Raw genomic sequence first — 144,179 nt, 5'->3', positions numbered from 1 at the left:
CAATGCTGGTTTACACAGTCTAGGCAAAAGATAGTTTATTTGTGTATCGATTTTTCTTCGGAGGCCATAGCATGTCGATCTCTGTCTGAAATAGAAAATATTTGAGTTAAAAAGAAACCATGATCTAGCAATTACTGCTAGGTATTTACCAAGAGACATGAAAGCGTATGTCCCCACAAAGTCTTATACAGCAATGCTTATAGCAACATATTTGCCCCAAACTGGGAACAACCCAAATGTTCAGAGCAGGTGAATGAATAAACTGTGGAATATCCTAAAATAGACTACAACTCAGCAATAAAAAGAAAGTAATCGATGCTCACAACAACGTAGATGAATCTCAAGCTAATTATGCTGGAAAAGTCAGACTGTAGAGATCACATAATGTATTATTCTTTTCATATAAAATTCTAGATAATGCAAAGTAATGTATAGAGATAGAAAACAGATCAGATTTTCTGGGAAGTAGGTTGACGATGGAGCAGGTAGGTGTAGAAAGGGGCTAATGATATGTTGAGTATCTTGATTGTGAATATGGATGCATAAACTGTGTACACTTATATATGTCAAAAGCTATTGCTTGTACAGCTTTAACATGTATGGTTCATTGTATATCAATTACACCTCAATACAACTTTTAAACATTTCAATTTCAATAGTTACATGTGGATAATGGCTACAGTCTATGTAGAAAAAATATAATGACTCACCATCAGTTGTGGTGACTTCAACATCCACATAAAGGACTCACCCCAATCCTGGTGCGCCTGTTGTTTGACCTCCTTATTTCCACCAACTCTTTCCCTCACTCCATTTCTGCTACCTACTGCCATAGTCATACCTAAGACCAGCACTTTACAAGCTGCAAGCCATAACCCAACAATACGTCTAAAATATAGTAGGTTGCAACCTGCAATTTTTAATGAAATAGAATAGATGGGAAATACCAGAGTATTTCTGGCATTATCTTAGTGTGTCTCAGTGGTAACGATCAGTAGTGTTTTGTGAAACTTAATTATACATGTAGGGATGTAAGCATGTGTATGTATACTGAATTGCATGTAAGATTTTTTACTGTAGGTTGCCGGGCGCGGTGGCTCACGCCTGTAATCCCAGCACTTTGGGAGGCCAAGGCAGGTGGATCATTTGAGGTCAGGAGTTCGAGACCAGCCTGACCAACATGGTGAAACCCCATCTCTACTAAAAATACAAATATTAGCCAGGCGTGTTGGTACATGCCTATAATCCCAGCTACTCAGGAGGCTGAGGCGGGAGAATTGCTTGAACTGGGGAGGTGGAGCTTGCAGTGAGCCGAGATGGAGCCACTGCACTCCAGCCTGGGTGACAGAGCAAGACTTCGTCTCAAAAAAAAAAAAAAAAAAAAGAAAAGAAAAAAGATTTTTTACCATAAGTTAAAGTCAAAAAAATTCCAACATTACTGCCTTGTCACCATTACCCATAACTGTACTATCTCCAAAAGCTCTCAAATCATTGCATCCTATTTTTATTCATTCCTCACATGTGTATGTTGATTCTTCTGTTTCCACTGTCTGATATTTCCTTGTTTTTTTTTTTTTGGTTTGTTTTGTTTGTTTTTTTGAGATGGAGTTGTGCTCTTTGTTGCCCAGGCTGGAGTGCAGTGGCACAATCTCGGCTCACCGCAACCCCTGCCTCCCAGGTTCAAGTGATTCTCCTGTTTCAGCCTCCCGAGTAGCTGGGATTATAGGCGCCTGCCACCACACCAGGCTAATTTTTGTATTTTTAGTAAAGATGGGATTTCACCATGTTGGCCAGGCTGGTCTCAAACTCCTGGCTTCAGGTGATCCAAATCCACCCTCCTCAGCCTCCCAAAGTGCTGGGATTACAGGCCTGAGCCGCAGCGCCTGGCCTCTGGTGTCTTTTCCTTTCTCCCAATCAGCTTAGATTCCAGTTTTTCTTACAATCTCTTCCATCTCTCCCATGTTTCCTCCTTAAATTCCCTTTCTTCTTTTACTTCATAGTTATTTGTTTAAAAAAATTACACCTTGGTTGGTCCCAAATCTTGATCTATTTCAACCTACACTCAGGCATCTGAACACAGCTCAAGAAAATGCAAATGAAACTGGGCTGATGAGTTGTATTAAAAAGTTTGTGAGCACAAAAGCCAGGTGGGCTGTCTTTTCTGAAGTTCCCAGAAAATTCACTTTCCCCCTTAATTTCACGTCTTCTGTCCCCACCTCAAGAATACACCTTCTGTCCCTACCTCAAGCCTCCTCCAGCAGCAACCCTATAAGCCTGCCTTGAAAAAAACAGAAATGAACAGTGAAACACCAGTATGAGAAAAGCGCATTCGAGTTCTTGGTGAGATAAAATAAATACTGAAATAGGATTTCCTGAGTAAGTTAGCATGAACAATAGAAGGTGATGAAATGGTTAAAATGAAAGATACGTAAGAGAATTCCATGCCTCATCTTCCTCTACCACCAAATGTCAGATTCACCTGTACCTGTACCCATATACTTTGCCTTAATCCACCTGTGCCCCGGGCCATTTTCTCTTCTTGGGTATGAGATCTTTTTACTTCTCACCTACCCAAGTATGAAAACTGAAGCAGCTTTATCTTGGATGCTAATCACCATGTTGACTTCTGAGGAACCCCTGTTCCTGGAAGATCTCTAAGGTTTCCAGTTTATCTATTGCTCCTTATATAAGAATGCCTCCTTACTGTAAATCCTGCCCTTAGATCAAACAACACTGATATTGTCATACTTCAGTTGTCCTACACATCCCTTCTGAATTACCCTTTTCCAACGGTATATAAGCCCTGGCTCTGGGGGGTAATGGCACCAGGATCCACCATTTTGCCTTGACATTACCTGGGACACAGACTTGGCTTCTGTGTGTAAGTCCCTATGAACTGTTTCTTTCTAAGAAGCTGGATTTGTCAGCCTCTTTTTTTAAGGCTATCAGCTTCCTTGGACTTTGGGGTAGGTTTGCCCACTGTGAAACACCAAGGCCTTAGTTCCTGTAATTGTGTCCTTCCCTTATGGACTGAGTCATTCTTGTCAACATGAAATATAACATATAACATACAACATACAACAGATCTCATCTTTCAAAAAATCTCCTCAACCTTCCCTTCCAGTTTCCAGCCTATTTCTCTGCCCTCCCTTGTTTGCCAAACTTTTCTCTAGGTTACCTAGAACGCTCTTCCTCTCAATTGGAGCATTGCCATCAAGAAACACACATGCTACACGTGTTCCTTTTCCATCTGAAAAAGATGAAGCCCTCTCTAGATCTCACTATAATAATTTAATGAAACCATTATTGCCAAGCTCAGGAATAAATTACATCTTGCTAAACTCTATTTCTTATGTCTAATTCTACTCGGTTAATAACACAACTGGACCCAGTAGACACAGCTGATCTTTCTTGAAACTAGTTTTTCCTCCACCTCACTATGCTAGACTTATTTTCCTCTAACCCCACAGACTGCTTCTTCTTGTGTTTCTTTTCTGGCTTCATACTATGGTTTGAGTGCGTCCCCTCTAAAATTCAGGTATTGCCAATGTGATAGTGTTAAAAGGTGAGGCCTTTAAGAGGTGGTTAGGTCATGAGGGAGCCTGCCTTGTAAATGGGATTAAGGCCCTTCTAAAAGAGGCTCCTCGATTGAAACCATCCTGGCCAATATGGTGAAGCCCCGTCTCTACTAAAATACAAAAAATTAGCTGGATATGGTGGCACGTGCCTGTATTCCCAGCTACTCACGAGGCTGAGGCAGGGGAATCACTTGAACCTGGGAGGCAGATGTTGCAGTGAGAGGAGGTTGCAGTGAGCCGAGATCTTGCCGCTGCACTACAGCCTGGCAACAGAGCAAGACTCCATCAAAAAAAAAAAAAAAAAATTCCTCCACACAGAAAGTGGCCTTTGCTTTTGCTTCTCTCACTTTTTGCCATGTAAGGACACAGTGCTCCTCCCCTCTGGAGGCTGCAGCATTTAAGCTGCTGTCTTGGAAACAGACCAGACTCTGCAGTGCCTTGTTCTTGGACTTTCCAGCCTCCAGAACTGTGAAAAAATAAAGTTCTCTCCATCATAAAATAGTCAGTCTTGAGTATTTTCTTATAGCAGCATGAATAGACTAAGATACTCTTCTTTCTTTTCCTAATTTTATGTGGGAATATTCCAGGTCTCAGACCTTGGTCTTCTTCACTTTTCTACTTATACTGTTTTATGCTGTCTTCTCAGGACAAAATTAAATTTATTTCCATGGTGTTAAATGCAATCAGGGCCAGGTGTGGTGGCTCACACCTGTAATCCTAGCACTTTGGGAAGCCAAGGTGGGAGGATCACTTGAGGTCAGGAGTTTGAGATCAGCCTGGCCAACATAGTGAAACCCCGTCTCAGCTAAAAATACCAAAATTAGCTGAGCGTGGTGGCACATGCCCGTAGTCCCAGCTCTTCGAAAGGCTGAGGCAGGTAAATCACTTGAACCTGGGAGGCAGAGGTTGCAGTGAACCGAGATCACACCATTGCACTCTAGCCTGGGTGACAGAGGGAGACTCCATCTCAAAATAAAAAAAAAAAATAAATGCAATTAGTAAGTTGGTGGATCCCACATTTACATCTCTAATCTGAGTTTATATTCTGATCTTCAGATTTATATTTATTTGACATCTCCACATAGATATCTAACAAGCACCTCAAACTTAGTATGACCAAATCTCTATATTTGATTTTTGCTTCTGAACCATTCTACCCGGAACCATTCATTAGCCATTTTGCACTATCTCTGTTTCTCTAAATATTTACTTAAATGGCATAATCATTCTCTGAGTTGCTCAGGCCAAAGACCTAGAAGCCATCTTTGATTTTTCCCTTTTTTCTTATACACCACATTGCATCCATCAGCAGATTCATTTGCTCTACCTCCAAAATATATTTCAAATATCCTCTCTTATCAGTGTCTTCATCAATAACACTCTAGTTTCTCTCCCAGAAAACAAGTCTCTACACTGATATTCTTGCTCCTTCTCTTGTTCCTATAAAGTTCCTTCCATATGCATTGCTACAGTAATCTTTTCAATAAGTAAATTGTAATATATTACTCTTATTCAAAATCCCTCAATATTTTCCCATAACAACTAGAAAGATCTCTATACTGCTTCCCCTGTTTTAAAAGAAGTAAATGATCAAGCCCATATTTATCTAATTTCGTATGTGTTTAATGAATAAATGAATGAGTGAACACATACATAAATGGAAAAATAAACAAAATGAGTAAATAAAGACAACAGAGTTTCATGCTTATGAGCATGGGCTCTGGTATTAGATTACTTGTGGTCATATTTTGGATTCAAAAAATAATTATGGGATCGAGAGGATTTAACTCTGTCTGCAAGGACTGTTTTGATTCTAAGTGATAGAAAATCATCTCAACTAGCCTAAACAAACAAAAAAGAGAGAATTTATTGACTTCTATCACCAGAAAATTCAAGGACTGATTCTGGCTTCAGGCACATTTTGCTGTAAGTGCTCAGATGATATTATTAGGAATATGTCTCATTTTCTCCATAAATCACCAATGGTATCCTTGTATTGTCTTCAATCTTAGGCTAACCTTATCCAAAATGAGGAAAGAGTTATCTGTTTTCATTTTGTTTTATAGCTAGAGAGTCCATGAAAAAGAGTATTTTTCTTTCTTTTTGTTTGGAGAGTTCCAGCAGAAGTTTTAGGGAAGACTCCAATGGACTGAATTTGGGCCACTTGCCTCATCCTGATCCTATCACTGTGGCCAAGAAAGAGTTAGCCCTGCCTCATGTGTCCACTCACCCTTCTGGTCAGGCAGGATCCATGTTTCCCAAAACACACGGACTAAGAATGGGGGTGTGTTGGCTACCCAAAGACATGCTTCACTTCCCTCACATGTAAAATGGGACGAGAGAGTTCCCACTTCTTAGAATTGTTATGATGATTAAATGGGATGTTATATATAAGTTTTATTGCGCAGTGCCTGGCAAAAGACAAGTCATCTGTTAGTGTCAGTTAGATACAAAAAGCACATAGAAAACCTTTGGGATGTGGACAATGTTCCATTCAGAAAAAAACTTAAAATCCTAAAGACTTCCATCACCAAAAAAGAAAAAATAAAAATAAATAAAATATGATCTTTGTTCTTGCTCAAAATTCTAAAACAGCACAAGATGCATCTAAGAAAAGAAGAAAGAAAATAACAAAGTTACAAGCAAAAAAAAAAATCAATGAATTGGAAAATAGGAAATGATAGATATAGTTCTCAGCTGCTTTTGTGAACAAAATAAATAAATATGTATAACTCTGGCAAGCTTAATAATAAAGCTGAAAAGCAAATTACTAAATGAGAATTAAAATAATGGCATAAATAGATACAATATTTTTAAAAATTAGAATCGGGTACATACACTATTTGGTAAATATAATAATTTTAGCTTTTTTAAATGTTTATTAAGTAATTATGCTAATAAAACATTGTTATTACAGAAAGAAAACAATTAAGTATAGCAAAACAAGAATGCCTTTTTTTTCCATATCTTTTCCCTCTTACTCTCCTTCTTAAAGTTTGAACCTGGGAGGCGGAGGTTGCAGTGAGCCGAGATTGTGCCATTGCACTCCAGCCTAGACAACAAGAGCCAAACTCTGTCTCAAAACAAACAAAAAAACAAACAAGCAAACACACCACTGTCAAGGGTTTGGTGTTCATTCTTTTTCCCCACTGAAACATTTACATGTTTTCCATGTCAGATGGGAAAAATCTACATCTGAGATTATTGTGTCTGTACTCCTCTGGAACTTGCTTTTTCACTTAAACAAATGTGTTGATGAAAAACTCAGTTAATGACATATGGATCTAACTCACCCAATTTTACACCCTCAGAGTGTTTCCCAGGAAGATTGCCTTTTAATTTATTTAATGACACCTCTATTGATGGATATTTAGGATGTCATCAATTTTGCTGTTACAAACAACATGGAAATTGAGCATCTCTGCATAAACATCTTTGAATACAAGTGCGAGTATTTCTTTAGCATAAATTTCTGGAGGGATTTATCATTTCTATTTCTATAGAGGGTGGCAAATTGCCTTCCTAGAAGTCAACACAAATGTACTTTTCCTGTAACTCTTGCAGATTTTCTATTTCCTGTTTGTCTTTGAAAACATTTTCTATAACCCGTGTTTTTACTCTGCCAGTATGTGGGGCCACCTAATAACCAACTCCTTTCACACATTTCATCACTCCCCAGCAGCAATTTCTACCTCTCATTGGTGAGAAGAATAAAAAACAAAGATGGTCTCTCTGTTTTATCTCATCAGACTTGAGAATATTTGTAAAAATCATCAGGATTATGCCAATTTTCCAGAAGGCATAGAAGCAGAATTAAGCTTGACTCCCCAGCTCTGTTCTAATTAAATGAGATTTCCTCTCTTTTCCTTTTATTTTAATTGATGGATTTTAAAATGGGAGAGAGGTAAATTATTTCTTCATGTTCACCAATTCCTTTATTGGGAAAGAGATTTACTGTGTAGAAATTTCAGTCATAAGGTGGATGTCTACCTCTTTTCTAGGAGTGTAATAACCTCTTGATCCTCTGATATTAATTTTACTTATTGAAAGTGTTTTGCTGTTGTTGTTTCCTCTGTTAGCTATTTTATCTCCAGGTGTTTCTTCTTTTAATCCAATTAAGTATTGACCTTTCCCGTTGGTTCAAATTAGGTGGAACTCAATGCCATTACTGATGTCTAACTGTTTTGTAACCCACAAAAATGGCTATTTCACTTGTTCAGCCTAACATTTGGCAAGTCTTGTAAGAGTCCTTGTTTTCATGCCTCTTTTTCTCTATGTAGTTTGGTCACTGTGATAAGGGATTGGAGCTCTGGCCAGCTTGGCCCGTGAGGACCAGAATGTCTGAGGGTTTTTCCACTTCCGGGCCACACGAGCGCACACTGTGGGTGAGAGGGTAGGGGAAAGGGTCGCATCACCCTGAAGAATGGCCCCTCTGTGTTTGGAACCCACCCCTTGACTGTGGCATTGTAATCACATGAGACCACTCTCATCTCTGTAATGGTTTTCTCCGACATTATTTGGACAGACAGTTGGCTCCATATACCTTATCTGTGCTCCATCTTGCTTTCATCCATTCTGCAACATTTCTAGTCTACTTGTTACTATTTTTCCTCCCCCTCCACGTAAACTAATAGATTCACTTTGAGTGGGTAGGAACATGGAGGAGTGTGTTCAGTTTACCATCTTGTTCTGACTTCTCATGAATGATTTTAAGGAATAATTACTGATTCAAGAAATGGTAGAAAATTTTAATAAAACAACCATGAACAAATATTTAATTGTCAATTAAGGCTCCAGACCTAAATTGATTTATGAATAATTTTTATATTACCCACAAGAAATATATAATCCACAAGTAATTTATATTTCTTGGAAAAACAGAAAAAAGTAAACAACAACAACAACAATTTAAAGTTTTTATGTCATTTTAGAAATTTGCCTTAATCATTAAAATATACCTGGCAAAAATTGGATACAACAAAACCTGGTCTTTTGAATAATTATAGCTGCAAACGTCCCAAATAATATCCTAGCAAAACTCATACAATAGCAAAATGATAATAATAATATCACATTACCAAGTATGGGGATATGTGTACACTTCAACATTAAAACAAATTGATGTAATATAAAATGTTACTAGATCACAGAAAGCAAAAAAGCGAGTATCCCAATAGTTGTAAAAGGCATTAAACAAAATCCAACAACTATTTGTAAAATGTGTATTTTTAATATTAGCAATAAAGTTAGCTAATTCCTTAATTGGATGAAGAATGTGTAGGAGAAAAAGAACAAATATCATTCCTAAAGATCCAACTATAGAAACATCCTCATTATTAACATAAAACATAAGAAGGATACCTGCTATTTTACTATTATTTTATACTTTTCTTATACTTGTAACCAATGCAACATGACCAAAAAAATGAATGAGTTAGACTTTTTGGAAAGAAGATTTAAAATTTTCATCATCTATAGATTAGAAAATTGTCTACTGGAAACCATTGAAACAAATAGAAGGGCCTGGTAAAGACGGAAATTATTGAATGTATATGTGGAAAAGTTAATAGCTTATTTATATATCAGTGAAACATTGTGAAAAATATTATAGGGAAAAGATTTATTCGCAAAACAATTGTATACCTAAATGACTTAGGAATCACCATAACAAATGATACAGGAATTTTATGAAGATACAGAAAAATTTTTCCTCTGTGATGAACTAGGATAATTGAATGAGGCAAAAAAGGTATACCATGTTCGTGGAAGGAATTATGTTATATTATAAATATGTGAATCCCCTCAAGCAATATATAAATGTAATAACAGTTCAATAAAAATGTAAGTATTGGGGGGGTACTTGATCTTATAAACCTAAAATTTCTAGGAAAATAAATACATAAAGATAGCTGAGACATTTTGAAATGCCAGTGTCTCAGTTGGAGCTTAAACAACAAACATTTATTTCTCACAGTTCCAGAGGCTGGAAGCCAGCATGGTTGGGTTCTGGTAAGGGCTCTCTTCCTTGTTTATAGGTGGCTGACTTCTTGCTGTGTCCTCTCATGGTAGAGGCAAAGATCATCTTCCTTACGTCTCTTCTAATAAGGGCATTAATCTCATTCATGAAGGCCCCACCCTCATGGCCTCACAAGGGTCCCATCTCTAAATACCAACATATTAGAGATTAGAGCTTTAACACAGGAATTTGAGGGAGAGACATTTAGTCCATAGAAGGTGGTTTAGGGTTTGGAGTCATAAGAGGAATTGTATAATACTAGGATAATATGTGGTTCTGATTAAAATGACAGATTAATTGAACAAAATAAAATGGCTCAGGATTCAGGCATGTGTCAAACATAAGATAAATGCATCATTTCAAGTCAGTAAGGAAAGACTACGTATCAGGAAAACTACTTCATTATTTGGAAAAAAAAAAAAAAGGTTAGACTGTTACCATACAACAAATAGAGAAATTGATTAGGTAAAAAATTTTACTCAGAATTGCTTTCTCAGTAACTCTCCCTAATCTTACCTTTTTCCTTGGGATGTTTAATACATCAGTTTGAATTTCTCTGCCTATTTACAAAGAGATCTAATCATATTCAAGCAAAATAGGGTCTATCTTTTGTCTCAACATGACTATGTCTAAAAATGCTATTTTTTCCTTTGTAAATGGGGTTTCGTGATTTTTTTTTTTTTTTTTTTCCAGAAAGGGTCTTGCTTTGTCATCCAGCCTAGGGTGCAGTGGCACAATTATAGCTCATTGGAATCTCAATATCCCACACCCAAGCATTCCTCCCACCTCAGTCTCCTGGGTAGTTGGGACCATAGGGTCATGCCACCTTGCCTGCCTAATTAAAACAAAAAAAAAAGAAAAGAAAAATTGGTAGAATCAGGGTCTCACTATGTTGCCCAAACTGTTTACAAACTCCTGGGTCCAAGTGATCCTCCTGTCTTGGCTTCCCAAAGTACTGGAATTATAAGCACAATTATAAGCACTTGGCCCTAAATGAGTCTTAAAAAGTTGTGTTCTTAGATAGTCTGGGATTTTAGTCATTCTAAGTCCTTTAAAAGAATATGGTCTGTGTCGGAGGTCAAGCTGTAAAAAGCTTAGAGGTGAGTTTGAGCTTTTAGTGTTTAATTGGTAAAGTTAAGCATTATCTTCATAGCCCCAGCTAATATAATTCCAGCAGCTAAAGGGCAGGGTGTTAAAGAGATGAGGCTATAAAATGCTCCCTTTTTTGGATAGGAAATAAAAGATACCTTCAGAGTAGTAACACTGGCAAAATCAATCTCTCTCTCATTCCAGGAATTATGAGAAGGGTCAAGTTTGCAAGAAAATCAACTATAGGCCTTTTCTAGGAAATGACAAAAGTTAGAATGAGCAGAAGCTCTGGGAGAAGAAAACTTTGGGGAGTTTTAACGTTTTGAGGATGTTTCTATTAGTCCTAAAAGTGTGAACGAAACAGAACAAGGAACTGCAGACTGAGTTGAAAAAGTGTGTTTTAGTCTGAGATAAAATAAGAGTATCTTTTATGAGTAAGTTGTGTTAAGTAGGACAATGCCCAGCCTAAGGATTAATATTGGCTTTGGAGTTAGGCAGAGGTGTGAGAGAGCTTGATCATGTTACCTCCCAGCTGTGCAACTTCTGGCATGTTTGCTCATCCTCTTTGGACCTCAATTTCCCCAGCTGTCAAATGGGGCTAATACAACTTACACACAAGGAGGCCCTGGGAGGACTCAGTGAGATAATGGTTGCAAGGCACTTAACACAGTGCTTGACAGATAGTAAAAGCTAAAAATAATTAGCTATTATTATTAATTGTATTGACTAATTATTGCATTATTATTATTATTATTTTGAGGTGGAGTTTCACTCTTGTTGCCCAGGCTGGAGTGCAATGGCGCAATCTCGACTCAACACAACCTCCACCTCCCGGGTTCAAGCGATTCTCCCTGCCTCAGCCTTCCCGAGTAGCTGGGATTACAGGCATGTGCCACCACACATGGCTAATTTTGTACTTTTAGTAGAGACAGGGTTTCTCCATCTTGGTCAGGCTGGTCTCGAACTCCCGACCTCAGGTGATCTGCCTGCCTCGGCCTCCCAAAGTGCTGGGATTACAGGTGTGAGCCACTGTGCCCAGTCTATTGCATTATTACTTAGCTATCATTATTAATTGCATAGTCATGTGTGCTGTGGCTTGAATTGGGTCCTCCCAAAAGATACCTTTAAGTCCCAGCCCTCAGTACCTATGAATGTGACTTTATTTGGAAAGAATCTTTGCAAATTAAGATTTAAATTAAGATGAGGTCATACTGGATTAGGGCGGGCCCTAAATCCAATCACCTGTATCCTTAATAGAAGGGACACAGACACACAGACAGGGAAGATGATCATATGCAGAAATTGAAGTAACACAACTACAGGCAGGAACATCAAGGGATGCTTGCAGGCACTAGAAGCTAGGAAGTAAGGAACAGGTAAGGAAACATCCTTCCCTAGAGCTTTCAGAGGGAGCATGCCCTGTCAACACCTTGATTTTGACTTTTAGTCTGCAGCTCTAAGAGAAAATAAATTTCAATTGTTTTAACACACCTAGTTTCTGGTAATTCATTACAGCAGTTCTAGGAAATGAATACAGTACTTAATCTTTCACTTTAATTGCTTAACAATATGCCTGGAAAAGCTATATTACTGTACAGAAAATAATAACTAAAAATGTACATTTATTTAACTGTTGTTCTATATGTGTTTTCATTTAAAAAAAAATTGATGCAATCATTCTGTCCCAGAAGTTTCAGTACAATTTGAAAAGAACTATTAGACAAGGCAAGAGAGGAGATGGACATTAATGCTTTGGGGTTGACATCATTTAGATTTTTGTCTCCAATGGCAAAAATGCAATGGAGGATGAAGCAGTAAAGGGAAGAGTGTTGCAAATAGTACTGTAAGAGCCTGAGCCCATATCTGACCTGGAATAAAAACCGCATGGGACACAGAAAATAAAAGTTCTCTTCTTGGTAGCCACTGTCTACTTCGTTTTCAGTTACCCAACTGTGCACCAAGCCTTCTGTGATTTTGCAGATAATGCAATATTTTCCATCATCTCTAAAATTTCACTTATTTTCTACCGTCTCCAGGGGGTTTATGTGCTTTGTGAACTAACCTGCTCAAGGTAAAATTTGCTTAAGTGGAATATTAAATAACCTGAGGGGCACCTGCAATGATTATTCTAATTCCAGTTAATATTCACGCTCAGCTGTATTCGTCATTTTTTTTCTACTTAAAAAAAATCAATTACTAGCAGGAGAAATGAGATGGGTCCTAAGAGAACAATCATTTCAAACTTCTTGCAGTAAATATAAAGCTATTCATATTAATGTGTGTCTATATACTTGTGTATGATGTGTCCCTGTCTCCACTAGGTATTCCAGAAATAAAGAGGAGATTATTTTGGCAATGAGTGTAGAAGAGATCCCTGACTTGAAAGTATAGCAATTCTTAAAAGCTCTGTAAATATTTATTAACTTAATTAAATAAGAGCTGTTTAGACTGCAGGAGATTGAACCATCCATACTTTAAACATGTATTTAATTCTGATTAAGTAAATACGCATAAAACTACCAGTAATTAATCTTTCACTCTGAATGTTTAATCATATAACTCAAAAATCTATAGTGTGTAGAAAATAATTAGAACTAAAAAGAAAAAAAATCATTTATTGAAAAAGGTGGCATGGATAGATGTTTTAAGGTATGCCTTGTAGGTTCCCATTAGTAAATTCATTTAGTAAACTCCTTCAGTGACTGTTGCAGACACAAAATATTGGGTAGGACAATCAGGTATGTAAAAATTAACTTCCTTGTGCTTTTTGAAAATTGAACTGAATTTCCATTTTCAGGGCCCATTTTTCTTGGTCCATTCCGGGTAATCTCAGGGTCTCTCCCCTACCCCCACCTCACAGCCTTTATCATTTCCTCTGATCTTGCCCCCAGGTCTCCTGAGTGGTCTTAGAGAATGCCAAGACGTCATAGGGAATCTGGCTTTGGCTGCCATTATTCATACCTGGGCCATCGGGCCCTTGGTCACCACTCCATAGTGATCACAGCTATATCAGTTACAGAGACCCTGGCTTCTCCAGACCTGGCTACTTTTTAGTTGTTTCTGTGCCTTTTCCATTTTGGAGCTTTGAGGGGCCCCTGGAGAGTGGTTGGAGGTGCTACATCACATGTGTTCTTTTTTTCTGCAATCATGACTCTCTGGGGCTCTTTGAGACTCACCCCTTCCCTTGGCCCTCCCACAGGCCTCCTTTGCTTTCACATTCCCTCAGGCTATCTCGGGACCCATGTCTTTGCTCCAGCTTCTGCTAGACTTGTGGCTTAGAAATGGTTCCTGCTTAGGAACTAGCAACATTTCACTCTCACTTCCCCCCTAACTTACCTCCCTCTCCTGAAACACAAGGAATGTTTTTAAGCCTCCTCTAGAGATGGGGAACAAAGAAAACTAACTCAAACTCCTCTTACTTTTCAGGTCTAGTATATACACCCACCTCCTTCAAAAGATCACCTAAAGATTAATTTTTAATCTACTGTGAAAAACATATGGTACCTTTAAAATAAAGGAGTACCAATATTATAACAAAACAAAAAAAGTGTGGTCCTCTACTTTCAGAAAACAAATTGAGAAGAGAACAAATAAAATAACCGCATCACCCTCATTGAATCAACTTTTAGCAATACGCTACTTATTTCAATATGTCTCATTTTCCAACTATGAGTTTTTCTTTCTTCTGATGCTTTGTTTTTATTGTATCCAATTTTGAAAACCTGGATGCTGTACAGGAGACTCAAACATGTCTCTTGACCTCTTTGCACACTAATTTATTTTTAAATGAAGTATATTTCAAAACCTGCACCCATTTCTTGCATATATCACAGAGTAGGAAAGAATTTACTCAGACATGTCACTTGACCTTTTTGCACTCTAATTTATTTTTAAATGAGGTATATTTCAAAACCTGTACCCATTTCTTGCATATATCACAGAATAGGAAAGAATTTACTCAGGGTACAAGCAAGAAGCATGAGGCAATCTCTATGTAATTATAAACCTTTTCAATTATTTTTGGCCAAATCAATAATTCATGAAAATTGCCATTTGTGAGGACCTTAGTTAAACCCCTATTCCTTGGGGAAAGTGGGCCCTCCGAGAAATAACAGAACAAAGAAAATTCCAGATATTTGGTGAAATATCCCCCCACCTGGTCTCAAAGTAAACCAGGCCCTCACCCTATGCAGCTGAGGCCCCAATATGTTCACAAAACATTCATCCTCTGAGGTTCCTGATAATAGCAATCCCTATAAAGCTGAGGATTGTGTTTGCTGATGTGTGTTCCTCAGAACAATGAATGTTACCAGATAGGGCATAAACAAAGAGATCCCGTGGTCCTAAAGCTTGGAAAATGTTGAATTCAACTAGTATCTTTACTGCAACATCATCTCAGAGACTGTAATATGCTAATGTTTATCAGGAATGTTCAAGAGGGGATATGGTCTCCCAAATTTATTTCATCACAGCATAATTTTTTATGGGACACTTTTCAGGATAAAGATTACACCTGGGGAAATGCTGGCCTCTTTCAATACTGGAAGTGACAAGAAAAAAACCTGAGCATCCACTCAGAGAAAGACCTGCTAGGAAAACCCTGGTGCTGTGTGTAATACCCAGACTTTAGTAAATATCAGCCTTGTTTCCTCTCCCTTCCTCATCATCCCTCTGGTCCAAACTACAAAGAGTTTTGGTCATAATATTGGTAAAAGCAATTCTTACCATTCGTAATAATTTTCATTTGTTTTGTTTCTCAACCTGGGACACCCACGTTGCTTATATTCATCTGCAAAAATCTTACTTCTACAAGGGCCTATTTAAATTTCACTTATTTAGAAATTCTTGGTGATCTCTCTCTCATTTTATTTGAACTCACTCTCAATAATAACTCACAATTTAGCAATTGATAGATTTTTAATCATCATTTCACCCAAGACTGAGGAAAGAATTTTGCCCCCAACATGAGATTAATAAGAATTGTATATGGTTTAGACAGCAATTGAAATAGTCACTGTGACTTCATTTCAGGCCTGCTTCGTCCTACAGTGAGAGCTGACTTGTGACCAAAGCTGTAGCTTCGATTCTAAAAGTGACTTGACCCAACCTCTGTCCCTGCTTGCCCTCTTGTCTGCTGCCCACTCAGAGCTACCCCTCCTGGCACATCCCCAAGTCAATTTGGAGCAGGGCATCAGCATGCCTGACTGCAAAGACAGAAGACGAAACCAGCCAGTAAATAAACACAAGGCCAACTGTGAAGGAACCATTCAATGGCAATACTTGGAGTGGCTTTTGATTTCTGCTTTTCTTTCACCTGCTTTATCTACCCCATCACAGAGTTTTCTCCTTCTTTCTTTGGAAGATAGTTCAGATTTTTCTATTTGCACGCTCTGCTGACAGCATAGTTTGGGCTGATATGATTTCATGACTGGCACCTAACTATAGCATCTCCGCTGGGTTATCTACTTCAAGTTTTTCCAACGCATCCAGCATGGAGCCCTCAAAGCAATTTTCTAAAATGCTAACTTCATTATTCCTGGGATTGAGAACAAGAAATCAGACACTTGAATTTGAGCACTGAACGTCCTGAGGTCCTATTTTTGTTTGTTTGTTTATTTTTATGTGCTTTGACTCTCAGTAAACCCAAGGTTTTGGGAACAGGTAGCTTTCTATCCCAAGCAAGTCCGAATCAGTCCTTTTTATCTCCTAATATTGTTGGGATTAAAATAAGTTCAGAGAAGCAAATGGTTTTCATTCATGAACAATAAAGCTTTTGAAAACTATATTGGAATGAGTTGCACATAAAATCCAAAGCAACGGGTATATTTGTTATATAAGAATAATCAATTAGACTTCAAAAGCAAACACTCCTGTTTTATAGTCAATAATTTAGTAATGTGTTAAACCCCTATTAGAGTAAATAAAAATGGCTGTTTAAAGTGTCAGAAATAGTTAACTCCAGTTGAGCAGGCTCTCTAGAGTCAGGCTAGGTGGCCTCAGTTCGGGTCTGGCTGGTGTGCTGGGAGCAGGAAAACAGGTGCAGTCATACAGGTGAGAGCAGGTGCGTCCTGGTAGGTTTCACCTGGTGGGCATGGAACAGCACAGGCTGGGGTCATTAAAAATATCACTGGTGTCCCAGCTACTTGAGAGGCTGAGGCAGGAGAATGGTGTGAACCCAGGAGGCAGAGCTTGCAGTGAGCCAGGATCGTGTCACTGCACTCCTGCCTGGGTGACAGAGCAAGACTCCGTCTCAAAAAAAAGGAAAAAAAGAAATCACCGGTGAAAATGTCTGGTCAGGCAGGCAAGGAATTTTGTAGGGTAGAACAGGAAACCAAATTTAGGCTGGGCATGGTGGCTCATGCCTGTGATCCCAGCACTTTGGGAAGCTAAGGTGGGTGGATCGTTTGAGCCCAGGAGTTTGAGACCAGCCTGGGCAGCATGGTGAAACACTATCTCTACGAAAAGTACAAAAATTTGCCAGGACTGGTGGTGCATGCCCGTAGTCCCAGCTATTCAGGAGGCTGAGGCAGGAGGATTGCTTTAGCTCAGAAGGCGAAGGCTGCAGTGAGCTGAGATGACACCACTACACTGCAGCCTGGGTGACAGAGTGAGAACCTGTCTCAAGAAAAAAAAAAAACAAGGAGAAAACCACATCTGTTGAAATCGAGAGAGACCTGGTATTCTAACATCCCAATGAATCTTGAAAATGACAACAGCAACAACAGAATTTATCAGCGCATGTAACTACAAGCTCCAGGGTAGAGATGAATCCAGGGCCTCAGTTTCCTGGAATCTCTCTCTCCCTTACTTGCCTCCGCATTCCTGTGTTGATTCAATCAGAGAGGAAAACATGATAACCAGCAGCTCAGGTTTACACCCTGCCAGTCCAGCAGCCCAGGAGAAGAGCACTTCTTTTTCGGTAGTTGCAGCAAAGTCCTAGAGTTGAACCTCTGAGCCTGACTCGATTTACTTGCATCTTTTAAACCAAACCCTCTGGACAGGAAGCTGGGCTGCTTAGACAACTAAAGCCAGAGGGTGAGGCTGGCTTTATTGGGATTTTGTGATATGAGTCCAGGGAAGAGTATCTGCCCTGAGGAAAATCTGGGTGCTGTTATTAGAAGAGGGGGAGAGAAAAATTAGAGCTATTCACTTCCATCGCTCCCCAACTCTCATCTGCCTCTCAACACACATAGCAGAAAGCACTCTTCCCCGGGACTCGCACATGTCTGGGGCAAATTTTGTCAGGAGAGCGCTAGAACCTGTGTGAGTCCCCTTGACACCACCGTGCAAATTAGATCAAGTACTGCTTCTTCAAAAACATTTTATTGCCATCTGACAAAACATTAGCATTATAAATTACAAATCTGCAATGACTGCCATGCGAATGACATCCTGGAATGTGATTAAAATAAGTTCAGAGAAGCAAATGGTTTCCGTTTGTCAATAATAAAGCATAACATAAAAAATATAAAAATACAAAAAATATATGTTAAGGTGGGTATAATCTTCACAGCCTAACTGTGGCCCTAAGTTTGGTATTTGTTCACTGCATTCCTTTTCAGGTGAACAGGGACAATTTTGCAAGGTTCCTTACTAATTTATTGATTTCAGTACTTCTTTTCTTTTCTTTTTTTTTGGTCTTCAAGGTGGTTTCTGACAGCAAAATCCTGATGCAAGTTTTGAGAGCGAGAATGATGGAAGCAAAAATATTGGGTGACAATGTTATGATGAAAGGAACATGACTTCTCATTTGGTAACTTCGTTCCCAGGAATTGGGCGTAACCTACAGAAAACACGAGGAGTGGGTAGGTCAGAAAACAGAGACTACAACATAATGCAGAAGTCTAAGACAAGCCCCAGAGGCTGCAGAAATCCAACGTCTGCTTCTAGGAAACTTTAAGTTAATGGATAGAAACACTTTCTTTTTTTCCTATCAGTGAGCATACATTGACTGAATTTTTTTTTAAAAAAAACTGCATAAACCCTGTAGAATATATTTAACTATCCTCCACTGATAGACATCTAAGCCATCTTTTTTTTTTTTTTTTTTGAGACAGAGTCTCACTCTGTCACCCAGGCTGGAGTGCAGTGGCGCTATCTCAGCTCACTGCAACCTCTGCCTCCAGGGTTCAAGCGATTCTCCTGTCTCAGACTCCCGAGTAGCTGGGATTACAGGCGCCTGCCACTACGCCTGGCTAATTTTTGTATTTTTAGTAGAGACGGGGTTTCACCATCTTGGTCAGGCTGATCTTGAACTCCTGACTTCATGATCCACCTGCCTTGCAAAGTGTTGGAATTACAGGCGTGAGCCACTGACCCCGGTCCCAAACACTTTCTTAACACTAAAATAGGGATAAATGAAGATTTGGTTATAGTTAATCGTTCAACAAATATTGATTGACTGCCTCTTGTGTGGTGCTTATCCCTTGTGACTCAAAGTCCCCACCTGCCCCACGTTTCTCAAGACCCAGTTCGAAATCTACCACCTCCACCAAATCTCCCTCTAGTTTCTAGCTAATAATTGATTGTCATTTTTGCTCTCTTCTAATAGGAACTGGTCACTTAACTGGAATCCTGCTATCCTGACTTCACACTGTGTAGGAGAGCTTTCTAGAAATGCAAAGTGGCCTTGTCAGTCTCCACTGATGTCCCACAAAAGTGCAGCCTGTCAAGAAAATTGTACAAGATCCTCAAGATCTGCTCTTGATTTCTGCTCTAGTCTTATTTTCCTGCTACTTCTAGCTCCCTTCAGTACCTCCACTAAGCCAATCACATACTTCATTCCCACTGAAACACAAGCTGTTCACAGCACACCATGTCCTCTCTGGTCTCTTGGCTTTTGTTTTTCTTCTTTGAGACAGAGTTTCACTCTTGTTGCCCAGGCTGGAGTGCAATGGCACGATCTTGGCTCACTGCAACCTCTGCCTACCAGGTTCAAGCGTTTCTCCTGTCTCTGCCCCCTGAGTAACTGTGATTACAGGCGCATGCCACCACACCCGCAAATTTTTATGTTTTTAGTAGAGATGGGGTTTCTCCATGTTGGCCAGGCTGGTCTCGAACTCCTGATCTCAGGTGATCTGCCCACCTAGGCCTCCCCAAGCGCTGGGATTACAGGCATGAGCCACTGTGCCCGGCGTCTTGGCTTTTCTATGCAGTGTGCTCAGGCCCTGCCCCACCTCTGGATGCATGAGTCCATTCAACGCATCTTTACTGGGCATCTCCTTACAACAGGTAATAAGCTAGATGTTCTAGGTATATTAATGGGCAACGATGTAGGGTCCCTTGGCGTGCTTGTAGTCTAAGGGGGAGGCGTAGACATAACCACACATCTATATAGCAAGAAACTCTCATACAGTCTGTAAGGAACAGTGCTGGGCACTATGAGAACCCATACCAGGAGATCTCATCAAACCGGGGGCAAGAAATGCACCAGGAAAACATCCTTGAAGATGAGTTTCCAGCTGATATCTGAAGGACAGGTTGGGGTAGGGGAGCGGTGCATTCTAGGTAGAAACACCATGTGCCTCAAATCAGAAAGAAACAGGTCAGCTGGGCGCGGTGGCTCACGCCTGTAATCCCAGCACTTTGGGAGGCCGAGGCGGATGGATCACCTGAGGTTGGGAGTTCGAGACCAGTCTGACTAACATGGAGAAACCCCGTGTTTACTAAAAACACAAAATTAGCCAGGCATGGTGGTGCATGCCTGTAATTCCAGCTACTCAGGAGGCTGAGGCAGGAGAATTGCTTGAACCTGAGAGGCAGAGGTTGCGGTGAGCTGAGATCGCGCCACTGCACTCCAGTCTGGGCAACAAGAGCGAAACTCCGCCTCCAAAAAAAAAAAAAAAAGAAAGAAAGAAACAGGTGAAATTTGTGAATTGAAAATGAATCTGGTGAGTGTGGAACATGAAGTCTGATAGTTTATTGAATACAATATAATTTTGCATTCTAAGGGGTGTGTTCATGTTTTGGCTCACTAAGCTCATAAGCTCTTAAATCTGCTTCCCCACTTGTGGAACATACTCTGTTCTGAATGCCTTTTACCCTTAATCTATATCCTGACCTCGATATAGGTCACATCAATGGGCTCCTGAGCTCATTGGCTTCTGTGTTGGTTTGGCTGGTGTGTGGTAGCCTGGGAGGCGATGGAGGCAGGGATGTGACTGAGAGACAGATAGGAAAGGAGCAGGGCTCTGGAGAGCTGTAAGGGTTGTTTCTCAGATATGTGGGTGTTTGGGGAAAGGGGAGGTAAAAAATCTTCGGTGAAGCACTCTAAATTCTTGGAGCAGAACTATCCATGAGTTCATGCACATCAATTATGCACATTATTACAGGTGGCCAAAGGGTGATCTCCACATTCTCCACGCTACTAGAAACTTTTAGCATTTTTTTAAAAAGCATCTGTATTTCTGTCTGTTGATCAATCTGTCAATCTATCTCTCTCATATATCTACATCCACCTCTTTCTCAGAGAGGAAGAGAAAGAGGTGGATGTGCATATGGATGTAATTATTTTATTTGTTATATATTAATGCATATTAAGTTTTCTGAACGAGTATAAACTATTAATATATGGGTCAGTGGGAGTGAGTCCTCTTTAAAAATATTACTTACTTTACAATGTTAAACCTCTGTGGTAGGGCATGAGAGATGGTAAGCAATGCTTGTATGGTAGAATAACAGGTTTATAAGATCCAGGCCTGGGAAGGGATTGAAGGTGGGAGGCTTCAGAGGACCCTGGGTGGCATTGCGAGAGCAGGCATCACAGTAAGGAAGCCAGAAGGGTACAGAGAGGGAAGCTGAAAGTCACTGAACACAGACCTCACCCATTTCACCACAAAGCATAAGACCAGCTTCTGTGATAGCAAGATAAACCTGGAGCTTTTTCCAAGGCAGAGCCTTATTGCTTTCAAGGGTTTTGAAAGCATGCTTTAACATGATGTGATAATTAATTTTAGGTGTTAACTTGACTGGACTGAGGAATACCTAGAGAAGGCATTATTTTGGGTTCTTTCTGTAAGGATGTTTTCAGAGGAGATTAGCATGTGAGTCTGAGTGGACTAGGTTGGAAAGATCCACCCTCAGTGTGGGCAGGCACTATCCAACTGGCTGGGGGGCCTAGAGAGAACAAAAACAGAGGGAAGGCGAATGTGTCTTTTTTTTTTTTTTTTTCAGATGGAGTCTCAATCTGTCACCCAGGCTGGAGTGCAGTGGTGCAATCTTGGCTCACTGCAACCTCCGCCTCCTGGGTTCAAGCGATTCTCCTACCTCAGCCTCCTCAGTAGTTGGGATCACAGACACCCACCACCATGCCTGGCTAATTTTTGTATTTTTAGTAGAGACGGGGTTTCATCATGTTGGCCAGGCTGGTCTTGAACTCCTGACGTCAGGCAATCTGCCTACCTCGGCCTCCCAAAGTGTTGGGATTACGGGCATGAGCCACTGAGACCGGCCAAAGGTATCTTTATCTACCTCCTGGAGCTGGGATACATTCCCCTTCTCATGTTACTGGGCATCGGAACTCCAGGCTGTCTCGCTTTTGGACTCCAAGGCTTACACCAGTGGACCTCTGGTTCTCAGAACTTACACCATTGGCTTTCTGGGCTCTGAGGCTTTCAGACTTGGACTGAACTACACTACCAGCATTCAGGGTCCGCAGCTTGCAAATGGCTTGTCGTGGGACTTCTCAGCCTCCATAATCATGTGAGCCAATTCCCTAGTAAATCACCTCTCATCTCTCTATCTCTATCATCTGTCTCTAATCCATCTATCTATATTGATGTCTATCTATATCCATATATCCTATTACTTCTATCTCTCTGGAGAACCTTGACTAATAAACACGGAATAACAAAGAGAAAGGGAACAACAAGAAGAAGCTGTGCATCAAAGTCTATTGCGCTCTTTGGTATTTTGGTAGGCATTTATTTCCCCATTAAAGAACCATAATAATCAACAGCTCCAACTTGTTTCCATTCTAATGTAAGCATCTAAGTGGATGAAAGAAGACATGTTCTAAAAGGCTATGTAGCGTGACTGTACCTAATTTTATGATGAGACTGTAATCACCCTTCTTGATTTTCATCACGATTAAACATAATGCCACATACCTATCCCCTATTGTCTTATCAAGAACATTTCTTTCCCTGATTCCTTTCCTAAGAGGTGCCTTGGACAGGCTGTGTGTCACCACGAAAGCTTGATGCCACTCTCAAGGGCCTCTTCTATGGACTTTTTCCCTCCTGGTTTTGGTAGCCCTTCCTTTCCCTCATTCTTTCAGACATAAGGGTAGTGACAGCGCCAGTGCTACTAGCTTAGGGTTGCTGTCTTTTCTAGTCCTTTATAAACAGATCTTTTGTAAATAAACCCTCCATGCATTATCCTAATTTGAATGTGCTGTCTGATTCCTGTTAAGACCCTGACAGATTCACCCCTCCCACCAAAACAACATCCCCATTTGTGCTGTCTTACTAGGGTAACCACCAGCCACCTAGCGGTATTGAGCATTTGAAATGCGGCTAGTCCCAACTGAGATGTGCAGAAGTGTAACATTCACACTGGATTCCAAAGACTTAGTATGAAAAGAAAGAACATACATGACTTCAATCATTTTTATATTGACTACATGTTATAGTCACATTTTTGGATGTATGGGATATATTATGAAAAGATAACTTTCTCTGCTTCTTTTTCAACCTTTTGTAAGGTGCTAATATTTACCAGAAATTAGCCTGGGCAACATGGCAAAACCCCATCTCTACAAAAAACAACAACAAAAAATTAGCTAGGTGTAGTGGCACATGCCTGTAGTCCCAGCTACTCAGGAGGCTAAGGTGGGAAGATCACTTGAGCCCGGGAGGCAGAGGTTGCAGTGAGCCAAGATTGTGCCATTACACTCCAGCCTGGGTGACAGTGAGACCCCATTTCAAAAAACACAGAAAAAAATTACTAAAAATTAAAAATTATCCATGCAGCTTTTATTTGTGGCTCACATTTTGCTTCTAAAATGCAGAGCTGCCCTACATGTCATGCAAGTGATCGTGAGAACCATGTTTCCTACATCGAGCACCTTTAATACCCACGTAAAGGAAAGACCTGTGCTCAGAAAGTGAAAGACTAAACACATGCTATGATGTCATGTTGGAGCTAGAAGGGAACTTCGAGTCCATCATTTTCCAGTCCAGGAAACTGGGGCATGTTTATAAGCATTCACGGGACTGCATGCCTTCAAAACAACTTAAAAATGGTCTTTGTTTTGTTGTCTTCCTTCTGCAAATCTGACTGAAGTACTTAGGGAAAAAATGTGAAAACACAGGAAAGTTTAAGTTAGCATTAGATCTCAACTGGTTTGTCAATATCCAATTTTAGAACACAAAAGGACATTACAGCTTGGCAGGGCTTGTCCATCCTCGTAAACGCCCAGCGCTTTATGGCATCAGAATCTAAAAAGCTCTTCACTGGTTGTCGAATCAGTTGGGATTGGTAGTTCATAAACATAAAACCATAAACCACATCCAGCAGTGAGTATTTATCTAGCAGGGCACAAATTCATGGATCCATGCAAGCCCAGAGTTAGAACCACTAGGTCCCCCTTGGAAGCTGAAAAAGTGGAAGCTGACTTCCACTTCCGTGGTCAAATAGAGCACAGAAAGGCTGCGAAGTTCCTGCATGGGGACGCAGAAATGCCTGGTAAGTTTCCTGCACCGTGGACCTTGAGCCTGCGGTGGGCCCTTGTTAGCACCCGCAGAGGTCCCAGAAAGCTGCCTCCACAGCTTGCAGGGGCTGGTAAGAAGCTCCCAAGCTACCGCCCACATGGTGAGGCATCCCGTGGAGGCAAGGAAGCCAAAAAGTAAGGAACAAATAGGATTGGAACAAAAAACCACCTCATGCAGCTTCCACGGGCCACCTCCCTCCATTAGACAGCAAGGCGGTTTGTATCCCTTCCTGACCTGCTCTCCGGGGAGCGCACGAAGAGGATATAGGGTCAGGGGAGGCAAGGGAAAGAGGAAACCGCAGTTTATGAAAGGACACTTAACCCCTTTGCGAGAGTGCATGCGCGCGCGCGCGCACACACACACACACACAAGCACAAACATTAAGGAAATATACACTACATTAAAAATTGGGCATAGGGACTTGGAATCGGAGTTGAATTTTTTTTTAATTTTAATTTTGCCTTTGATTTATGCATTTTTTTTTTCGTAAGAGGTTGTTCCTTTCTAGGCCCTGAAGGACTGTATCATCTTATACAAATCCAAGGGAAAACAATCAAAAGAAGAAAAGAAAACAAACAAACAAAGAACAAACTGATGGGAGAAAGAGCTTTGCTCCAAGACCCGCAGCAGACAGTTGAGTAGGTAGAAGTCCAAGCTGCTGCAGAGGAATTCGGTTTGCTCCAGACAAACGGGGGCGTGGCGTGCAGCGCAGTACTGGGAACTGCTGCAAACAAAACTTCCAAGGGGACGAGGGGTAGGTTCCAGGCGATGGAAAGCGGTGGGATGGGGAAGGATAGGGCAACAGTGCCGAGAGGCGAGCAGAGCGCGGGGAACCTGGAGAGGGTCAGGGCTGCGGAGGGCTGAGCTGCGGTGGAGAGCTCTGGAGCCCCTCACCAAGCTAGTGGCTTCTTGGGTGGAAGTCAGGCCCCCAGAGATCCGGCCGGCCTTTGCTGTCACTCAGGCAACCCCGGAGCCGCCGCAGACACCGGATCCACTGGAAGGGGGCGAAGCCGCGGGGAGGAATGGGGGACACTGGGGAAGGGGCGTCGCCCCTGCCGCCCCCGCCCTCTCCAGTGCCATTGGGCGGCTGCTGCGGAGCCCGCGCCACCTTTTCTCCATCCCACCCCGCCCGTCTGGCCCCGCCTGGCCGCTGGTCCGCGCCCCGCTGCGCTCGTCCGGGGGCTGGTCCGGCCCGGGCCGTTGACGTCACCAGCAAGTTTGCTGCCCTCGGCGTCCCACGTGTGGCGGCGGCAGCGGCGGCCCAGGAGGCAGCCGGTGAGCGCCTGCGAGCACAGTGGCGGGGGCCGCTGACAGGTCCCGCGCAGCCCAGCCCAGCCCAGCCACGCGGCTCACAGGTGGGGTTCAAGAGCAGTTTGGAGCAACCCGGCGCTACGGAGAGGGGTGGACGGCTCTGCACGGGCCTCCTGTCTCCCGCTCGGGCAGAAGGACTCGGGGGGACCTCGCTCCTTGGCCGAGAGAACCTGAACTCGGGCGGAGAGAACGCGCCCAGGCGGGCAAGGGGACCAGAAAAAGCCGGGGCTGGAGGTCACTGTCGCTTGCCACTGTCTGGAGCGCACGGAGCGCAGAGGCCCGGCAGCCGCGCGTGCCCTCACGGGGACCGAACCAGTGATGCAGGATCGCTGAGCGGAGATCCGCGCCGAGAAGTCTCTCGGGGCCAGGGCTGAGACGCACGCCTTCGACACCGCTGCCAAGACCCCGATTCCAGCGACTCTTGCGGGGAACCGAGGGGCCAAGGCTGCCCCAAGCTCAGGACTTGGGCGAGTCTAAGACGATGGTTTCTTAAGCACGGACCCGCGTTCCTCTTCCCGCCCCCTCGACTGGAGGCAGGGATCCTGCGCGGGGCCCCCGGGATTCCGTTTCCCCGCGGAGCCCCGGCCGCTGCCTCCCGGGACAGTTCGCACGGCCACGGGGGCGCACGGCGACGTGGCCTCCGTCCAGCGCGCTGGCCCGCCGGGGGGATGCTCTGGCACCTGTCGGGGTCCAGGCCTAGCATGGCCGGCGCGTTGCCCGACGTCGCCTCCGGCTAGGATGGCCCCTCCGGGCCCGGCCGGTGCCCTCTCCACCTCGGCCGAGCCGCTGTCCCGCAGCATCTTCCGGAAGTTCTTGCTGATGCTCTGCTCCCTGCTCACGTCCCTTTACGTCTTCTACTGCCTGGCCGAGCGCTGCCAGACCCTGTCCGGCCCCGTCGTGGGGCTGTCCGGCGGCGGCGAGGAGGCGGGGGCCCCTGGTGGCGGCGTCCTGGCCGGAGGCCCGAGGGAGCTGGCGGTGTGGCCGGCGGCGGCACAGAGAAAGCGCCTCCTGCAACTGCCGCAGTGGCGGAGGCGCCGGCCGCCCGCGCCCCGCGACGACGGCGAGGAGGCGGCCTGGGAAGAGGAGTCCCCTAGCCTGGCAGGGGGTCCGGGCGGCTCCGGGGCCGGAAGCACCGTGGCCGAGGCCCTGCCGGGGACCCTGGCGCTGCTCCTGGACGAAGGCAGCAAGCAGCTGCCGCAGGCCATCATCATCGGAGTGAAGAAGGGCGGCACGCGGGCGCTGCTGGAGTTCCTGCGCGTGCACCCCGACGTGCGCGCCGTGGGCGCCGAGCCCCACTTCTTCGACCGCAGCTACGACAAGGGCCTCGCCTGGTACCGGTGAGCGGGGCGGGCCCGGGCTGGGGCTGAAGGATCCGGGGGTCCTGGGCTGGGAAAGACGTGGAGGAGCCCTCGGTGACCCCCAGTTCGCCCTCCTCCCCACTTCATGCAGAAGGCGAAGGGTCGTCAAGGGTCTTTCTTCCCTCTCCGCCTTCTCCTTCCTGGGAAGTGGATGTTGAAGGAGAGAGTGGGAGGGAAATTCTGGCCTTCATAATTTTCATCCTTGGGAATCCCTTGCCAGCAAATAGCCAGTCTGGTCTCTTTCTCCTGCTCTGCGAAAGTATTCATGTATTTAACTAAAGGAAAAAAAAAGTCTCTTCTAAATTAGAAACCTGTTCAACAATTAATAGATTGCCTTCTCCTTCCCAAGGAAGCCCGTTTTCATTCTTTATCTTTTGGAAAGTTCTTTGTGGTTAAGACAGTCTTTACCATCAGGTATTTATTTACCTTGACCTTTTGCCAGATAGTTGTCCTAGGTGGGAAGTAATATAGAGACTTAGTAAAAGTGTCAAGAACCAGAGAATCTGGGTAGTTTGGAAAATATATGTCTGTCTGAGCAAGGGAAAGCAACCAGGCACTGTATTTTAAAGGACGCTTGGCAATAACTTTTGTTTGAGGGCAAGGAATGAGTTTTGTAAAGTGCTTTTGATATTTGCAGGGAAAAGTAACTTTTGACTGACAGAAACTTTTCTAAAGATCTTCAATCCTCTTTACAAATAAGGTAGCCAATTAAAAGAAGAAGACAAAAGAGAGAAAAATACATTGGCACAACTTTGCCAATACAGTTTAGGAAATAAGTCTGGCTTAGATCTTAGTCTTAAATTTGCCAGTCTCTTCAAATTCAGACCACCTTTAATAATAAAATCAGCCAGATTCTAATAAAGCTAGTGTCGCCTGGATTTTGTTTGCCATAATATATTGGCTTTTTTTTTCTTTCTTCAAAGTACCAGTAAAAATTATGTTGCTAGAATTCTCCATTTTATAAAGTTTATCTAGTTCATAAAAGATGCATTCTCTTTGTTATTTTAACTGAAACAATGTTACAAAAATTACAACACAATTCAGGTATTTTCAAAAAGCCCATTAAATTAATCATTCATCCCCAACACAGAAATGGATATGATTTGACAAGTTTATTTACTTGAGGGGCCAATTGCACTCTCAGATTGATTTCAGGAGCCGAATTTACAGTAAATCCACTCAGAGAGAAAAGATTTGGCCCTAAAAATAGAATTTGAACATTAAACACTTTTAAAACAGTAACTTTCCATTTGTTGGAAAGAAAAAACAAACAACCTTCCCTTAATATAGATGATATATCATTTAAAATCGTCAGCCACTTAAAATATCCCCTTGTGTTTCTGTCATTTATGTTGTATCCTCTGGGAAGTTCTTATAAAAATGACCTGTTGAATCTGGAAACAACAGGTCCTTCTTTTTAGCACAAAGGCAGCTCTGTTTTTTCCATCAAGGACACGAGAAAGAAGTGATTAAAGACCCCTAAAACTCTTATCTATAGCAGTTTGCATTGAATTCGGCCTCGTACCATGCTGTAAGCGAACACATTTCAAGCTGCCTGTCTGAAACATCTAACACTACGTTGGGCTCTGAGGTGCTATTAAATATGGTGAAATATTTAGTACTAAAACCCTTTATTTTCCTTTTGCCATATAAACTTTATTTCCACAAAGTAGGATTGTTTCTTCTTATTCCAGAAATGAGTATTTGAGGGCACAGTGTATCTGCAGACCTGGATCTTATTTTCCGTGGACCTTTCTGAGCTCCTGTAAGGGGAGGAAGGTTTCAAGGTAACTAGAAACACAAGTATTTTTTTAAAAAAAAGAAAGAAAAAAAAAAGTCATAAACTTGTAGGCCACTCTTTCCTTTGGAAACTGAATGCATGCTATAAAGTAAATCTCTTCTTGGATTGTTTACTGCAGCAGAAGAGTTTTGTAAAGCAATTTATGGTGGTTACAAAAATAACTGCACAGTAGACTTCACGGTTTGGTGAATTTAATTTTCTAAGTGTTGGAGCAATGTCTTTGTTTTCCCATTTGCAGTGGTTTTTTATTGGATGCATAAATTTACGTTTAACTCAATTACATAGGAAACTTATTTAAAAAAAATCCAACCTATGGAGCCTGGATTATGTGATTATTTAATGAAATTTCCCCACAGTTCTCTTTCATCTTGGCTCTGAACTTGGAGTTTGATGTTTGTGAGCAAGACTGAAGGCTCGTCTATGAAAAAAAAATCTCCCACCCAGAATGCCACTTAAATATTAAGTGCATTTTAGCTACTTATATTTAGCTAATAGTTTAGAACAGGGGATTCAGTTAGACCTGCATGAGTCAGCCCAAACTTTGCAATACAGGATTTGTACCACACACTTATGACCACACTATCACAGACACACACACGAACAGAAATAAATTCCAGATATTTGCACCCAGCAGTGAATTATGGAAGAGAAAAACCTATATAATTATTTTTAGGTGTACATTGACACGGGAGAATCCTAAAAGGTCTAGCCTTTTTTTGCCCAGTGAAATCACTCAGTTAGCCATGATAGTTTGTGGTGGCAGTGCCACCTACTGTCCTCACAAAGGGACAAATCTGCTGCAATTAGCAAGTTTGAAGAAAGTGTCTTGGAGAATGAGTTTGTGAGTTGCTGAACTTTTTCAGTCAATTACTCTAACTGGGAAGAAAATAAAATACTTTATGAAGTTTTTTCCAAGAGTGAAGTAATAAACACTTCCTTCATTTGAACACATTTGTAGTAAAGATAAAGAAAATATTTAGTATTCAAAATCTCTAGAAAGAAAATTATTCTCACTAATTTAAATGTCCTAATAGACTTTCTCTAAAATAAATAAAACAAAGGCAAATTTTTATATGCTGAGAAAGTCGACCCTGATGGAGTTTAAAAAAAAACACTCCTCATTACTTAATTTAGCAGACATGATATCACTAAAACAAATGTCTGTGGCTCACATGTCACGGTAAAGCAGTCCCTTGCAATGAATAGTGTCCATTTCTCTTGTATGTATGGTGGCTTCATAAAGGAAAGGAAAAAGTTTCCTTAGCTTCAAAACATTGAGATCTTTGCTGGAAGTCAGGACCGAATACCTCTACTGTAGTTCAAGAGCAGGCGAGCTTAGAATTTAATAAGGAGGCTCTCTTCTGCTTCTTTCTGTCTGCACCAACTAAAAGGTATGTCTCTTTTTTTCTGTAAGCTAAAAGATACTTATTAATAAAGTAGTTAAATATGTGTGTACACATACACATACATATGTATGTATATAAATGTTTAGATTCAATCATATTTCAGTCTATTATTTTGGTACAAGGTAGGAAATATTTATTATCCAGTCTCTTACACTAGCATGTCTATTTCTTATATTTCAGTTTCTTTTCTTTAGCAAGTCTGGACAATTTCAGCAGAGAAGGATATCACTAGAATCATTTTATTCTAGAGCGCACAGGAAGATCAAAGATTGTCCAGCTCACAGTTTAGGAGCTAGTGCTCCCCTGACTTCATCCAAATTTGAAATTTTCTGGCCTCGAACGATCATGGCCCCGTTTTTCAAGTCCATTAGAGAGGCATACTGAGCAGAGGCCCTTTCGATTCCTAGGAGGAGAAATTGGCATTTCGTGGCAGCTGGGAGCAGCTGCAAAGTCCCTCCATGAGCAGTTTCCCACCCTCCTGTACTGTGCAAGCCCCTTCTGTGTGAAGAGTTTGAAATGAAATCCGAGCCACGAAGCTGCAGTCTGGCCACCCATGCAAGGTCATGTGGACTGATGGCCAAGGGCGCTCTGTCCTTAGGGCAGAGGAAAGAACATTGGGAATAGATGAGGGCTAGGAAGAGAGTGAGATGTTACTTTGGACTCTGAGTCTAGCGTACTTGTCTATAGAAGTTCTCAGTACCTAGACATTCCCCACCTGGTCACAGGTTGGGGACCCAAAATACTGTCATCTAGTTTGCTAAATGTCTGAACTCTGGGCTAATCCCCAATAGACAACCAGAAATGCAAGTTGATCAGCCTAGTTCCTCTGTGTGTGTGTGTGTGTGTGTGTGCGTGCGCGCGCGCACGTGCGCGCACGCGCACACCCTCACACATGCAGGAGCAGACACTGAGAAGGCAGGGACAATGATGGAATTTATAAGAGGAAAGTTACTAAGTAGTTGGGGAATTTCTGAGCAATATTGGACATCCTGAGTAGGGAACAGTTTGGGGACACTATTGAGATCATAGTCCGGGCATTAAACAACACCAGAAACACTTGGTAGAGCTTGGACTGGAATGCCTTGTGTGAATGGATATTCCTTTACAGGGATGAGATTTATAATATGCTCTTATACTTTATGTGAAATTCACAGACTTCCATGAAAATCCACCACTACGTTATAATCTCCTGACTACTCTTTAAAAAGAAAATACCCTGGCCAAAATATTTGTCTCCTTTAAATAAGTCTGTTGATTGGCCAGGAAAGAATAAGTGCCAAATCTGTATTTTGGCAGGGTCATGGGAATGAAATAAGCCTGGGTAATTAATGACAATAGGGGCTAACCTCACATAGACCAGATGCTTACTTCATGAGAAGAGTGTTGCAGAACAAACAAAACTCTCTGATATGAACAACAACAACAACAACAACAACAACAACAACAACAAAAGGCCTCGTATCTCTCCGGGACACAGTTGAACAATTGCAAATTGCAATTGCCATCAGTCAAATTGCTGGGCCCAGTCGGGAACTTGATATTCTTAGCTCGTTTCCTTAGGGGGAAATCTTCCTCCACCAAGTGATAGTAACTTGGCTGAAAAAGAGCATCGTTTCTTGGTATGGGTTTCCTAATGATATTAAACTCCAAGCTTTTAGAAAATTTGTTCTGCTTAAGTGATGAGTTGCAATTGTGAACATAATGTTTCTTATTAAATATGTGCCTCTAATATGTAATCAGAGGAAATTGTACTCCCTCATCTTTGCATTTTGTAAGGATGTCTTAAAAATGCTTGTCAGCACTTTAAAACTTTTGCTAATTTGATACAGTTTAAAAATCTCTCTGGGGGATATTTATATAGTGAATAAATAAACTGTTGTGAAGCCAAAATTTAGAAATTGAATTTATGAGAGGAATGTTATTAAGTAGTTGGGGAACTTCTGAGCAGTATTGGACATCCTGAGTAGGGAAGAATTTGGGGGGCACTATTGAGATCATATTCCAGGCAATGCTGAGTTAGTGAATGGAAGCCTTTCCCCAGTTTCTTGCCTTCGTGATGTAACTCCTGAATTTTTGCCTTACTATGTGGTCATGATTCTTCATGCCCCTAAAAACTTACATTTATCCTGAGATTGCCCGACTGTATTACAGAAATTCAGAACTGGCCTGTTTCAGTTGTCTGATGACAATAAATGTGAAAAGAGACAGGGGAAGTGTTTAATTAACAATGGAGTTTAGTACTTGCCATCGGGAGTTCGAGAGACATTCTTGCAAAGGTTTCCACACAAACTATTCACCGACTCGAACAGCCCGCTTTGAATGTGATGTGTAGCGCCACCTAGTGGGAGGAGGAGTCAGGAAGGAACCCCTAAAGGGAGAACTTTGAAAAACCTCATCATGATAGAGCATATTTGCAGTCTCAATTTAAAAAAGAAACTACAGCAACAACAAAAGCTTGTGTTTAGGTAGCACTTATAGCAAGATGATCTGTCTAGTACGGATGAGCTGCACTTTGCCTTTTTTTCAAGCAAGGATAATTCACTTCTTTTAGGCAGGGAGTTTATTCTTTGGAGAGAAAGAAGAGATTTGGCTTCACAATAAACTGAAAACCAAGATATAAATGATTAGGGGATTTAAATTAAAAATGCCTATGACTGAAAGGAATACCATATGCCCCAGATTACTTTTGTTAGTGTGTTTTGCCTCTGTGTCTGAAAGCCAGCTTCAAATGAAAATACTTCCAGATGATTTTATTTCAACATCAGTAATGCAGGCCTGTTCCTTCCCCTGTGTGGTACAGGCTCTGGAGGACGGTCCTGTGATTCTAAACAGAAGCCTGTTTAACCCTTAAGGTGCCTGAGATGCCCTGTTGAGAATCCTGTCCACCACACACGGGACAGCTTCACAGGAAAGCGCTTTGAGAGTTCCGACAGGACAGGCGTTTCTGCGCCTGCAGTCCAGGGCCTGGGAGAGCAGGCTGGGATGCAGGGTGGTGGTCAGGTTAAAGGAAGGCAGGATGAAGGGACAAATAGGACAGATTGAGTGGAGAAACTGACAGACACCACCTTAACCAAGTGACCAAGGTTAGCATTCCCTGTTGTGTTGAGATCATGATCCCCGATATAATACAATAGGATGGCACTTCACCTGTGCGGTAATCTTCCCCCAAATCCGTAACCCCAGTATAGCCCTGAGAAAACATTAGACGAACACTGATTGAGGGACATTTTACAAAATACTTGACCAGTACTCTTCAAAAGTGTCAGGATCATACAAAACAACGCCAAGACGGCTAAGCTATCCCAGATGTGGGGAGACAAAAGTGAGTCATTACTAACAAGTAAACACGAGGGTGCCCTTGGTCGGATCCTGGGTCTGAACTAAGGCATTTATGGGAAAACTGGGGAAATGCGGATAATGTATGCAGTTTAGTTAATAACATTATACCAACGTCAGTTTCTTGGTTTTGATCGTTGTACTGTTCTAGGGTTATGATATCCCCTAAGATGATCATTTGGGTGAAGAGTATGCGAATTCTCTGTACTATTTTTCACAATTGTAATATCTAAAATGATTCTAAAATCAAAGGTGAAAACAGCAAAGAAGGCAGGAGAAGCCTAACAGGCGTTGAAGGATGAGGGCTCATACTGAAATCCTGTCTGTGCCGATTCTCTTTTATTCCGTGTTTCTTCTTTCCTTTCCTTCGGAAGGGCCCCCAGGATGGGCCCGCCAGCCTCCCCTCCCCTGCCCCGCACCTGTTGCTTCCAGACATGCTGATCTTTCCCTCAGCTGATTTCATAATCATATTGGCTCACGGCTCCCTCCTACTCTCTTGTTTCCGAACCAAGCACAGAGACAGTTTTGTATTCCTTTCTTTCTGTCTTCTATGACAGGCAAATGTAAAGTGAAGAAGGTGTGAAAGGTTCCCCAGAGCTTCTTGTCACAGAGAACAAAAACATTGATGTAAATGACAGGTCTCTGAGGGCACAAAGAGCTAAAAACTAAAATAAGGGTCAGAGGAAAATCAGACTTGGGCGTATGACTTTTTTTTTGGCTACAAACATAGAAGGAACAGGTGTCAGTGGTTGAAAGCTGGTTATAGGGAAAATAGATAGGGCCAGAGCTGTGGATGCATCTTATGGCAAAGATGACAACACGGTCCCGATTTTCCAGGCCAGCTTAGTAATTTTATTTGCTTACTTTGCTTGTTTTAACCTTTGTTGTAGACACTTTGGGTTATGAAACTTTCCACAGGAGCAAAACAGACCTGGAACAATTAACGCATTCAAGGAAGAGGCAGGAAGAGAGAAAGTGCAACCTTCAGAGCTCTGGAGGACCAGTTTCTTTGCACCTTCTAACTATGCGGGTTTATTCCACTGAAACTGCTCAGCCAGACTCCCAGCTTTATCAGACTCAATGTTCCTGTCTAGGTGGTGTGCTGTCGTTTTCTGCTTCTGTTTTTAAATACACAGTTATGTTTATCTGGGCTTCCGGTTGACTAGAGTAATGAAAATCTCCCTCAAAACATTTCCTCTGATATTTTTAACAACTGTAAAAATAGTTTTATCCACATTACATTTTTACTTAAGCAAAACAAAACAACACCCACGCCATCAAGAGACTCCGAGAAACTAACAGTATTTTCTTTGAATCGTTCATTCACTTATCTTTATTGGATCCGTTTTATCAACTGCTTTCGTGCAAGGGATAGACTGCAAATGCTTATGTAGTTAAAAATAATTTCTGTGATTTAATACCATTCTCTACTTGTTTGGCATTTTTCCATTTTAGTGGCTATACACTTTTCTTCATGCGTTTTAGCCTTTTTTAAAATAGCAAAATAATTGGACCCCGCGGTGTATCTTTGATGAAATCTATCATTTTAGAGGTGAGGTGATATTAACTGTATTTGTTGAGGCCACACTATGTGCTGGATGATGCGGAATGATCTGTTGCTTGTAGTCTGATGTTATTAATAGGATTTATATTTTTATGCAGGTCCTACCATTTTCTACATTTTATAGATCAGAAAAGAGGCTCAGAAAGATGAAATAACTTGTCCAAGGTCATAGAACTATGTAGGTCATAGAACTACTGCCAAACCCAGATTCACCCACCTCCAGCATGCCAGAGCCTCACCACTGGGGTGAATGGTCTCTGTGATGGTCTCTGGCAGAACTGCCCAGAGGTAGTTCTTGCTACCTGCCTACATAGCAAGCCATCAATGTCTCAAAGGTGCAGGGGATTGAAAGGCTGCCCCATGTGGTAGAGTGACTTGGACATTCTGATCTTGGACCTTTAGTTAGAAAATTGGGCAGCACGTTAGGGCCAGGTGTGGTGGCTCATGCCTGGAATCCTGGCACTTTGGGAGACAGAGGCAGGCAGATCACTTGAGGGCAGGAGTTCGAGACCAGCCTGGCCAACATGGTGAAATCGCATCTCTACTAAAAATACAAAAATTAGCCGGATGTGGTTGTGGACGCCCTGTAATCCCAGCTACTCGGGAAGCTGAGGTACAAGAATCGCTTAAGCCCAGGAGGCAGAGGCTGCATTGACCTGAGATTGCGCCACTGCACTCCAGCCTGGGCAACAGAGTGAGACTCTGTCTCAAAAAAAAAAAAAAAAAAGAAAAAAGGAAATTTGGGCAATACTTTAAAATATGGTTGTAAAAGTGAATTTTTAAAAGTATTTAAATACCTCTGTTAGTCAATTGGCCTATTATGGAATAACTAAAACCGCCTTCATTTTTGTCAACTTTTCTCCCTTTTTCTCTAAAGAAGTTGTCTGATCACAGAACTTATCTTGTTGAACATATTAGAAATCTTGTGTCATTCAATTGATTTTTCCCCCATTTATTACAAAATAACAATAACCACTAAAAACACTCTCCAAACTGCTATGTGAGAAAGCCAATATGTTGTCAGAAATGTAATCAGAGCTGGGTGTGGTGGCTCATGCCTGTAATCCCAGCACTTTGGGAGGCTGAGGCGGGCAGATCACTTGAAGTCAGGAATTCGAGACCAGCCTGGGCAACATGGTAAAACCCTGTCTCTACCCAAAATACAAAAGATTAGCCGGGTGTGGTGGCCATGCCTGTAATCCCAGGTACTCCGGAGGCTGAGGTAAGAGGATGGCCAGAGCCCGGGAGGCAGAGGTAGCAGTGAGCCAAGATCTCACCACTGCACTCCAGTCTGGCTGACAGAGTGAGACTCTGTCTCAAAAAAAAAGAAAAGAAAAGAAAAGAAAAAGAAAATAAATGTAATCAGAAGGACGCTTGCTGAACCTGGAATTGGAGCAAGGAGAGCTGAGGCCTGTGTGCCGTGGCTAGTGTCAGCGAGCTACCCTGAGGTCCCTTTTGCACTGTAGGGATCCCCCAATCCAGTGCTCTCCCGGGACCTTGCTGAGCCACTCTGCCAGTCTGTCTTTTTCACTGTTCCCTATTTTCACCTTTGGACTGATGCTTTTTAAAAATTCTTCAGATATGTTAATACCCCCAATGAGAGCACAGCCTGGTTGTTATCCCAAGTACTATTCTATCTTCATTATTATTGTTATTAATAATGTTTGTCTAATTGATTTCCTGTCATCTGGTCATTATTAGCACCAAGCCTTTACTGGAGTGGTCAGACCATTAGTCACATAAGACATGACTGTTGATCTGAACTTCCTTTAGTTCCAATAAGATAGAATCATAAACAGATAGGATGTTGGAGGTAGAAGGTATCTGAAAGATAAAGATAGTCTTCCGAATAGGAAGAAACAGAAGTGCTTTGCCCAGGTTAAGCTGAAAGACAAGAACTCAGGGCTTCTAATTCCAGTGATATAATTCTTAAATGCAATTGGGAAATAATTGCCCATCTCCACAAATGTAAGTTTAGTTTTGGCAGATTTGCAACAATGATAAAAATATTTTTTTGAATGGAACCAGTCATAGCATTGTTTTTTTTTTTTTTAACCTCACAGAGCTATTAAATTAAAGCATTGAATTGAATTGAATCAATGGTCAATTCATCTTTAAATTTCTGGTTTTCATCTCAGATGTTTTCCACAATATTTTGATACTTAGAGGTATGGGAACCCATCGAGTGTGATTGGTCTTTGGGTCCTTGGAAATAATTTGTGTTTTATGGCCGTTGCCTGCTTGTTAAAGATTAGCAGGAGAAATCTGAGTATGGACAGGAAAAAGTTTGCTTTTTTCTCTCTCGAGTGTTCAGAGTAGGAAGTAATCAATCAAATTATGGGAATAAAATTTCTTTCCCTTTTTTCAGAGTTCTTACTTGGATTAGATCTCTCCTTTCACTAGGAAATATCAAAGTTGCCAGGCTGGTTTGAATGACAAAGTCAAAAATGATGTGTCTGTTATGGTCATAAATCTCTGCGGATTCTCATTAAGTTCAGGTATTTAACAAAAGGGAACTGGATTAAGCTGCAACTAAAGTTACATTCCCAGAGCTAACTGCTCCCCTCGTCACCTTTCTAAACGGAAGCCATGTTTGCCCTAACTCCATGTTTTGAAAAAACGCTGCAACGATGCAGTGATTTCATTTCACAAACAAAGCTTTTCACAAAGTAAACAGAAACTTGCACCTGTGTGTGCGTGTGTGTGTGTGTGTGTGTTTAATTTTCTGGTGAACTCTAATTATTCTTGTAGTTTCCTTTGTCAAATGTTGTGTGTTTGCTTTTTTGTTTTTTCTTGTTTTAAGAAAGAAAGGCCACTTTTTTCTTTCTAATGAGGCCTTACTCTTACTCCTTGGTGTAGGAGGCTTTTGGATTACAACATTATTTGTTCAAAAGGGCTTTCCCCAAAGCCAGAGGGTCTACTAGAATGCCCTGCTAGGGTTTAATGATGGAAAGAAAACAGATTGGATCTGTTTTATATTTATATGGGGAGAGGTCACAGGGAGCTAAAGCTTGTGATGACAATTCTGGGGATTTTCAGGTGCATTTGCCCTGTTGGCGAAGGGTGGCAAATTGGAGAGCAGGCCTTGGAGAAACTGCTCAGCTCCCATGGATTGTTACCAAGTAGGAAGGAAGGCTGCTAATGCCTTGTCCTCTGACTTTTTAAAGAAACTTGGAATATCGACTTTTTAAAAACAGATTGGAAAAGAATTTACATATTAAAAACCAAAACCCACATGAAAACCAAACAAACGTCTGTGTGGATGAAGCGAATCAATCTCAACTGAAGTGAATGGCTGCAAGTTTACAGCCTGTGACGTGTGGTGAAGGTCAGAGTTAGACAATCCACAGCTGGAGTGGACCAGTGAGTTTTTCAAACTGTGACTCACAAGACATGAATGTCTGATAAAATCAATCATTCTTTAAAAATGGAACTATATATCACGCCTGTAATCCCAGCACTTTGGGAGGCCGAGACGGTCAAGACCATCCTGGCTAACACAGTGAAACCCTGTCTCTACTAAAAATACAAAAAAATTAGCCGGGCCTGGTGGTGGGCACCTATAGTCCCAGCTACTCGGGAGGCTGAGGCAGGAGAATGGCGTGAACCCGGGAGGCAGAGCTTGTAGTGAGCTGAGATTGTGCCACAGCACTCCAGCCTGGGCAACAGAGCGAGACTCCGTCTAAAAAAAAAAAAAGAAAAAATGGAACTACATATAAAATGGACTATACTAAGAGAGTGAATCCCATGTAGTAAGAAAGACAAGTATTGTCTTGACAAACTTGGTTCTGTTTGTTATATTTGCTTATATAGATGTGTGTGTGCTGAAAGGGTTGGGTGTAAAATGTATTTGCTATAGTGGATCCCAATAGAAAAAAACAGTTGAAAAACGTTGACTAGTGTACATGGAAGTCATGTTTGAAAAGACTAAAATGAATGTGCTTCAGGGCCCCTTGAGAAACTAAGTGTGAACATTCTATTCTATTCTAAACTTCAGTTCTTTTAGCCCTACATGCCCATGGCTTGGAACTGTACCACGAATAGAATCACTATGAGTTTAATGAAAAAACAACAATTTAATGACCCCTTAGGCCAGGTGTCAGCAATTTTTTTTTTTTTTCTGGAAAGGGCCAGATACTAAATACTTTAGGTTTTGTGGGTGGTACAGTGTTTATCACAACCACTCAATTCTGCTTGTGTAGCATGGAAGCAGCCACAGACGATATGTAAATGAATACATGTGGCTGTGTTCCAATAAAACTTTATTGACCCAAACTATAAAACCACTGGCTGTTGTTTGCAGACTTCTGGGCTAAGCCAGAGGCTTCAAATATCTCATATGTGCTTCCTTTATTTATGGGTTACTCTCAGGTGAGCACCCGCAGCTAATATTCATGGCAATGTTAGGGAGGCAGAATGTAGGTGATGAAACTCCAATTCAAGATCCAATTTAGAAATAACAGAGCTCCCTGTGGCTGTGTGGGAATGGGATTAGGTCATGCATTCTGGAACTGCATGCCAGTGACCTGTATTTTTGAAATGCACAAAGTTGTTTGGGAGGATGACATTTTCTAGAATGTGATTATATGCTCAACTACAAATATTCTGTTTTGAAATAGACATAAACACCAATCAAAGTAGTGGTAGGTCTTTTTTTTTCAAGCTTAATAATCTGTTTTGATGCTTCCTTGACTTTGTACTTGAGTGTGTTTAGTTTATAAATCATCCCCTGCTCTCTCTTTTTCCTTTAGATGCCTGGGTACCATATGAATCATTTAGGAGTAGTAGGGGTACAGTGAGGTCACTTTCATTGTCACCTGACTTCTGCACTGAAACAGCGTGTTATTCACTCATCTGTCTGTGCAGGTGAGGAGTGAGACATCAAGTTAGGAACAAAGGTTGGGAAAGATTTTTGAAGATTATTATTATTTTTATTTTTGAGACGGAGTCTCACTCAGTCACCAGATTGGAGTGCAGTGGCACGATATCAGCTCATTGCAACCTCTGCCTCCTGGGTTCAAGCGATTCTCCTGCCTCAGCCTCCCGAGTAGCTGGGACTACAGGCGCACGCCACCACACCCAGCTAATTTTTGTATTTTTAGTAGAAGTGGGGTTTCACCACATTGGCCAGGATGATCTCGATCTCCTGACCTCGTGATCCGCCCACCTCAGTCTCCCAAAGTGCTGGGATTACAGGCGTAAGCCACCATACCCAGCCTCAAAGATTATTAAGGGGGCATGTTTAAGGAGTTGGGACTTTATTCAAAAGGACAGCACGGTCCAATGGAAATGTAATGAGAACCTTATATGTAATTTCAACTTTCTAGTAGTTACCTTAAAAAGGTGAGAGTAAAGAGGTGAAATTAATTTTAATAATATTTTAACTTAAGCCAATATGTCTAAAATATTATATTTTCAATATGAAATCAAAATAAAACATTATTAGTAAGAAATCTTGTAGTTTTTTACATTAAGTCTTCAAAATCTAGTATGCCTTTTTTTTTTTTTTTTTTTTTTTTTTTTGAGACAGAGTCTCTCTCTGTCGCCCAGGCTGGAGTGCAGTGGCTTGATCTCTGCTCACTGCAAGCTCTGCCTCCTGGGTTCATGCCATTCTCCTGCCTCAGCCTCCCCAGTAGCTGGGACTACAGGCGCCCGCCACCACGCTTGGCTAATTTTTTTGTATTTTTTTAGTAGAGACTGGATTTCACCGTGTTAGCCAGGATGGTTGCAATCTGCTGACCTCGTGATCCGCCCGCCTCGGCGTCCCAAAGTGTTGGGATTACAGGCGTGAGCCACCGCGCCCGGCCTGAAATCCAGTATGCATTTTACACTTGCAGCAGATTTCGATTTGGGTTAACTACAGTTCAAGAGCTCAGTAGCCTCATGAAGCCAATGGCTATTCTACTGGCTGCTCAAGGCACTGGAGGCAGAGTCAGAGGAGGGGGCATTGAAGGCTTGCAGTGCAGGACTAATCTTTCACAGATGCCCTCTGATTCTGCTGTGGAAATCTAGTTCTCGGTGGCATACGGATGTACACTGGGATAGGTGGCCGTTGAGGAACCTAGAGGACCGATGATAGAGGCTTGAACTAGAGCAGTGCAGTATGCATGGGAAGTGAGGGAAAGATTTGGTAGATGTTTCAGAAGTAGGACTTATAACACTGTGTGGAATACTAGCCATGCGAAAAGGAGGAGGAAAGGGAGAGTAGTTCAGTTATTAGTAACTGTAACTGTGATAAGGAACACAGAGGCGGGTTGCGGTGGCTCACGCCTGTAATCCCAGCACTTTGGGAGGCTGAGGCGGGCGGATCAAGAGGTCAGGAGATTAAGACCATCCTGGTCAACATGGTGAAACCCCGTCTCTACTAAAATACAAAAAATTAGCCGGGCATGGTAGTCCGCGCCTGTAGTCCCAGCTACTTGGAGGCTGAGGTAGGGGAATTGCTTGAACCTGGGAGGCAGAGGTTGCAGTGAGCCGAGATTGCGCCACTGTACTCCAGCCTGGGCGACAGAGCGAGACTCTGTCAGAAAAAAAAAAAAAAAAGAACGCAGAAGGAAGAATAACAAGTCTCAAGGGGAACGAGCAATTTTGTTTCATACACATAAAGTGGAAAGTGCTCTGGGTTAAGCTGGAGCCCAGGAGTAAGGGGTCAGATTTGGGAGCCATGATCACTACGGTTGTGTCAGTGGCCAGCACAGCCAAGATGTGAACGTATATAGAGGAGCAGACCTAGGTCTTCCGAGTCCTACTGGTGCTTATTTCTATTCTATACCCAAAGGGAGAATTTCTGCAGTCTATACCATGCATGCAGAAATGTTTAGTGTGAACTGCTGTCCACAATTTACTTTGAAATGCATTTTAAAAAGGAAAAAAAAAAAAGGAGAATAGGGCCAGGTGCACTGGCTCATGCCTGTAACCTCAGCACTTTGGGAGGCTAAGGCGGGTGGGTGGATCACCTGAGGTCAGAAGTTTGAGACCAGCCTGGTCAACATGGTGAAACCCCGTCTCCACTAAAAATACAAAAATTAGCCGGACGTGGTGGTGCTTGCCTGCAGTCCCAGCTACTCTGGAGGCTGAAGCAGGAGAATCGCTTGAACCCGGGAGGCAGAGGTTGCAGTGAGCTGAGATTGCACCACTGCACTCCAGCCTGGGCGACAGAGCAAGACTCCGTCTCAAAAAAAAAAAAAAAAAAAAAAAAAAAAAGCACAGAAAAATGAGTATTTAGATTGTAATTGATGGCTAAATGGTTGTTCATGGTATAATTCTTTCAAAGTTTTGCTCTAATTTACATTTCCACAATAAATGCTGGTAATGAGGATGGGAGGATGGTTTCAAGGTCCGTGGTATCAAATACTACAGAAAGGATGAATACAGGTTTTATTATTTGCCTTGTGAGTTAAGAAGTCATTGGTGACCTTGAAGCCAGGTGGGCTTTTGCGGTATGACAGAAGCCATATGGCATGGGGTGATGAGTAAATGGAAATGTGTCAGAAGACACAGGAGTGTAATGAACTTCGCCAGTGTATCTGTGTAATCTCTGCCACCTTCCCTATCTTTCCTGGACTTGAGTCACCCAGTGGGATCCTCATACTTGCTTTGTGATGATTATGACTAGTTATCCACGTGAATAAAACTTCCTGAGATGAAAAGAGGGTTTAGAATGTGCTTACTGTATTTTTTCCTGGTTACTGCACCTATATGCCCTGGTTTCTGTGTTTATGTGTTTGCTTATGTATAGTGGCATGATTAATTGTTTTTTTATCAGAAAGTTTTAGCCAAATCAATCCTTCCTTTCTTCCTTCCTTCCCTCCTTCCTTCCTTCTTTCCTTCCTTCCTTCCTTTTTTCCTTCCTTCCTTCTTTGCCTCCCTCCCTCCCTCCCTCCCTCTCTCCCTTCCTTCCTTCCTTCCTCTCTCTCTCTTTCTTCTTTTTTTTTTTGGAAATTGCAGGTTGTGCTCTTTGGATGAATGCTTATGGTTTCCATCCTTAATGATTAAACACACGTAGCCATGTACCATCTGAAATGCCTGTTTAATTTTCGTGAACATTTTGGTAAAAGCATAGTGGTTCTCCTTCAAGGCAGCACTTGTACCAGTCTATTCTAAGCTCCATTGCAAGTATGAAGATAAAGACAAACTTGCTTTAAGAATCTCCATTTTTTGAATACTTGCTTGAAGATTTCATCAGAGAATGAAGAAATTTAAATACCTTATGGTTTTTCCTCATTAACATTGAAGGCTTTTAAAAAGTTTTAACCATTGGCTATTCTTCCATCAGTGACATATTTTTATGTGTTCACTATGAATACCAGATAGCACATAAAATCCAGGTACTCTTTGCTTTGCATTCAATACTTTCCTTTTTCTTCTCTGGAAATCATGGTAATGGTGAGAAATCCTCAAAAACGAAGCAAAGCAAAAACCCTCAGGAGTGAGAAAACCAAACCCATGTATTATTGCTTTATTGTCTGACTCACAAATATACTGCTCATGGCAAAACAAAACCAAACTAAGCCAAATGCCGTTGTAGTGTTCAATTTCTCATTTAGTTCACAGCGAATATTTCTCTCCAACTCATAGAGGTTCGTAGAGAAAAGAATTAGAGAAAATTTCAAGCTGAATGTTATTTAAAATAAGTGGAGTGACTGTATGTAAAATTCAGCAACTATGTTCATGTCATCTCTTTAGATTTCATATTGGGATATTGCAAATAATTAATGTATTTCACCATGAGTTTCTTTTCCAGTTTGATAAAAAAATCTAAGGGTAGGCCTTTAGCAGCATGGTGATGTGTTAAGGGGCATTTTTCTGGAGGGGATGAGGGAGAAGAGAAATTGAGAGTATGAGGAGCCCAGAAAACTGGAGAATGTAAAAGCTGGTGGCTTAAGTTTAAACAAATCAGTGACTGAGATCTTCACTTTTCTAATATCCTGATTAAAATAAAGCCAGACTCCTTGTGACTCTCTGCGTATATGTAACAAAATTTAGAATATTTCATTGCATGACCAGAAACTCCACACAACCGCAGCAGAGGAGAAAGCAGAAAACCAAAAGGGGAAGAGAAAAGAGAAAGTAGCCCTCATCAAATGCTTCAGAGGCCCAACGATAAAAGGGCAAAGAGGCCAACATGAAGGGGAATGTGATTTAAAGGCAGTTTCGAATTTTCTTAGTGGTCGAGTCAGATTTTTTCAAGGAATAACTCTGAAGACTTCTGTGAGTCCTAAAATTCACAGATGCCGAAATGTTTGTATCTTCTCTACGTCTCCCGCGTCTCATGCCTTTCTATGGCCGTGGATTTCCAGTGAATTTCCTCATACCCACAATTTATTGCCTTTCAGTTACCACTATAATTTTGTTCACAAAGTTGCATTTTTCTCTCATATCTGGAGAATGAATGGCTGTAACATCTTCACAGGAATTTAAACTATCTGCCTCTACAAAATTAACAAATGACTGAGTCTCAGGAACTGTGCAGGCTACTTACACATTATCAAAGAGCAAATGTGAACCTTTGCCTGCCAGAGGTTACTGTGTATTACAGCATTATCTAAAAAATAAGTCACTCGGAAAGACATCATAGTATTTTAAATATGATTTCTGATAGACTGATTGATTTCTCAGGGAAAGAAAGCATGAAAATCATTAAGTAATATAATGAATGAGAAAGTAGTACTATGCAAATGAAAAGGTGATTATTTTGAAATCTTAGAAATACGTTGGGCATTAAATGTTTCATTTCACGTGCAACTCCTTGATCGTTTAGCAAACCACATCAGTGGACAGATTATATTTTGGCTCTATTCATGCAAGCATGTTTTTCCTTCATTTATAAAAAAGCAAATAAATCATAGTTCATTTAAATAGCTACATGAGTATATTGATTTGGACTTCTGACTTATATATTCCTATTATCATAGTATACTAGCACAGTTGTAAAGGTTCGGGCAAAATTATTGCCCTTTTAAACAGGAAGTTCTTAAAAACCAAATAATAACTGGATATTTAAGCAACTTCAATACATTGATTTGGGCATATGACTTTTATGTATGCCTATTATCAGAATTGCGTAGAATATGCTAGCTCAGTTTTAAAAGCTCAGGCGAAATCATTTTCCTTGAAAACAGAAAGTTCTTTTTCTTCCTCCCCAAGGCCGCTAAAAATTTGAACTATTGAACTCAGATTTGAGTGATGATGTACTATACTTTGCCAAACGAGTTGTTTCCCCTTTTAAAACATCCATCAGAAAAAAAAAAAGAGGAGGAACACTTCCTTTCATTTGTTCATTGGTCAAACTGTTTGCCAGGAAAGTCTTTTTTTGTGTGTCTGTTTGCTTAAGTCAAGGTAATTTTAAAATAGGAAGAAAATTTCACACCGTTCTCAGGTGACATTTAGGAAATAAAAAAGTATGAGTCTGTGTGTTACATTCTTTTGGCACAGAAATGCCAAGACAGTAGTTAAAGGGCGACCCCCTGGGAACTGAGTTTATTTATTCTTATCTAAATATAAAGTACCTTGTTATTAAGAAAAAAGTACACTATCACAAAATCTCATTATTAGCATTGGAAATGAACTTGGGGTCATTTAGCCCAATACTTATCTGATAGACCAAAGTTTATTAAAACAGTTCTGTAGCTATTCTAGTCATCAAATAATGTTTTTAAGATAAGTTCTCAAAACATTGATATAACATAACTTATTTGGATGGTAAAAATGTTTATTCAGTCCATTGCTTGCTTTGCCTGCTCATTGACAAGCACATTCACATCTATTTATTCTGTATTTGTGTGGCTAGTTGTTTTCAGACAGTGTTGGGTGTGTAGACAACTTTAGAAATATTATTTTATTAGCTTATGTTAAAGTTTATTAATTAGGAAGTTTCTACTTTTTTTTTTTTTTTTTTGAGATAGAGTCTCACTTCATCACCCGGGCTGGAGGGCAGTGGCTCGATCTCAGCCCACTGCAACCTCTCTCTCCTGGGTTCAAGTGATTCTCATGCCTCAGCCTCCTGAGTAGCTGGGACTACAGGTGTGTGCCACCACACTCAGCTAATTTTTGTATTTTTAGTACAGACAGAGTTTTGCCATGTTGGCCAGGCTGGTCTTCAACTCCTGACCTCAGGTGATCCACCCACTGCAGAAGCTTCTACTATTATGTGTATATAGCACATATATAAAAGTATGTGATAGACATATAAGTTAAGTCCGTTCTGCTGTAATGCTTGTATTGAAATGCAAATTTGTTCCAATGGAATTAATATATTAATATTAATATCTTTGAGCATACCATTTGAACATAATGTGAGCTTTGCATTTGCTTATGTGCATTTTCATTCACAAGAAACGGCAGTGAATACAGAAAAGCGAAAGTTGCACCCAGCCTCACAGGAATACACAAGCACACACATACAGGTACATGCCCCACCGCCTACCAGAGACCTCAATTGACTGTGTGTGTTCTTTTTTTTGTTTGTTTTTGAGACGGAGTTTTGCTCTTGTTGCCCAGGCTGGAGTGCAATGGCGTGATCTCGGCTCACGACAACCTCCGCCTACTGGGTTCAAGCGATTCTACTGCCTCAGCCTCCCGAGTAGCTGGGATTACAGGCATGCACTACCACACGTGGCTAATTTTTGTATTTTTAGTAGAGATGGAGTTTCTCCATGTTGGTCAGGCTGATCTCGAACTCCGACCTCAGGTGATCTGCCTGTCTCAGCCTCCCAAAGTGTTAGTATAACAGGCGTGAGCCACTGCATCTGGTCCACTGTGTGTGTTCTTAGTCTTACCCATAAAATCTGCCTTTAAGCTAGATTTTACTTTACTATGTTTTTCTTTTTAAAATTATTATTTTTTATTAACTTGTTTTTAATTGACAAATACTAATTGTGTGTATAAATGTATAAACAGGGTACAGTGTGATGTTTTGCTGATCTGATTTTAGATAACCTTCCATTCACCACTTCACAATAATTCACGAACTGCAACCCCTCCAATGCCCACTTCCATGAGAAAACACTAGGGCTTTTTCAAAGTCAAAGTGTCATTTTTATTTTAGAATTTCTGGATTTCTTAACCATCGACATGTATGGAACTGTGTTACCATTGTTATTTAGGTTCTTTTTATTTTTTTTAATGTACCACTGAGAAAATTTTAAGTGTTGTACCCTAATCCTATTTTCCTCTCAGTCCTGTGGTTTTTTTAATCTGTGAATTTTTATCAGCATAGTGATTTGAAGAATGCGTGTGTTGGCATTATAGCACAATAGACTGTATATGCTCCCCCTTACGAAAAACATGGCAAATGCAATGGCAAATGCAAGACATGGCAAATGCAAAACTGGTAGCCTTGCTTTTGTTTTGTTTTTAACCTAATTAAGATCATAGTATATGTATAATTTCTTTTTTTTTTTTTTTTTTTTAGACAGAGTCACTCTGTCACCCAGGCTGAGTGCAGGGGCACGATCTCAGCTCACTGCAACCTCTGCCTCCCAGGCTCCCGAATAACTGGGATTACAGGCAAGCACCACCACGGCCCCACTAATTTTTGTAGTTTTAGTAGAGACAGGGTTTCCCCATGTTGACCTCAGGTGATCTGAGGAGTTCTGTCAGTCTCCCAAAGCATAATTTCTTATGAATTTTTTTTTTTTTTTTTTTTTTGGAGATGGAGTCTGGCTCTGTCACCCAGGCTGGAATGCAGTAGTGTGATCTTGGCTCACTGCAACCTCCGCCTCCCAAGTTCAACCAATTCTCCTGCCTCAGCCTCCCGAGTAGCCGGGATTACAGGTTTGCGCCACCTGCCCAGCTAGTTTTTGTATTTTTTAGTAGAGACAGGGTTTCACCATGTTGGCCAGGTTGGTCTGGAACTCCTGAGTGCAAGTGATCTGCCCACCTCGGCCTCCTATAGTGCTAGGATTACAAGAGTGAGCCACTAGGCCCAGCGTAAATCCTCTTTTAAGAGTATCTCATAGTAATCATTACCCCTTTAAGGTACTTTTTAATTTGGGACTATTATAAGGGATACTTTTGATGGAAATCTTTGTTTGTAATGTTATTTCTAATATTGAGTAAGAGTTTAGAATACATTTCAAGAAGTAGAATCATAAGGTCAAACTATGAACATTTGATACATACTGCCAAATCGACGTCCAAAATGGTTGTATGAATTTACACTCCCGGCAGTACTGTACCAATAGAACAGTGGTAGAGTTTCCACATCTTTATGATGCTGAAACAACAAAGACAAAAAATTTCATTAAAATGAAAAAATGTGTCCAGTTATATGAATGGCTTTCTTTTTTGAAAAGATACACAGTGCTAGACATCTGGGAATTTAAAAATATATAATTATGTGATATGGTCAAGAAAATGTTCAGCTTATCTAGTAATAAATGTTTTCCTAGGTAGCTGCATGTTGCTTGCATATTTTGTATATTTAATAAAAATGACAAATTTGAGTATCTTTAATAATGAAAAATCAACATCTATTTTGAATACATGAAGTAATTCAAACAATCAAATACTTGACACATGTGCAAATAATTGCTTATATTGACATGATCTCTGTAATTCCTCTTACTCAGGTAAGATTTTGTTATTAGGGTGTGTCTGGTGTTAGGCTAAAAATCTAATCAACATTCATTCGTTCAGTGTTAGCAAGTCTCTTTCCTGTGGCAAGCACTGTACTGAACACTGGATATGTATGTCTAGGAGAGACTGGGCCCAGGCTTCAGATTAGATTGAATACATTTTCAGACACCACTGTGGAAACCCTGACTTTTTTTTTTTTTTTTTTTGATATGGAGTCTGGCTCTGTCACCCGGGCTGGAGTGCAGTGGCACGATCTTGGCTCACTGCAACCTCTGCCTCCTGGGTTCAAGCGATTCTTCTACCTCCACTTCCCGAGTAGCTGGGACTACAGGCGCCCACCACCAAGCCCAGCTAATTTTTTTTTTTTTTTTTTTGTATTTTTGTAGAGATGGGGATTTTACCGTGTTGGCCAGGCTGGTCTTGAACTCCAGACCTCAGGTGATCCGCCCACCTCGGCCTCACAAAGCTCTGAGATTACAGGCGTGAGCCACCATTCCCGGCCTGGAAACCCTGACTTTTAAAAAGATTTTAAGCATTTTTTAAAAGATTGCATGGATTCTGTTGTCTGGATGTCCCATAAGTCACTTAGGCAATCCTTGTTGTTCAATGTTTAACTTGATTCCAATATTTCACTATGACTAAAACTGCCGTGGACTCCTTGTAACTAAATCTTTAATGCTCACCTATCATTATTTTCTTGTGATAACTTCTCAGCAGAAAAAATGGCTGAGTAAAGTGATATATGCATTTTTTAAATCTTTTGACGCCTGTTACAAAATCGACCTTTGGAAAAGTTGTATCAAATACTGTCTCTGGTAGTGTGAAGACGCCCGTTTTGATTGGATTCTAGATTAAGAGCTATTCTAACAATTCTTTTGACACACACACACACACACACACACACACCAGAAACTGCTACCAAAATTTCTTGGCTTCTTCAAAATAGTCATTAGACATAAAAGCTGGGGCCTGAACTTGATGCAAATGGTAGTCATATTGACTAGGATAATAAAGCACTTTCTAGTAGGGATCTAGCCGTGGCTTTGCCATTAATTAATTGGTGAACTTGTACAAGGTACTTGTGTTTTATCTCTGACTTTTTTTCATCTTCTAAATAAAAATGTCAAATTTGGTGATTTCTGTTTGTTTCCTCCAAGCCTACAGTTGTATTATTCTGTATGTATTCTGTCCTGGATTATGTAAATTTTGACTAAGGAAAGCTTGTGGGTATGACTGTTGTCATGAATGTCCTCAAGCTCTCATTATTCCTCTGTCCTGGGAGGGAGAAGTTAGCTGTACTGGTTTCCTTGCCAGACCAAAAGGCTCTTCAGAGTGGAAGGCAGTGGGGAAGGAAGGTCTTCTTTCATGAGGCAGTCAGAAAGCAACCCCAGGAATACAATGAACTGATAATAGCTTGGAGAACTGGAGACTAGCAAGATTTCCTCCAGTCCTGGCCAGGCAGACTCAGGGTGAAGAAACCTTAGTTCCCTGAATTAATAGCATGCTGAGTAGGTGTTATCGTTTGGCTGTGTCCCTACCCAAATCTCATCTTGAATTATAGCTCCCATAATTTCCATGTGTCATGGAGGGGACCTAGTGGAAGGTAATTGAATCATGGGGGTGGATCCTTCCTGTGCTGTTCTTGCAATAGTGAATAAGTCTCACGAGATCTGAAGATCTTATAAAGGGGAGTTCCCCTGCACACGCCCTCTTGTCTGCCACCATGTAAAGCATGGTGCTCTTCCTTTGCCTTCTGCAATGATTGTGAGGCCTCCCCAGCCATGTGGAACTGTAAGTCCATTAAATCTCTTTCCTTTATAAATTACCCAGTCTCAGATATGTCTTTATCAGCAGCATGAGAATGTACTAATGCAGTAGGCCGTCCTACCAACCAAATGTCTGTTCTGCCATCTAGTGCTAGACCTGAAAATTGTGATTAATTGCACCATCCAGTTTATTGGTTAAAAAAATCATTAGGATTGTTGCTTGCTCTAGGAATAGTGAACTAATTTTTAGAATGTCCCTTGATCTCTACTGCTGGAAAGCCATTAATTAAAATCAGATGCCTCAGATGTTAGGTGTTATTAAAAGTTTATGGACACCCTTAACACCGCTGTGGTGATCTTCCAGATATGTCCACAAAGTCATATACTCTTGATACTCTTTTCTTTAATAATTGAAGCATAATCCTGCTCTTGGATGTGGGCTAGACCTAGTCATTCACTTGCAACAAAAAGAATATAAGAGAAGTGATGAGATGTATCTTCCACGCTTGGCTTGTTAAAATATTGTGCTTTCTGTCTTGAGTGCGTTCTCTGTCTGGAGTGACTTGAAGTAGCAGAAATTAGCTGCCATGTTTTATGAGCAGCCCCTATGGAGAGGCCCACATGGCAAGGACCTGAAGTCTTCCAACAGCCACGTGAGTGAGCTTGGAGTGACTCTTCCACCTTATTCAAGCATCCATATGTCTGCAGCTCCAGCTGATGACTGTGATCCCAAGAGATACACTGAGCTGAGCTGGAACCACCCACTTAAGCAGCTGCAGCATTCCTGACTCTGGGCAACTGTGTGAGATAATCAATGTTTGTTATTTTAAGCTATTAAGGTCTAGAGTCCCTTGCTGTGCCGCAATTGTTAATGCAGCCACCACCACCATTTGCTAAGGCAGTGCTTAACCTAAGTTGCCTCAGAATCACCTGGAGAGCTCATTAAAACTCAAGTTCCTGGGCCTCAGTCCCAGAAATACCAATGCAGTAGGCTTAACAGGAGGCCTGAGCATTTGCATTTCTAACAAGCTTCCAAGTAGTGCTGATGCTACTAGTGTGGAGATCATCCTTTGAGCGACAAGACCTTTATCTGCTTTCCAGAAAGACTTGCCGTGAATATGCTGTTCACAGCAGGGTAAATCTTTTCCATGGCACTTTTCTGGGAAATGTTTCTAGCTCCCCCAATCTAACTGGAGCCTCTGCTTCCCAGCATTGATGGGAATGACAGTTAATACTTACATTGGTTATTTTTGAGGCTTCTAAACCTGCTGGGCTTTCGGTAGACATTCCAGCCACTAGTCAATTATCAGCTCATTATTTTCCAATACAATTTCCCTCCCTTCTTAGCTTCTATTGGCAGACTCTTTGCTAACCTCTGGTTTGGTCTTGTGCTATCTGGGAACCTCAGATACAGGCAGAAGGAGCTAAAATCTTTGACTGACCCCTAGAATAAGCTGTGAGCTGAAAGATTTTTTGTATTCTTTTCCTGATGCAAGTCACCGCAATTAGAAGTGAGAGAGCAAAAACTCCCTGATTGGAACTAGGAATCAGCAAGGTATAGATTCATGCTCTATAGTTTCCTCTTCAAAGCATACCCCTGCCTTTATCTTACCAGTGTGTTTCATTTGCAATATCTTATGAATTTGGCAAATTATGAAATCAAAATTGAGGCTGGGAATTTCATGTCTTTCTGACCTCATCCATTATCTATTTCTTTTTTGAACCTAAAAGATGCTTTTTCCCTACTTAGTGTAGGAGTTTGCAGTTTGATGGAGGAATCAGAAAAGAGCCTCAGCATGGGTAGAACATGTAATGCTAGGCAAAGGGTATAGGTAATAATTATCAGAGAGTTTCACAACTGAGAGAGCAAGCAAGAGTGGCCTTGGTATGCTAAAGCAAATGGGGGAAAGCCTCCTGAAGGAGATGGGATTATTAAAAAATGGATAGGAATTAGATAAACAGAGAGACACTGAGAAAAAATTCCAGGTAGGGGCAACTGTGAAGTGGAAGAGGGAAGCATATGTGGATGCATTACAGGATGGTGGCAAGAGGATTAATTTGACTATAGGGGATATTTTGTCTTCAAGCAGTATTTCAAGGTGAGATGGGAAAGAAAAAGCAGACCCCCCTTGCAGGGGACCCTGGACATCAGTTTTAGTGTTTTACAATTACCATCTATTGATATGGGGAACATTTTTGAGCAGGGTGATTATGAGACATGCCCTTCATTTTTTTTGTGTGTGTTTTTTTTTGTGTGTGTGTATTTGTTTTGTTTGGTTTTGTTTTCAGATGGAGTCTTGCACTCTTGCCTAGGCTGCAGTGCAGTGGCATGATCTCAGCTAACTGCAAGCTCCGCCTCCTGGGTTCATGCCATTCTCCTGCCTCAGCCTCCTGAGTAGCTGGGACTATAGGCGCCCGCAACCATGCCCCACTAATTTTTTGTACTTTTAGTAGAGATGGGGTTTCACCGTGTTAGCCAGGATGGTCTCGATCTCCTGACCTCGTGATCCACCTGTCTCAGCCTCCCAAAGTGCTGGGATTACAGGTGTGAGCCACCACACCCGACCCACTGTTTTAAGAGTGATAGGGCTGGGCGCAGTGGCTCACACCTGTAATCCCAGCACTTTGGGAGTCTGAGGTCAGGAGATCGAGACCATCTTAGCTAACACGGTGAAAACCCGTCTCTACTAAAAACACAAAAAATTAGCCAGGTGTGGTGACACACACCTGTAGTCCCAGCTACTCGGGAGGCTGAGGCAGGAGAATCACTTGAACCCAGGAGGTGGAGGTTGCAGTGAGCTGAGATCGCGCCACTGTACTCCAGCCTGAGCGATAGAGTGAGACTCCATCTCAAAAAAAAAGAAAAAAAAGAGTGATATGGCAATGGGTATATACTGAATTAATTGAGCACAAGGATAGAGAGTACTGGGGTGAGAACTGCATTAGGGAATGGTCCTAGTTTATCTGCTGTAACAGAATACCACTGACTTAAACAACAAATACTGATTTCTTACTTCTATGGAGGTTGGAAAGTCTAAGACCAAGGTGTGGGAAGATCTGGTGTCCAGTAAGGGCACTCTTCCTGGTTTGCAGACTGCCATCTTCTTGTGTATTCTCACATATCAGAGAGAGCAGAGAGAAGGAGGCAAGCTCCCCTGTGCCCTTAACTCCACTTTGGAGGCTCCACCCTCATGCCTTCATCTAAATCCAATCACCTCGCAAAGGCCCCCAGCTCCTCGTACCATCACATTGGAGATTACAGTTTCAACATATGAATTTGGGGGAGGGGTACAAACATTCAGCCCGTGTTGTTGACACTCACACTCAACATTGAGCTCAGTCACATGTTGATTGTGAGGGTAGAGGGTTCTGGAGGTGGGAACTCTGCCAGAGACACAGCTACTGTCTTTTGGGCTGGTGGCGATGAAGACCTGGACCAGGAAAGACTGGAGAGGAAGAATCATCAGATTTCGATTCCTGGTTGGTTCAGGAGAATAAAAAGGAATCATAAATGATGACTTTCCCAACTTTGCAGCATGGTGGTGTGGAAATGGGTAGAACTGAGGGGGCATGGTTGTGGATAGACAGAGAGGTCAGGTGGGGAGCTTCGAGTTCTAGGTGGAACCTTCCATGAGACAGGGGTAACACTACAAATGGAGGCTTGGAATGATCTGCTTGGAAGTGAGAAGACAAAGCATGGATGGATTGAGTATTTATGAGTTGGAAGGAGGAAGAGGTCTCGGAAGAAGCCTTCCTGTGGGCATTGGGGTATTCTAAAATGCATTCAGAGAGGGTGGATGAGATCTAGGGCAACTGTAATGCCATAGAGGTCGGGGAAAGGTCATTTTAAATGTGGACAGGAAGGAGGCTAAGGAGAGCCAAGAATACTGAAAATCTGATGGATTTGTCAACTAGGAGGTCAGGGTGAGGAATCTCATGGTATTCAATATTTTGACTGAAATCCAGACATCAGTGGAAAAACCTTAGTGGAGTTGGCTATAGTTCAGGAGGACCTCCTGAACTCCAGGACTCCACATAAAAGTCCTTTTCTGCTCATTGGGATCAGGCTGTTAAATAAGCAAGGTCTTGTGGCGGAAAAGGGTCATCTGCTTTCCCTAATTCAATATATACAATTTTAACTTATTCTTCTCCTGCCTCCCATATCCCTAACAGGACGGCTAGTTCCTTGAGTTTGTGTTTTTATTTTCCTGTGGTTTCTGGCACAGTGCCTTGCACATGGTAAAAACTCAGAAAATAGCTGTTGAATTCCCCATCTACTTAATCCTGTAAAATAAAAGCATGGGTGTGAAGATTAGGCAGGTGAAATGACCTTAACAAATTAAAACACAGTCTGGACCTCTCCTCTAGGGAGCCCAGCCTCTATGAACAGAAGCCAGAGATTTAATTACAGCCAGTACAATTGTGAGCCCTATATCAACCTCAGGATCAAATCCCTGTAGCAGCTCTAGCATCCTTTCTGCTGGCTCCCTTGATGCCCTTTTTTCATGGGTATTTCTTAGCACCCCGACTTTCTCTAAACCTCCATTTACAATTTCCAAATGCATTGTTTTCCTAGTCCTTCCAGATAGGGTCCCACAAGAAAGTGGTCCGAGCGGTCACCCCCTAGGAAGGAAAGGATCCTTGGACACAGGAGCCCAACCTTTGATCCTGCACCTGCCATATGATGACTTGATTTGGGATAAGTCAGTTCCCTTCTTTAGGACTCAGTATTATCCTCTCAAAAATACATTTGATTAAATGTTTTCTGAGCATATTCATTCATCTTTAGAGAAATATCCCTAAGCAATTCATAGACGTAAAAAGGACATGGTAAGAAGAGAGATGAAGAGAGACAGAAAAAATAAATCTATCCAGCAACATTTGGTTACCCAGAAAAGCATTTTCCTGTGGAGTCTCTCTGTTTTTTAAAAAACATTATTGGCAGGGTGCTGTGGCTCATGGCTGTAATCCCAGCACTTTGAGAGGCTGAGGTGGGTGGATCACATGAGGTCAGGAGTTCGAGACCAACTGGCTAGCGTGGCGAAACCCCGTCTGTACTAAAAATACAAAAATTAGCCAGATGCAGTGGCACATGCCGGTAGTCCTAGCTACTCAGGAGGCTGAGGCAGGAGAAACGCTTGAACCTGGGAGGTGGAGGCTGCAGTGAGCCGAGATCATGCCACCGCACTCCAGCCTGGGCAACGGAGTGTGACTCCATCTCAAAACAACAACAACAAAACATTATTATGAAAATTTCAGTATATAGCAACACTAAAATAATTTTATAGTGAAAACTCATCTACCCATTGTCTAGATTCTATTCTTTACATTTTACTAAACTTGTTTTTATCACATATGTTTCCATCTACCTATCCTCTCTCCAGCACTAATTCCCTTTTTGATTTCCTGATCCCTCTGAGGATATGACTGTCCTGAGACATCAGAGGCTTGCTGTAAAGTTATGGAAAATTGTCAATTAGTCATTGAGGTGAAGTGAGGTCGGCCAGTTGGTAACCTGTGCCATCTAGGTTGCCCTCAGAAAGCGATTTTCTTCCTGCAGTCGTCAAAGCGTAGAGCACTTGCTAAAATAATGCATCAACTGAATTATGTAAAATATGAAAATAGGAAGACTGAGTTTCTTTGAAAACAGACACACATAATTTATAGATCCAATTAAGTAATGTCCATCAAAGTAGTCCCCAGCAGAGGTTATGTACTTACTCTAGTATTGCCATCACACAGAGTATTTCGGGGGATTTTTATCTGGAATTCCCTCTAGAACTATATGTGTCACAAGGAAACTGGCTTTATTGTTTCTAGACAGGCCATACACTGATTAGATTCATAATCACATCTTCGCAAAGCCCCCTTCCTCCCACCTTTCTCCCTTTAATTCCAGTTTGGCTCTAGTTCTAACTACCCATGAGTTTGTATGGGCTGATAGCGCAATTGTGAATTCCCTAGGTTTACAGACACCTAAGAAGAGAGCCTTGGTAACAACAGGCTTCTCCTATATCTCTAATGCTGAGCAATTCATTGCCAAATGCCTGCGTCTCAGTTTCCTTCTCTGTCAAATATGGTCAAGCACTTTTACTTTGCTTTAGTGAAAGGGTTGTTGTGATTAAAAAAACAAAACAAAACAAAACAAAACTGAGATGCGTAGGAACCTAAAACTCCTGTAAATATGTGAAAAATACATGGATATTTTGATTTTAACTGTGTTTAAATAAGTTATAGGCTGGACACAGTGGCTCACCCCCGTAATCCCAGCACTTTGGGAGGCTGAGGCTGGCGAATTGCCCAAGAGTTGGAGACCAGCCTGGGCAACATGATGAAATCCCATCTCTACAAAAAATTCAAAAATTAGCTAGGCCTGGTGCATGCACCTGTATCCCAGCTACTCGGGAGGCTGAGGTGGGGGGATCACTTTGAGCCTAGGAGGTTGAGGCTACACTGAGCTGTGATTGTGTCACTGCACTCCAGCCTAGATAGCAGAGTTTGTTTGTCTCGAAAAAAAAACAAACAAAAAGGAAATAACCTTAGAATGCTAGCAATGCTGGAATTATGGATGAGTGATTATCTTTTTTTTCAAAACTGTATAAGGTGATATTATTACCTTTATCATGAAAAAGCGTATTAGAACTAAGCATCCAATATTCTTTTCACTTTTAGGACAAACAGCAAGAAATGACTTTTGTAGTAGTTAGTTAGTTCAAGAAGGAAACAACGAGTCATTTGAGACAGAGATTGAAATAGCATGGAGAAGGTCCTTCTTTGTCTCCTGGTAGCATTGAGTACGATTTAGGTCTTCCATATCCTAAGACCATTGGTTTACTTTGCATCTCTGAGTAACAGCTGGAATCTCTCAAATGTGGTGGGAATATTCATATATCAATAATTCTAGAAGATTTTTCTTCTACCAGTTTTGAGCTATAAGAGGATTTTGAAAGGTTAGAATAACTGTTTGTTAACCAGCTAACTCCCATCTTCTGCACAGTGCCACTTTCCAAGAGGGATTAATGGGAAGTCCCAGAATAGAATCTCCAGCCTACACATCTAGGACACAGCTTCTGTGAGCAGGAAGGTGGGAGGAGTGTGGAATGGTTAAAGACCCATTTTGGATGGAGACGAACAGAGAATGTGAAAACCAGGAAGGTGACAGCCAGAGCTGATGATAAGCCAGCTCCAAAGGAGAGGTAGTACTGAGATTCTTCAGACATGCTTTTCAGTTATATTTTACTTTTTGTTCTACTACCTTTCCCAAGGGATTGAATTTACATCAGAATTTTACTCCCAGTGGAGGTCTCTTGCATTAAAGTTTCAGAAGTTGATAGTTGTAAAAAATGAATGCCTGAAAAATCGCTACTGGTTGTATAGAGAGATAGAAATGGAAGGAGCTGGCAGGGCATGGCTGGGGGACACTGGCCTGTGAATCATCTGATTCATGCAGGCTTTGTGTACTTGCTGGCAGGCCGCAGCAGTCTCCGGTGGAGGGCTGGGACTGGTGTGTGTATCTGCCATGTCTCGCAGCAATGCATGTGGAGCTTGGATGCCTAGCCCCTGTTCACATAATATGGTGCCAATAAAGCATCATAATTAAAATCTTTAATTATCACAGAAACATTTCCAGCAATAAGAGGGACTGAGCTGAAGAAAGAAGTGATCTACTTCTCTCTTCTTTCCACCCAAAATAAACACAAAAGAACGCTGCATAAAATGTAACAGCTACCACAACAAAAACAAGTATACCCAGCCAAAGTTCAAAGAAAGGAAATCCTGCCAGGGCAGTAAGTGGGGGCTGAGGCTGCTGTAGCCCACAGACGATAAACAGGAGAAAAGACCTGGGTTGAAAGCTGGGATTCAGGAATTTGGCCACTGCCTGCATTTGCCCCTGGAGACAAAACCATGCCTATACATAAAGCCAAGCGTCTTGACACGCTCCGTGCTCCTTGACCTCATAGATTAGAAAACCCTGCCTCCCAGGCTCAGCAAAAGTGCCAGGAAGCTTGCCCTCTCTGTAGACTTTTGGACAAAAAATGAAAATAAAAAAAAGTCTCTCATAAGGAATTAAAACCACAGGTCTGAGCTCTATGTTTGCATGTGGCCTGAGTTTATGCTTCCCGTGAAGTGTGAGAACCACAAGCTGAGAAATCAACAGAAGAACTGGTCTCAGGACCATTGAAACCCTTGGTATCTTTGGCAAAAGAGAAACTGAAGCTGTTCCGAATGATTTTTTACAACTTGGTTCCCAGGAGACTACCTCAGAATGAACGACCACAATTAAGGATGGGAAACACAGTTAGAATTTTCAGTCACTCGAAGAAAGAAACCTACCGCGTGGAAGAGGCAGTAGAACCAACAAACCCCAAACTCACCTCAAAATCATAACACTCTGAAAGATACTTACATGCTTGTTTCAAATTAAAGAAACAAAAGAAAATATTAAAATTATTATGAAAAATCTGGACAGCATAAAAATATTTGACAAAGAGCCAAATAGAATGTGAAATGAAAAATTGTAAATGTTGAAGTTAAAAACTCAATAGGAAGGATAAACTGCAGATTAAAATAGCAGAAAAACGTAGTCCAGGCATACCTCAGAGATCTTGCAGGTTCTGCTCCAGACCACTGTAATAAAGCAAATATCACAGTAAAGCAAATATTACAATAAAGTGAGCTGAACAAGTTATTTGATTTCCCAGTGTGTATAAAAGTTATGTTTATGCTATACTATAGTCTATTAAGCGTGCTATGTAATTATGTCTAAAAAAGTACATACCTTAGTTTAAAAATACTTTATTGCTAACAAAGTGCTAATGATTAGCTGAGTCTTCAGTGAGTTGTAATCTTTTTGCTGAGAAAGAGTGTTGCCTCAGTGTCGATGGCTGCTGACTAATCAGGATAGTGATTGCTGAAGACTGGGGTGGTTGTGGCAATTTCTTAAAATAAGGCAACAATTAAATTTGCCTCATTGATCCACTCTTCCTTTCATGAAAGATTTCTCTGCAGCATGCGATGCTGCTGTTCGATAGCATCTTACCTCCAGTCGAACTTCCTTTAAAATTGGAGTCAATCCTCTCGAATCCTGCTGCTGTTTTATCTACTAAGTTTATGTAACATTCTAAATCCTTTGTTGTCATTTCAACAATGCTCACAGCATCTTTACCAGGAGGAGATTCCGTCTCAAGAAACCACTTTCTTCGTTCATCCATAAGAAGCAACTCATTATCGGTTCAAGGTTTATTGTGAGATTGCAGCAATTCAGTCACATCTTCAGGCTCCACTTTTAAGTCTAGTTCTCAGGCCATTTCCACCACATCTGGAGTTACTTCCTTCTCTGAAGTCCAGAAATTCTCAAAGTCATCCATGAGGGTTGGAATCAATTTCTTCAAAACTCCTGTTTGTGTTGATATTTTATAACCTCCTCCCAAGAATTACAAATGTTCTTCATGGCACCTAGAATGGTGAATTCTTTCCAGAAGGTTTTCAGTTTGCTTTGCCAAGATCTATCAGAGGAATCATTATCTATGGTAGCTATAGCCTTACAAAGTATATTCCTTAAATAATGAGACTTGAAAGTCAAAATTACTCTTTGTCCTGTGGGCTACAGAATGGATATTGTATTAGCAGATATAAAAAACAACATTCATCTTATACCTCAGAGATCTTAGATAACCAGATGCATTATCAATGAGTAGTAATATTTAGATGGATATCTTTTTTTTCTGAGCAGTAGGTCTCAACAGTGGGCTTAAAATATTCAGTAAACCATGCTGTAAACAGATATTCTGTCATCCAGGCTTTGTTGTTCCATTTGTACAGCACAGGCAGAATAGGCTTAGCATAAATTGTAAGGGCCCTAGAACTTTTGAAATGGCAAATGAGCTTGGCTTCGGCTCAAAGTCACCAGCTGCATTAACCCCTAACAAAAGTGTCAGCCTGTCCTTGAAACTTTGAAGCCAGGTATTAACTTCTCTGTAGCTATGAAATTCCTAGATGGCATCTTCTTCTATCTTCCATGTTGCCTACATGGAAAATCTGTTGTTTGGTGTAGCCACCTTCATCAATAATTTTATGTAGATATTCTGGATAACTTTTTGCAACTTCTGTGTCAGTACCTGCTGCTTCATCTTACACTTTTATGTTATGGAGATGGCTTCTTTTTTTAAACCCCATGAACTAGACTCTGCTAACTTCACACTTCTTTTTCTGCAACTTCCTCACCTTCTCAGCCTTCATAAAATATAAGAGAGTTAGGGCCTTGCTCTGGATTAGGCTTTGGCTTAAGGGGATGTTGTGGCTGGTTTGATCTTCTGTCCAGATCAGCGATAAGGCTGTTTCGCTTTCTTATCATTTGTGTGTTCACTGGAGTAGCATGTTTGTTTCCTTTAAGAACTTTTCCTCTGCATTTACAACTTGGCTAACTGTTGCAGGAGGCCTAGCTTTCAGCCTGTCTCAGCTTTCAACATGCCTTCCTCACTAAGTTTAATCATTTCTGGCTTTTGATTTAAAGTGAGGGAGGTGCAACTCTTCCTTTCCCTTGAACATTTATAACATTGTAGGGATATTAAATGACCTAATTTCAATATTGTTGTGTCTCAGGTAATAGGGAGGCCTGAGGAGGAGAGAAATGGGGGATAGCTGGTCTGTGGAGCAGTCAGTACACACACATTTATCAATAAAATTCCCTGTCTTCTATGGGCGTGGTTTGAGGCAGCTCAAAACAGTTACAATAGTAACATCAAAGACCACTGATCACAGATCACCATAACAGATACAATAGTAATGAAAAAGTGAAATATTGAGAAAAATACCAAAATGTGACACAGAGACACAGCATGTGAGCATGCTATTGGAAAAATGACCCCGATAGACTTACTTGATGCAGGGTTGCTGCAAACCTTCAATTTAAAAAAAATGCAATATCTGCAATGCACAGTAAACCAGAGCTCAATAAAGCAAGGTATGCCTGTAATAACTCAAAGATAAATGATAAACTTACTGAACAGCAGAGGAAAACAGCTGAAAAACGTTAACAATGAAAAGATTTGAGAAACTTCTTAAAGAGATAAAAAGATGGAACTGTAAAAGGGTGGTTTACACACTCGGAGTATAGACTTACTAGGTCCAAAATGCATTTAATAAAACTTCCAGAGGACAGAACATGGAGAACTTTCAGATAAACAAAGAGAGAAGTAACTACACAAAACCTTTACTGAAACTACTAAATGACATGCTTTAGCAAGAAAGACTGAATCCAGAAGGAAAGCAAGATGTACTAAAAGCAAGGGTGAGCTGAGAAGATGGTAAACACACTCATCCATCCAAACGAGCTGTGACTATAAAATTAATAAAAGTAATATGTTGCTTGGATTAATAGCAGTTTTACCAATGGTAAAATTAGAATGAGAGAAAGGTGAAGTGGAGGGCAGTGTTAAAGCATTTTATTTTTTATTTTACTTATTTATTTATTTTTTTGAGACAGGGTCTCACTCTGTAGCCCAGGCTGGAGTGCAGTGGCACGATCACAGCTCACTGCAGCCTTGACCTCCCAGGCTCAAGTGATCCTCCTTCCTCAGCCTCTGGAGTAGCTGGGACTACAGGTGCAAGCCACCACACCGAGCTAATTTTTGTATTTTTTTGTAGAGATGGGGATTCACTATGTTGCCCAAGCTGGTCTCAAACTCCTGGGTGATCTGCCTGCCTTGGCCTCCCAAGGTGCGGGGATTATAGGCAGGGGCAACTGCACCTGGCCTCAAGCTTTTTAAACCCTTGCATTGATAGAGAAGGATTGCAATAGTAATTTGAGGTTTTCTTAAATTAACTACCATGCAAAAATTGAAATGTAACCACTGAAATAATAATTTCTAAACTGGAAAGGGATTCAATAAAATAAACTTGACTACTCCAATAAAAGAAAAGAAAAAAACAAACAGACATAGTACATGGAAAGCATCAAATAAGATGATAGAAAACAAGTCCAAATTTCATCCAGGCACGATGGCTCATGTCTGTAATCCCAGCACTTTGGGAGGCCAAAGCAGGCAGATCACTTGAGGTCAGGAGTTTGCGACCAGCCTGGCCAACTTGGCAGAACCCCGTCTCTACTAAAAATACAAAAATTAGCCGGGCATGGTGGCATGCACCTTAATCCCAGCTACTTGAGAGATTGAGGCATAAGAATCATTTGAACTCGGGAGGTGGAGGTTGCAGTGAGCTGCAATCGCACCACTGCACTCAAGCCTGGGTGACAGAGTGAGACTCTGTCTCTTAAAAAAAAAAAAAAAAGGAAAGAAGTCCAAATTTCTAAGCACAGGGGACATTCCACATCTGTGGGTTCTACATTCAGGGATTCAACCAATCTCCAGCCCCCGCTCCCACAAAACAATACAATAATAAAAAGTAATATAAATTCTAAAAAATATGGTCTAAGAGCTGTTTACATAGCATTTCCATTCTGTTAGGTATTACAAGTAATCTAGAGAAGATTTAAATGTATACAGGAGGATGTGTGTAGGTTATATGCAAATACCATGCCACTTTATATAAGGAACTTGAGCATCCATGGATTTTGGTATCCTTAGGGGGTCCTGGAACCAATCCTTTGTGGATACCAAGGGACAACAGTAATCAAAATAAATTTAAATGGATTAAAATCAAATACTAAAGGAGTCTCAGATTGGATAATTTACTCAGAAAAAATAAATCTCTGCCAAAAAGCATCTGAACCTTTTGAGAAAATCTCTACTGCCTTTAATCTTCCTCAGGATATTTCACTTCTGTTATTTTCTGCGTCAAGGGGTAAAAATGCATGTTGCTGAGCATTGGCAAAAGGAAGTTCAGGGTACAGAAAAAATATCATTAACACATGTCATGAGGTGCTGCTGATGGAGGCAGAATTGCTTTCCTGGATTAACAGTAAAAACTTCCTAAAACCCATCTAATCTCTTTAGCTTCCTGAAGAGCAATGGTAATTCAGCTTTGTGGTCCACGAGACGAGTCCAAATGTTTTATTGTGCAATCGTAGATTGGCCCATTTATTCAATAATAATTAATAAGAAATTAATTTTTCTTAATAATTAAGAAAAACTAGTGCCTGGCACCGGTGCTTATAGTTGCAATTTTGTGATCTTTAAGTTGTCCTTTCACAGTTAATTAATAGCATTTAAAAAGTACAGAAACGTGTATCAGGAAAGGAAGGAGCTGCAACCGTGTACTCCAGGAACAAATACCCATTGCCAGAAAGAGAGACAGCAGCCTTCAGTTCTGTGTTGGGGACTTGCACGTGTCCTTTGAAAAGGCTGTTTCCTGAGGCTTTGCTCAACTATGACTCTCTGAACTCCATTGACTTAGTGATTCCCAGAGTTAGAGAGTGTCAGAGCTAAAAGAACCTCTGGGTTTCTGTGAAGCTGCTCTAGAGATGAGGACAATTTACATGCTCCCTCTCTGCCCCCCACACTGGGGTCAACACTTTAGACTAGTAGCTGGACATATCTGACATTTTCTTAGTTTGCTTACATCCTCACAAAATGCCTACATACATCCTGCTCCAATTCCCTTGGCCCCAGCTGGCATAGGTCCTCCTGCAGAATGACTTGAGTGAAATAAATGCAACATTGGTAGCAAACAACCCACAGACCCTCCAGGTAACTGAAAGAGCCCAGAATATGTTGTCCTTTCTGCAGCAGGAAGCTCCCTCCTAAATCCCTTCGTTCCCTTTATACCCCAACTTCAGTTTCTTTCCATACCCTGACCAACCTAAATTGATGATGTGGTTCTACCCTTTGCTGCGGTTCTGGCGAACATTTCAGAAGCTCATCGCTGTCCCTTTTTCCAAATGTGGTCTAGGTATCCCTGGAGAAGGCAGGGCTGGGGAGGTTAGATAAAGTGATTCTCTTCTCCCTGCTTCCCATTTGCAGCATACAAGATAACAGGTATGTATTTTTCCCACTTATCGTGGACCTTCAAGAATCTATGGAATCTTGTTTAGGGCCCCTTTACGTCTGACTCAATTTCTTTACCCCAATGAAATGAGCAAACAGCTGGCTTTTCAGGCTCTGTATCGGGTCCTGACACACAATCCCCTTGTAAAAGAAGCTAGGGCCTTCCAGGCAACAAAAGTTAGGCAGAAAAATCGTCTTTTTATTAACTCAAATACTGTCCTGTCATAGTAAATATAAGATGGTTTACGGTCACAGGGCACATCGACTGGCTTCATAAACGCTGGCTCCTGGAGCTCAGCTGGGTGCCTTGATATTTGACTCTGGATGGAGTTTGGCCCAGTGGAAACGTTTGCCCGTGATTTCCATCAATGTAGAAAAACAGGACTTAGAGCTCATAAATTCTCTGCCTGGCCAGGGGTGGGGATGGGAGTTCTATTGTAGAGCCTGGGGGAAGGGCCTGAAGCTTGAGGGTGGAGGATGTTAAAGGACTTCCATCAGGATACTGTTTCTTCAGTTTTTGAATCTGTCTTTCACGGTGGACATTTTTATAGGGCCATTCAATCCCAGGATGTAATGGAGATCAGAGCGGGTGTGAGGGGGCTGCAATGTCAGGAATTGGATAGGGTTACTGTCCCCCCCACCCGCTGTCCCTTGTGTGTGCCCGAGCAGCCACACTGGTGACAGGATGTGAAATGTTCGCAGAATAGATGAGGCTGTCTGTCCACGGCACACACGTCTGTCCCTGCCTCTTGCAGAATGAGCGGTCCTGGACTCCTCCAGACCATGACTGTGTCTGACTCATCTCCTGGCACGTGATGGAAGCTCAGTCCACTCTTGCAGGCTGCGGCTCCTTTTTCCTAGAGACGGAGCCAAAGTTACTGGTTGCCTATTCCAAAAAGACAGGGTGGTCATGGCGATGGGGAGAAGGGAAAGAAGAGGGAGGTATATCCGTTATTTATTCACATTGTCGGGTATTGTGACCTGTCACAAACGCTGGTCTTTGCTTGAGAATTCAACTGTTTATAAGGGACATGGGCGGCGTGACTTTGTCAATTACAGGTTTCTTCCCCAGCTAAGCTCCTGGGCCCAGTGACAGCCCACACCACTGAGAGCTTCATCTGAGGAAGCCGTCTTCAGCACCACACAGATCCACACCCTACACTCTCTTTTTCCCTTTGTCTCTCCTCTTTGTACCCCTGGGATCCGGACATTGGCACTGGCACAATTCACAGCTCTGTCATTTTGCGCTTGTGTGAGTGAAATGCCTGCAGTTGGGTGTGGCGTCCATCTCCTGCTGGAATCCCGCAGTGTCTCCAGCCTGGTGGGAGGTCTGACACATTGTGGACAATGCATTTAAGAATGGTCTGGTGGCTAGGTCCAGTGGCTCACCCCTGTAATCCCAGCACTTTGGGAGGCCAAGGTGGTTGGATCACGAGGTCAGGAGTTCAAGACCAGCCTGGCCAACATGGCAAAACCCCGTCACTACTAAAATTACAAAAATTAGCAGGGCATGGTGATAGGTGCCTGTAATCCCAAATCCCAGCTCCTTGGGAGGCTGAGGCAGGAGAATCGCTTAAACCCAGGAGGAGGAGGTTGCAGTGAGTCAAGCTTACGCCACTGTACTCTAGCCTGGGTGACAGAGCAAGGTTCTGTCTCCAAAAAAAAAAAAGAATGATCTGGTATCTCAGGGTGAATGCTCGAATGCTCACAAGAAAATCAGGAGCAGAGGGAAGGAAAAATGCAGTGCAGTGTCACTTCCTAAGGCAAGAGACTTAGGTAGGGGTGGGCAAGAATACACAGCCGTACCCAAAGTCCAAACTTCCTTTCCTCTAGGGCAATGGGTCTCAATTCTGGCCGCTTGTTAGAATCACCTGGGAGCTTGTAAATACCAGCATCCTTGTTCTGTCCCCAGTGATTTCTACTTTTATTGGTCTGAGGTAGGCTCCAAGGCATCTCTGCATCTTTTAAAAGCTCCCAAGATGACTCTAACATCCATCGAGGAATGGAGGCCTCTGGCTGAGATGTGTTACAAACAGAAATGAGGGAGATGGAAGCAATGTGTTTCTGGTCTCTTACTGGATCGTCTGCGCCCACCTCTCCCATAGGCTACATGGTGTCAGGATCTGTGCTTTGCTGTACAGTATTGCTGGAACTTAAGTTTGAATTTTACCAACCTTCCTTCTGTAAACTTGAGGAATGTCACTTTAATTTCCCACACTTTGCTTCCCCTGTCTTTTACAAGAAGAAAACATTTTAATAAGTTTTCCTGAGGTACTAAGTACTTCAGTTCCAAACCAGATTCTCTATCAGGCACCTGTGTTGAAATTGCACTTTGATCAAAATGGAATTGCAATAATTAATTATTTAGAGATATTTACTCATGATTTTTAGTAATGGAGCTATATTGTTAGTCAGCTCACTTTACCATAGGCATAATCAGCAGGGTATCCAGACTAAAAGAAACTCTATATCCCAAACCAAAAATCCAGACACACGCTGTAATAAAATTTGTTTTCCTCCATGTTAAATATCCTGAGTATGATGACTGTATTATGATTACTTAGGAGAATGTTTTTGTTTGTAGGTAATACACGTGGAAGTATTTGAGGTGAGATGTCATGATGTTTAACTCTATTACAGTTCAGAAAGAATATATACAGTTACACACACACAGAGAGGCAAAGGTGGCAGGAAAAAAGAAATGGTGACTCCAGTTGAAGAGTATGTAGGTAATACACTTTTTTTTTTTTTGGAGACGAGTCTCCCTCTGATGCCTCTGATGCCCAGGCACTGTCTCGGCTCACTGCAACCTCCACCTCTCGGGTTCAAGCGATTCTCCTGCCTCAGCCTCGTGAGTAGCTGGCATTACAGGCATGTGCCACCATACCTGGCTAATTTTTGTATTTTTAGTAGAGATCGGGTTTCACCATGTTGGCCAGGCTGGTCTTGAACTCCTGACCTCAGGTGATCTGCCTGCCTCGGCCTCCCAAAGTGCTGGGATTACAGGCGTGAACCACCACGCCTGGCCAATACACTCTTACTATTGTACCTTTCCTGTAACTTTGAAAATTTTCAAAATATAAATTTAGAGGATCAAAGAATTGTTAAGAAAACAAGATGGGCCTTTTGCAAAAAAACCAAAACCAAACTTGCTGCTTGAAAAATAAACATTAATTGTACAACCTAAGCAAAAAATAAAACAAAATAAAATAAAATAAAATAAAATAAAATAAAAATGTGTGTTTACACATTGCCCTTCAGTCTCCTCAGTTGCCTTAGGGATAGCCTGTGCTTCCATCCTGTACCTGGAATGTGAAGAAGAAAGTGCTGTTCACTGAATTTGGTAGGAACATGTTCATTTCCATTTCTAGAGTTTTCTAAGGGGAAGGATACTTTAAAGATAATCAATTGCCTAAGACCTTAATAATAAATAAATTAGCCAATAATAAATTAAACATATGATACAAGATCAAACTTTTATAATATATAATATAAATAAAATTATATCATAAAATATAAGATTATATCTAATATATAATTAATGTAATATGTTATATAATTAAATTTTATATAGAACATTAAAATATATGTATATAATTGAATATATATTCACATGTAATAAAAACAATTTATTTTCAAAAATATTTTTACTTTTAGGTGTAAGAAGAGTGTAGAAGTAGAGTTTGGATGCATAAATGTCTGAATTTCTAGATGCTTGAAGAGGTGTGTCCACTAACACGAAATTACCTGTTCCAGATTTGCCTTGGATGGTAGCCCCCAGCTGAGGGGCTAAGAGACTGGAGTAAAACAAAGCATCTCCACCCAGTCTCTTTTTTTGTTGTCATAATAATACTAACAGTTAATATTAGTTGAATACTCATATGTGCCAGGCTCCAGGCTGATTGGTATTCATTGTTTTACACAATAGTGTTCCGGATTTGTATTCCTTGTTTTACATAATTGTTACAATTTCCCCATGAGGTAGGTATTATTATTAGCCTTTGTACAAGGGCATAGCTGAGATTCAGACAGGCATTGTAACTTACTGAAGGCCACATCACTGCTAAGTGGTAGAGTCAGAATCTGAGCACAGAGCAGTATTATTCCTGAGCTCAAGCCTTAAACCATTGTAATCTACCACCTGGCCTTTTATTATTACTTTTCAGTAGCATTGTGGTTTTTTTCTTCAAGGGCTATTTTTTACACTGGCATTTCGTAAACATTTTTGTGACAATTTTTTAGACTTCCGCATTTAGCTTATTTGATGATGCAACTCTGCAGTCTCTAATCTCTTCATTATTCAGTTCTTTTTAAAAGCATGTACAATATATTAAGTCTGCAAATGATACAGTTAACTTCTCACATGCCAGATTTGATATTTTGCCATGTTTGTTTGTTTCAGACATAGCTACAGATAGATAGAGATCGTTTTAAAGAAAATAAAACTGGAATAGTTACAGGCAGATGTGCCTGTGTCAGATTCCACCCTCTGCCTTCCTTCCCTTGAGATAATCATCTTCTTTAACATTTTTATCATTTGCTTTCTTACTTTGAATTTTTTATTACTTACATATAGCATAGATCACTACTGTTTTTGTTTTTAAATTGTATAATTGATCTTTGAAATTTTTATTTTATCTATGTATTATTGAAGTACATAGTACTTTATATGTATTATAAATAATACCATATGTGTATAGTATAAAGTAATGTTTTCAACATTTAAAATTTTTTGCACGTCCAATTTTTGTTTGTTTGTTTTAGAGACAGTGTCTCACTATGTTGTCCAGTCTGGTGTGCAATGGTTATTCACAGGCACAACTGCAGTACACCAAGTCTCTAACTCCTGGGCTCAAGGGATTCTCCTATCTCAGCCTCCCAAGCAGCAAGGAGCTACAGGCTCGAGCCTCTATGCCTGGCTTTTCCATTTTTTTCTTAAATCTTGTCTTATAAATGAAATCTTGGTGGACTATAGCTTTCCTGAGTCATAGATATTTTCCCTCAGATTTCTGCAGAATCTGCTCCCCGGTCTTATGGTATTTAATGGTGTTAAGTAAAGGCCTTAGACCACTTCTTTTATCTTGCTTTTAGGTAACTTACAGGATTCTGTCTTTATTCCTAAAATTCAAAACGTTTACCAGGACACAGCAAATGCTTGTCCCTTTTCAGCAATTTTGTTAACGATGAACATTTTTTCTCTGAGGATTCCAGCTCTTGAGATCTTTTTCCAAAACATTCAATGACCTGCATCTTGGAGCTTCATTCTCTGATCTCAACCTGTCTGCTCCTCTTCCTGTTCCCATATCTGAGTAGCTTTTCTCTGCAGCTTGAGAGGAGATGGCTTCAAGCTTGGCCTCCACAATGATACTTAACCTTTCTACTTTTGTATTTTCAGTTTCTTTGAATGATTTCACCTGTCCTTTTTTCCTGCTCACCTCTTAAGTAGCTGCTTCTTAACCTGTCTTTATTCTTACTATTCTTTATTCTTAGTATTTCCAATTTCATCTCTGTTTGATGAAGTCCATATTTACATTTAGTGAGAGTATTGGACAGGTATCACTTAATTCTTACCTCGGGTTTTTTTGTTGTTGTTGTTGTTACAAATCTTCTTTTTTCTTCCCTCTGAAAGGTGCCTTTGTTGTCTCTTTCTCTTTAGAGGTTGTCTTTTTCTTTTAATTTTGTAACTTCTCTTTCTGATGTCTGTTGACTCATGCTTAAATGTTCAAGGGTTTTACTCAGGCCTTTAATTTGCTCAAAAAGTAGAGTATGTGATTCGCCTCAGATAAACAGGAGGTCTAGCTGATGAAAAATCCACTCTTATTAAGTGATTCAGCAACTGTGAAGAGGGGAAAAGAGGCGGAATCGCAGGGCATCCATTAAGGAAACATTTCTGGGCCTTCGTCCGACCCGTGCTCATTTTTATGAATCTGCTGGGCTAGATGTTTGCTTTGTATGTATCCTTTTGTTTGTTGGAAGTTTGTTGTTCTCATTTGTTTTAATTTGGGTGAGCTAAGGCATCTCTGTGGCTATGCAATTTGACTGGTCGAACCTATTGCCTATTCTGGTACCTGCTCTTTCAGGGAATCTGTTCGCTGTCCTGAGGATATTCTGCTGGGTGCAAGTATGTGCAAGCATGGCTGCCATTGAGTTTCTGAGTGCATTTCTGTTTATGCTGATTTCACGTTGCTTTTTTTTTTTTTTTTTTGAGACGGAGTTTCGCTCTTTCGCCCAGGCTGGAGTGCAGTGGCGCGATCTCTGCTCCCTGCAACCTCTGCCTTCTGATTTCAAGCGATTCTCCTGCCTCAGCCTCCCGAGTAGCTGAGGCTACAGGTGCCTGTCACCACGCCTGGCTAATTTTTGTATTTTTAGTAGAGACAGGGTTTCACCATGTTGGCCAGGCTGGTCTCGAACTCCTGACCTCGTGATCCACCTGACTCGGCCTCCCAAAGTGCTGGGATTACAGGCATGAGCCACCATGACGGGCCTCACCTTGCTTTCTTTTTATTTTTTATTTTATCTATTTATTTTATTTTATTTTATTTTATTTCTTTTTTGAGACAAAGTCTCGCTCTGTCACCTAGGCTGGAGTGCAGTGGCACAGTCTCGGCTCACTGCAAGCTCCGCCTCCCGGGTTCACACCATTCCCCTGCCTCAGCCTCCCGAGTAGCTGGGACTACAGGTGCCCGCCACCAGGCCCGACTAATTTTTTGTATTTTTAGTAGAGACGGGGTTTCACCATGTTAGCCAGGGTGGTCTGCCCTGTCCTGACCTCATGATCTGCCCGCCCCGGCCTCCCAAAGTGCTGGGATTACAGACGTGAGCAACCGCGCCCGGCCGGCTTTGCCTTGCTTTCTAATTCTCCCCAAATCTAGGGAGATTGAAGTCCTTCTGGTGTAGCCCCTCATCACATCACATACTGTTTTCGGGAAGGTATTATATCTGTGCAACATGGCCCTAGGTGTCATCCTTTAACTTGATTCCTCAAAGCTGAATGTGGATGCCACCCTTCACTAGGGCTCGGTACTGAAGAAGGGCTTCCCAGATTTTTCTTCTTCTTTGGTCATTTTGCATAAGATTGGGAGAAAGACAAGAGAAGGAGGAAATCTAATGAAACCAAAGGTATCTTTTATTTCATAATTCGTGCGTTTGCTTTTATGCTTAGAAAACAGTTCTTCAGGAATGACTTCATCTGTTTTCAAGTTCTTATATGTAATATAATATATTCTCAGACACATTTAACTCAACACATCTGGGGTTGACATTTGCGTGTGGTTTGAGGTGCTGCTGGAGCTTCATTTCTTATCTCAGGTAGTTAAATGATTGTCTCAGCACCTTCTGTTAATTATAAATAGCTTTTGCATTTTTATTATTTTATGAAAAAATGACATATTTGTGCATGTAGAGAAATCATGTTTTGTTTGGGTGTTAGGTCTAAAACTCCACGTGTAAGCAAGCTCTTAATACAGTCTAACATCGACTTGAGAAACTCTTTAATCAAGTCTAGGATGGTTTTGAGGCAAGATGCTTCCACTCTAAGGGGCCCTCAGGGATCTGGGGACCTTGGAGAAGACAGGTGAGTCTCAGCCCCATTTCTGCTTTCTAGGACACAGGCTCCTAGTTGAACACCAGGCTAAATTGCCTGCATCATTTCAGTTGTGCTGTGTCTCCCCATTGCCAAGTTGAATCTGTGTAAGTGAAATGGGTTTAATGTTGAATGCGACACCCCTTTATACAAAAGTAGATTACATTTCTTCCTCCACCTGTTCCATTCCCATACTGCTTGAAACACGGTAGGTTTATAAAAACAAGGGTTTGCGAAAGACTTCCTGGAGTGGAATGGAAGGAGGATGAACTCCAGGCAGAAAAGGCCCACCCAGCGGGAGGCATAAGGGTGTAATCTGTGCTCAGGAAGCCATAAGTGTTTTTGTTCAGCAGAAATGGGGGTCACCGCTGGGGAGTAGTGGGTGAGAACACTGACGAGGTAGGTAGCGTGGGACACCATTGGTGAAAATGGTGAATTCTAGACTGAAATGTCTGTGAGTTATTTGCAAATCAGGCACGTGCTGCTGAATGAGGTTAAGTGACATTATTCTCAGGGGGCTTGAGGAATACTAATTTGGCACACCAGGACACAGGGTGGAATAGAGTTAGGGGGCAGTCTGCCTGTGGGGAGATAATTGATGGGGATATTGCCATCGTTTAGTTTCAAGATAATAAGGTACTAGAGTTGCTGGGGGTGGAGGGTATGGTGGAGGAAGGTGGTAACTGTTAAATCCTCAGGGATGGCATCTTATCCCAACCCTGCAGGTTTTGAAAATCTGGATGAACATTTCCTCTTCGTGCTTGAAAGACAAAACCTTTGCTTTATCTCTCTTTCAAAAGGAGGCTGAGCATGCTTCGAACTAGATTGCCTTGGTAGGTCTGGGGACTTGACAGTTCCAAAGTCAGCACCCCTCAACAAGAAAGGCAATAATCAGCTGCGCGCCCCTCAGGGGTTTGCACTGAGCTGCCTTGAGCACATAGCCCACAAGGCATCACAGAGATATCAGCACCGCACAGGGCCTAGCGGCTGTCAGATGTCAGCTCTGGTAATGACTGTATCTTGTAAAACTTTGTGAATTTCCCATTCCCCTTGTGAGCACTTTTATTTCTCATTTATATTTTTTAATAAGCTTGATACATTATACGTTGCTCATTTGCTACTAAAATTGGAACCAGTAGAGCAATAACTGGCAATTACCTCCTGAGCGCTGTGAATTTTCCTGCTACTTTTCTGGAATCCGTGGAAGGCTCAGAGCTACTCAAACCACCAGGCTTTGGCCTTAGGCTTTGCAACTGGACCAGTAGTCTTGCCAAACCTCTGCCTAGAACACAGACTAGCCACTCAATAGAAACTCTCAGAAAAAAGGTACAATCGAATATCTTGCTTATGAGGCAGGAAGTTTTCAAAAATGTTCTTTTTCCTTCTGAATCTGTGACTTTTTTTGAGTCTCTGGCCCTCATGCTTCCTGGTGATGATATCAGTGGCATCACTCCCTTACCTTTGTGTCTAATTTTCCTTGCAGACTCCTGTCTAGAGTTTTTATAGGACAATTATTAGATCGTCTATTGCTCTATAGCTCCTATCTGTAAGCAGTATCAGTGGAATAAAATTCCTCCTGGATGTTATTTTAAGGGAAGTTTAATTAAGATGTGGATAGTTAGGTCAGGGGCCTACTTACAGGTTTCAGAGGAAGTACCTGAGAGGGGAGAATGTGTGAGAGAAGGGGATTAGGGATGATGAGCTTAAAAAAAGGTATTTTGATAAACTAGTATTATTTCACATGTCTAGAAAGAACTCTAGGAGTTGCCAGAAAAGAGTAAGTTAGCTGGCTAGGGGCATCTCAGAAGAAAAGCTTTTAAAACAAGGGATGATGTGGACAGGTGTTTGATTGGTAAGGAATCAAATCGAAGACATTCAGGGGATTTGAACTGCTGTTCAGAATTTGAGATATGGATTTTTTATTTAGAATGTAATCTAATCTGGACAGGTCTTGAGGACCCCAACAAAATCAAGGGTAGAGAAGATCTTAGTCGTTTCAACTAAGAGAGAAGGCACAGTATCCTCATCAAAGAGGTCTGTAATGATGCTGTTATTTAAAGCTGCCAGTGCAACGATGGCTTCTGGCTTAAACCATTGGTGAATGCAGCCACAAGACCCACTCCTTTCTGCAAGCAGCTTCTCTCACACAAGGTATGTCATGGCGGTCTTCATGGCCAACCCCAGTGCTGCACCTGCTGGGGCATCAGCGCTTCCTGTCCTGTGAACTTTCAGAACACCTCTCCTCAACCCAGCACTGTCATTGCTGAAGGGAGGAGTGACTCCAGCTCTCTACTTAGCCATAGAGACACAGTGGAATCATTTGTTACTGGGATCCTGTATTTTGTTTGCACCCTTTAGCCAAAGCAATTCTTGTAGACTCTGCCCCATGAAAAACATTGTAGACTCTGCCCCATGAAAAACAAAAGAAGCTTTAACTAACATGGTCCTAGAAAGACCAGGAAGCCTTAGACCCAGGGGACTAGAATTCCAAATGGCACTGCAGGCAACTTTTCTAGGCAGTCAATTATAATTCTTCTTCTTGCTTAAAGGGGAGGACTGTAAGTCTACCAGAGAGGGAAGAAGTTCTTGACTTGATTTATTCAAGGCTCCAATAATGTGTATGCAATGGAAAATGTGAAAAGTGGGAATCACTTTTCTCCAGTATACCACATCCATTTCCACTTCTCAAGCACAAGGGCAGCTGATCATGCTGAATTGGGAAAGGTTTTAGCTGTGCCTTTCTTTGTCTTAATTTACATTTGAAAAACTTCTCCAGACTTGCCTAAAACAGTTAATCATTTTGGGTTCAGCACTGTTCCTCCAACCAGTAGGCAGAGTTCTGGAGAAAGACATATTTCTGTATACATGGGGATTCTCTTTATAAGTAAACTTAGAAATGAAGTGACAGAGCCAAAGCCAGCCACCTAAGATGAGGCAGAAACGGCCTCCTCTGAATCCCCCTTTGACGTTGCCCTTGAGAATGCTTCCATGGGGAAGCTGTATTGATCAACACTGGAATCGTATTTTGCCCTGCCATGCCTGGTGCTTAGGTTATCACTATTGTGGTCAGCCAAGGGAAAATTAAAGTGTTCAAGAACCGGCCAGGTGCGGTGGCTCACACCTGTGATCCCAGCACTTTAGGAGGCCGAGGCGGGTGGATCACGAGGTCAGGAGTTCGAGACCAGTCTGGCCAACATAGTGAAACCCTGTCTCTACTAAAAATACACAAAAAATTAGCAGGGTGTGGTGGTGTGTGCCTGTAATCTCAGCTACTCAGGAGGCTGAGGCAGGAGAATCGTGTGAACCTGGGAGGCGGAGGTTGCAGTGAGCCAAGATCGTGCCACTGCACTCCAGCCTGGGCGACAGAACGAGACTCTGTCTCAAAAAATAAAAATAAAAAAAATAAAGTGTTCAAGAACCAAATACAGCAATTGCCAGTCACACAGCAATAAAATCAGGTGTAAATCAAATCAGTAAGTGCCCATCAGTGTCCTGTGCAGGTGGGAATAGAAAGAGGATTCAGACAGGGTTCCTATTTTTACAAAGCATGCAGCTTAGTTAGATAGAGTAGACTCAGATCTGAAGCGTTAGCTAGTAATCCTCAAGTTAAATTATATAAGAAAAAACATACAAGAGGAAGAGGAAATGCCACAAGGAAATACCAAATGCATGGAAAACAAATCATTATGGTCAAGTTGCACAGAGGAGGTCATTGGACCTTAACTAATAAGGATTTGGTATGATCAGGAAGATGATCAAGAACGAAATTCTAGGAATGGGAAGCTGTTTGAGGACAAGCATGAAGAAATAAGTGAATACAATTTATTCAAAATAACGTAAAAATACTCCCCCCCCCCTTTTTTTTTTATTGGAATGAAATTTATTTAAGCAGGGAAAATCGTTTAGAGCCAAAAGTGAAGAACTCTGGCTGGGCAGTTTTGAGATATCTAGTAACCCCTTCTGAACAGGACAGTGATATGGCCACAGTGGTGGGACTGTTTATCTATCAATTGCTGTGTGAGTGTTGGAAACCTCTGTCAGCTGGGTATGGCTGCTGTAGCAAGTAAATGGTGATCCTGTATTTATTTTTATATTTATTTATTTATTTATTTATTTTTTGAGATGGAGTCGCTCCGTGTCGCCAGGCTGGAGTGCAGTGGCCTGATCTCAGCTCACTGCAACCTCTGCCTCCCAGGTTCAAGCGATTCTCCTGCCTCAGCCTCCCAAGTAGCTGGCATTACAGGCACACGCAACCACGCCCAGCTAATTTTTTTGCATTTTTAATAGAGACGGGGTTTCATCTTGTTGGCCAGGATGGTCTCGATCTCCTGACCTCGTGATTATTGGTATTTTACTCGTTATAGATTTTTTTGAATTGATTTCTTTTTTTTTTTTTTTTTTTTTGAGACAGAGTCTCGCTCTGTCGCCCAGGCTGGAGTGCAGTGACGTGATCTCGGCTCACTGCAAGCTCCGCCTCCCGGGTTCATGCCATTCTCCTGCCTCAGCCTCCCCAGTAGCTGGGGCTACAGGCACCTGCCACCATGCCCAGCTAATTGTTGTATTTTTCGTAGAGACGGGGTTTCACTGTGCTAGCCAGGATGGTCTCGATCTTCGGACCTCGAGATCTGCCCGCCTCGGCCTCCCAAAGTGCTGGGATTACAGGCGTGAGCCACTGCGCCGGGCCTGATTTGAATTTTTAAAAAACATTGCATCTTGTTTATCTTTATATCTGTTTTGTTGTTGTTGTTGTTGTTGTTGTTGTTTTGGTGCTCGCCTTCCATTTTGCACCTAAAGCAAGTAAGTACCGCATTTGTCTTATCCTAATCTTGGTCCTGAATATATCTTCAAATTTTAGTGTCTACATAACAAAGTTTATTTTTCACTCATAAAACTGACAGTGCAGGTGTTCTTGGTCAGGTGACTCAGCTCCAAGTGGTGATTCAGGGACCCAGGCTCCTCACACAGCGCATGCTTCTAAGATCGCTCAGGGGCTCAGCTCCATTCCAGCAGCCAGAACCAGAAAAGAACATGGGGACGTGTGTGGAGGGAGGTTTCCAAAGACCAAACTAGGAAGCAATGCATGTCATCTCTACTGTAATTTCCTTGGCCAGAGGTCATTCACACCTTATGCCATACTGGAAGGGAGATTGGCAAATGAGGTGTAGCTGTGTTCTCAGGAAGAAGAGGGAATAGGCTGGGTGAACAGCCAGTGAACCTTTCTGTCATGAGTCCTGAAAAGAAAATTTAAACTAAAGTCATTCAAAATTTAGTCCATGCACTCTAAAAAATTAAAACAAAACAAAACAAAATGATTACTACTACTCAACAGATTCAGTTATCACATAAACTTGTATATGCTGTGTGGTGTTGCATATACATTTAGCAGATTCACAATGCATGCTAGTGTTTTAAGGCTCTGAGAATAAATGAGACAAGTTTATTTAAATTTAGCCTTATATTCCCCAATATCTATATGACCATGGAACCTTCTTTCCATAGAATATTTATCAGTATCCTGTCAGCACTTTGGAGATAGTGGGTCTACAGGAAAGGAAAGTTTATCAATAAGAAATGAATCAAGGGTCCTCAAGGTACAATAACTAATTCAGTTATGAGAATTGGCAACTCTTTATGGTGAACTAAAATAAACTAGTTTCGTGACTTTTCCCAATAATTTTCTTAGACGCTAAAAGGAACAAAGCACGTGGCTGAAGAGCTTCCTGTGTGACAGTCGGCACGGAACCATGTTAAGTCTGTATGGGGATTTAGGGGGCTTGGCTAGGTGATGTCCAATAGTCCAGTGCTGGAGCCCAGTAGAGTGGGGAGAAACCACCATCAGAAGAGGATGAATGGACTTAGTGCTTTGGAAGTCATCAGTGTTCAGGAAATTGCCCTGAGGTCAGAGGATTGTCGAACAGCGGTGGAACAAAGGAATGCAGCAAGAGGAAATTTTTACACAGAAGGAAGGAAGAGAGCTCAGAGGCTGAGCAGTGCAATGCAATAACAACTATGAGCCTTTGTGGGTAGATGACATTGTGTCCTGAATTTATTCCTTCCGGTGGGTTCTTGTTCTTGCTGACTTCAAGTATGAAGCTGCGGACTCTCACAGTGAGTGTTACAGTTCTTAAAGATGGTGTGTCCAGAGTTCCTTCGGATGTTCAGATGTGTCTGCAGTTTCTTCTTTCCGGTGGGTTGGTGGTCTTGCTGACTTCAGGAGTGAAGCCGCAGACCTTCGCAGTGAGGTTTACAGCTCTTAAAGGCAGCGTGTCCGGAGTTGTTTGTTCCTCCCAGTGGGTTCGTGATCTTGCTGACTTCAGGAATGAAGCTGCAGACCCTTGTGGTGAGTGTTATAGCTCATAAAGGTAGTGCGGACCCAAAGCATGAGCAACAGCAAGATTTATTGTGAAAAGCAAAAGAACAAATCTTCCACAGTGTGGCAAGGGACTGGAGCAGATTGCTGCTGTGGGCTAGGGTGGCCAGTTTTTAGTTCTTATTTGGCTCTGCCCATGTCCTGCTGATTGGTCCATTTTACAGAGCACTGATTGGTCCATTTTACAGAGTGCTGATTGGTGTGTTTTTACAGAGTGCCGATTGGTGCATTTACAAACCTTTAGGTAGACACAGAGCGCTGATTGGTGCATTTTTTACAGAGTGCTGATTGGTGTGTTTATAAACCTTTAGCTAGACACAAGAGCGCTGATTGGTGCATTTTTACAGAGTGATGATTGGTGCGTTTAAAAACCTTTAGCTAGACAGAGTGCTGATTGGTGTGTTTACAATCCTTTAGCTAGACAGAAAAGTTCTCCAAGTCCCCGCCCAACCCAGAAGCCCAGTCAGCTTCACCTCTCAACATGTGGAGTGGAGACTGCCAGTGAAGTCTAGGAATATGGTAGACTGGAGGATAGGATTAGAGACGGTTTGTTAATCTGAACACTATCTAAGATGTTAAGACACATGGTGGATATAATGGACTAAACATGTTCCTGCAAAATTCATACATTGAAGCCCTTATCTTCCATGGGGTGGTATTGGTATAGGTAGCACCTTCAGTAGATAATCAGGCTTAGGTGAGAGGATGAGAGTAGAGATGCTATGACGGGATTAGTGCCCTTATAAAAAGGAGAGACCAGGGGTTCCTCTGACTCCTCCATGTGAGAATGCCACAGAATATGGCCATTTACAAAGCAGGGAGAGAGCCCTCACTAGATGCTGAATCTGCCTACACCTTGATCTTGGACCTCCCAGCCTCCAGAACTGGAAGAAATACATATTTGTTGTATAAACCATCTTGTCTGTGGTATTTTGTTATAGCTACCCAAAGTAACTGTAACAATTTAGAGAAGTAATACAGATACAAAGTCATCAGACAATGAAAATGGCTACTGGAAACCATGAGAGTGTGAAAGTGAGAATTTAGACTGGGTTAGTATATTTAAATAATCAGGACTACTGTGCTGTGTTTAATAACACCATACCTGACGCCAAACGTGTGTTTTTTTTTTTTTTTTTCTCACACCAACCAATTCTCCAAGTCTCCAGACACCAAGTAGGTGTTCAACAACTCAATTCAATTCTGACACTATCTACCTGGAGTTAGCATCCTATCCCTGGAGTTAAGGGCTCAGTCCCTCCCACAAGGCTGCCCCGTATCAGATGCTAATCCCAAGTCCCAGGCCTGCTGTACTTCTGACTGACTGGCTAAATATCAAGGGTTCTCATAACCCCTTTCTTAGGTTCAATAATACGCCAGAACAACTCACAGAACTCAAAAAAGACTGTGCTTATTATAACCAGTTTATCGTCAAGAATACAACTCAAGAACAGCCAAATGGAAAAGATGCTTAGGGCAAGGTGTGGAGGAAGGGCATGGATCTTCCCATGTCCTCTCGGGGTGCACAGCCTCCAAGCACCTCCATAAGCTTTCTGAACCCTAGTTGTTTAGGGGCTTTTATGGAAGTTCCATTACATAGGCATGATGAACTAAATCACTGGCCGTTGTTGATTAGCTCCAATTCCAGCCCTTTTTCCCCTCCATGGAGGTTGTAGGGTGAGGCTAAAAGTTCCAACTCTCTAATGGTGCGTTGGTCTTTCTGGCAACCCGTTCCCCTGAAGCTATCTAGGGGCCCCCCAACCATCAGTCATCACATTTACTTGCAAAAGGCACTTATTACTCCCAAAATTCCAAGGGCTTTAGGAGCTGTGTCAGGAACTGGGGACAAAGACCAAATTTTTTAATGATCACAGGACTTTAAAAGGAAAGACATAGTGTTAGATGCTATGGGGAGGGATGAAGTTGAAGACTTATTTTCTTCCCTTGAGGTGAATGGGAGTGATAGGTGGGTCTCTGTGTAAGACGCGTGGTCATAGAATTTAATAGCCAAAGGAAATTTGGTAATCATTAAATCTAATGTATATTCTGTGACGGGTTCCTAGGCAACTGCAAAACATGAAATTCCATGGTTAAATAAGTTTGCTAAAAGTTGCATACCATATGAAGTTTCATACTGCTTAGTAGCCCATCGGAAGGTCTGAAAAGTTTTAAAGATTAAACACATTTTTCTCAGCTCTCCCTACACTTGTCTCCAGAATCCCTTTTATCATGGCACAGGTATTTTCATTTATTCAACAAATATTTATTGAACAGCTGCTGCTTGGCACTGTACTACGTAAAGTTGGTGTTCTAGAGAACACAGTTTGAGAAATGATGATCTTGTCCAACTTCAGCGATTTTCAGGTGAGCAAATTAAGTCTATGAATAATCATATTTTAGTCAAAGGAGGTAGTTAAAAAGAGAGGCTGAAAGAGGGGGTGCCATTTCCATAGGGAAATCAGTAGGAAAAATCTACTGCAAGACAACGGCAATTAAGAAGCATAATATGGTCTGGGCGCGGTGGCTCACACCTGTAAAACCAACACTTTGGGAGGCCGAGGCGGGCAGATCACGAGGTCCGGAGATCAAGACCATGCTGGCCAACATGGTGAAACCCTGTCTCTACTAAAAATACAAAAATTACCTGGGCGTAGTGGCACACGCACTTGTAATTTCAGCTTCTCGAGAGGCTGAGGCAGGAGAATATCTTGAACCTGGGAGGCAGAGATTGCAGTGAGCCAAGATCACGCCACTGCACTCCAGCCTAGCAACAGAGTGAGACTCCTTCTCAAAAAAAAAAAAAAAAAAAAAAAGAAAGAAAGAAAGAAAGAAAGAAAAAGAAAAAAGAAACATGATAAGGAGTTATAGAAATGGTTTCAGAGGCAGATTCATTTTTTCCTGGGAGTGGCATATAAAGATAAAGGACTAGATAAGATGAAAGTGCTTGCATCTTAGTGGTGAGGAGTTGGTCCACGTGGTAGACAGTCAATTTTATGAAGTCAGAGAGGGCGGACAGGTGGAAATTAGTCAGATAAATGCACATACGCACTCTCTCTCTCAAACGATCCCCAGAGCTGGCAAGAGGCTAGAGATCAGATTCACCTGGTACTTTTTTTTTTTTAATTATTTTGAGATGGAGACTCGCTCTGTCACCCAGGCTGGAGTGCAGTGACATAATCTCGGTTCACTGCAGCCTCTGCTTCCTGGGTTCAAGCGATTCTCCTGCCTCAGCCTCCTGAGCAGCTGGGACTCTATAGGTGCGAACCGCCACACCCGGCTAATTTTTGTATTTTTAGTAGAGAAAGTTTCACCATGTTAGCTAGGCTGGTTTCGAACTCCTGACCTCAAGTGATCCACCCGCCTCGGCCCCCGAAAATGCTGAGATTACCACCTGATGCTTTTTAGCATTGTGCTGGATGTACTGAGTGATGCAGACATGAGCAATGGAGGTTTCTCCCGGGACTCCGTGGAGGAGGTGATGCAGCCGCAGCTCCAGGATCAGCAAACATTGGTGTCCTAAGCATAGTGGGGTTATTTCAGATGTCACAAAACCAAAATCTCTGTGGCCCAGTGGAGTGTAACAAAAGATACACAAACCTCTTCCATGCAGAGAGACGCATAGCTCTCTGGTATAGCTACGGAGAAAGAAGGAAAGATTTCTCAGATGGTGAAGGCAGGCCAATCGAAGAGAAAAGACCAGAAATAAAACTCCACCACGATGAGAAGCAACCTCTGTGAGGAGTTACTGGGGGAAGAGTCCCCTGTGGAACGAGCATTGATGTCTCCATTCATTGTGCAGGTCCCTCTCACACTGCTTTCATTACTTGAACACTATCTGGTGTCATTAAGATATCAATTTTATTTAGGTATATCTGCATTGGCAGTTTAATTATGTCTGGGTAAGGCCCGGTATTTATTCATGGGTGATCTTGGTAGTTGTCAGACACCAGCCTGAAGATAAAGGCGTCCATGCCTGAGGAATGCTAATGCTCCCCAGCCTGTCATTCGACAAGCGCACATGCCAGTTACTACCAAACTGATTATTTCAATCATTAACAACACATGCATCAGCCTCCTTCACCCGAGATTGCCACATGCATTCATCTTTTCATAAACAATTATCTGACAAGGGTGCTGAGAATTGATGTTCTGGGGGGAATTGCCCAACTTGCCTTAGCTACAGATGCAGCAAGCTGAACGCCCCGCTTAGCATTGTCATTTCATTAATCAGATTAGGACAATGCCCAATTGAGTGAGCACCATGTTCCTAAACAATCTCCAATCAGGGTTCCTTTCTGTTGTCCATGCTGGTGGCTGCACTTTTTTTTTTTTTTTTTTTCCTGGAGGGTTCAGCTTTGCAGATCCTCTTAGAAAACTTGGATCTTTGCTTATCCCACCACCCATCCCGTTTATAATAATTACTCTTGTTCCAAGGAGCAGGGTGTGGGGAGAGGCTCTGGGTTTGTGGAGGCGCCATCTGCTCCTTATTGCTCACCTGAGTCAGAGCCTCCTGACATCACTTCTCTGCAGCAATGAGAGCCAGATATTCACACAGAGGCTGGGGCTGTGCCAGACGGCGCAGGGCCTGAAAAGTGATGAATGAAAGAAATGTGAAACAGTAAAACTGCTCCCAGGCAGCGAGCCCTTCCTTCAAAGGGTGACTCACAGAAAAGGCAGTTTTGCCTTAGTTAGGAAGGTCGTCCCAGACCCTTACAGCTGAAGGACTAGCATTTGTTTCTCTACACTCGCAGCTTGTGCAGATCGCATCTCACCCATCAGGGAAAAGAGAACACTCTGTTCAGTTTCACTAAGGCTTTTTGTTGCTCTTCTTCTTATGATGTAAGGCAAACTTCCAGGGTTTGGGTTTTTAATGGTTTTATATGATTGCCTTTTCATGAGAAACACAGTTATATTTATATTTTTAAAGCAAACCCAAAGTAAGAAAAAATTTATATATTTTCATCATATGAATGGAAAGCGTTATATATTTTTTCTTTTCTTGGAATATTTTCATTTGATGACACCAATGGCATGATGATGATGATAATGTTTTCTATTTATTTGATGTGTTACTAATATATTCTTTTCAATTTTCACAAAAACTGTACTTTCTTTTTAAAAAGATTTTTGGAAACTGAGATGAAGAGACTTTGGGCAACTTGCCCAAGATAATGAGCTACTTAGTGGTAACCCTTGATGAGAGGGTTTTAAAATCCTACTTTTACCACTTAAAAGTCATCATAGAGTCCTGGTAGTCCAACATTCTTTGCGATGCTTTGGAATCCAGATCGACGGTTATTCATGAGATGGGATCTTACCCACTTTTGTTATGTAGCTCATTCTCATTCTTCTTTTGAAAAGCTTCAACAGTTAAAAATTCCTTTTTTATCATTGAGACAAATTCCTTATTTTTTAAAACATTTCCAACCAGTTCTAGATTTCCTTCTAGATTCACAGAGAACAAATCTGATTCTGCATGTATTAGGTTGGTGCAAAAGTAATCGCGGTTTTTGTCATTGAAAGTAATGGCAAAAACTGCAATTACTTTTGCACCAACCTAAAAGTAGTCGCTGTCTTCAGATATTTAAAAACAGCCATAATGTCTTCCGGAAACTTCTCTTCTTCAGACTGATTCCAAATGTTGAAGTTATGTGGCACTGTATTAGTCTGCTTGGGCTATGTCAGAGAAAAAAAAAAATCTTTTTTCTCTACTTCCACACATCTCTCGATATAACACTTTTGACACTACATTCTCCAGCTCACATCATCTGGGTGTCTTATTCAATTCAGTTCTGACACCATCAACCTGTAGATAGCATCAGATATCATAGGTTAAGGGCTCAGTCTCACAAGACTGCCCCCCACTTTAAATGCTTGTTGCGAATAGTATACCTCTGATTGATTATCTGGCTATAAATTGGGGTTTTCCATGAATGCTTCATTAGATTTGTTTAATTTGCTAGAGTGGATCACAGAACTCGGGGAAACACTTATGTTGACCCACTTATTACAAAGGATATTACAAAGGATACAGAGGAGCAGCCAGATAGAAGAGATGCATAGGGCGAGGTATGTAGGAAGGGGTTTGGAGCTCCCAGATCCCTGGTTGCACCAACCTCCAGGAACTGCTGTGTGTGCAGCTCTCTGGAAGCTGTCAGAACCCAGTATTGGGTTCTTGTAGAGGTCTCATCACATAGGCATAATTGATTAAACCACTGGCCATTGGTGATGAACTCAATCTTCAGCTCCTCTTTCCACCCTAGAGGTGTGTGTGTGGTGGTAGTGGGGGAGCTGAAAGTTCCAACCCTCTAATTACAACATTCCCCTGGCAACCATCCCCCATCCTGAGGCTATCCAAGAGCCCCCAGCCACCAGTCATCTCATTAACATTCACAAAGACATTGATTGCTTTAGATTCCAAGGGTTTTGGGAAAGATGAGCCAGGAAACAGGAAGACCAAATATCAAAATATGGTAGCCTATGATATTTCAAAATATCACAGGCTACCATAACAAAGTGCCACAGACTGGCGAACCTAAACAACAGTTTATTTTCTCACAATTCTGGAGGCTGGAAGTCTGAGATTGAGGATGGGTAGGGTTGTTCTCTCCTGTGACCTCTCTCCTTGGCTTGCACATGGCCACCTTCTCTCTGTGTCTTCACACAACCTTTCCTCTGTGCAGATATACTCCTGGTATCTCTTCCTCTTCCTTTAAGAACACCAATTCTGTTGGATCAGGGATCTACTCTTCCAACCTCACTTAACTTTTTTTTTTTTTTTTTTTTTTTTTTTTTTGGAGACAGAGTCTCGCTCTGTTGCCCAGGCTGGAGTGCAGTGGCGCAATCTTTGCTCACTGCAACCTCCACCTCTCCAGAGTTCAAGTGATTCTCATGCCTCAGCCTCCCAAGTAGCTGGGACTGCAGGTGCACGCCACCATGCCCAGCTATTTTTGTATTTTTTATAGGGATGCGGTTTTGCCATGCTGGCCAGACTGGTCTCAGACTCCTAACCTCAAGTGATCCACCTGCCTTGGCCTCCTAAAGTGCTGGGATTACAGGCATGAACTACTGTGCCCGACCCCTCATTTAACTTTAATAACCTCCTTTAATGCCCTTTAATCTTCAAATACAGTCACATTGAGAGTTGAGGCTTCAACATACCAATTTTGAGGGGACATAATTCTGTCCATTCCAGTTATCAATGAAGTCAAGGCATCCATTCCTTCAACATGCTTTACTGCATGTACAGAAACCACAGCAAGCCAAGACTGTTCACAGTTGAAAGAGGTTTCTGGAGGTGTGTGAGCCATCTGAACTTCATCCTCTTTCTTCAAGTAGCCTTCAAGATTTGTGCCCACTGAACGAATCCTATGGAAACTGCCAACAGATGACCATCTGGTCACGATGTTCAAAGGCTCAACCTAAACAACATTGAAAATTACCAAAACTGAGGCAAAGGGTATGATTCTACTAAAGAAAGAGACTTCTTAAGGAGCAAGAGTCTCTAGGAACTGACTCTTCAGCAGTACTGAATGTAAAATTGGAATAACCACCCTCTCAAATCTCAAAGAAACTGGACTTAGGGCTCTTTTTTTATTAGAATGTGTTTGGGAAGGTGGACAGGGTGATTATATTAACTGGCCCTTCCATTCCCAATGTGTGTACCAAGAGCGAGTGAGACAGTGATGAATTACCCAGGATGAGGTTAGAATAATTTAATAAAAAGAGGTGGAAATGGGGTCTTTAATTCCTAACCTTTTGAGCTGTGGCTAAAATCCATTAATAGAACATGGATTAAGAGTCCAAAGTAAGATTACTCAGCATCACCCGCCAGTGAATCACTCTGGCACTTGGGTCAGAATTAATATCTGAGAATTCTTTGAAACTTTATGGCTGGAATTTTTCTTTCCCCCTGGCTTGGCTTCTTTTGTAGTCTTAGCCTCTTTAGCAGAGGAGATAGGAAATCTTTGGCATCCATTCAAAAACTCATTCAAACCACAGGGTAGAACTTTAAAGGAGGCCTTTGGGGATATGTGGGGTCAGTTGGAATAGTTTATATCATAGCTTTCAGTTTAAAACAATTTTTTACAGCATCAGTAGGGAGAATTATATCACAATACATAAATAGATTTAGCAGGATTTACAAATCCACATGTGTTCCCTTAAGCAGTAGTTTTCAAATATTTGATGACCTTAGAACTCCTAGTTCAAATGAAATTTTACACTGAAGTGAAAATGAACACTGATAAAAGGGGAGTTTCTCTGCTTAAATAAGGATGTGAGGTCCCAGAGATCCCTTCTGCCTTTCCCTTTTGCTCTTTTGGGTAGCCCCTAAGGGGAATGAATGCCAAGATCTTCCAGGAAGATAGATTGAATGCTTTTTCTCTAGGAGACTCTTGTTCTACAGTGAAGTTCGCTCAATGAACCACAGAAATGTGTGAGCAAAGGCTGATCATTAAGTAGTAAGTCACACCTCTCCTTAAGTTTTGAAAAAATATTTTGAAAGTGATATCTGGTCTTCCAACATAAATGCAGAGATGAAAGAAACAGACTTTTCTTTCTCCACAGCAGGAGCACTTAAAAGTCTTTGACTATTTAAACTACTGGAAAAAGGTACATTTTATCAACTGAGCATGCATTTTTAATCCATCAAATCATACAATGTTGAAGATGGAAGGAACCCTAGAAATTGATATCAAATGAGGCAATTACACAAAATGCTTTGGAACCTGTGAAACATTTTGCAAGAGTAAAATTTGATGATGATATTTAACCCCTTCCACTAACTAGAGCTTTAATGCGCCTTTAATGTTTAACCCTGAACCCTTTGGCAAGAACTCAGAAAGGGAAAAACCACCCTGCCCAGTGTCAAGCTGCTGGTCAGTGACCCAGATAACACTAGAACATTATTGATTGTTGCTTGAAGACATTGTGATCCGTCATAAAAGCCTAGGAATCAGAAGTCAATCAGAAATTAGAAAGAAATCGTTTACTTTCTCACGCACAAAAATATGTTTTATTTATACCTAAGGTGGATCCCAAGGGACTGCTTTCTGTTGGAACACAAAAGACAAGTCTATCAGTCTTGATCTGCAAATCTAAACCATGTTTTAGAGAGGGGATTTAGGCTTATTTACTAACTAAGCCCAAACTGGGGTGCACAGGAGCACCCTCTCTTTGTAGCTCTAGTGACACATTTTGAGCAAATGGGTGGAATCTCATCTTACATGGTTGGCAGTGAGCTTCTAAAATGAGTAAAGAAGTTAAAGATCATACAAAATCAGAATTTTTTTCTGAGGACCCTTCAGACTCTTAGAAACTCAATGACAAATCATGTGTTAATATTATCGTCTATGGAAATTTCACTGACATGTTTCTTTTCCTGTGACATTGGAAGCTAACGTCTCTTTCGAATTGAGGAAGGCAGCATAAATAAGGTGTGTTTTGTCTCCTTTGTGCTTGATTGGTTGAATATGAATCATGTGCTCTGATTCCTAAACAAGTTGCCTGTTTGACTTACAAATTGACTCATGGTGCTAGAACTGGTCTGAAGCTCAAGTTAATTTGAAATGAGAATCTAATAACAAACATGCAGTGATATTTAAAGAAAAAGATGTTCTTTGCCAATGTCTCTAACCTGTGAAGTGAAATTATGGAGAGTGACCACTAACTCCCTGAGCTGACCATTAGTACCCTCATCCACGCTAGGGTTGAGAAAAACATTGGGAGCTAGTACGGTTGACTGTCTCCATAGATATGCCAACTATTTCTCCCACCCATATTTGTGCATTCCATTTACCCCATCCAGATACGGAATCATGGAATCTAATTATGTTCACTCCCCTTGGATTTGAGCTGGCCTTGTGATTTGCATCAGCTACTAGAATGTGGCAGCAGCAATGTTGTGCCAACTCCAGGCTTAGCCACTTAGAGTCCTGACAGCTTCTGCTGTGGCTCACCTTGGAGCCCTGAGCCACCAAATAAGGAATTCAACAACCCTGCTGAGGAGAGGCCCAGACAGCTCCCAGATCTTCAGCCACCACAGCTGAGGACCCAGATATGTGAGTGAAGCCACCTCGATATCATTCTAGCCCCAGCTGACCTCTCCGTCAACTAAAGCTAAATGAGTGACTCTAGCTGATATCACATGGAGCAGATGAATCACTTAGCTGAGCCCTTTCTAAATTTCAGAATTATGAGCAAATAAATGTTTTGTATTGTTGCAAGCATTAAGTTTAAGGATGCTTTGTTAAACAGCAGTACATGACAGTTAGTTGGCCAAGAGATTTCTGATAGATTTTGTTTTATAGACTCTTCCATGATCCTCTTCCTTCTCCAGATAAGCTCTCCTGCTTTGGTGTCCCCTGATTTTACCCCAAATCTTGATTGAAAAGAAAAGCAAAACCAAAACACCTGGGACTTCCTCACTGGTAGACGCTGCACAGTCTTCCTTTCCTTCCAAGCAGATGATGTGGTTGGGGGATCTTGCCTGAGTCTCTTAATGTTCTCACCTTTCAGGAGTGGTCAGAAATGTGGGTCAGAGTATTATGCTGGCATTTGGTTTTCATTTCCCATTACAGAAGAAGACATGGACAGGTGGCCCACAATTACTTTCTAAAGAATTCAATACCCCAGGGAGAAGGATCAGAAGTGAAAAATTAGACAATTGTTGGGTAACCAGGGTAAGCGGAATGAATTTCTAAGAATTTCTAAGTGCTACTATGAAAATAGCAATAGACAACCTTGATGACTTGCAAAATGGTCAGACCACTTCTGTGGCTAATTGGGATGGCTTGGAGTCAGTCAGTAATTGAGCCATTTCAGTCAATTCTGAAACAAATTTGTCTGCAAAAAAAGTAGAATAACCATCTGTAAACACAAAGGGTTTATCCCAGTATCCAATATCATGGTGAATTTCATTCTGCAAAATGCAGTTGCTGGATGTTTAACCATTAAGTAGTAAGACACATTATTTCTGTTTTATTAAAAAACACTATAGAGATGATGTGTCATTTAAAATACACAAATGTAGCCCTGACAGACCGAATAGATGTTTCTTAATACAAGCATCTTTTGAAACCCTGGCACAGTAAAGCAATCGCTAAAGAATGTTTATTGTATTAGTTGAACAACTCCGTTAAATCCAATAATGTTGTCACCTAAGAAAACACCAAAGCTGAGTTTTTAACCTTATCGAAATATTGATGGCATAAAGTGGAGGCTGATGAAATAAAGATTTCTTATTACTTTTACTACCTTGGAATAACCTTCTACCTGTGAACTGTAGGAAAATGCTTTGCCAGTGCCACCACCTGCCCTCCAGGGTAGCTCTACCCTCAGTTGACAAGTGTTCGTAGAAATTTTATAGGAGTTTTCAGTGAGGCATCAGTTGTCTTTAATACTTGAAAGAAAATTGAATGGAAGGATCCAATTACTCATGTGAAAAATGAATCTTCTACCCAAGGTTTGGCCACTGCTGGTATGCTTGTTTTAAAACTGAATTATAGGCGCAATACATTTGCCAGAGACACAGGCATTAATTTCTCTCAAACCATTCAAGATTGGGAGGACAGAATAGAAGGGAGCAGAGAGAAAATAAGATGATAAGAGCTTCACGTTGATTTATTCACCTTTGTGCAAAGTAACGGGGACAAGAGGGAGGTGGCCCCCGGAGCCTGGAAGAGAGATGGAGGAGCTGAGAAAGGAAGGATTGCAGGGCAGCCTGCCAAATAGAAAGTCAGATTGTTGTTCTTAGATGATATAAGATTGCTTTATTTCTCTAGCTGCTTTATAAAAATACATATGCATAAAATATGCCACATGATGCAGCTGGAGTGAACGAAGGCCACTCTATTTATCCAAGAAAAGATTGTATTCCTAACCCGCCTGTCTGTTAGCTCATTCTTTTAATAAAGATAAACTGATCCTCTACCTAGCAGAGCTCAGGCTATGATTCCAATGTGTTTGATGCTAGGAGTGCATGAGAGATTGGCTCACGACCTGCCCTAGGCAGATGGATGGATGGAAGCTCTGAAGCACAAAGTTGACACCATACAGAAGTCTGTGTATGTGAGCTATCATAGTTGCGGAGGAGGTTCCGTCCTTCGCACACCTGATGTCAGGTCACTTAGCATAGGTGGGAGAAGTATTGGACAAGGAGTCTGTGCAATCCTCCTTCAGCTACTAACTAGCTCCATGCAGGACTAGGCTCATAATTTTCAGGGCCCAGGGCAGTAAGAAAATGTAGAGATCCTTGTTAAAAAGAAAAATGAGAATTTTAAGACTGCAGTGTCAGTGCATTAAACCAAAGGCAGAACCCTTCTAAGTATGGTGATCTTTTGAGTGCAGGACTCTGTGGGACTGCATGGGTTACATGCCCAGAGAGCCCAACCTGGCTCCATGATTTTGTGACAAGAAGCTTCTCATTTGGGACTGTCAGTTTCCGTGTGTTAACAGAAGCCAATTGGAAGTGATCAGCAGCTTTCACCCTAGGGGTGTTAAATGTGGGCGTGGTCAGTTAGCAACATTATTGGTGAAGTTGGATCTTCTCTGTATTATGGAATTTGAATCTTAATTCCAAGAAAACTTTCCCCTTCCTGTTTTTGGAACCATGTGGCAGCGCAGAGGGGAATACCCACTCTCTTGGGTACCCAGGAGATGGGGAGCAGAAAGCTTGTGTCCATTGTCTCATGGAGCAAAAGAAAACTTATATTAACAAAGAGTATATTTTCTCATGTCTATAAAAGAAAATCAAGTCCATTCCATAAATTAGCCCTTGCCTTTCTTCTAAAACAACTTAAATTTTTTTTTTTTGTCTCCAAACAGAAATTTTAAAAAATAGCATAAGCTCATTTATCTTGGAACTGACATTGCAGGCAAAGTTGACAGGTTTATCTGTTTGAAAAGAGACCTTGAAACCAAAATGCCTTCTTTCAAGCTTGGGCTCTGAAGTTGAACTTCTGGGAGATGACAAATGAGAATGGGATGAAGTATAACTTTTCTTATTTTAACCATAAAAGTATCGCTAAACCCAAGTGTATTACTTGACTTATAAGTTCTGAGAAATAGAACTCTGTCCAGCAGTTGCAAAATTAGTAACTGTGGTTCTCTAGGTCATTTTGGGAAGGTTCTGGAGTCACCAGAACCTTGCTGATATTTCAGTTTCTCATCTTAATGAAAGAATCTAGTATAATTCTGTGAATTTGCTAGTTTTCCCTGTTCACATCCCAGAGGGTAGCCAATGGGTCAGTAAAACCTTAGAAACCATTCATCAGCATTGGAAAAGCCATTTGATACCAACTTGCCATTTTGCACTGAACAGGTGTGTTTCTGAGTTGTACATATTTTTACTTTTTTAAGAAAGATTTTTTTTAAGAGGGAGAAAGCTGATTTGGAAGAACAGACATCCCAATATATTTGGCCTATTTTCATGGGTTTTTAATTTCTTTTTTTTTATACATCCATTTAACAAATGCAGTTGATCCTCACTATTCACAGATTTGTGTCTGCAAATTTGCCTACTTGCTAAATTTATTTGTAACTCCAGAATCAAGACTTGTAGCACTTTCACAGTCATTTATGGGCATGCCCAGAGCTGCCAAAAATTTGAGTTGCTTGAGGTTTGCAGCTGAAGTTGAACTCTCCCTTCTTGTTTTAGCTCTCATACTGTAACCTGGCTTTCTTGCATGTATTTGGTGACTTGGTTTTTGCACTTTCATGCTTTTTGTTGATTTCACTGTTTAAAACGGCCCCTAAGTGTAGTGCCAAATTGCCATCTAGTGCTCCTAAGCACAAGAAGGCTGTGATGTGCCTTGCAGGGAAAATACATATGTTAACAAACTCCCTTCAGGCACAAGGTATAGCACTATTCGCCATGAGTTTAGTGTTAATGCATCAACTATATATTTAATAATGTGTCTTTAAACACAAACACATAAAACAAGATTATGATTTGAGCATTTGACAAAATGTGACCAGAAACTCATAGGAACCTAGCCCTATGTTTCCTCTAGGAGCATTGGTTCAGTATTCACTAATTAATGTTTCATTTTATTTATTTATTTATTTATTTATTTATTTATTTATTTATTTTTGAGATGGAGTTTTGCTCTTGTTGCCCAAGCTGTTGTGCAATGGCACAATCTCGGCTCACCACAACCTCTGCCTCCCAGGTTCAAGTGATTCTCCTGCCTCAGCCTCCCTAGTAGCTGGGATTACAGGCATGCGCCACCACACCTGGCTAATTTTTGTATTTTTAGTAGAGACGTGGTTTCTCCATATTAGTCAGGCTGGTCGCGAACTCCCAACCTCAGGTGATCTGCCTGCCTTGGCCTCCCAAAGTGCTGGGATTACAGGTGTGAGCCACTGCACCCTGCCATTATTTATTTTTTTGAGACAGGGTGTCACTCTGTTGCCCAGGCTGGATGCCAGTGGCAGCATCACAGCTCACTGCAGCCTTGATCTCCCTGGGCTGCAGCAATCCTACCACCTCATTCTCCCAGGATGCTGGAACTACAGGTGCATGCCACCATGCCCGGCTAACTTTTTTTTTTTTTTTTTTGTATTTTGTAGAGATGAAGTTTCACCATGTTACCCAGGCTGGTCTCAAACTCCTGGGCTCAAGCAATCCACCTCCCTCCACCTCCCAAAGTGCTGGGATTACTGGTGTCAGCCACCGCACCTGGACTGCAGCAACTTTATAGAACATAATTACTTAGAATAACAAGAACTGACTGTATGTGTTGAGAGTCTGCTCTGTTCAAATGCCCTGAAGGAGGCAAAGTACAATAAAAGGTATCCTATCTTCAAGGAGTGTGTTTAATGGCAATCTTTTCCGTTTTTGAGTACTTATTCCAAGCATCTTAAATATGTATCTGCTTTAATTTTCTCAGTAACACTGTAAGTTAGACATTAACCCCATTTATAGAAACAAAGTCTCGAGTTATCACAGCTACTACTAAGTAGGGCAAGCAGGATTTGGACTGTCCACATCATGCATTCATCCTCCCACATTCTTCTACCTACCTAGTCAAGGAGAAGAAAACTTGCAGGTTATGGTTTCATAACAAGACTAATGCCTGTGATTGCTTCGGGATCTATGGAATTGAGACAAACGAAAGTGCCCGAATTGATATTTCTGGCTAGTTTTCTTAAAAATACTAAATTCATCCTAATTTCTTTCTCTCTCTTTCTCTGAGACATCTGTGAAAATGCTCTCAGAGAAGATCTTCAGGGATTTACAGTCCTTCCTATGTTAAGTTCTTTCTCTTCCGATTTGTTACATTAAATATAAGGCAGGAATTTTAAACAAGCAAGAAAAGAACTTTATACTCTAGACTATGATCTTTGATGACCATAAATATCACTGAAGATTTTGTTTGGTTCTGTTTCTTTTTGGGTTATTGCTCTGCTATTTGATCAAATTATAGACCCTATCTAAAGCTTTAGGAAGTTGTTTCCATGAAAGTAACATCTTTCTATCGTGATGCAATCAGATTTCTCCTGCTTTTTGTTATTTTGATTTAAATTCTTTGCAATGAATGGAACCAGTCTCAAATGACAGATACAGAGTTGCCTTAAAAATTAATAACTTCAGTTTGTAAGTATTCTTTGTATATTTTCATTATTATTTTTCTTACCTCCCCTTTAAAGGTCTGGGAACTCATTGAAAACAGAGTCTCTGTTCCAGACCTTTCTCCTTCCAAACAAGACTTAGGACGATGACATTTCCTTTTTCTGTTTCTTCAAGGTTGCTGTGAGGATAAAGTGAGATAACCTACAAAGTCACCTTAAGCAGTGTGTGGATTGTAGCAGATGTGTATTAAATATTCGTTTCTTTCCTATTTCCCTTATTAAGCAGTTTAATTTCTATTCAGCAGTGCATGCCATTTACAAGGTTGGTATGCAAATGAGAAAGCCTAACTTGACTATATATATTAACCTTATACATGTAGATATTTTACACTTTACACAGTTCCCCCCTCCTCCACAATCTTGACATATTCTATTCAATTTAATTCTTACAGCAACACTATAAAAAGGATGGAGCAGGTGCTGTTGTCCTTTTTTGATAAGATGATGGAACTGAGGTCTAGAGTGGATGAGATTATTCAGGGTGAGATCCAGATGTCACTGAAAACAGCCTATTATATTTCCTCCATTTTTATCATAAGTCAAAGCATATGTGTGTGTATATATATATATATATGTATTTGTGTGTGTGTAACCATAACCATATTGTTTACTAGTTGCAAATATGTCTTGGAAATATTCAACAAAGATGATAAAAACCACCAGAACCTGAATCCTGCATGCTGCTTTCTGATGCTTCTATCTCCTGCTGCCCAGATGTCCCCAATTTCAGACTTTTGTCTGATAGGACTATGGAAAATGATTGTCTTTGCCCATCTTCAGTATTCCATCAGCAGATATTTAAGAGCGACTCTCTCGTAAACTCCTAATACCCAGACATCTTGCTTGTGTTGATCTCCACTTTATTCCCCTTTCATTCTGGCCCCCCTCGGGCCCTGGACTCTCCTGGAAAACTCATTTCCTCATGATATTGCCTCCATCTCCTTGTTGCTAGGTGTTCAGCTAGCTCCTGAAGCGCTAGGCTTTGTTTCTCAGTTTCTAAAACCCAGGCTTCTTTGAAATTTGCTTCTGACCCCCGACAGCCTTAGGACCCTGTTTCCTAATTTGAACTCAGCATTCTCCTGGTCAGCCCCTGGTCTTCCTGGCACCATTGCTAACTAGAACCACTCTACCTATGCCCCGCTGTGTTACCTGATGACAATCAGATCTTTTGCAAATGCAATGGTAAAGGAACACAAGTGCAGCCAGCACTTGGGAGGGCATAAGAGATGTGTAGAAGATCCTGTATTCAGCAGCCCGTCTTCATTTGAAACAGAACTGCCAGAGAAGTCACTGGTGAACTAAGTCCGTGGCTTCTCCCCTTAAAGTATGCTGTTTCAAGTCATCTGGCTGATTGTGCTTGCAAAGAGCCTTGATTTTGAGCTCTAATTACCAGCCGCTAATTCAAGCCTGGCCTCTGATCATTCATCTTTTAAGTGTTCAGCTTCTGAATCCCATTTGCTTCCCTGTCCCCTCTCTCTTTCCTACCACCTCCCCTTGATGTGGCCAGAATAGTTAACTCAGACAATTAGTAAATGCTGAATCATTGAGTCAGTGAATGAGGCAAGTGTCTGTGTGAGGTATACAACTTCCTGAGTGGGTTTAATGGAAGCCTAAAGAGATTTTTCACAGATTCATGGGTTTTCAAAGGAGAAATTTGCATATTAATAAGAAGCTGTTCAGACTGATTCGCTTAATGTGTTTGGAGTAAGTATAATTAAATGTCAAGGGAGATATATCATGAAGTAATGAAGCTGAAGCCAATTTATCAAAAATAAGGTCTGGAGAGAGACATTTCAAATAATAAACAGTTCTCTAACCTTCCTTTTTAAGGTGATTTGCTTAGTCTGGGCCAAGATTTACATGTTTTTTGAGACTTGGTTCAAACAAAGATGCTGGGAACTGGGTGGGGGTGGGGAAGGAGAATGAACATTTTTTCCCATTCAAGTTTATAACATTCAAGGAGGTCTTTCCTGTCTGAAACACTTTTAAAGGGGACAAAACCTATTTCGTTTTTCTCACTCAGATATTGGGATGTGGGTAGGATCAGCACCCCACCCAAACCCCACGATTATAGCTGCCATTTGAAAACTCCTGTTCTGATGAAAGGGAAGGTGATAGGCAACGGGAGCTAGTTCATCAGGAATTGCAACTGTGAGAAAAATGGATGAAAATACAACCCCGAGTTCTTGATTTTGAAGAGTGAGCTACTTACTAATGGACATGTTTTAAGAGTTGGTCATTCCTTGAGCAAACTCAATCCATGCTTTGCTTTGAATTCACTTAGGAAAGATATCATGATAAAATTGCACAGCCATCTTTTTGTGCTTATTCCCTAAATGCTGGATTAAATTAAGAAGTTTAAGCTCATGCAATACATGGATTCTCTTGAGTTCAGATGACACTGAATCGACCTCAGGAATAGTTGCCTGACCCAATCAAATGGAAACACTCAATAGCATCTGATTCTGTTTATCAGAATGTGAAAGTCACTGGGTTCATTTCTAGCCAGAGAAGAGGGATCAGGATCCTCACTGGCCCACCTCAAAGAGGTCTCAGGGGAAGAGAGGAAGGGCTTGAGTCAATACTGTAAAACTACTGGGTGGAAGAAAGAAAATGCCTGCCTCGTATTCATTTGTCACACTGAAAAAATGAAAAGCCACATACAGAAAACTGAGAGATTGAGTTGCTTATACTTGTATTGACTGTGACTTGTGCTGACAGTGGCCATGGGGAGGATAAAGTAGAGAAAGGCCATAATTCAGGACTATCAGCTTTTGGGGTGGTGGCAGGCTCCCCCAAGTCTTACAAAGGGAGGTAACTTTGAGAAGCATCAATCTATTTTGTTTCATAACCAAACAGATTGTTAGATTGTCTATATATGATTTTTAAAAGTTAGTGTGACCCACTGCCTTTGTAACAGGACCGCCTTTGAAATCTGCCTATCTTGGGTTCAAGTATCTCCACACCTCCTTATCATCTGGCTAACTTGGTACAAGTTACTGAAGCTCTCTACACTTCAGTCATTTGGAGAGTGGGAATAATAATGCCACCTTGCTTGGCGTTTGTCAGGATTAGAGATGATGTATGTGAACTACCTTGTTGATATTATTGTTGTGATTGTCATTTGACCCATAACTTCTTGTCACCATCTTTTCTGGATATCCTTTGTAGACATCATTTATACCTCAAATGATTAGTGATAATGATCCTTGCAATTTCCTCTTAACTTATTCAAAGCTAAAAATAAGAACTATATTTTAGGTGGGACTGCATATGTCTGAGCAGGAGTGTCCTTTGGGAACTTTGTATTGCATCTATTCAAAGGAATGAAAAGGGGGCATTTCTTCTTCTGAGATCAAGCCCCTGGTCTTTCTCCTTTTCCTAATGGTAGATATATGCCCACCCCAACCCGTGTGTGTGCGTGTGTGTGTGTGTGTGTGTGTGTGTGTGTAGTTACATAAATTGATTGATTGCTGTTGTGGTTTCGAATATTTGTAGCACTAGAACTCATTTTTTTTCCTTAAATATCTGTTACAAATTCTTAATATATAATACAATTCATGATGATTGAATTAGGGGGGCGCTCTAGAACCCACCTGCTTAGCCACCCTCTCATTTCATGGAGTAACCCTAAAACATTTACAAGGAGACTTTGGGGTTGTGTTCAGCAAGTTTTGATAGGAAATGCTTTTGAATTCCTCAAAGTCAACCCACAAAATGTTTTCCCTGTAGTGTTATTTCCATATCTTTCTTGAGAGTCGTGAAGGTAGGAGGATTTTGTGATCAAATATGAATAGGAAATGAATTCAACAAACATAAATGGAGTTTTTACAGTAGACTTTTAAAGTCTGTGGACTTCTAAGATTCACTGTGAAAAGTCAGATGGGATTTGTCACATACAGTGTTTCCCATATTACAATGACAGTGGAAAGCATTTTAATGAAAAACCCACAGGACTCTGTGTTTCTTGGAATGCAGTTTGGTAATTTTTTTTTAATAAAAGCAAATTATGATTTATAAAATAACTTCCTTAGGATGGATGGTCTTCCTTGTTAGAATTTGATAATGGGCTTAAGGAAGTTATTTTAGAACCACATAAACATGTCTTTTTCTTCTCTTGAATAAGTAGTCAGCAATGGGAATATTAACTGCCATTTTCTTTCCTCAAAACGTGGGCCTAGAGAATGAATTTTACATGATAGATTGGTGTTATGATATGATTGATTTAACTGTACCATGGGACAAGCAATTCATTCTCTCCCTAACAAATAGCAGGTGCTATTTTTTCAAGGAAACCACCTACATAGAAGTAAAATATCGTTTTAGGGCTGTCAAAAATACTATGCTATGGAATTCTACATATTTTATTGCTTTGTACAGCTCATTCTTCTCCCAGGACTACCATTTGCCTTTATCAGAGTCTACAAACCAATAGGAGTATATACATTGAGTGTTTGTGACAGCTGTTTATCTTGGATCCCGTATTTCCCAGCTTTATCTCCCCGCTTCACCCCCCACCCCCACCACTGCACACGTCCACATGGTTCCATGCATTACCCATGCTCCCACATCCTGCTCTTTACATCATGCGTTTGTGCATGTGTCCATCCCGCTGCTTGAAATGCCTATTTTCTTCTTTCCTACTCATTCAACTCCTGTTCATCTTCAGAGTCAACTCAAATGCAGTTTCCTTCATGACTTCGCCTTCCTCTGTTCCCCCAGTGGTTGGATCCATCACACCCTCTTCTGCATTGCATACCACTTTGTTTGCAACTCATCCTCTGTCACCATGGGGGTTCTCCAGGAAGCAGATTCTAAGAGGAAGTTAGAAGTACAAAAGGTGTCTTAGAGAGGGAACTCTGTACAAGTAAAGGGAGGGAAGTTGGATTGGGTAGACCCTCATGCAGACCTGACAGTCTCTGCCAGACCAATGGGGAACTCTGGAGCAAAGATGGCTCAGCACAGGAGTCACTGGGCTAAGCCTTGGTGTCATCACCTTGTTCCACTATTAACCAAGCTCTGCTCTGAGCAATCCATGAGCTCGATAGTGAGATGGAGCCTAAAGGCTCTAACAGCTGAAACCTGTCGGCTGCCCACACGTCACACAGCTGGATGGCAGGCAAGTCTTTTCCTGAAGGGTGATCTGAGTAGCACATCTCTGTGCCTGTCACATTTCCCATCCTTTTTGTTGCCTGCCAGAGTTTTTATTCCTTGACCCACATGTCCAGAAGGTTAGAGGTAGATGGGACTTTGGAGCCCATGCAGTGCAGCCTTCACATTCCATTAGGAATGGAGACCTTCGTTACTCATACTGCATTATAACTTCTCTGACTGTATGATCCATTCTGAATTGGATCCCAAATCAGAATCCAGTAGATCCCCTCCTTCTTTCCGATGACACGGATCAGTATACATGTATCTGGCCACCCCAGGAGGCACTGCTTATTCCTGGGGGCCAAGAAGAATGAATGTTGATAGCTGTAAAAAAAATAAGAACATTATTAGTGATATCTTGATATCTGCAGTAGGTCATTGTACTTTAATTATACATTTCCCAAAAAAGCAAACAGCAACCAAGAATATTGACACTTTAAATATTAGCCTTTTGTGACTTGAAGTCCCCACGCAATTACAGATAATGGAGGGGAGCTAAACTCCACAAAGCCAGATCCACTGCAGCCATAGTTGGAAGCCTACAAACAAATGTTTGTTTATAAAAGGAGGAAAATCAATGAGCAGAATGGGAATACATTGGAGCAGAGTTTGTTTCCCTTTCTGTTGATCAATCAGTCTTCCTAGAAGCTGCTGGGCTGTGGGGTTATCTTAGACACATTTCCAAAGACCTGGGCTCTTGGCACTTTGTGGTGAGCAATCTTTGTGCTGTGGGGAGCAGGGGGGCTTCACTCTCCCACCAGGGTCCACTCCTCTCCTGGGGTGATGGATAATGCCTTAATTACCAAACCCAGAGCAGGTGATGTCTGTCTTCTTGGTCCTGAGGGCTCTTGATTACTTAACTCCCTCCCTAAAAGGAAACACTTTCCACATCAATAATTAAACAGAGCAATTAGGGGAATTTTAAAAGTATAATTAGACAGAATCAACTCTGTGTCCCTTGGGTATTCTATCTCTTTTTCTTTTTAATGCTCCATGCCCTCCCTCTCCTTTTTCTAAAGGATCATTTTGTGGATATAGCAGATAGGAACATAGTTCAGTGTCTTTAGTGCAGGCAAGAGAGAAAAAAAATCAGTTTAAAGGAATGAAAGAGGGGTGGAAGGTAAGTGCAGACCCAGGCTGTCTGGGTTCAGTCCTGGGACCTGCTGTTTCCCACGTATAGCAGCCTCAGCTCTTGGGGCTTGAGGAAGGCAAAGCAGGTAGGTTATTTGGGGCTGAAACAATCCATTGTGCAGGAAGTCTCTGGAAATGGGATTCTCAGTTCCCAGAATAGTGCCCAGCCAGCAGCAAAGTATGTGGCAGCCCCCATAGAAAACGACCACTGTGGGCCGGGTGTGGTGGCTCACGCCTATAATCCCAGCACTTTGAGAGGCCAAGGAGGGTAGATCACCTGAGGTCGGGAGTTTGAGACCAGGCTGACCAACATGGAGAAACCCGTCTCTACTAAAAATACAAAAAAAAAAAAAAATTAGCTGGGCGTGGTGGCACATGCCTGTAATCCCAGCTACTCGGGAGGCTGAGGCAGGAGAATCGCTTGAACCTGGGAGGCGGAGGTTGCTGTAAGCCGAGATCACGCCATTGCACTCCAGCCTGGGCAACAAGAGCGAAACTCTGTCTTAAAAAAATAAAAAATAAAATAAAAGAAAAAGAAAATGACCACTGTGAGTGGCTTTAACTTTACTCTGATCTGCCTAGTATCCTCAGGTGAGGAGAATATATATTTTTTAACCTTGAGGAAATGAAAATTAATCACAGACCAACCCAATTATATATATATATATATATATATATATATATAAATTAAAGTTGTATCCAAGTTCAATATGGCAATAAAAATTTTTGCTTTAAGTGTTTCCTTCCCCCCAATTCCCAGTGACATGGCCAAAGAACTAGTAGCAAGAAGGAAAAAGCACTGTCAGTAATGGAAAAAGAACAATCACTGTCTACCTACTAAAGAGCTCATAAATTCTCTAAGATACAATGCAGGGAAGTCTGGATTGAGGCGACAGCAATTGGGAAGTTGGGACAGGAGCCTCTGAAGGAAAGCTTGTTCTCAGAAGGAAGCAGAAGGGACCATCTGCAAACCCCAGAGCTCAGATACTGGGCCCCAGGGAGGGTGCACTGCAGGGCAGTGACACAGGGCAGATTCTAAGACTGCCCCGTGGAGACGCCAAGGGCCAGGACTGAACAAGCAGGATTCAGGCCTGCAGATGGCAAGGTTGGTGCCTGGAGGACTGATATCCCAGTCTCCTAGGATATCATGTCAAGTACAGCTGGGGGCTTAGTGCAGCCAGCCTCAGGTCTCAGCCTTGGCATACCAGTTCCTGTGCTGTCTCCCTGCCTCCTCCTCTTGGGATATTTATTTGACTTTTAATTTGATAAAGTAAATCACAGGAAAAAAAAAAAAAGGGTAACATTTCTCTTCTCCCTTCCTCTGGCCCTGAACAGATTTCAACAGGCACTCAGAAAAACAGAAGCTGTTTCAGTCCCAAATATGAACAAATATAGATTCACCTCTGGTGCCCTGTAAGGTCAGCAGGAAGGAACATGATCAAACATAAAACTCAGTCGTTTAGAAGAACAGAGTCAATTGGAGGGATCAGAATGAATGTCCTGCCTTCCTGACCCTCTATGATATAGAGTTTCAGTATGAAATGGGAGAAAACAGGAGAAAATCTCTAATTTGTTTTCTCCAGATTTCAGTCTGTAATTTGGAAAGGTTAACTGAGTATCATGCAAAAGTAATGAAAGTGGCCTAAATGTATCCTGATTCCAAGGAGAAAAGTTTAATCAAGGGAAAACAACAACATCAACACACAAAAACCCTGCAATTATCTAGATGACAAAAACAGGTTGCCTCAGAGGAAAAAAAAGTAATGCTGGCATTAGATGTCTTCCTTGAAATATTACACTTCAGAAAGCATTAGCCTAATATTACAGTTTTAAGGGAAAAAAAATTAGGACAATAATTTTTAACTGTCCAAATTACCTGATATGGTTAAGGTATAAAGAAAGTTAAGACATCACAATAAAAATGAATGAACTAAAATTATATCATAATAGGAGGAATAAGAATCTGTGATCATTATTTCTTATTTGTAACAGACATACTAAAACAATATGAAATAAGTTTAAAAATGTAGGATGGTCAAAGCTGACTTACCAGACTTGCGAGTATGCAGACACACTCATACATACATACTCCAAGACAGAAAAGAAAGAAAATAAAAGAAAGCAAGCTGGGGTAACAAAATTAGCATCAGGAAAAGTAAAATTCAAGGTAAAACACGTTAAATAAAACAAAAATATCTATTTTTAATAATCAAGGGTATAATTTATAGCTTAATATTTATGAACCTTTATGTAGTAGATGACATAACCACTAACATCAAAATATATGACATGAAAGCTGTTAGAAATGCAAGCAGTGACTTTTTAAATTTATTTTTACTTTTATTTGGAAACAATTATAGATTTGTAGGAATGTGAATAAATTTTGCAGAAAGTTCCTATGTACCCTTCACCCAGCCTCCCCCAGTGTTATCACCTTCTATAACTATTGTGCCATATTAAAGCCAGGAAATTGATATTGATACAATCCATAGAACACGTAGAAATTTTTTAAAAATACCACAGTACTGGTGGAATATTCTAATACATTCATTTGAACTTTTGCCAGAGAAATTGGAAAAACAAGAACAAATATAGAAATATCAAAAATATGCTTAAGCCAGGCTCAATGGCACACACCTGTAATCCTAACACTTTGGGAGGCTGAGGCAGGCAGATCACCAGAGTCCTCAGCCTGGGCAACATGGTGATACCCCATATCTACAAAAAACACAAAAATTAGCCGGGTGTGGTAGTGTGTGCCTGTAGTCTCAGCTACTCAGGAGGCTGACTCAGGAGGAGCGCTTGAGCCCTGGAGCTTGAGGCTGCAGTGAGCCGAGATCATGTCACTGCACTCTGGCCTGGGTGACAGAGTGAGACCCTGTCTCAAATATATAGGCTTAATTTTGATGTGATAAATAGCTATCAGAAGGCTACTTATCTACACAGAAAATAGTCATTTCAAAAGTCTGTGAAGTATTTGTAAAATGTGTATATACTTGGCCACAAACTCATACTCTATGAGTGACAAGTAATAACAAAGGAAAAATAAAATTAATAAAATCAACATAAGGTTAAAAACTATTTTTTAAAACCTTTAAAGAGGAAATCAAACATGCAGCTAAAGACCGTGTATGTAAGAGCCAAATGATAACACTATATACCTATCATATTTGTACAGTCAGTGATGTAAATAGAATGAATTCACATTTTTATGTATTTTAATATTAAGGTAGGAGGAATGAAAATGGGTAAATAAGCATTCATGCCCCCAAACTTGAAAAAGAACAAAAAGTAATAAAACAATGAGACTAGATACGGCCAAAAATAACAAAGAAATTATAAAACATACATTACATAACTCTACAATAATGAATTTTAAATATATCTGAAATAAATTCTCTACCAAAAGACACAAGTTGCTAAAACTCTCTGTGGGAAACAAAGCAGGCAAAAACAACCAATTGAAAACAGGCAAAAACTTACCGAGAGAAAACTATTGGCGATTTTTCCATGTAAAACTAACTCTTATCTATTTTCTGTAGCACCCAGAAAACCTCTCTTAGTGTGGAGGGCACAAATTCTATGGAAAGTTCTTTACAGGGGCAATAGCAATCCACCATTATCAGATCTGCCATTTCTCAACATCTTTGCAACATTTGATATTCAACACCATAGATCACAGGTACATTTAAAAATGATTTCCTGCATCCTTTTCGTTTCCTCTTCCATATGACACTGCCCTCTGTCTTCCTAATTTTCCCCCAAATGTGGGCTCTCAAATATCCAGGCTTTGTCTTACCCATTACTACGTTATTTGTTTCCATTAACTGATCCAGTTTCCTGCTCAAGAAATTAACTAGACTGGCCATATTCTTTGTCATTTCCTTGTTATTTCACCCACTTTCCACACAACTATATGGCCAGTTCTTCAAATGCAGATTGGGTTGTTTTTTTCTTTTCTAGAAAGGAAATATTTAAGAAAAAAATAGAGAAAGCTTCACTTTGTCTTTAGCTTGATCCTAGAGTCTCAGATGCTGGACTCTTGAGACCTAGTTCATCCTCTGTCTTCTGTGAACTTCCTAGCTTGTATAACTTCTCACTTCTGCCTTTGGTTTCCATCTTGACCCTTTTCTATTTTTTTTCTAAGTATTCGGCATTTCTCACTCACCCTAGCTGTCTGTTTTAGCTTGAATATGTGCTTTACCACTCTCGATAAAGCTCCACTTCTGTGTTCTATGGTTACCACAAACTTATGGCCAAAACTGAAAAGGTTATCTTTTGTACTTGCTTTGTGTGTGTGTGTGTGTGTGTGTGTGTGTGTGTGTGTGTGTGTGGTGTGTGTGTGTGTGTGATTATGAAGCTTGACTTGACTTGAAACAGCTTTGGTATCATTAAATATTATTTTGCCATTTTTTTATTGTTTCAGTTTTTATGTGTTCATGCATATGCCCCCAACTGACAGCAAATGCCATTTTCTTGTCTAATTTGACTTGATATTAACCATCTTACCTGTGTCATCTGTCTGTAAGGTGAGATTTAAATACACATTGCTTAATAATTGTCTCCTGAAATATATAATAAGCCCAGAGATGGCAAGATTGGGCAGCTTCGCACATATTTTGCTATTTCCTTCAGCATATAGACTCCCTAATCTCCTGAATGACCCATGATATTTTGTTTTGATACTTTTATATTATCTAAGGTAGACAGAAATCACTACACTTGTGTTAATAAGGTAGAAAACAAAGTGCCCATTAGTTGTTGAAAGAAAACCATATTAAATTAAAAACAACCAAACAAAAGCATACAATACAATATTGAAGAGAAATAGAGATTTCTAAGTGGGAGACTATAACCCATCTCTTAGTAATAGCACAGATAAATAATAGGCTTTCTGAGGGTCAAGATACTCTCTCGGTATTGTTAACTTTTTTTTTTTTTACCATAATCCATGTTACTTATCTGCATATACATACACACAAACAGATGAATATGAAATACATGTTCACGAAACAATTATTTCTCTTATGCTATGCTGTCTGATATTTTTTATCTGATCCTATTTTACTGTATTCCACTTTTTAAATTAAATGTTGGTGGCAATTTTCTAAAGCAGTGGTTTTCATCAGAGGACAGTTTTGCCCCCAGGAGACATTTGGCCACGTCTGGAGACACTAGAAGTTGTTATCACACCCTAGAGGGGGAGTGGAGGGAAGGGAGGTTGCTACTGGCATCTATCTATTCAGTCCAGAGATGCTGCCCAAATTTTACAATGCATAGAACAGCCCCCAAACAAAGAATTATCCATCCTGGAACGTCAGTCATGTTGGGGTTGAGAAACTCATATCTAAAGAGTTGTATCCACAGACGTAAACACACTTCCCTCAATCCTAGGGTTACCAAGAAGAGAGGAACATTGCCTGTAACAATATGATAAAGTTCTTCTAAGAGGAATAATTAGAGCAATTTTTGCCTATATGAAGACCCCACAAAGTAGGCCCATCTTTCCTATTATAGTGCTTGATGTACTCTTTCTTCAAATTTATATCAACTTGTGAGACCTTGAAGGCCATGCAGGGCACGTTGAGGTTAAACGTTAACGAATGTCTCTCTAAGTGTCCATGAAAGCGGATTCATCACTCGGGGAGATTAGCTGTGTTGGGTTAGAACTAATGAGCTTTGAGTGCCAGTAGTTGCTGTGTGAGCTTAGTGGGGCATTGAAACTCAACAGCACTCAACTTCTTTCTGACCTGCCTGGCCCTCTATTACTTCAAAACCCGGTAGTGAGAAAACTGCTGAAACAGCAGTTTATTCCCCATCAGGCTAATTACTTCTTTTCCCAAGATCAAGACTACATTTTGGAAGGGCTGACACATCTGAAAGCAGAGAACATCCTGCCTACTGGGGCAGGGAAGCTCAAGCAGTTTTTGTGCCCCTCAAAAGAAAGAAGCAATTAGCAAAGGATCTGAAAGCAGAACACAAAACACGGGGACTTCTGATGGAGTCTGTAGACCAACCCGGCCAAGAGGCAAATGGTAACTCAAACTCAGAAGCAAGAGTTTGGGAGTTCTGCCACCACAGACAGCTGCTGCCATGTAGAAAAAAAGGGTGTCAGTGGGACTGGGGAAGCCCAACAGAACGCTTGTAAACCATAGAGAATTTGGAAAGAAGCCCATGAAGTTGCTTTTGGTTGGAAGGTTTGAGGTTGTCAGAGCAAACTCTCACCAAATTCAACAAACAAGGATATTGTTCCAGTTTTCCAATGAATAAGCACTTAAAAATCTAAATGATCCCACCACTTTGGGAGGTCGAGGTGGGCAGATCACTTGAGGTCAGGAGTTAGAAACCAGCCTGGCCAACATGGTGAAATTCCATCTCTACTAAAAATACAAAAATTAGCCAGGCCTTGTGGTGGGTGCCTGTAATCCCAGCTATTTGGGAAGCTGAGGCAGGAGAATCGCTTGAACCCAGGAGGTGGAGGTTGCAGTGAGTTGAGATTGCGCCATTGCACTCCAGCCTGGGTGACAGAGCAAGACTCTATCTCAAAAAAAAAAAGAAAGAAAGAAAGAAAGAAATGAAAATATTTGCATATTCTTCAGCATTGTTAGCTCACTATTGACTGGTTCTACAGACATAGACTGGTTGGGAAATATTTCAGACGTTGCTCTGGCCTGCAGAATAGGGTCCTAGATTTTTGTTCCTATTCGGTTGATGTAACATTTGGCAAGTGACCCTGTCTTCTGACCAGGATCTTATAATATCCGAATGTGCAGTAGGACTGATACAATTTTCAAAGGTTTGTTTCCCCTCAAACATACTGTAGATTTAAGAGGATTGGATGATAATGAAACTGTCCTAAATTATATCAGATTTTGTTTCGCATCACTGCTTAAGCAGACATTAGAAAATAATAGCATACTGGGGAAAAGAAAATTAATGAGTCAAAGCAATAGCATAAGAGAGATGAAGAGTGTCAATAGCAATAGCATATCCATTCTGTATTGAACCTTTACCAGCCTTTTTATTAATTAGAGGATAGATGTAGGGAGGTGGTGGCAAGCAACTGAATTTAATTTCTATAACATGAGTTTTCTATTCATTATTTCTTTTCAATGGATGAGGAAACTAAGACACAGGAATTAAGAAACTTAGGGTCAGATAGTTATTAGGAGATGGAATCAGGTACTTTTAACCCTCAAACTTGACATAGTTTCATGCTATTTTCCCATCCTGCTACCTCTAATAAGTTCTATGCTTCACACGGGAGAAGACTCTCTGATATTTTGGATGCCTACAGTTATTTTAAATGCTTGCCATTTGTTAAAACTATTGGTTGAAGCTTAATGTGGGGTGAGCAATCAAACCAAATCAATAGGTTGGAGTTACTTTTTTTTTCTAGACTTGGTAAAGATTAAAACAATAATTAAATTTTCTCCCAGAGAGTTGGCATGAATGAATAAAATAACCATACATCAGAATCCACTTACTTATAAAATAACTCAGCTCTTTTAATAATCTGAAAGGCCAAATTAGGTCAATCTCAAGAAGATTAATAGATCATATGGCAGTTGGCTCTTAGTGTGGGTTAAAATTAAATTATCATCATCATCATCATCATCATTGCTATTCTAAGCACTTTCAGCTTATAATACATTTATAGAGAACTTTGGGTGCTTTTAACAGTTTCTTATATGGCTGTTCCTCTTCAAAATAGACATAATCATTATCTCAATGATCTCACCCCCAGCATCAGCCGTTTGCAGCTTTATAAATAAAGAAAAATGGGCTAAAATAGAGGTTAAGTGTCTCATTCACTGATGTTCAACCTATCAGCATGATAGATAAGAACAAAAGCCAATTATTCTCAAACTTTTTAGAACGTTAGTTCTGTAACCATTCAGACTTAATCTTAAGGCCCTAGGCAGCCACCAGGATCAAGACCTATTTTCTTATCTACTTTTGGTGTTTTAAGAACACATTAAGCAGAGAAAATGGATCAAAGCAAAAACAGCAATTCAATTTCTTAGAGGGTACATCAATACTTTCAGTGTATGGAAGTACAATGTTAACCAACCATTCCATTTCCTAGAGGTAACCACTGTTAATAATTTGTTATGTATCTGTCCAGATTTTTGGTAAGCACATATTATATACAAATATAGCTTATCAGTTATCTAGGGCTAAAATAATGCTTCATAACATTACCACAAAACCTCAGAGACATACAATAACAGTTATTTATTTTATAAGTCTGCAGGTTTTAGCTGATCCAGGCTAACTTGGGATCTCAGCTGGCCTTGCTTATGTGTCTGTGGTCAGCTGTGGGTCGACCAGATGGCTCTGCTGATCTTGGCTGAGCCTGTGCAGAAGGAATTAGCTGGCTGAAGGCTGACCTAGGGAGGGCTTTCCTGGGATAACTGAGGTGCCTTGACTTTGTTCCATCTGTCTTTCATCCTTCAGAAGGCTAGTCCAGAGATGTCCTCACAGTGATGGAGAATTTTCAAGTCTCTTCTTGTAGCACAAGTGCTAATGTCCCATTGGCCAAAGCAAGTCACATGGATAAACTAAGTATCAAGAAATGGGAAAACAGATTCCACTCCTGATGAAAAAACTAGAAAGTCCATGGCAAATGGCAGGGATAAAGAGAGGAATGAAGAATTGGACCCGTCAACACACTCAACCTAATACTAAAACACATTCTAACTCAAAACATTTTTTTTATTGCCTGTTTTTACAAACATGAGATAGTATCTTATTGTTTTATGACTTGTTTTGTAACCTAATACTATTTTGGGGCTCTTTCTAAGCCATTGGAAACAGATGTAACTCAATCTTTTTAACACTGGGAAATGTTACATTGTATGAATAAATTAGAGATTTTTCAGCAGTCCTCTAATGATGGATTAAGCTAATAATGATTAAGTTATTTCCTGTTTTGAGAAGTTTGTTAACAGTGCTACAATAGACACCATCTTACATAAATATTTGTGTATTTCCACTGTAATTTCTGTAAATTAAATTTGTATAAGTCAGACTGTAGGATCCTTCCTACTTCACCCTCCAGCAAGACTGAGCCACTTATAGTTCTCTGAATATGCCTCCATTTTTACAAGCACTAATCTCTTATGCCTCCATTTTTTCAAGCACTTTTCTTCTAGAATCCTTCCTCTCCCAGTTGACCCTGATAAACTATAATAAAACTCTATTAGAAAATAAATTTACGGCCAGGCACAGCGACTCATGCTTGTAATCCCAACACTTTGGGAGGCCGAGGCCAACGGATCACCTGAGGTCAGGAGTTTGAGATCTGCCTAGCCAACGTGGCAAAACCCTGTCTCTACTGAAAATTAGCCACAGATGGTGGCAGGCGCCTGTAATCCCAGCTACTTGGGAGGCTAAGGCAGGAGAATCGCTTGAACCTGGGAGGCGGAGGTTGTAGTGAGCCAAGATTGCACCACTGCATTCCAGCCTCGGCAACAGAGTGAGACTCCCTCTCAAAAAATAATAATAATAATAAAATAAATTTACATATAATTGATGATTAGTTCCCATTCTCTATATCTGACTCACTCTGCAACATCTCAAGTTTACAGAATATGCAAATTATTGGGAGGTCACTTATGGCTCTAGTTTTATCATCATTCTTTTCTTCACTCAAGCACTTCTGTATTTGTGAAGCTTTTTCTAAATTCCTCAGGCAGATTCAGTACTCCTTCTGTGAACATAAACATTCCCTTATAGTAATTTTCCCATTGAAATACATTTGTTATTATATCTACCTGCCCTCTAGATGGTAAGCTTTTTGTCTCAGGGACATTACCTTTTTATTCATGTAGCCAGTAGGATGCTTGGCCAAGGTAGACGTTCAATAAATGTTTACTAAATAAAAATTTTACACTTTAGGTCAAGCCTAATGTTAGCCATTTATTAATAACGTTCATTCACTAAATATTTATTAAATTTGTTCAGTGATTTAGATATGTTTGAAATGAGAGTATGGCTAGAATATGAATGTGCCTAATTGAAAAGCGATGATCTTTTTAGAGTATCTGATGACATTTCAAATTTTTCCCTCAGAAAAACGCATGTATGCTCATTTCCACACTTTTACATACACTTATTGTAAGTTCACTGTTTCCTGATACTCATTCTTGGAACTCAAGTTAGGAACCTCTGCCTTGGCGGGGCACAGTGGCTCACACCTGTAATCCCAGCACTTTAGGAGGCCGAGGCGGGCGGATCACGAGGTCAGGAGATCAAGACCATCCTGGCTAACACGGTGAAACCCTGTCTCTACTAAAAATACAAAAAATTAGCCGGGCGTAGTGGCGGGCACCTGTAATCCCAGCTACTTGGGAAGCTGAGGCACTAGACCATAATTCTGTGTAAATACATTGATCTGTTTGATTTAATGGGAGAAAGAAAACGTTTCCAAAAAATCACTCGATTGAAAGTATAACTTCTGCATCTTAGAAAAGAACAGCTTAAGGTATATTTAGATCAAATGAAACATCAAGATCTCATTCACAATAACAGTAAAAATTAAAGTATGTTGAAATAATCTCAACAAGAAGCGTGTACAACTTGCCTGTTAAAAGCTTTATTAAGGCTTCATGACTTGGGTCTAGGCAAAGAGTTCATACACAGGTGCTAAAAGCATAATCCATAAAATAAATTGATAAATTGGACTTCATCAAAATTAAAAAACTTTTGCTCAGCCAAAGACACTGCTAAAATAAATGCAAAGTCAAACTACAAACTAGGAAAACACTTGGAAAAACCTCCTATCCAACAAAGGACTTTTATTTTGAATATATAAAGAACTTTTATTTATTTATTTATTTATTTATTTATTTATTTTTTTGAGACAGAGTCTTGCGCTGTCACCCAGGCTGGAGTCCAATGACGCAATCTCTGCTCACCGCAACCTCTGCCTCCCGGGTTCAAGCGATTCTCCTGCCTCAGCCTTCCGAGTAGCTGGGATTACAGGCACGTGCCACCGTGCCTGGCTCATTGTTTGTATTTTTAGTAGCAACGGGGTTTCTCCATGTTGGCCAGGCTGGTCTCAAACTCCTGACCTCGTGATTCGCCCGCTTCAGCCTTCCAAACTGCTGGGATTACAGGTGTGAGCCAACACGCCAGGCCCGTGAATATATAAAGAACTTTTAAAACTCAGCAGTAAGAAAATAAACAGCCCCATGTAAAAATGGGCACAAAACTGTAATAAACATTTCAATAAGGAGGCAATTAAACACATAAAAAGACGTTCAACATCATTCATCAATAGGAAAAGGTAAATTAAAACCACCATGTGATACCACCACACAACTATTAGAATGGCTAAAATTATTTTTAAAAACTGACAACATTAAGTGCTGACAAGGATGTGGAGCGAAAGAAACCCTCATACATTGCTTTTGGGAAATGAGAAATGGGAGACACTCTTTAAAACAGTTTGGCAGTTACTTGTAAAGTTATGCATATACTTGTTAAATGACCCAGCAATTTTGCTCCTTACTATTTAGCCTACAGTAAAACTTGTATTCACATACAATCTCTGCAAAATGTTAATAACAGTGCTAGTCATAAACATTGAAAACTGTTACTGACCAAGATGTCCTCCAGCAGTTAAATGGATAAACAAATCGTGGTGCATGTAGGCAATAGAATACTATTCAGCCAAAAAAAAAAAAAAAAAAAACTGAAACAAACTGGTGGGACACAGTGGCTCATGCCTGTAATCCCAGCACTTTGGGAGGCGAAGGCAGGTAGATCACCTGAGGTCACGAGTTCAAGAACAGCCTGGCCAACATGGTGAAACCCCATCTCTACTAAAAATACAAAAATTAGCCAGGTATGATGGCACATGCCTGTTATGCCAGCTACTCGGGAGGCTGAGGCAGGAGAATCGCCTGAACCCAAGAGGTGGAAGTTGCAATGAGCCAAGATAGTGCCCTGCACCCCAGCCTGGGCAACAGAGGGAAACTCGTCTCAGAAAATATATATTATTGCAATTTTATATGTCTCAGATCTAATGTGAAATTTCCTATTCTAGAGCATTTTTTATTGAATGTATTTTCCAAATACATTGAAGAATTATACAATATTTTAATTAAATCCCCTTTCCCTCTTCATTTCCATTTGAATTGGCATTTCATAAAATGTAAGTAATAGTTTAGGAAGAGATGACTTTTTAGTACATATAGTTCATTAATCTAGGAAAATTATATGGCTTTTATTTATATAAATTTTCTTTTATGTTCCTCAGTAAAATTCTCATTTTGTTTTATATTTAAATTAACATTTAGCAAAACTGACATTTCTGGAAGACAACTCTATGAAATCCAGTATGCATACTGATTTGCATAACCAACACCACCATCCGAATATAAAACAGTTTCATCACTTTAATCTCATGCTATCACTTTGTAGTCTTACCCTCTCCTCGTCTCTGGCAACGTTTCCTCAAAAGGAAACGCCATACCTATAAACACCTGACCTCACATGATCCACCCTCCTTGTCCTCTCAAAGTGCTGGGATTACAGGCATGGGCCATCACGCCCAGCCAAATTGCAATAATTAAAAGAGTGCTCTACTAATGCCAAGACAAGCATAGAACAGTATCAAAACTCCAAACACAAAATGAAGGATACATAGCACTTAGTATAGGATGTAGGTGGCGTGTCAGTACTGGATAAAAGGACAGGTACTTGTTCATAATTTTAAAATATATATATTTCAAATTTGACTTTAACCACAATTTAAACTGAATTAAAAATAAATAAAATACAAGCCAAAGGTGGATATTTATTTATTTAATGTTAAGATTAGAAAGACCTTTCTTAGGAAACATCATAAAGGAAAAGCAAAAGTCATAACGAAAAACATTGATGGATTTAAAACTATTTTTTAAAAACCACTATAAATAAAAAAAGAAACAAGAAAGGATAAACTGGATGTTTGCTACCTAAAAGACAAGGGATAAATATCATTAATATAAAGAAAATGTTTGAAATCTAAGAAAAAAAATCCCATTAGAAAAAAATAGACAAAACATACATAACCAAAAAATGTCTTTGAAAATCATAATCTTGATAAGCATCTAGGAGATGGTCTAATTGAAAACATAAGTATTAAAATATTAAAAAATCATTTCCCTATGCTTACTGGAAGCAATTTAAATATAATACAAAGTGTTAAGGAGTGTATGAGAAAATGTATACTTCAATATACTGAAATGGAACCAAAATATTTTAAATAATATATTAAGATTCAAAGACAAAATATAAATACCTTCATAGAAGTTTTACAGTACGGCTCCAAAGCTTTTAAAATACTCATGCCTTCATTTCTACTTCGAGGAAACAATTAAACATGTGAATGAAAATGTTTGACTTTAGAAATAACCCACTTAACCAATAATAAGGGATTCACTAAACGCTTTATGGCATTTCATAAAATAGGATACTGCGCAGCAATTTAAAACGAAGTAGATGTGTGATTAATGACAAGAATGGTGTTTCTATTTATTCCAGAGTGCAAAAGGCAGTTTAGAATAGTGTGTGCACAATATCATTGAATTTTATAAATAAGTTATTAACATGAAGCTCTGCATAGAATGAGATCTGCACGGATGTATTTTTAAACGCTATATCGGAGCGGTGGGTGAGTAATTTTACTTTCTAGCATTTTGTGCTTCTCTGGGAATTTTCTGAGTTTTCTATAATGAACCTTTTTTGCATGTAGAATTTTTTGAATGTTGTTGAAGTTTAATTTTTTTAAAAGCCCATTTGGAAAGTAGCTATTTTCCAAATGGGCTGCTCCCCCCAGAGCCTAGCATGTTTCGTTTTCCTGTGCTGAAAGAAGAGGGATTTCTGTTCCGTCACACAGATGTGAGGCGTCTGCAGCATTTCTGCTGCGGTGGAGTCACCTAGCCCGCGTGAAGTGCCTCATCTGGAAAGTTTAGCTCCTGACAGCCCCAGGCTTTTTTGGAATGGACAGCCTGTCTGCCGGCCTTGTTTTCCTTCACCATGACTTAGCTCTAAGTCCTGGTGTGTTTTCTTCTGGCCCACCCTTTACATTTCAGGTCCCTAAATGAAGGCCCGCATACCATATGTCTGAACATTTAAAAAGTTATGAATCAAGCTAATAAACTGTTACATGAAATACATCCTATTCTCCTATTTTGACAAATATTCCTTCCTAACAACAAAACAGAAAAAATATATAAATCTATTATTTTTCTATGTCTGAAAGTTGGCAAATGACCAAAAATGATTCAATTTAATTATTATTGCTCATTTGGGCATTCTGTTGATGGGCCAGCAATGTTGGGATGAGTAATAAAACAAAGACATAGGCAGATCGTGAACTACTACATACTTACGCAGTACAATTTATTTTTTTATCCCTTAATTTCAACAAAATACTAATTATGCTACAATCAAGATTTTGAATACTAATTTTATTCTACTGACAGCAATGGTCTAAAGCAGGAGGTGAAAAATGTTGTATGAAAAGGTCCAGATAATGAATACTTTGCAGGCCACGTGATCTCTGTCACAAGTACCCAGTCCAGTGTTTGTGGTTCAAAAGCTGCCGAGAGGATATATTTGCAAATGGACATGGCTATGTTTCAATAAAACTTTATTGACAAAAATAGCTGACCACCACTGCTGTCCAATCCCAGAGCACTTTCATCTCGTCAAAAGGAAACGTCATGCCTATTGAGCACTCACTCCTATTCCCCACACCCCTCAGCCCTTGGCAACAACTAATCTGCTTTCTGTCACTATAGATTTGCTTATTCTGAATGTGTCATATAAATGGGATCACGCAGTTTAAAAAACTAGCTGGTGTTGGCCTGTGGGCCATAGCTTGATGACCTCTGATCTAAAGGACTTTTGAAGTGCAAGTATACAAATTTGAATATATTTTGATCCAAAATATGAATTAAAGTAAATGTAAAATTTAAGAAATGAAAATTATTTCCACGTGTATTTAAAAGTTGTCTTTATTTCTAAAATATTCCAAGTTATCTATCAAAATTCAAAGACAAAATAGAGATTCTAATTAATAAATACAAAATGTTGAAATAAAAATTATTTTAAATTGACTTCCTGATTTTTAAATTGTAATTAAATCTCAAACATATTTATAAAGTTAGAACTGTTCTCCATTCTAGCTTTTAACATCCATCTAGTTGCCACTAGAAAGAATCAGTACCCTACTTCAGCTGTTTCATCTAGACCTACATATTTATACATGTCAGAGTGGCATCGTTTGCTTCATTATAAAATATGCCCCTCCACCTCCACGTGCGAATGTTGTACCTCCAAAATGTGTTAATATCTTCAGGACCGTGAACTGGATTAGGAGGAGAAGCAGAGAAATGAGCACTCAGTAACACCAGGAAATGATACTTTTACTTCAAGAGGCTATTTCATGCTCTCTGATAGGAAGCACTGGATAAGCTACTTAATTTGATTTTTTTTCTCTTAGCTAACTACTTCCCTCACCCAAATCCTTCCCCAAACTTGAAGCAGTGTCTATCTGCTGCAACACAACCCCTGTATGTTCTCAGCATTTGGCCCTTTTGTTTTAAAGACACAGGGCAAGAGGTTTGCAGAAGCATTTCCCTGGGATTTAAATATGAGAGTGGATATTTAGGGTTTCTGGTTGCACTATGCTGATGCTGGAGTGACGGTTTCTGTAATAAATTTGTGTGTGTATGCAATTTGTGGGAACTACCAAATTGTGGGACTTAAAGTCAGAGCCCTTCTTACCTGTGTCCCTATGGGATGGATGGTTTTACTTCTTCGTAGTGGTACGTGGTACAGCTGCACTAAGAGGCTATGTAAAATGCCAACTCCGGGATGGCTTTCCCAAAGTTTGTTTTGTCTGCATGCCTCATTTCATGATGACATTATTATTTTGGAGGTTTTATATCATAAGAGTGATTAATAAGAGATTATTTTGGAAGTTTGTTTTGATCTGTATGAGACAAAATGTTTCTCCTTTTCTCCTGCTCAAAATCAAGGACATGGTGGCGGGTGCCTGTAATCCCAGCTACGCGGGAGGCTGAGGCAGGAGAATCACTTGAACCTGGGAGGTGGAGGTTGCAGTGAGCCAAGATCACGCCACTGCACTCCAGCCTGGGTCACAGAGCAAGACTTCGTCTAAAAAAAAAAAAAAAAAAAAAAAATCAAGGACACTGAGATATTCACACAGGGTGAGGATGGCAAATTTTAGAAAGAATATCCTAGCAGTTCAAGACCCCAGACTCCTGCCAAAATCATAGCTGCAAGTCACTTCTCCTGGTTCAAACTTAAAAGACATATTGATTTAGCACCTACTGTGTGTCCAGAATCTAACTAGTAGAATAAAATAAACTGACAGAAAAATAGCGAATGAACAAATAACCAACAACAAAAAAAACCACCATTGCCAAAATGTAACGAAGAACCTTTCTAAAATTTTGATTTATCCTCATCATGTTTCTCTCTCAGCTTCCCCACTCTCCTTAGATTGTTGATTTGCAAGCAAGGAAAAACACGTTTCCCCCCGTTATCTCCAGCTGCACATATGCAAAGACTCGATAATTCCTGGCTGATGAGAGCTCTGTTCCGAAGCAGCTGCCTGCAGTTGCACAAAAGCCGATAGCACAGCTCTCAGACTAATCATTTATAAAACTCCTGTCAAGAGCGCAGATCAGCCTAGATGTGGGGTTTGCTGTGGCAGCCACCACAGAGCCAGGAGAGGGGCCTGCCCTTGGCCCAGGCTCTCCCCACTTTGAATAAGAATTCCATTCTCCCCTTCTAGATGCTGACCTGAGAACCAGGTAGGCTGAAGAAAAGCCAGTTCTCCCTTTAATCAGGACTCAACATTTAATGTAACTTTCACAGTTCAGAAGCACTACGAGGGAATTCCACCCCCAGCCCCCAAGATGAATTTTGTTTTTCAGATAATCAAGCCCTGGGCACATTATATTTCTAGAATTCAGGCAGAATAATGTAACATGGAAAGAACAGTGAGCCAAGCATCAGAAGACTCAGAATCTAAGCCTGGCTTTTTGTGTTCTTTCGGCTGAATGACTTAGGACAAGCCCCTTCTCAAACCTTTCAACATCTGTGAAATGAAGCAGCTGGATTAGGGGATTTCTAAGGTTCTTTCCAGTTCTAATTTTTAGTGGTGCTGCTTGGAAGAATACAGTCCTTGCACTTTCCTATCTCTGGTAGATTCTAGACTCTTCTCTTTTTTTCTTCTATCTTCTTGCTCTCTTCTCTGTCTCCTTGTAACCTATCAATCTCTCTCTGTCTCTCTCTCGCACACAAATACACACACACTTCTAAGGGCTTCTGAATATTGATCAGGCTTTAGATCCTAACTAACTTAATTACATTTTATTTCTGCTATGTATTTGTCATCATTTTTATGGACACATTAAGAATAATTCTTTAAGACATTTCTATTTTGACTGATTTTACATGGCCCCTCATTTTACTGAAATACACTCACTTTTTCATTCTTGTGCTTTTAATTTTTCTCTATTTATTGTTCAGTTGAAATGAACCTTCGAGTTTGTTTGTTTCCCAGGGTTACATGGGTGTTAAGTTTTTTAAACCATTGCATATCTGAAAATGTCATTTTCATATGTCATCAAATGAAATAAAACTTAGCTGAGCATCAAGGTCTTTTTCCCTTTAAGCTCTTCTCCACTTTGGGCACTTATTACTGAAGGCTAAAGCCCAACTCCCCCATCTCCTCCTTCATTTGTCAGTAGCCTAGGTGTCATGTTATTTGTTTCTCTTTCTGTTTAAATGCCAGGAAGTACTTCCTTTTTTCTCAAACTCTAAAAACTTGCTAGTATTTTCAAATTGTGGATCTCTGCCAGGGCCAGGACCAGGGTGAGGCAAGATTGGCACTTAGGCTAAAAAGAAAAAAAAAAATTAAAGAGATGCTTACCCTCAGAGTAGGAAATATTACTTTTTGTTTGGCACACAAAGAATGTCGGAAGTCCAGAGATGGCCCCACGGTGGGGAAGTACGACATATTCCTACCTTTCCCAGGTGGTTTCTGAGGCTCTGATCGTCTTACAGATTCTGACATAATTAGGTTGTTTGTGAATTTTAGTTTTCAGTGTTGTAAAGTTATTTCTCTGGATATTATTTGATACTTTGATAGGACATTGATAGAAGCACACCGGCTCCTAGTAGACAGAAACCACTTTAAAACAGAATTTGGGACAATGCCTACCGTGTTAGAAATGGTATTTTACATCTTATGAATACATGAGTTCCCTCAATGAAGTTAACATAGAAAGGGGGATCAGGGGTTGAAGCAATGAGCCTTGTAAGTTACTGGTTTATTTTTACTGTTTCTAAGAGTCAATGAAAGAGAAAATGTGTGGAATTGCTTGGGAAACTCTAAGATCCAACAGAAACATTAAGGATTCTTACTTGAATTTATGAGCCCAAAACATTCTCGCCCCTTGTCTTCCAGGAGGACTCTTTGATCTGACCTGACTACAGATGGATTCGTTATCTTTTCATGAGGTTCCCCAAAATTAACGATCAAGAGTCCTTGAGTTTTCTCTCCTCCCTTGGAGTCCAGGGAACCCTGTGCTGTTTTCTTGAAGTAAGCTTTGGTACATATTGTGTCATAAAGACTAGTGAGAATAAGAATCAATTTTTTTTTCTCTTTCTTCTTTACCTGGTCGTTAAAAGTTTTAAAAGGAGTCTGGTCTCAATGGCACTGGTCAGTGTCCCAGACTCTAACCCTGATGTTTAGCTTATCTTGATGATGATTTGGTTCTTAGAATTGCATATCCAGATTCGGTTAGTGTGGGAGCTGCTTCAAAAACATAAGTCTTCCTCTCCCACAGAAGCCAATTCAAACAACAAGTAAAGGGAGTTTTCTTTCCATCCTTATAAGTCACGTTTTCAGAGGGGTCCCACATAACAACAGCAGGAAAAGAAATATTGATGTGAGTGGGCTCGGCCCAAGGGATGGCGAGCTGACAGCACAGAGAGTTTCCAGCAGTTTCCCCTGCTCCCAGACACACACCATCAAGGACCCACAGGAACTACCTTCTTGCCATGGCCATGAAAAGAGCATGTTTTTCTAGCATGTTCTGCTGCCGGAGGCTTCCAAAAACAGACACAGTTCTGTTTGGTTGTATAGACTTAAAAAAAGTACATGTACATGGGCCAGATTTATTTATTCCTCAAGGCACACTACCTTTGCATTACAACTCAGGGACTTCCCTTTGCAGGATGTTCTTCCCTTGCAGAAGATAGCCTTTGAAAAACATGTGATATATATTACCTGTTCGCAAGATTTCAGGAAGGGTGATTTGCATTCAGAGATGGATAGGTAAAGAATGCATTTAACACTCATATGTTTTGGCAGAATGTCAAAGATGGCCAGGAACATCAACCAAAAGAGTCACTCTGATGTTCCCTGGCTGTTTGGGAAGGTTGAAAGAGTATGCACTTTGGAGCTGGATGGACCTGGATTTTCATTCTAGACCTATTAGCAACTGTGTGTGCTTGGATAAGTCACATTATCTCTCTGAGCCTATTTCCCCATCTTTGAAATGAGAGGAATAATTCTAGCTCTTCATTTTAGTTGTGAGACTCAAGAAATAATACATCAGACCTCGTTCCATGGTAAATGCTCAGTATGTGTTCATTTTCTTCTGTCTTCATGATGCTCTTCCCAAGGACCCTGAACTTGAATTTCTGGCTGCCCTGGATCTATTATTTTTAATGTAGTCCTATCCATGACTATGAACTTCATCTTCTGACTTGGACATCTTTTTTTGTTTGTTTGTTTGTTTTTGGAGACGGAGTCTAGCTCTGTCACCCTGGCTGGAGTGTGGCGGTGCAATCTTGGCTCACTGCAACCTCTGCCTCCCGGGTTCAAGGGATTCTCCCACCTCAGCCACCTGAGGAGCTGGGATTACAAGCCTCCACCCCCAGGCCTGGCTAATTTTTTTTTTTTTTTTTTTTTTGTATTTTAGTAGAGACGGGGTTACAGCGTGTTGCCCAGGCTGGCCTCGAACTCCTGAGCTCAGGCGATCCGCTGGCCTCGGCCTCCCAAAGTTCTGGGATTACAGGCGTGAGCCACCGCTCCCGGCCTCCTGACTTTGACATCTCATTTCAACGTGTCAGGCACAGAGGAAGCATCGCATAGACATGGGTCTCCTCCATCACATGCCTTGTGGAATATAGTGAAACCTCTCTGCTCATAGATTTCCTGGTCTTTCTGCTGCCCCCAAGCCTTAGGGATATGTCAAGTTAGCCTTCATTTGAACTAACCTCAGCACTTTCTCTTGCGTCAGTTATTTGAACTGCATTCTTTCAGACCTCATTGATTTTGAAATCAATTCTGTTGATGCAGAATTGCTCTGTGTAATTATTTATACAAATCTCTTGATGTGATTGGTGGAGCCTTACTTCAGAACACAGCAGCATGATGCTATGCAGAGCTCTAAATATGACAAGTTAAAAATGAATTAAAGTCCCACTGCCTACATGGAATCTTAGAGATGGAAAGTCCTACAGACATTGAGAACAATAAACTTTTTTTGTTTGTGAAGAAATCGAGGCCAGGAGAACGAAAGTGATTTGCCCAAGATCACACAGCTTATTACTAGCAAAATCAAGGCTGAAATCCTTATTCCTATTCCTGCTTTTGAGTTTCCTATAAAACTATGTTGTCTTCATGGAGATACATGATCCATCTGTGTCATAGTTTAGAATAAAACTAATACTATTTTGTCTCCATTAGAAACCTCATGCAGAAACCCTAACTTTAAAAAAAAAAAAAAAGTAACTCCAACTCTACTGAAACAGAAATCCAATTTTTTTTTTTTTTTGAGATGAAGTCTTGCTCTGTTGCCCAGGCTGGAGTGCAGTGGCGAGACCTCAGCTCACTGCAACCTCCGCCTCCCGGGTTCAAGTAATTCTCCTGCCTCAGCCTCCTGAGTACTGGGATTACAGGCACGCGCCACCACACCCAGCTAATTTTTGTATTTTTAGTAGAGACGGGGTTTCACCATGTTGGTCAGGCTGGTCTCGAACTCCTGACCTGGTGATCTGCCCACATCTGCCTCCCAAAGTGCTGGGATTATAGGCGTAAACCACCATGCCCAGCCCAAATTTTCTTTTTTAATGGGGAGAGGGCACCACATCCTTCTTCAAAATAATTGTTCACTTTAATAAAATTTTTATTCTTTTCCGCCTGTTTTTTGAAAATGTCTACATTGTTTCAGTCATAAATCAGCTATCTACCCTCACCGATTATACTCTAAATATTCCTTTTGTCCTCACCCACCCTGTCTTTCCCACTATCAGCACCCTAATCCAGGTATTTAACTCCTCGAGCTTGGATTCTGTTGGAAGAGCCCCCTAAAGTATTAAACCACCTGCAGTCCTTTCCTGCTCCAAACCTGCACACTGTTTCAGATTTAATATATCACTGACATTAATCAAGTCATCATCTTTTTGGTCTAATTTCATACAGCTCCCCAGTTCAAGCAGACAAATTTCTTCTCATCTGTATTCAATTCAGGATTTAGTTCTTTCAGGATTTTCACAGCTACCTTCTGGATAACTCTCTCAGGTTCCCATGTTTTCCCTCTGTCGAATTTGCTCCATTGGAGCCTTCGTCTGTATACTATTTTTGTAATCCCCTTTGGCTGCTGACTTCCTCTTATCTGCTGCAATAGAAATACTCTCGCACTAGGCATTGGGAGGGCCACCCATTACCTTCCATACCCTGATTGTGAACACCTCAGCATACTGCTCAGTCTCTCTGAACCTCAGCTTCCTTGTCAGAAAAATTAGGGAATGTAATTACCTACCTTATCTCTTTTTCGGCTGAGTAAAGATTAGCTGAGAAAGTCATCACCCAAATGTTTTGCAAGTATAACTTATTCTTCAGTTCTCTCTTTTCTGAGTTCACACTCTTGAAACACATCCTCCAGGTTACACTGCACACCACTGTGCTCATAGTGGCCCATGTGAGGGGCAGTTGCTGTCCTTATGATTTGCCTGAGGTGAGGGAGAAGTGGTCTTGGAGAGGACGCCTGACTCCTAGGTATATGATCTCCACTCCTTTACCTTTGTGATCTGAATTTACAGAAATTGGAAACATGGAAACATAGAGGGCTTCGCAAATACCCTTAAAAAAAATCATGCTTTTCTTGGAGCATTATGGGATATTGGTCCATTTATTTTTTATAAGCATAGTAAAATCTTTATTCAAGTACAACATAAATATAAAAAAGGACACAAATCATGGCACACAGCTCAATAAATTTTCACAAAGTGGATACGCTTCTGTGGCCAGTACCGAGGTCATGAACTGGGACTTTTCCTTCAGCCTGGAAGTCCCTCTCATGCCCTCTTCTAGACACCGATTCCCCTAAGGGTAACCACCATTTTGATACTGAATGGGATAGATGAGTTTGGCCTGTTTAAGAACATTTTTTATAAAGGAAATCATACAGTGTTTCCTTTTTTGTGACTGGCTGTGTTTGTTAGCATTGTAATGTTCACCCACAGGTTTTTTGTTTATTTGTTTGTTTGTTTGTTTGTTTGTTTGTTTGAGATGGAGTCTCGCTCTGTTGCCCAGGCTGGAGTGCAGTGGTGTGATCTCAGCTCACTGCGACCTCCGCTTCCTGGGTTCAAGTTATTCTCCTGCCTCAGCCTCCCGAGTAGCTGGGACTTGTAGCAGGTGCCCGCCACCACACCCAGCTAATTTTTGTATTTTTTGGTAGAGACGGGGTTTCACCAGTTGGTCAGGCTGGTCTTGAACTCCTGACCTCATGATCCACCCACCGCGGCCTCCCAAAGGGCTTGGATTACAGGCGTGAGCCACCACACCCAGCCCACTCACAGGTAAGTCATTCATTCTGTGTGCTGTTTAAGATCTCAGTATGTGTCTACGTGCGTCTATTTTGGGTGGACATTTGGAGAGCTTGAATTGGGGACCATTAGGATTGTCTGTGAACATTCATGAACATGTCTTTTGGTGAACATATATATGATTTCCATGAGTATAGCCCTGGCCATGAAATGGCTGGGTCACAGTCAATGCGCTTGTTTGGTAGATAGTGCCAAAGAGTTTTCTAAAGTCACTGTGCCAGTTTACTCTTTAACCACCAAAGTGCCAGTTCCACATTCTCACCCAAACTCAGAATTCTCTGTGGTTTTTATTCTAGATGATCAGTGGGTGTGTCATAGTATGGTATTGTGTTTTAATTTACATTTTCCTGATGACCGATGAAGTTCAGTGCCTTCTCGTGTGTTTATTGATTACTTACTTTATTTATTTTTCATTTCATTTTTAGTTGACACCTAATAATTGTACATACTTATGGGACACAGAGTGATATTTCAATATATATACAATGTAATAATTAAATCAGGGTAGTTAGCATATCCATCACCTCAAACATTTATTACTTTTTAGTGTTGTGAGCATTCAAAAATCTTCTCTTCTAGCTTGTTGAAAATATACACGAAATTGTTGTTAACCATATTCACCCTACAGTGCTACAGAACACTAGAACTTATTCCTCCTATCTAGCTGTAATTTTGTGGATACTGTATTTTGTTAACAAAACTTTACTTCCTTCAAAAGTGCTAATTCCAGCTTTTTGCCTGTTTTTCTTCTATGCTGTGTAGCTATTTTTACTTATTGATTTATAGGAGCTCTTTTTTTTTCTTTTTTTTTTTTTTTGAGATGGAGTCTTGCTCTTTTGCTAGGCTGGAGTGCAGTGGCCTGATTTCAGCTCACTGCAACCTCTACCTCCCAGGTTCAAGCGATTCTGCCTCAGCCTCTCGAGTAGCTGGGACTACAGGCACACGCCAACACGCCCAGCTAATTTTGTATTTTTAGTAGAGATGTGGTTTCACCATGTTGGCCAGGATGGTCTCGCTCTCTTGACCTGATGAATGGCCTGCCTTGGCCTCCCAAAGTGCTGGGATTATAGGCGTGAGCCACCGCCCCCAGCCCTATTTTTTTTTTTTTTCATTATAGTTACTCCTTTAAGAAATTAACAAAACTTTACCTCCTTCAAAATCATCAAGATGTTCTACGTTTCCTTCCAAAAGGTGATTGTTTCACCACTTATATTTGTATCTCCAGGCGATCTGGAATTAATTTTTCCTAAATAGCCAGAGGCAAATGCCAAGATTTATTTTTCCATATAAATAGAAAATTGACCAAACATCATTGGTTAAAAATAAAATGGGGAAGGGTAATAGGGTAACTGTTTTTTGGAAGAAGTACTTCCAGAGAGGGCCAGTAGCAGTTCCAGAGGGAGGGTGAAGGAGCAAAAGACAACATGAGGGCAATGAGAATTCAGGGCAAATGGCCCAAATTGATAAGAAGAGTGAGGCACATGGGGGAAGTTCTTTTTATTCTTTCTTGCACATATCGGATGCACCATGCTTATGTGTTGTTGAGTGTCATGGAGAGCTCTCCCAAGTGGTTCCCTGATCATAGAGGTGGCAGTGGTGCAGCCAGTGCTAGAGTGCTAGGCTTGCCTCTTGGACCATCGTTAAGGCACAGCCATGGAGGCAGGTCTCTCCCCTCAGTAGTGTGGCAGTGGGAAAGTCCTCTGGGTCATTTTAGTACTCCCACCATTAATTCCTGACCTGGTTGAAGGCTGGGGTAGAAAACAGGACAACTTAGCATGTGTATCGTGGTTCCTGCTTGACCATAACACTTCCTGCACCACAGACAGACAGCAGCTCTAACAACCCTAGGCCCCGAGACCCTTACCCAGGGTGACAGATCAGATCCAGAATGGAATTCCCTAGCACGGTAGAGTGGCATGATGTTTGAGCCAGATAGGAAAGTTGCCAAACAGTTTCCTTCCTGGCACAACTGCACCCATGCCATGGAAGGAAATGAAATCCCCTTAAAAACTGAGCCCATCTCTCTCACACCATAATAAGATAATAAGCCAGGCTCTGCCCTTCCAAATAATGTAGCCAGCTCATGGCCTTCAAACCAGGCATCCTCACTGTCTGAATGACAAATGGTCAGGTGTGTCAGGAACACGGCAAAGAGTTCTAACTCTCTGAACCCTTTGTTAGCTGAACTAAGTGGAGTTCTCCTGAAGTTGGGAATTCAGAACACTGGGTGTCACATTCTTAACAAGAGTGCTTCCATGTATTCCCTGTAGTAATAATGGCCATGTTGACACTTCATTACAGTCCAGGAATTTTGAACCTTTGGCTTGATTTTCCTGGTAAAGTGAATAAACTGAGCATAGAGATGCTAAATTACTATCTAGTGATCATGCAGCAGGCAGTGGGCATGGACCACAAACCTCGTTTTTTGATTTGAGATCAGCTGCACAAAAATCTCATAAATTATTGTATTTCCCTTTTAGCAAAACCACAGCCCCCTTCAGCAGTACCTTGTTCTAATGTTTAACTAGCCATAAAGCAAAAAGACTCTTTTGTCTAACTAATTTCTATCAATGCCACTGAAATGTTTGTCCTCCCTTAAGTTCTTTTTTTTAAAAAAATTGTAGTAAAATGCACATAACATAAAATTTACCATTTTAACCTTTGTTAGGTTCAGTGGTGTTAAGTACATACACGTTGTTACGTGATTAATCTCCAGAACTCTTCTGATCTTACGAAACTCAAACTTCATACCTACTGAACAACAGTTCTCTGTTCCTCTTCCCCACAGCCCCTGGAAACCACCATTCTACTTGCTGTCTCAATGAATTTGAGTATCCCAGATATATCATATAAGTGAACTCATACAGTATTTGTCTTTTTGTGACTGGATTATTTCACTTGGCATAATGCCCCCAGGGTTCATCCATGTTGGAGTGTATGTCAGAATTTCTGAATAGTATTCCATTGTATGCATAAACCACATTTTGTTTATCCATTCATCTGTCAATAGACACTTGTGTTGCTTCCACCCTTTGGCTATTGTGAATTCTCTTTGAGTTCTATGGGGAGAAGAGCAACTGTGTATAACCTACCTTGTAATAATTCTTAATTCGCTTGTGAAATTTCTGCTTATCTTTGCCTCCCTCAGGACAAAACAAATACATTTCTATATTTTTTCCTTATAGTGTTGGTCTCAACCCATTTCCTCATCTTCATACCTACTGTAAATGTCTCCAAATCCTATTCACTATTCAGAGGGGAGGTTGGAATGGTCTACACTACTTAGCTTGGAAAGAAAGTTCTCCTAGGACCTATGCCTCCCATCATCCAGTTGAATTTCTCCCATCCTTCTTCACCTGTTGTGTCTTCAGGCAAACCTCACGTGATTTATCAGTGCACACACCTTCGTGCTCCCATAGCCTGCCTCATATTTCTACAGACCTTTTATAATACTGTAATAGATCTTTCACTACCCATCCCGGGCCCCAGTTTTTACACAAAGCACAGTCATAGTATTAGGTTGGTGCAAAAGTAATTTTAGGTTTTGCCATTAAAAGTGTTAGGTTGATGCAAAAGTAATTGTGGTTTTGCCAATAATTGCAAAAGCCACAATTACTTTTGCACCAACCTAATTTGTGCCTTACTCAGGTAAAGAAGAACAATTTCCAAGTTATAGACATTTTGAAATGCAGTATTCCAACATACACATGCCTTTTGTTTTATATGACAGTGTGGTGCTTTGTTGAACGTTAAAATCCAGTAAGATTTGCAATAAAAAAGTATGAAAAAAATTTATCCCCTTCATTGACTTGTTTGAAAAAAATTTTGTATCCCTTTTATTGACTTTTTTGAAAAAAAAATTTAAGATTGCGATTTAAAGAATTCTGTTGTGAGTCCTGTTACAAAGCAACCATTTTCTACAATGTAAGCTTGATTAGGATTTATTTAGACTACCGTTTTATTTTTGCAGAAAGAAGCTTGCAGGTAGCTTATAGTTAAGCCCAACTCTCCACACCCATCCCATGCTAAATCAGTCAGTTTTCCTCATCCTGCAAATGACAGTAATGAATGTGTTTTTCTTTTGCAATCCTATTTTAGCTGTTTCCTCTTCAAACTCCTCTTATGTTGGATAGCTCTTTTCCCTACTCTATTGAGATTATTTAAAATATGGTTCCTTGTTTTAGTGGTTTTAGCAGTGTTTCCTCTGGCCCAGCGCAATCTATAGCCTCAATCTCTGCAAAAGTCTCCTACAGCTCTTCCCCACCCCAACCCCACCCATATACCCAGCCCCTTCCCCAACAGGCCAACCAGGAGCTCCCGAGTGAAGTATTATGCTCTCTCTATTTTACTGGTCAAAATTTGAAATAAAGTAGTTAAAAGTCAAAGATATATAGAAAAAAAGAGAAAGTAATGATGGCTTTTTAAAAAAAAAAATCTATAAATACTCTTTCTTATCACTTCAGTGTAGTTGATGGTTGCTTTTCAAGCCCAAAACTTTTTCACGCATCTGATTAAATTTCCTTCACTGAGAAATTCCAGCCATCTCTGGATAGATCTCCTGGCTCACCTTAGACAAGAGTAACATAAGCTTTTATATTAGGCTGGCCTAGCCAAATTTTCAGTTCCACAAAAGGAGTCACAGAGGGATGAGTTCTATGCATTCATGTCACACCGCGGAATCTGCATCACATAGGTGGTTATGCCAATGTGTGTCTCCTTTGTGTCGACACCAAACTCTCTGGTGTTCACGTACTCTTACCCAGACCTTAAGGTGTGTCTAAGAGGTGGGTAATGAGGTCCATTAAGAGTTATTTTGAAAAAGGAAGTTCACATTTATTTCAAAAATTAAAAGCTCAGAAACAGAAAGCAAATGTCTATAAAAAGTAGAGATAAACTGACTGAAATGACAAAAATAAACCCCCCACCCCCCCAAAAAAAAACAAAAAACAAAAATAGGAGGAAATCTGAGTATGGGCTAAGGGAAAACTTCCCCTCCAACTCCTGAAGGGTTGCTGAAAATCACTGATGAGAGGCCGATTCATAGGAGAAAAGGCATACACGTTTATTACTGTGTATGCAAGAACTTTCAGGGTGAAAACCCAAAGATACAGAGGAAATTGTCCATTTTTATGCTTGGGCTTAACTAAATTTGAACAGTTGTATAGAAATATGACTGGACAAAAAGGGTATGATCTAACCCAAATAGACCCAGTTTGGGGAAGCCTGCAAGGCCTCTCTGTCTAGATTATTCTTGGCCTCTGCACATGCCTTCCTTCCTTCTAGGTGTGGGGCAGGACCCTCTCAGGAATGAAGGTCTTATGACCTACAGTCAAACAGGATAGGTCAGATAATTTCTTTATGGACAGTTTTTATACAGAAAAGTAGAAGGAAAGTTAGAGTAATGTTTTTAGGTTTTATGGCTGGCTTTGGGGAAAAGGAGTTCCGATCGGTATGACCTGCCTTGGGGGAGAGAGATTTTAGTTTCTGTGGTTAGTCTTTGGTAAGAGTAGGATTGAAAGACAGAGGGGCAAGAGAAGTTCAGAGAAAAACTTCTGCTTCTGAGGCTGCTTTTGAGGCCTTCATTTTGGAGTACTGTTTTCTGAGTCCCAGTACCTGCATCATTAAAACTAAGGAAGTATCGTGGCCATCAGATTGCCCAAGAGATTGAGGAATTTGTGCTAGAAATAATGCAGATGGGAGCAGGAATACTTATTAATCCATTAATAGGATGTTTGTGAATGACTTTAAAATAATCTAACTGGCCTGCTGGGGCAGCAGAAATGAGGGGATTTATAAATAAAATAGGCCATTATGAAGTTTTGAAGCTGGATGTGAGGTGTTTGAGATTGATTTGACAATTTTCTTTGCTTTTGTTTATGTTTGACATGTCTCACAAAATATAGTTAGCCCAGATAGTGTAGGTGGGACAAAATCACAGGGAATTAATAACTGCAAGCTCCCATGATACAAAGTGTATCTTTTCCTTGCAGATGCAAAATAAAAACTAATCACAAATTCCATGAACGAAAGTAACAAATCTATCAGCAGGATTAAAGATACAATATAACCCTAGATAATGCCTACATTAAAAGAGAAGTCAAAACTACAAAATGAAATAACTAAAGATCTCTATCTATCCATCTGTCTGTAACTGTCTCAACAAATAGTGCATTTAATTGCAGTATACTTAAGTTGGAAGAACAAATAGATTTGATCTCTCCTGTTCATGTGTTTTGACTGGCCCTGACTGAGGCCAGTAGAAAGCCTGCTTGAACAGAGAAGCAATATCTGCTGTATCAAGACTCCAATTGGATTTTTGTTTTTAATGTGACAAAGTGATATCTCATTTGTCAGGAGGAATAAACAGACAAGAATCATCAAGGACATGTTGAACAACAGAAAGTCAGAATTTACTTTGGTGTACATGAAAATATACTATCACACGATAATAACTTATAATTAGGCCAATGTAGAAAGGAATCAACATATTTAGAATATGATAATGATGGCATTTCAAATCATTAGGCAAAAGATGGATTCTTTAATAAGTCTTGTTTGTTGCAGGAAAACTCAGGAATTACAAACATAAGTATTTTGTGTAATATGCTACATTATGTTGAATATGATTGCTTTGTTTATAAGAAAACTACAGGAAGGGCTCAGGATATTTTAATACTATCTCATAGCAGTATAATTGTGTTTATGACAATATTCTAATTCACCTGAAGATTTTGACCAAAGTTATTTTCTTACAGCATTGTGGATAAACAATAATAAAACACAGAAACTTAACATGGCATTTATTCGGTGCCAGGCAGTTTTCTAAGCTGTCGAGGTATATTAACTCATTTAATCATCACAAAACTGTATGCAATGGGTAATATTATTATTCTCCGTTTAATACACGAGGAATCTGAGGTGCGGGGCTCGTTGTGCGACGTCACCATCAGACGTCTAGCAAGTGGGGGGTTGGGGGGGCTGGAATTGCAGCCTGGCTCCAGCGTGTACTTGACAGTCTCTCCTGGGACTGAGCTCTCTATGCACATCTCTGACATGCCTTTTTGCGTTTCTCAGGGACCTGATGCCCAGAACCCTGGACGGGCAGATCACCATGGAGAAGACGCCCAGTTACTTCGTCACGCGGGAGGCCCCCGCGCGCATCTCGGCCATGTCCAAGGACACCAAGCTCATCGTGGTGGTGCGGGACCCGGTGACCAGGGCCATCTCGGACTACACGCAGACGCTGTCCAAGCGGCCCGACATCCCCACCTTCGAGAGCTTGACATTCAAAAACAGGACAGCGGGCCTCATCGACACGTCGTGGAGCGCCATCCAGATCGGCATCTACGCCAAGCACCTGGAGCACTGGCTGCACCACTTCCCCATCCGCCAGATGCTCTTCGTGAGCGGCGAGCGGCTCATCAGCGACCCGGCCGGGGAACTGGGCCGCGTGCAGGACTTCCTGGGCCTCAAGAGGATCATCACGGACAAGCACTTCTACTTCAACAAGACAAAGGGCTTCCCCTGCCTGAAGAAGGCGGAGGGCAGCAGCCGGCCTCATTGCCTGGGCAAGACAAAGGGCAGGACCCATCCTGAGATCGACCGCGAGGTGGTGCGCAGGCTGCGCGAGTTCTACCGGCCGTTCAACCTCAAGTTCTACCAGATGACCGGGCACGACTTTGGCTGGGATGGATAACCATATAATTTAAAAAGAAAAAAAAAAATCAAAATATAATATATTTTTTTACCAATCGGTAGAGAAGAGACAGTTTAATATTTGTGCTGAAAATATGTTTCAGTATTTTTTTCAATGAATGTTAAGAGATTGTTCTCACTCCCGCCCCATCTTAATGTATAACCAACACCAAACACGTGGATCAACAGAAAAGGAAAATTTCACTCGTCTAAACCTTTCAATTTTCAGTTTTTATTCTATGTTCTATATACCCAGTCATAAAGTATAAGCATCAGTTGTCATTAAAAGTTTTCAGAAAATCTTGAGGTTAAACATCTCTCTGTTTTTTTAAAATACAAGGCCCTGATAAAATTGTTATCTATCCTTATATTTTTCTCCCTTTTTCCTGTGCGACTTTTTCTGAAATTATTTCCCAGTTAGTATTATTATATGTTTGTACCCGTCACAGTTTTCATAGTGCTTTCAAATACACCTTTTTGATCATTAAAATAAAAAAATAAATCTTGCTCTGTTGTATAAGAGCACAATAGGTAAATATTATTATCCCCATTTTACAGAAAGGAAAACTGAGTCTTTGGGAGGTGAAATAATGTATCTAAAGGTGAAATGATGGATGGACCCTGGACAAAATTCCATCTTCCACTTGTTCCCTATTTCATGTCACTTTTTCCAGGGAGAATGGAAAAGAAGACATCTGCACCTTTAGAAATGATTAGGTAGTTTTCAGATGATATGAAAAGGGACAGAGAGCCCCTTGTTTTCTAAATTCCCAGGCTACCCCTCATGCCACCCAGTCTCATTACATAGTTGTGTCCAAAAAACCACTCAGACCTGGACACAACCTCTCTTAAGAGCCAATCTTGCCTCTTGGCTATTTAAAGTACACTGAGATATGGAAATCTTGAGTGATGAATGCTTGATTGAATTGGAGAGGAATTATTGGATTCTTGCATGGAGGACAAGGTGGCCAGCCACACTAGGGGTAGCACAAGATGTGTTAGGAACGTAACTTACCCACTTGTTGATTTAACTGACTTTAAAAAAAAAAAGAAACAGATTTCAGTTAGCGTTTACAGGTATGAGTCTCATTTGTTTTTTAGTTTACCTCTTTTTAAAGAGAGAAAACCTACCTTTCTTTGTAATATCTCACTTCTAACTTTGGAGCTAGTACTCTGAAAGAATTAATTAGCAATTGGTTTACAATGTTTTTATTTTTCATGGATGGAAGACTATCACTTTGTCACTTTATTCCCCCCTCCCACTTCCTATTTATACCATTTATAACCTAATGTTCAGTAATATTTGGAAAAATATTCTAGGAAATGCATTTGTGGGTAAAATGGTGGCTTTTCCTCTTCTCTCGTCTGTTTCTGCCCATCCCCCATTTAAATCACTCAAATAAATCAATAGTTTATTAACAGTATTCCTTTCCTCTCTGAGTGGGTATTAACAAGATTAGCATTAATGGGAATTAAATTGGTTTAGAGAGGAACACATATGCACGAAATATATAAAGCATTTATAATTAGCCTGTCAGCAACATTTTATTAGAAGTTTAAACCCAAGAGGAAAAATGTCATCTATTTCATGGAAGTTTTCTTTATCTGCCAAAATTTAAAGGAGCAGACACTCTAAAATAATATTCTTTTTCTTCTTTAATGTTGTCAATCAAAAGAAACTAAAGTTGTTTTAAAATATGCAGTACAATTGTACGTTTACCGTAGCTGCTGCATCAGGTGATGTAAATATTTCTTGAGAAGCTTAACACAGGATTAAAATGAAGGAAAAAATATTTTAAGTGTTAGATATTTTGTCATTGCTCCAAATCTTTGGATTTATCTGTTAATATCCCATTTATAGAAGTTAAGTAAACCCCAAATCCAGGTCACCTTTTTTCAGTTGATTTCCTTCATGTCTATGCTCTCAATTTGCCAGTGCCACAGACTGTTTTTATTCTACTTGAATCACTAGCTGCAACAAGATACTCATTTTAAACTCTTGTCATCATTTCTCTTAGCTCATTTTGTTTGTACAACTGATTCTTTTGTGTTTGCTTGGTATTATGCAAAAGTGGCTTGCACAAAGAAACAATTGCATTCTGCAACCTTCATTTTTTTAATGTGAAAGAAATAAAAGAACAGAATTGAATGCAAAGGATCCATTTTTGAACATAGATATTTTTGTTCATATTATTTTAAAAATGAATGACTATGGAAAACACCGGGAAAATCTTCAAGCTTCTATGACTTCCTAAGAGTGTTGGAAGTAATAAGTCCCAGCAAAATGTATAAAGATTTGGAGTCAGTATTCTCTAACAGGAATGTCCATTCATTTCTGCCTCTATATAGTACTCGTCCCTGCTGTGCATGAACTTGGCCTCACATTTATTTTGTCCATTTAGCTACACCAAATAATAGGCTTTGACCTTGACTGGAACATCTTAGCATCCATTCTCTGAGCTGTCTGCTCCAAAGCCATGCCTTCCAATCCCCTTCCTGTTTCTTAGCGGTAGAGTGTTGTCTTTCAAGAAGAATATCTAGAAAATATCTACAGCTTCTTTTCCAGCAGTTTGCTTCCAAGATCACATCTGCAGTGTATCCATTCTCCAGAGAACTTAGTCACTTCTAGGGAAATGAATTTTATTTCAATAAATGGAGATTAATATGCTTCTAGAGAATGGATATTGATTATTCTAGAAATATTAAACCCACTCTAATTTTCTTATTTTCAAAGGATCTTCAGAGCTGAAATCAACTTCAGTGGTCATTTGGATCAAAGCCCTGTTCAGCACCTGAATCCTTTCGTTAACTTGTTATGCAGGGGGTTAAAACATTGACGTGTCTGTAAATTCTTAACTCTTGATACTACAGTTGAAAAGAAAGAGGATACATTTCTCCTAAACAGCTTCATCGTATTCTGCCAGCTGAGACCTGCTGAGTCCCCAGCTCCCCATGAAGATATCTTAAATTTAATACGTGAATAAATAAATGTGTCTATAAAATAATAATGCCTTATATGTATATTGCAAACTAATCTTTCAAATGCATTATTTCACCATATACCAACAACATCAGCTCTCTACTCTCATTAGTTTCACTTCACAGATGTTTCACTAAGTTTCACTAGGGCTTAAGGCACTGGTTCTCAACAAAACGTGATTTTGCATCCCAGGGCAACGTCTGGAGATATTTTTGGTTGCCTCAAGGGTTGAGGAGTGTAGGGTGCTGCTAGCATCCTGGATAGAGGCCAGGGATGCTGCTAAACATTCTGTAAAGCGCAAGACAGTCTCCATTACTAAAAATGATCTCAACCAAAACGTCAGTCATGCTGCGTTTCCTGAGTTAAGATGTGTATCAGTCACAGCTAGTGTGTGCCTCAGGTCTAAAAGCCAGATTCTAATTAATGCTAGACTGGTAATTCTTCCAGTCACCATTCTATATTTTCTCTTGAAAACCTCTTTCTATTATTTTCTTCCCTCCCTTCCTCCTTTCTCTTTCTTTCTTTCTCTTTCTTTGCTTTCTTTCTTTTTCTTTCTTTCTTCTTTCTTTCTTCTTTCTTTCCTTCCTTCTTTCTTTCTTTTTCTTTCTTTCTTTCTCTTTCTCTCCCTCTCTCTCTGTTTCTCTCTCTCTTTCTTTCTTCTAATAAGCAGAGCAATGTTTACTGTTGTGCTTTGCTGGGAAAAATGCTAAAGGCAACCAAACTGTGTTTTTATAATGAAGATACAGAAGCAACTTGTAACAAATGGATAACTGCAATTGTGAGAAATGGAATCAGTCAGCTTCAGGTGGAAAATAACATTCCAATAAAACACTTCTAAAGGCTCTTTCAAGTTCAAGTCTTGCAGTTTCTATTTGCCTCCACAACAGGGCCGTGACTGTATTTCTTGTCACCTGACAAAACCAAAGTGACTAGGGAGGGAAGTAAATATCTCCATTTCTGTTAAACGTTAAATTCAGATGGATGCGCTATGGTTACAAATAGCCTCGAGTTGCTGAATAATAGCAAAGGAAAGCAAATTCCTATTGCCTCATATCCTAGAAACCCCAGAACTTTGTGCATAATTTCGATAGACTCAGAGAACAGAAAAACGTATGGTTCTCAAACACAGGAAAAGTGTTGCTGGGATTCGTTCCAACATAAGCCTTGGTGTAGAAAAAAAGGGCCCCTACTTATTCTCCTATTGTATCATGTAATCATTGAAGGAGAGTGGAATTTTAAAAGCCCAATCTCAAGCCCTGTTGGTGAAGCATTGGTGTTATTGTAGAATTTGTGGTCCTTGAAATATCTTCATCAACATGCAAACAGATTTGCATTGAGTTTCTAATATACAGAAGAAGAACATGGATAGGAAAATTATAAATCTGTTTGATACATAATGGAATGTTGAAATGGCAGGCCTTTCTTTAAAAGCTTGAAAAAGGATGAATTTGGGGAAATTATGAGGCAGTGTGACATCACATACAAAGTCATAAAATAATAAATTTTAGTTACGCTAGGAGGAAATAAAACTGAAAATAGAAATTGCTTCTAATATATGGCTCTATTGTGGGATATTAGAAAATGTTAGTATGTTTCAGGCTATAGCCCAATTGTTTTAGTTTAATTTCCAACTGTTGGTTGTGTTCTTTTAATAACAATATGCTCAACAACTTACTCTCCTCTAGTTTTACTGTAAAAATAAAAGGGAACACTGAATGGGGAACACATTCTGCTGTGAGTCCTTTTTGCTCTCAAATGTCTGGGTATGATATTTTAGTTACCTTTGAAGGATCAGATAGGATGAGATCTGGTGTCCTTCATTAGCTCTGCCTGGATGATCCATGACTATGCTAGATTTTGAACTTGGTGCTAACTTTGATTATTCCTGAGAGGGCTTTTCTGTAACTGTCTGATCTGTACGTTGACCATTAGGTCTCTCCCAAAGTCATTTTGTAATAAACCTAGAGTGTTCTCCCACACCCCAAGGGGAGCTTGCTTTCATTGCAAATAGGAATAATGAGTCTTTCCCCCTCCCATCTTCTACCTCCATGCTTCTCTCACTCTCCGGTGGCTTCTGCCACATCCTGCCGGTGACTAGTGATCTTTGGCATCTGATTCTTCTCTCTCTTCAGATGTACCATATCTGAGGATGTCCATTTCCTACTTCAGATTCCTGGGGAAAAAACTGCAGCCCACCTAGGGCACTCGCTCTCAGCTTCAGCTCCAGGAAAAACAGTCTGAATATCTGATATAGACCCCTAGAGAGATGAAAGTCAAGTAGGCGTAACTTTCCCCAAGAGGGTTTACATTAGGAAATAAAAAAAAAAAAAAAGGCCCCAAAGGAGGATGGATGGAACTGAATCTGAAAGAATGGAGGCATGTTTGACATAGGAGATGGAGGTGTTGTTGAAAGGATGCATACCTGGCTTCCAGTACCCCAACCCCTCACCACGGACCTGAAGAACCAGGGGCAGCAATGTGTGGCCTTCCACTCCCAAAAGGTTATCTGCCTCTGGTCTGGGCAGTGGCATTTTTCTCCCACCTGTTTTCCCAGAAAGCCTTATCTAAGCTCAGATTTCTTTATTTCAGGCCTGCAACAGCTGGTCAACCAGGGAACTGTAGGAAGCAAGGAAACTTTAGAGTCATTTCACTGTAATTTTTCAGAGGCAACAAGAGTTTTTGATTAAGTGCTATCAACTGATACCTTTATAGCCAAACCTAATTTTTATTTCAGACTACTTGATCTTACCCCTAAATTCCAGATCAGTTGTTCTTCATTATACAAAGTCCAACTAAATATCCTATAGTAGTAATACCTTACCTTTATACAGAATGATTCAAAACATGTTTATATCAAAGAGGGTATAGACTTTAGACTTGAATAGTTTTTTTTTCTTTTTCCTTCCTTTCTAGATTAAAAAAAAATGTTGATATGGTCTATTGCAGTTCATTCCCACCTTGGACAAACCCCACATTTCTCCTCAGCTGAATTACTTACAAAAGTCTTTTCAGCATCTTTCCTTCTACACTTCTTGATTTTATTTTTTTCCTCATCTGAGTAAACTTTTACTCTTCAATTTTTTTCCTGTATCAAAATCCTTATGTCAAAAACTATCTTACATATTTTTTTATTCCTCCTTTCTTTTTTTTTTTTTTTTTTTGAGACAGAGTCTTGCTCTGTCACCCAGGCTGGAGTGCAGTGGCCCTCGGCTCACTGTAAGCTCCGTCTCCTGGGTTCACGCCATTCTCCTGCCTCAGCCTCCTGAGTAGCTGGGACCACAGGCGCCTGCCACCACACCCAGCTAATCTTTTGTATTTTTAGTAGAGATGGGGTTTCACCATGTTAGCCAGGATGGTCTTGATCTCCTGACCTCATGATCTGCCCGCCTCGGCTTCCCAAAGTGCTGGGAATACAGGTGTGAGCCACCACGCCTGGCCTCCTCCTTTCTTTTCAACAAGACCCCTAATTGTTATTTTCCCCCTTTTGTAACAATCTGGCCTCAAAATTATACCTTTCTTTTCATTTCATTTCAAAGTGCTTGGCCTTCACCCTACCCTCTTTGATGTTCTTTGTCCTTTCTCAAATTGTGTTCTTTCCATGTCAGGGACAGTTCTCTTTAGAGAAAAATCCCCTTCCTACTATCATTCATGAATATGGCATTTGAAACTTTCTTGTGGATGTGGCTTTCTTATTCCTTCCGACCCACTGAAATGAAAAAATTCCAACTGGTATTGACTTCCAACTGTAAAGTGATTCCGTATTGAACACACCTAGCTCTTCTTCTATCTAGCCATAAATAATGAGCTCTTTTTCAGACTCTTTGGCCCCTGCTATTTGGTGAGGCCATTAATAAAAAGTTATCTATCAACGAGGTGATGCATTTTACTAGTCCAAACTATATATAATGAGCACACAGAAAAAAATTGGAAGCAGATCTGTTTCTACCAGCCTCATCCTGTCTTCTAACTGAAGTTGCAAATCTCCCACGTGTAACAATGCCCATAGTCTGTTTCCCTCATCATTTCTGCATGTCTGCTCCTAGGCTTCTCACCAGTCTGGTCTCTGTTTGTTCATTACCATTTATTTCTGTGATGCTTTCATTATTTAATGGACTCTCATTCCAGTTCATCATTTTTACTATTGTGTCCCTTATTTATGTGGTTACCACTTTGATGTTTTCCAGGTCTCTAAACCTGTGCTGAGTCGGCTGTTCCCTGACACTCTGTCATCAGCATAAGCAACCTTCCTTCATTTCATTCCACTTACCTTTTGAGCACAGGGATACAGCCATACAGGCAAATTATATACATATATATAATATGTATATGTGTGTATATATGTACATTTATATACACGTGTATATATATACATTTGTATATATGTATATTTTATATATATACATTTGTATATATGTATATTATATATATATACATTTGTATATATGTATATTATATATATATATACATTTGTATATATGTATATTATATATATATATATTTGAAACGGAGTCTTGCTCTGTCACCCAGCCTGGAGTGCAGTGTCACAATCTCAGCTCACTGCAACCTCCACCTCCCAGGTTCAAGCAATTCTCCCTGCCTCAGGCTCCTGAGTAGCCGGGATCACAGGCGCCCACAACCATGCCCGGCTAATTTTTGTATTTTTTAGTGGAGATGGGTTTTCACTATGTTGGCTGGGCTGGTCTTGAACTCCTGACCTCAGGTGATCCTGCCTTGGTCTCCCAAAGTGCTGGGATTATGGGCATGAGCCACCGTGCCCGGCTTATTATATATATCTTTTACCCTTACGTGGTGCTTCATACCGTGAAAGAGAAAACAATGGCTTATCTCATCTGTCATTTTCTTGATCCCGTCTTTTTTTATGATGTTCTTTAGACTCACCAGCTCTTTCCGTGCCCTAATGATGAAACCCCATGGCTTGTATATAATCTTGTGAGTAATTTTTGATTTGGCCACAAATAATGAAAATTTGCATGGATCATTCAATCCCACTGAGCCTTAATTTTTTCATTTATTAAAAAAGTGAAGAGGATTAACAGTTCTGTTAGTCTCATTCCAACTGTGATATGTCTGGAAGCATTCTATGGTTGAAGGTGTTACTAATAATTATTTTTCTTCTGCCTCTTAAAAGGTAATCTTTAAGTCAATCACTTTACTAACTTCTCATAGGCTGCTGAATCTGTGACCAAAGTTTATTTTTAGTAATAACAATCAGTGCTAGCTGGCCACTGAATCTTTCCTTTCAATAGAAATTGATCACATTTTTCAATGTTGGAGAAGTGGTCACTGCCCTTGAATTGTGTGTTTCTTCCTACTTCCCCTGAAGTCCCGACATTATCACCCTTCCTGAGCTCTAAGGCTTCTGAAATAGTTCTGTTAAAAAAAAAAAAAAAGTCCTTAATAACAGTTTCTAAATTGAGGGTATGGGTATCTTAATCCATTCATTTTTGGCTCTTTAATTTACAGAAAATCTCCTACCTTGAACAGTAAAATATAGCTATAAAGAAACTCAATCATTACTTCTGTCATTGCTTTGATCTGGCCCACAGTGGTTTTCCTTTGACATACGCTATTTTCTGTGAATTTTTACGCCCTGTTTTCTCCTGTCTCCTGCACCATTCCCTGCTTTTGCAAGAGGAGGTAGGTACCTTACCCTTTGAATTCTTTCTACAGACAGTGCAACATTTATAACCATTTGGAAATGAGGACCGGGCTTCTCGCCTCTTGATAGGTCATACAACTGCCTTCTGAGTCTACAATTTACACAAAGGTTATTATGTGACCAGAAAAGGCAGTATCTGTTGCTTTATTTCCCAGCCTCTATCATCCTTACAATTAAACCCATGGCTTTGATTTGTGGAATTTTACTTAGGTTCTGGGATGTCTTTTGAATTCACTTTTATAAAAGGATTTTTTTAATTTTGTTAAAATATATGTAACATAAAATTTATCATCTTAACCTTTAAGTATATAATTCAGTGCATTAAGCACATTCACAATATTGTTCTAGAACCATCACCAATATTCATTTCCAGAATATTTTATCATCCTAAACTGAAGCTCTAGACCCACTGAACAGTAACTCTTCATTCCCTCCTCCCTCAGTCCCTGGAAACCACCATCCTACTTTCTGTCTCTATTCTAGGTGCCAGAGGTCCCGCCTACCTTGAAGGCATACTCAAATTTTGATCACTCAGCTCATTTTGTTTTTCTATAAGCAAGCTCCCAATTGTTCAGTCCTGCCCAGCAGCTGAGTGATGTCTGCTACCTCTATAGCCGGGTTTTAGACTTTCCAGCCCTTCCCTCAGTTACTCCAGATCACGAGGTCCGCCCAAACCCATCTGTTTGACTACATGCCTGATATCTCTTGCTAGACCTCCCCTGTTTTATCTACCCAGGCAGATTAGGAGATTGGACAGTAGTCTTCTATTTCAATCCACTCAAGCACTGGAAAAAAATCTCTGTAGCCCTCTTTATTGATTTTACTGCCTTAGTGATCTCCTCCCTGGTCTATTCTAAAGCCAAGGGAAGCCCAGGTATAATAAAATTGTTCCAATGGCTGTGGCCCAAGTTTTTCTTTACACGTTTTTAAATACATTTTCTGCATGTTATCTTTTAACTTGGCCACATTTCTCATAGGAATTTGAAAGGTAGCTTATGCGTCTTTGGTTCCTCTCGATTTAATTCATAGTCCCCAGGTAGCTGTTGTCTCTCCTGAAGGGTTCTCGTGAAGAAATCTGCAGTCTACATGGGGCACAGAGATAGCAAAAGTTCCTCCTGCCTTCTCCTGCCTCTGCCATATGCAAGTAAATTCACAACTCGCTACAAAATAAGTAAAGCTCAAGCTTCAGACTCTTCACTGGCAATGAGTGCCTTCCAGGGTCCTTTGCCCCTACATTTCTACTTTTGTATTTTTTTCTTGAAGGGACCCCTAAAATTATTTGAGTGTCAGGGTGTCAGGTGCCATTAAACCTATATCCACTTCTGCTTGCTTGATTTTTTTTTTTTTTTTTTTTTTTTTGAGACAGAGTTTCGCTCTCGTTGCCCAGGCTGGAGTGCAATGGCGCTACCTTGGCTCACTGCAACCTCCGCCTCCTGGGTTTGAACAATTCTCTTGCCTCAGCCACCAGAGTAGCTGGGATTACAGGAGCCTGCCACCACGTCCAGCTAATTTTTTGTATTTTTAGTAGAGACGGGGTTTAACCATGTCAGCCAGGATGGTCTCAAACTCCTGACCTCAGGTGATCCACCCACCTTGGCCTCCCAAAGTGCTGTGATTACAGGTGTGAGCCACCCCACCCGGCCTGCTTGCTTGATTCTTGAAGAAAAATTTGCCATAAATGCAGAATGAAACTTCTTCCCTTTTTACCACTTTTTTTTTTTTTTTTTTTTTTTTTGATACAGGGTCTTACTCCAATGTCCAGGCTGAAGTGCAGTGGCATGATCACGGCTCACTGTAGCCTTGAATTCCCAGGCTCAGGTTATCCTTCCACCTCAGCCCCCCAAGTAGCTAGGACTACAGGCATGTGCCACCACAGTGGGGTAATTTTTTGTACTTTTTGTAGAGATGGGTTTTACCATGTTGCTCAGGCTGGTCTTGAACTCCTGGGCTCAAGCAATCTGCTCATCTTGGCCTCCCAAAATGCTGGAATTATAGGCATGAGCCACTACGCCTGGCCTCACCTCCTTCCTGATTAGTACATCTCAAATCCCACGCTCCCCTAGTTCCTCAGTTAGATTCTCCAGTTCCTCTTCCTCATTCTCATCATTCTCATCTGGCTGATGGCATTCATTTGACAAAGGGTGGCTCATGGGTCTGTGTAAGAAACAAATGACAAGCCACTGCATTGGGAGATCATTCCATCTGCTCCATTTGAAAGGACTGGTGATGATGCCGTTTAATTTTAGCTGGTAGTGCCAGGTGAAACTGGTCAGCATAGGCCAAAACCCACGATAACTAAGGAATTATAACTTACAAATCACCTGGCACCCTTTTTCGGCCCTTCTTAGCCTATATTCTAATATAAATATTTATTACAAAGAATCAATGTAACGTAAATTATTAGTTAAGAGGATGGCCTTTCAATCTGAATTCTAGATTTGCCTATTTCTAGCTTTGCAATTTTGGTAACAGGACTTAATCTCTCTGTGCCTCAGTTTTCTCTTCTGTAAAGAGGGGATGTTAATAATAGCATTCACAACAAAGGATTGTTATGAGGATTAAATTATTATGTAAAATGCTTATATCAATGCCTGGCACATGGTAACTAGGATGTGTTTCGGTTTTTATATTAGCTGTTGTTTGGAAGCTTTATATTCACTCACTTTCTTGGTTCTAAAATGACAGTGCTATGCATGAATATGTTTGTGCACTTAGGCATTCTTATATTCCAGGTCTCTTTGCACAGAGATTATATAATTTGAGATAATTGCATTACATCGTGTTATTATTTTACCTTGACATTAGAGAACTGCTAAAATATGCACTGGAAGTTTCCAAATCCTAAAGCTCTCTAACAGCTAAGTAGAAATTAGAAGTAGAAAGGAATAATTTGAAGCCATTGTCTTAGACCATTTGGCCTTCCATAACAGGATGCAATAAACTGGTTGGTTTACAAGTATTAGAAATTTATTTTTTCACAGTTCTGAAGGCTGGGAAGTCCAATATCAAAATGCCAGTAGGTTCTGTGTCAAATGCCGGCCTGCTTCCTATTTCATAGGCACCCGTCTTCTCATTGTATCTTCACATGGTGGAATGGGCAAGGGCACTCTCTGGGCTCTCTTCTATGAGGGCGCTAATCCTATTCAAAAGATCCCCACCCTCATGATCTAATCACCTGACAAAGGCCTCACCTCCAAATCTAATCACATTGAGGATTAGGGTTCAACACACGAACCTTTGGGGAGACATAAGCGTTCAGTCTATAGCACTGATTGATGGAGTCTGGTTTCATCATTTCATGGTTATCTATCTCTATTTTGCAGACATAAGTCATGGGCAGGAGGGTGACTACAGAGGCATTCCCATCATAAGTCATCTAACAGAAAGCAAAGCTTAGGGTTACTTGGTAAAGTGACTCACAGATCTCTTCATTGCAGGGCTGTGAAACTCTACAAGGAGCAGCTCTTAACAGCCTCAAGATCTGGGGTTTTGCTCATGAATGACACTATCTTATGACTTTACGTAAACCCTTGGGGGTTCTCAGAGTCTCAGTTTGCTCATTAGGGAGTAGATTAAATGATTTCAGAGGTTCCTACTAGCTCTAAACAAGTATAAATGTATAAACAAGTAAAAACAGTTCATCAAACCGACTGGTGAATCCTAGTAGTGACACATTTCAATTGTAGAACACTTTAGGGTTTGTACAGGTCTTTTGTAGGCACGGACTAGTATTTGTTTTTTTCTTTAGCACCCAGTGTTTTTAAAGGAGGTTATTTCCATTTTAACCACTGACCACTACCAATTTCGCCTAAGTTCAAGACTATTTCTTCAGTAATACCTTTGTAAGAACATGGCAGAGTATTTTCTTTACTTAAAAAATTACTATCATGAGCACAGTTGACCTGATAAATTTAGAATTTATGTCACATCCCACTTCTGCAAAATTCTAGTGCAGAAACCATTTATGTTCACATTTTATAATTTCATTGGAAGAGGAAAAAGGGTGGTAATATGGAAGCTGAAAATATATTGATTTTTCAACTGATAGGCTTTAGAGAAAAAAAGCCTAATGCAAGATAATCTATATACTACCAAGGATGTTGTTCACCTTAATAGCTATAAAAACTAGGTTAATCAAGCTGGGATGCTCTGGTTATCAGAATGTTTTGAGGTCATGGAGTCAATTCATGATCACAGTTGCAAAATCTCAACATAACGAAAATAATCCTTAGCAGCAGTGCCACAAGATGAAGATATTTACTATGAAATGAACTTACATGTTATAAAGTTAAACTTTACAGGGCTCCCAGCTTTATAGACTAGGACTATTTGTGTTTTATATATCAATCAAATTGGTTAACCAGTTTTAGCTTCCCTGCCTTTCCTTAAATTAAAAGTTGTAATTTTCAAAGGTAAATCTGGGCTTCCTAGGGCTTTTTGCAAATATAGTAAGATTCTTCATAAACAAGAAAATTAATAGTTTCCCTTGATGGTTTGGTTCAGTTCATCCAATTGTACATTTTTGTTTATTTTCTTCCCACTGTAGTGGAAAAGGAACTAA

The 144,179-nt window shown here is 40.7% G+C and overlaps 1 protein-coding gene across 2 annotated transcripts; it reads left to right on the top strand.

Annotated features, from left to right (window-relative positions):
- The first annotated feature begins 25,599 nt into the window (after window positions 1–25,599).
- HS3ST3A1 (heparan sulfate-glucosamine 3-sulfotransferase 3A1) lies at window positions 25,600–132,382 on the top strand. Of its 2 annotated transcripts, XM_063700637.1 has the most exons (3): window positions 25,600–27,043; window positions 28,759–28,851; window positions 130,338–132,382. In XM_063700637.1, the coding sequence occupies exons 1-3, from the start codon at window positions 26,445–26,447 to the stop codon at window positions 130,957–130,959; spliced, it is 1,314 nt and encodes a 437-aa protein (XP_063556707.1). In that variant the 5' UTR covers window positions 25,600–26,444; the 3' UTR covers window positions 130,960–132,382. The 2 variants fall into 2 exon arrangements, with proteins under 2 accessions (XP_063556707.1, XP_004058659.4); XM_004058611.5 differs by lacking the exon at window positions 28,759–28,851 and having other exon boundaries at window positions 25,605–27,043.
- Window positions 132,383–144,179: the final 11,797 nt, after the last annotated feature.

Source organism: Gorilla gorilla, chromosome 19 (assembly GCF_029281585.2).
Source record: "Gorilla gorilla gorilla isolate KB3781 chromosome 19, NHGRI_mGorGor1-v2.1_pri, whole genome shotgun sequence".
NCBI lineage: Eukaryota > Metazoa > Chordata > Mammalia > Primates > Hominidae > Gorilla > Gorilla gorilla.
This window is presented reverse-complemented; position numbering and strand designations above follow the sequence as displayed.

What these genes read in the sequence shown, in the direction of transcription:
- HS3ST3A1 (XM_063700637.1), top strand. Translation starts at nt 26,445, where the DNA reads ATGGCCCCTCCGGGCCCGGCCGGTGCCCTCTCCACCTCGGCCGAGCCG. An exon ending in AAGGGCCTCGCCTGGTACCG is followed by an intron (nt 27,044 to 28,758) that starts GTGAGCGGGGCG and finishes TTCTTATTCCAG; the next exon opens with AAATGAGTATTTGAGGGCAC. An exon ending in AAGGGGAGGAAGGTTTCAAG is followed by an intron (nt 28,852 to 130,337) that starts GTAACTAGAAAC and finishes TGCGTTTCTCAG; the next exon opens with GGACCTGATGCCCAGAACCC.